Genomic DNA, 129,879 nt, shown 5'->3' on the forward strand with positions numbered 1-129,879 from the left:
TCGTAATGCATACAATTTCCATTCTGTGAAAATGGTTTGATATTGATTTTTCCATAAACAATTTTTTTTTGCTCAAAAAGTATTTAGGCAAGTTCAAATGAGCTTAAATTTTTTAAATACACTTAAGATCTTTTTGATCATCAAAATTGTACATTGTTTTTCTTTGGTCAAAAAAAATTGTATATCATAGAACTTCTTTTTTATGAAAATGATATGTTAAGTAATTTTTTTATAATTAAGTTTTCGTTCATAAACTCTTCAAAAATTTTTAAGCAAGTTCAGAAGAGTAACTCTCTCTTAGGGTTTCTCGAATTTGAGGACAGGAACCACAGTAACAGAGTTTTAAACCTCAGTAACAGAGTTTTCTGTTGTTTTTATCTTCTGTTGAGAGACTGGCACGTTGGGCTGGGCTAAGATTTAAGTGTTTTCCTCATTTAATTTCTTTGTTTTGCTAATTCAGATATTAAATTTTATACAAAATTCTACCGTGAAAATTTTTTATCATGCCATTCCATTGATGGGAATATCTTTATTATACAATAATCTGGAATGGAAAAAATGGCTATCATACAATTTTATTCTATGGAAAAATGATTATCATGTAATTTTCATACGATTTTTCTATTCTATGGAATTGTATGGAACCGTATTATAACCATTTTTTTTCATATAATAGATTTGTATGATAAGCATTTTTGCCTTCCCGGGTATGTAACCGGTAGAAACTCGAAATGATCGAATGAAAGTAGTGAAAATAATTATTTCATGAAAAACTTTGAAGAGATTATAATCAAATTTCTTCCCTTTTTTCTTGAAAAAAGTAAGTTAGCTCTGCTTGAAGTAATTAATCAAAACGTGAACAGAATACTTTAAATTTTTAAGGGCTGGCTCCCTGAATTGATTTGTGTCAATTTTAAGCATGCACATGTCATTTACATATGTTTTCCAACAGATCAGATCATATATCAAAATTTAATCCAAACATTACTCAGACCCAGATCAGATTAAAATTATACCAGTAAAAACTAAAACTGATGAATTTTGGCTGGATTAAGTGAGCTCTAGTTCAACTTTTAAAAAATAGTCTCCGAATTAGGCAACCTGGCTGGTTTTGATAAGCAAAAACAAATAAGGGGCTTGAAAAATGCAAAATAGATCAAGTTGGGATGATATGGTTGAGTTAGGTTTTCCTTTATCATCAAGCAAAACACAGAGGACAAATTATAACATCTGAAATCTTTTTAAAAGAAAGAAATCAGTTTGGGGTTAATCTTCTGTGGCCACGAAACATCGGAACATCAATTATCAGCTCAAATTATGATGCAAAAGCTAGTATCATTTGCTCGACTTAGTTTTTTTGCGACGAACAATTAATTTGGCCGAAAACCATTACGAGGTCAAACTGCGCATTTTTGTGAACTGTTTGCAGGTTCCGCAACAAGGACTTTCCCTTTGTTCTTCTTTTGTTCTTTCATTCTTTTTGATCGTTCCGACAAAACTTTAACAGGTTTAAAGACTTTTCTCTGGAACTCAGGAACATACAGACACAAACTGTGCGCCTATCCAGTGCACAGTTTGGCCTCGTAATGACAGTTTAGCCGATAATAAATCAGACATTTATGGCAAAATAGACCGAATATTTGGCAAAAACAATTCAGTCAACTTTTCAACTGAGTAACCGGAAGAAGTTAGTTTGAAACGCGGAATTGGCAAATAGAGTGGCATTTCATGTGTCAAGATATGAGCGGGAGATGTTGCTCGCTGAAAGAAGAGCGGGATTATGTTTTTTTTTCGCACAAGATGTAGTGCGCAAGAATCACAATTTGCTGGTCACTTTGTCGACTGGCAAAAGACCTAGAAAAGGCTATAGTATTACACTTTTCTCACAAAAATTTAATTTTGCACTATAAAAGGCAGTCAAAAAACGTAACTGCATGGAGTTATGTTTGCTTTCAGTGCTTTTTGTAGTTAAAAACTATTCTAATCCGGGTGAGAATATAAAAAAATTGGAAAAAGAAAAAGTATTGAGGCGGTTAAAAAAAGCGTGCAAATAGTAAGGAGCCAAGAACCTTGATTGCCCCTAGCACCCTGACTTTTTTTTACTGTCTCTAAAATTCAATTTTTTTCTGCAGAAAATTTGAAGTATAGAGGCTGTTTAACGAGTTATGACGCGAGGGGCAATCAGAGCTCTTGGCTCCTTGCAATTTGCACGCTTTGCTTAGCCTCCTCAAAAGTTTATCCTATTTTAAATTTTTCTTTTAAATGTTTTCATGTGGATTAAAACTCTGACGCACTGCTGACCAGTCACCCGTGCTTCTAAGTGTGCAACATGTTACAAACTGTTAACAATCAGCAAACTGTTAACTACTTAACAACATGAACAAATGAAGATAGTGACTTACATGAATTGGACTGAGGTAAGCTTCCTGTACTAATCTATGAGAGGATATATGATTTCAAGTGAAACCCATACATAAGGCCCGAGATATTGCGCCGGCCGGGCTAGTAACGCTATAGTTCGGATATCATTTTAGAAAAATTAGCTGCTGCAACCAAGTGTTACTCACAGGAAGTTATGAACAGCATAAATGTCTCGAGACAGGTATTGCAAAATTTGCTGAGTGAACAATGTAGAAACTGCAAAAAGATTGATAAATTTTACAAACATTTCAAAACTTATTTTTCTTTATCACAGAACTGTTGTTATTATAATGAAAATGTCACCAAAGACTGTCTCATTTAGCAATATCAGCATATGAAAGACTGCAGCGCTGAATTAACTGGACAAAATCAAAAAAACTGAAAACTGCAAACCCTTTTTACCAAATTGGTTCAAATTTTTATTTGAGTCAACTTTAGTGTCATTAATTTTGCAAAGTAACAACGCAAAATATCTAGATAATTTTTTAAGCAAACTTTGTTTCAACTTCTAAGCAAATATAATTTGATATACCATAATAATTTGCGTAAACTGTTAAACAATATTTTTCTGTTATTTTTGTTCAAAATTAATCCAATTTTAGAAAAATGAAAAAACATGTTTGCGATTTGATCGTTTTTTTTATCGGTCGAGCTTAAGATAAAACGTTTCATAAATTTGGACAAGACTGTTTCATTAAACATACCAATATGATTAAGTCGTCTTGCAACGAGCTCTCCGGGTGTTTTTAGAAAAACAATGTTAAGGTTATTGTAGGGACCTCAAAGTTGCTCTTTTCAAGCACCCAAAATGAAGTACCACAAACAGTATTTCCATTTTAGAAATGATGGGAGCTACACCAAAAATATTGAAAAAAAAATCGTTCATGTCAAGATACTCTTATTTCAATAATTGTGTTTTTATTTCCTTATTTCATGCCTAATTTTTATCATGATAACTAGAGTCGAAACACTTCGTATCACTTGAGAATAAGCCAGCTCTCTTTTTTATTTTAAGAAAGTTCTAGCAAGATCTTTATGTCTGCGATAAAATAGTTTTCAGTAATTATATATTGAAAATATTGACAATAACTTAATTCCAGAGAATCAATATGAGTGTACTTGGAGTAAATTAGAATAAAATTCGTATTGATATATAAATCAAAATTACTGATCAAAACTTATTTGAATAGAGCTGACACTAGTCGAAATCGTTAGTTTCTCTTATGTCTGAAGTATTTTGGAAATTACATCGAAATAACTAGAATTACAGAGATGGCAGGACATGGACGTTTATCTGATGAGGGGGAGAGTGCGATGTTTTGGCTCTGCTGCCGGGGACGCTATTGAGTAGACTAAGAAGACTCGTTACAACTACTGCATACAAAATGGGGAACGCATGGTGAGGGGTTTGAGGAGTCTAGAATGGAATGTGGGCGGGAGTTGTATCTGGTGGTGGATGCGGAGACCTCAGACGTTCGTATGCACTCGAGACGTTGCAGGCGTCTGGAACTCCTAACAAAGAAACCAGTTTATTTGATTGATTCCGATCATACCTTACGGGCTTCAACTTCCAAGCTAGAGAGATGACAAAAACTGAAGAAATGCTTGTGAAAAAACAAAAACACCTTGGAAATTTGTTTCAGGGGATGTCCTCAATTTCACGCCTTTTCTTTTCAAAGACAAATTATTCTTTTCAAAAATTAAGAAAACAAAACTGATTTTGATGTGCTGCTTGCAATGAGTTCTGCCATGTAAATAGTTTTTCTTACCACTAAAGAGTACCCTGTTCCGTCTGACTTGACTGCTGAAGGATGTCTGAGGTGCAGACCCACCACAGACCCATCGGGGGATGCGAAGTGGCCGAACCCATTGTTGTTACTATACATAGGAGTGAACATACTTTGATCCCCACACCCTAATAGAGGCATGTTGTTCACGAAGGTGCCCTGATGAAGGGGGGTGAAGTTGTGCTGCATTCGCTCCTCCTCGCCAGCTACTCCGAAATTTGACCCCTGCTTCGAAGGGGGCTCGTAGAAACCGTTCACTGCCATCTTCATGTTCGCTTTTGTCGTTCTCTTCATTTGAATCTAAAAGCAAGGTCAGAAATGTAAAAACAGTGGGGAAGTAGCCAAAAACATAGAAAAAAATTCTGAATAAAGTTTTGTTTAAAAAGGAAAAATGGATGCAAAACTAAACAATTAAAGCGTATTATTCGAAAACTGAGTCGTTTAATTGACATATTACACCTCGTGTTGATTATATAAGTTGCGTTTCTCTGTAAGAGTCATCCAATTTCACTCGGCATGGAGTCCAGTTATTGTTCCGACAATTTTCTCTTATTTTCGATTTCTAACAAAAAACTTTTGAACTAGTCAAGCTTAAAAAACAACAGAAACTGAAACTTCACGATTGCTTCAGTCTGCGCGAAACTAATAGTCTGCGAAAACTGAAAGACAAGTTTCAATTCTGTTAAGTTAGGGAATTCTGCGTCTACAGCTTATTGATAAAAATGAAGAAAAAAAGGAAGGACCAGTACCTACTAAGCAATGAAACAATCAGTAATTAAAGAAGTTCAAAAGTATTTTAGAAAATATTGAAAGCATAGAAAAAAAACGGATCTTGTTAAATATCCCCCCCCCCCTTTTGGACCTTGTTAAATATCCCCTTCTATGCATGTATTATTTTTGACATACATTTCTGTATAAAACATGTATTTCAAAAATGTCATAAATTAACTGGTTTTTCATTTCGCGCGTTCGTATTTGTATTAGCTACTATTTATATAGTACCTACATAAAAAAAATTTTAAAATATATTTTCTGAAAATTGTCTTAAGCTATTGAAAATGTGACAGCCAAAGTTGAATTTCTAAAAATCGAAATAGGGGGAATAATTAACAAGATCCAAAAAAAAAAAACTTCTAAATAGAAAAAATGATTCAGAATAACACGAAAAACTCAAAAACAGGGTGGTTCAATTTTCATTCAATCTTTTCTATGCATTTGAAGAAAGACTAACCAAGGTTTTAACGGGGCTAGGTCTTTTACCAGACCGACCTTTTACCAGACCACAACGCAATAATTCAGTTAAGATGAATGGAAATTACTGGACGATTCGAAAAGGAAGCGATTAGAACAAACAAAACTTCGCTGAGAAACTGCGAAAACGGGGCCTAGGAAATTAGACAAAAAGCAAATTAGACGTGACCAACAAAACCGAATTCAGACGTCGATGCAAAATTACAAATAAAGGAAAGTAGACGTAATTATATTGTGACTGAAATTTGGTTACCGACTACAATTAACTTTTGTTCAGCTTTTTTAAATGCAAATCAACTTCTCACATGCCGCAATTTTCACATTCCGCATTTTTCACATGCCGCAATTGTATGATTTATGCATTTCAAAAATGTTTTGTAATCTTGAAATAAATAAACATTTTATAAATCAATTCAGATAAATATTTTGATATGCAATGGGATCATATATTATTTTTGTAATTATGAAAACTTGTTTTAAGCAATAAGTTTTGTTAGCCCTCTGTTTTCCGTCTAAAATGCTAGTTTTCCAAAACCAATTTAACGTCTAAATTCGTTTTTGTTGGTCACGTCTAATTTGCTTATCGTCTAATTTCCTAACCCCCGTGAAAACATTATCTTTAACCAGACTAAACGGCGTTATTACTTCTGGTAGTCAAATTTGTTTATCGAGTCTAGTTAAAGGTCCATGTTATAACTTTTCTGGTAAAAAGTCGGTCCCCGGGTTTAAGGTCTAGCCAAAACAGTCAATTAAACATAATGCGATATGTAAATTTGTGATCACGAAAGTTTGACTCAGAAATTTTGAAAGTATGCAAACAAATTTTGAAGTGTAAATCATTTCCCCGTGAAGGCATCACTCGACAGGCAGCTTACTGGCATTTTAAATGTTCAAGATGGAATTTTTAAAAGCAACTTTTGGAAATAAAAAACAAACGTTCCCTTCTTTCAATTAGAGTGAACAAGAATTTAAAGTGACAAGAAACTCAGAAGTTGAATTTTTTTTCGACTTTAAAAAAGAAACAGTTTTCTTTTGTTTTTGAACTTCTTTTCTTATGGTGGTCGGAACATTTTGCGCTATTTGCACACTAACTAGTTACCTTCTTTGATTATAGTAATAGTTTATTCTGGTTAATGTTTTGATTTGCAAATGGACATGGAGCAAACCTTCCACTTGAGGCTCTGTTTGAATGATATCAGCAGAGTGTCCCCTATGGCCACCACCACTCCCACAATTATGGCCACAGTGAGTAACACGAACACGCCCATCACCCTGTCTATGGTCAGTCTACTCGCACCACTCTGAAACAAGAACACATTTGCATTTAAGCTCAAATAGTAGATTCCCAATTGATCGAGAAAAACAAACAATAGTGTTTTCCATCGCTTACTTAATTTGAAACAAAATGGTAGGTCTTGTGATTCATTTCAAATTATGTCAGCAATCAAACACTATTCTCACTACCTGCAACCCAAAACACTACTTGGAAGCTCAATAAAGCACATTATAATTACATTTGCACGGTATCAAGAACATCTCGCATCCAACCAGGAACAACAAAATAACTGATGCCACATCATCTCAGACGAAACTGATATCGGCCGAAATGGATGTGGAAAAACACAACCAAAAACATTAAAAGGGGTCATTGGAAAAATGGCCGGCAATTTTTGTGTCTAGTCATTCCCCTCTCCCTCGGCACGCTGTGGGGTACAAATAACAAGAAGTCAATCTGAATTGCACATATTTGATTAAATATTTATATTGAATGGTGTTGATTTCCCGAAGGTCTTCTAAGATGGGTTTCGTAGATGGCTGGCAGAATAGCTTAAGTGAGTTTTCGTTGCTCACCTGTTGTTTGGCTTCACTGGATGGGCAGGGTGACTTAGTGTACCACCAATCTGTCTTCAGCTTGTCAATCACATTCTCCTCTATCAACTCCAGAATTTGGATTGTCAAATTACCTCTGAAGCAAAACAGGATGATTCAACGCATCACACCACCCGCACTGGAGTTTCATGGATGATAATTGATTATAGTCTATTTTCATTGTCAGCCTCAATAAATTTTAATAACAATTGATCACAATTGAAAAAAAAAATGGATCATAATTTCAATGTTTTTTAACAATGTAGTCAATTATAATTGATTACAAATGATTACAATCGTTTTTTTTTCAGGCGTTACATGTTAAAATTAGAAAAATTTTCAATTACGAATTTGTTGAAGTAGGTTAGAAAGATTTGTTTCCCGGTTACTAAGTGACGCTTTGTTCTTTTTGCTTTTAAAATTAGAATTTTTTACCAAATATAAAAATGCCTTTCTATTTTTTACGAAGGCTCATTCATCGACAGTGAAAAGTTTTTTTTGAAACTTTTCTGATTATAATCCTAAGGGTGATCGTGAAACATTTTCAAAACTTCATATACATGGGACGCATATACAATTTTGTCAAGGAATACAATTCGTATGTTTTCATAACTTCTTTTACTATAAACCAAACGAACCATTTTTTGCATCATCAAAAGGAGCGAAGTATCAAAGTATTTGTCTAACAAGTGCATCCGAACTCTAGAAATCCGACTTGCAGCATTGGTTTAAAATTGGATCTTTAGTATTCGAGCAGAACTATTTTAGGGACATAATGACGCATTTTCGAAACGATTCCATATGGTTAACCACGCTTAGCGTGAAGAAATAAGAAAGAATATTAAAACATAACTTGACAGATAAATGATTACCTGGATTTTTCCAACTGAAGGAAATTTTAAGGTAAGTCATTGATAGGAAATCGATAGTTTGACGAACCACGCAAAGATACATTAATTTGAACAGTTTTATCCATATTCAGAGACCTTGATAGATTATGATCATTTGCTGACAATTTCTAAATCTTGATTGAAGTTTCTGTCGGCGCCGTTTAAAAAGTTGATGTCGCCTGAGCTAGATATAAAAAAAACGACCTGATCTTGAATAGTTTTCATTCAGGTGCTTCAAAACTGGTAAAATCACGAATGCGCATGCTTTAACAAGGAATTTGTTCATTCCATCAGCACTAAGGGAAATTTTATTTTGCAGCTTTGGAGGACTAGCTTGATTTCGCAATCCCGAGACAAAGTAATACTGCATGCAAGAACTCAAAAGCAACCATACAAAAGCGCTGTACAAAAACGTGATCAAATCTAAAGTTTGGCGTGCTAATAGTAATCGAGAAAAAGTAATTATTAGATTCATAGTTATTAGATTATTACATAAGAAGTAGAAAAGTAATTATTAGGTTATTAGATTCGCACAAACTAATTCATCAGTGAACGATTTGCTGCTATTTGACTCTGTTGAAACATTTTGTTTCTTTTGTTTCGAATGTTTTCAATGATGCATATTTACCTAAAATAATATTGTAATTCGAATGAAATTTTTCAAATACATCATCCATTTTTTTTGTTTTTTTTTAGTGTTGCGTATTCCTGTATTTCAAGCACCAAAGCAACATTAAAGTCATCTATCTAAAAATGAGATTTATAGAAACGAAGCTAAAAAACGGCCTTGGATTGCAAAAAGAGCTCAGTCTAGAAAGTGGGGAAATGAGAATATCGGTCTATGCTTAGACAAGATGGATAGCCTTTCATAGATTCTGTGCGAATTGCAGAATTCACAAAAGCCTAAAATGCCATTGGACAAGTTTTCTGGCCGGGAAAAAAGAAATTTCACAAAATGGAATATGCGATTTGGTAGGAAGAGTTTTTTTTTTAAAAAAGGAAGTGTAAGATGCTCACAGGAATGGTGAGTCTTTTGGTGTCGCCAGTCCATATGTGATGGTGTTGAGTTTGCCCCCCACCTGGTAGGTGTTGCAGGGCAACTGTTGGTTGTAGTATTCCATCATAATACTCTCCATCAGGAAGGCAAAATTGTCCTTCTCATCACGCACCCGGGCTACTCCGTCCTCTGTCTATACACAATCACACAGTACTACGTATATGAGATATGATTTCGGGAAGGCTGACTGATTTGAGAGGTAACTTTTTCTTACGGTTTTAGTGAACAGTTTCCGGTCCTTCATGAAAGCGAACATTCGCTGGTATGTTCCCACACTTGATTTCTAAAACAATCGAACAAAACATTGTATGCAATAGGCCACGTTTTTATAAAAAATTTAAAATTTCAATGGTTTTGAGTTTTTTTTGATAAAAAAATGTCATGGTTTTTTATCAAAATTTTTGTCCTTGTGGCTCGAACATCTGTAAGTCAAATTGCTTTGAATCATTATCTTTGATAGCATTACAGAGACCGTTTTTTTGTATGACATTTGTCCTTTAGTAGAACGTAGTCCCTCTACGAGACAAAACTATTTTGAGTTGTTACAAGGGAGGGGGACTGTACCTCGAAGAAGCCTTTGGAAGAGCCACTGCCCAGCACCCCATACTCGATAGTAGTCTGTGCCGCCAGATCCTCTGAACCCTTGATGGGGGTCTTCATCCTGTCCGCAGTGAGGAATGCGGCCAGATTGGCCGTGTAGCTGCTGATGATGATGAGGGTGAAGAACCACCAGGAGGAGGCCACTATCCGGCCAGGCAGAGAGCTGCAACAACACCCAGTTTTTCGACACCATAAATTAGAATTTTTAGCAACGTTTGAGTTACAATTTTTGAGTTCAGTTAATGAACATTATCATGCGGCCAAAGGACGAAATGGCCGGGTTTACTGGAAATGGTAGACACGGTAGTCCAGTTCCGTAAATTTAATTTAAAATAAAGTTCTCGGTGATTTCAATCAATTTGACTTTGACTTCCTAATTGACCAAAAAAAATCCATTAAATTGCCTTTTTGTTTTCCAATCTCAATCAAACCCTTTACAAATCAAAAAACCAGAGGACTAAATGGGGAAAAATTTCATGATTGTAAGGAAAAATGAGGTGTTTGTTGAACTTACTTGGGACAGATGTCTCCGCCCTGCTGCATGAAGGAGCCGAGGGAGAACCAGAGACAATTTATGATGCCAAAAGTGCTCTGCTCCTCAGACTGCGCCCCCTACACAACACACATTCATATAATAATAATACCCTAGGTCATGAATTGGGGGGGAAATTTATGAAAAGACAAAGGAAACGGTAGATTTGTAACAAGAAACAGGTGGTCACAAATAGTCATTAAATACTGAACCTTACATGTATTTCTTTTATTTGCGCTCAAATTGTGATTTGTTTTGAAGGGATCTGAAAATGGGATGAGCGAATAAGCAAAGTGAAGTTGACTCACGTCTGTTCCATCTGGACATGTTGAGTCTGGGTCGTTGGTGGAGAAGCGACTAACAAGGAAAAGCACCACACTCACACTGACATATGCCAGCAGACAACACATCCAGATCTCGTTGGTCAGGGGACCCAAGAAGGAGAAGAGACCGATGTTCTTGGGGGAGGGCTTCCTCATCATGATGGAGATGCCTAGAGTCATGTATGGCTTCGTGAAGTCCACCACGTTTTGTCTGCCACTGTTTATGGTCAGAGGAGCCAGGGCAACGTCCGCTTCCTAGCACAACATGTGATCACTTTAAACTTAAAACTAGCACAATTTCAAATTAATCTTAAAACAATCAGAAGTTCGTGTTTGAGAAAAATTTCACTTACTTTTGCATATATATTTTTTCACTAATAGGTTGTTGAGTTCATTTGATTGAAATAACATTCCATTTATTTATATTTGATTTCATCGCAAATCGTCCTGTGAAAAATAATAGTATGGCTCACCCCTCGGAGCAGTTCGCCTATCATTCCATTCCAGGTGCCGTTGTCGTCCTCTGCACCGTAGTTGCCATCCTTAACGAACTTGAGCTCATATTTGATGTCCTGGTATGGCCTCATGATCTGCTGGATGAGGTCTATCAGGAATCCCTCCATGTGCTCCATCCTCAAGTTGCCTTTCCTCTTTGGGTCATCGTACCACTCCCGGAACTCCTCCTTAACCATCACGAATGGCTCAGACTAAAACCAGATTCAACTTCAGTCTCTTTTTGTGATGAATGAACTTAACAACTGGCAGAAGTCCAGCAATAGGTGGTGTAATTTTTTTAGATGACGCTGATGGAAATCCCGATCAAGGCTCTTTAGTTTAATCGTAAAATAGTATTTCGGTTCATGCTAAAGCGTAAAAGTTAGCACGGTGGTTTACTCTATTTGTAGTAGTTTTGCTTGATTCCTGAAATATCAAAAAGTGCCTCTATTTCCAATTGTTCACTCACTGCGACAGTGGTGACGCGCATCAATTGCGGAGAAGGGGCTAGTTTAGAAGACGACCCTTCGTTCCCACTCCGCTCGAAGATGAGTCCGGTTTGGTCCGACCAGTTGGCTATCCGGCTGTGCACCTGCTGGAACCCCACATCCAGGATCTGCAGCTGGTAGTTCTTCCTCAGCCCCACCTCCGTGAACTCAATGTTGCCTGTGACGCCTCTCATCTTGGTCTAAATAGCGAAGCATTATTTTCAGCCAGATTACAAACTATTTTATTGTCGATAAAAAGTCAAAAACCAACAATGTCAAAAATCAAAAATCACATGAGAAATGTTCGGTATTGATAGCTTTTTTTAAGCATTTGTTTCAGTTACGGCTATTTACTCGCCAGCGTCGCAAAACAAGCCAATTTTTTTTTGCTAATAGCGAAAGCTCATTGTATTTTTCACTCATTACTTAACATGGGTTGAAGTTTCATTACCTTGTATAAAAGATTGGCGATGTTTGTGCGATGTGCGGCCACAGTGTTAGTGTAGTTGAGACAAGGCTTCGTCCTCCTGTTCCTGTAGTCGTATGCAGACGAGGATTGGGAGGGTCTCAGGTCGTCGTGGGTGAGGATGGATGCGAGCACTTTGAATGAGTCATAAGCTAGAGACACCTCAAGCTGCAACAAACAACCGTTCATTTTTGTCATCACTGTCAGTAATTTTGAGACAAAATGCAAAACGAATATTTCAATGACTTTTATTGATGATTAATATGTTTTAACGCACATTGCTTGGGCTGAGTAAGGCAGCATTCACCATCCCAGAAAATCAACAAAAAAATCTCAGAAGCTGATCAATGGTCTTTGAGGAGCTAAACAACGGCGCTTATTTCGATTTCGAATCTATTTCGGGGGGGGGGGGGGGGGGGGGGAGGTAATTAGGTGTGTTATGTTGTCCTGCCTGGTTCTCCTCGAACACACTCATGTCGTCGCTGTGTTCCTGTCTCCACCTGCTGATCAGTTTCTGGTTCTCCTCGTCACTGTCCTCCAGTAGTTTGAAGCAGGTGATGTTGATCTTGCCTGATATGTTGAACTGCACTTTCCTACATGGCATCCGCAGATCCGCGATCACGTAGTGGTACTTCTGAGTCAGCATCTCCGCCTCGGCCGCCTACACACAACATAACACTAATCATATAAACTGTTTCCAGTTTTCATCCAAACTCAAGCATTCTATATTTTTATAAATATACTGCCATTTTCTAAAGAATGCAGTCTAATAGATTGCCATCAGAGAAAGTGATGTCCATTTTTAGGCGTCTTTTTACTCCAGTCAAGACTGCTGTTTGAGCTCCCGGATCAAGCTCAGCTCTGATTTTAATTGAGAAAACATTTATTTCAAAACGAATGTTTGTTGTCATATAAAAACATTCTAAGGTTTTTTTTTTAAATATTTGAATATTGAGCCAAAAGACTACAATTAAGGTTTAATTTTGAAAGAAGTTTGACAAAGACGATCAAGCATTGTATGTTTTAGTACACTTCAGCGTCGATTTGGCTTGCGAATCAATCCTGATTATTGAAATAGGAGGCACACACAATAGCGTGGTCTGCAGGTACTGACCTTTTTGAAGAAGAGTTCAGTGAAGTTCTTGGATAAGAAGAGAAGCACATTAGTCTGCTGGGACATCATCATCTCCCTCAGAGCAGTCTCTATGCTCGTGGGGTCGAACACATACTTGGTGTTCACCACCTGCGTCCCACCCATGAAACTCTGAAGACGCTGCATCGCTACACAAAACACATACTCACATATGACTATTTAACATCAAACAGTCAGCCTAAGTTGAAACCAGTTCAAGTCTAATTGCTTGTGCAGATGTGAACAAACAAAAGCAAAAATTTACAAGAATGTTTTTCTTCTTGGGCAACAAAGTCCTCATAAAATACCGATGCAAAAATACTTTAGAAAATCTGGTATGTACACACTCATGAAGCCCATTAGAACACAAAACTTACGATCACTGAGTCCTTTCTTGAGGGTTTTTTGGTCTACTAATGATAATTGTATGCTTTATGGGAGCTGTTGGCAGGCATGGTATTTATGTCAGAATTTTCTTCAAAATTGATGAAACAAAAAATTAGGTAATTTTGATCTACTGGATTCATTTCAATCTTCTCCAATAAGTTAAAGTGACTGACCATTGAAGTTGTCGAATACTATGGCCATCACTTTCCACCTCAAGTAGGCAATCAGTTCGTAGATGGCCCTCTCGAACCTGGGCTGCAGTTCGAATGCACTATTCAATTCACTGATGCCAGTCTGGAAGGTGAGGTGGGGTATCTCGAATGCACTGGCGTAGGACTGGATGATGGCTGGGATGGGGATCTCGGCTGAGCCACTAAAGATGGTCGCAACGCTCTGATTGGCCACAAGACACACTGCAAAACAATACAACCTTTCAGTAAACAAAAATCTAGTATTAGTCTAATGTTCATCTTCTTGAGGTTACTACACTTCAGATGTGATTCTGGCAAGGCCAATATTATGACTTTGAGCTTATGGAAATGGGAAAAGCCTATGGAATTGGAGTTCTCTCGATTTCAAGCTTAATTTGTCTCCCAAATTTTTCTCTCGATTCCTTAATTTTTCTCACAAATTAGGAGCTTTGCCTATAATTTGTTCTTGCTCCTTACGCTTCTCGTTGACGCTTCTATCTTATTGCAAAAAGGATGCGATAGCAGTGCCGTGGTTTATCAAATGCAGTTTGGTCTGCTCTGTCTTTTATAGGCGAGAAAAGAGTGAAACTGTGCATATCTTTTACTGCCATAAGTGATGTCAAAATATGCCCGTGGGTTAGCCTAAACTTAAATTTAATAAACTTTAATAATTTTAATAAATGTAATTTTGAGTGAGATATGTTCTCTAATGAACTTACTCTGGTGGCTGAGTTTGAACATGTCGTCTTTGTTTATTACTGCGGAGATGATCTCGATGTCTGACCTCACTTGACCCGAGACAGGGGGACCCATGCCCCCATTCATCTGCCTCTGCTCCTCCTGGTACTCTCTCAGAGCCAGACGCAACACCTTGGACTCCAGAGAATCTGCCTTGCTGTACATCAGAGCTGAAATGCAATGGGGCCAAAATAATTAATCGACCACTTTCTCCGATAGCACTCTGTGCATACAGATAGTTTGCTCAATAGGATGTTTTCTTTGCAAAAACAAGCCCGATTTAATCAATCGAAATAAATGATTGTCGAAATAAATTCAGTCGAATACACGTTAAAATATATTTTCTATAGATAACTTAGCGTTTAAACTGAATACCAATCGGAAATATGTACAAATAACTTTAAATCATCTTCCGCTTTGTTATAGCAAATGAATTTGTTGATATGCCAATCAAGCATTGTAGATTGAATTCTCGTCATTGTTTTTTTTTCTGGCAGTTTTTCCATATACTTTGAAAATTGTTCGCATGGTTCCCCGTCACAAGATCCACAAAAATTTGCAATTGATTCACTGTTTCTTGAGTATAAAGAGCAGTTATAGAAATGGCCGATATTTGGCTTCAGCGAGCCATCTGTCCGATCAAAAATTTGTTCCAGGTAAAATGAACCTTTCAATAATCGATCAGAAGGTTTCAGCTTACCGAGTGGCCGATTCTTATTAGAAAAAACTAAACGTCACAAAAACATGTAAATCATTGAATTTACGCTAATTTTCTCATCAACCTTATTGTAAACAGAGCACCTGAATAGCGCAAAAACATGCCAACTTTATAACTTCTTCAAGTTAAAAATTAGTATTTTTTAAACAAAAATCCACTTTTTGACTCGTTCTGAGGTCCGTCTCGGACAGCGTCAAATAGCTTTCCGACTATTGTTTTGTGACCATCTTTAGCTTCAATCATAGCAGAACTGCCTGTTTTGCCGTTGATTTGATATTGGTGATGATTCTTTTTCTAAGCCCAAGTAGATTATCTAAGTTGGAAAAAAAACTTCAAAATTTCTTTTTGTTTTTATCCAATTTTAGTGCTGGTTTTTGTTTTACCTGCTTGAAGTAATGCCTTTTGTTCTCATCCTTTTGAATTTCTAATAAGTGGTCTAGTGAAACCACACTTCTAAACAAGTTTTTTTGAATGAGGTTCTTTAAATAGGGCGGAACCATACTTCTACCAAGTATCGTTAAGCAACCTAAAAAATGAATTATAAACATTTCACGTTATTAGGGCTCAAAGCAATTAATTTCTTAAGTTTAAGTTTATGCACAAGCCTCCTGAACACACTGAATTGATAATTTTTCAACTGAAATATTAATTTTTCACACAAAATATTGCACCTCTAATGAATGTCAAGTTTTTTTAGTTACCTCTTTTTAAAATAAAATTAGTGAAGTAATTTAACTTGCCTTTGCAGTATACTGTATCATGACTTAGCGAAGAAAGTTGGAATAAATTTGGAGCACAAAAATGGCCGTATCATAATATTTAGACTATTTAAATTGCAGTTATATAAACGAATGGCAAACTGGAACAAGGATAGCCAGTTAATGTACTAATAGCACAGAACGTTCCGACCATAGTCTTGAAAAACACCAAAAAATAATTTCAAATTAGTGTCGTTTTTCTGCGTGGTGTGATAAAAAGATCTGAACAAAAATCTAGAACTTAAGCATATTCGACAATCGTATTAAAGTAGGCCAATTGGAAAACAGGTTTTGTAGAAAAATGACACGAAAAACGAAAAAAAAAACTTAAAAACTTTTTTTTTCAAATTTTTTTGCAGAAAATTTTTGAATTTTTTGAAGTTTTTGGCTCCCAAAATGAACCTACAAAACTCCAAAAACTAGTTTTACTTGCTTAAAATTAAATTTAAAGGCAAACAAATTAGACTTAATTCAGTGTTGTAAGCCTGCTCGCTTGCTTTATTCGCTCGAATTGAAACGAAAAATAAAAAATTTCTAACCAGTTTTTCTTGACACCGGCAAAAAATTTTCTAAATTTTTAATGTCTTTCAAATCGTGGCGGAAAGGTTCAATACAAATTTTTATTTTCATTATTTGAAGATTTCATCATTTGTTTATCCATAGGACTTAAAGGGTAGTCTGAACCGCTAGGGCTTTGCCCTGGTACGAGCAGTATTGTTTTTAATTCAAAAACATCCTTTATGCGAGTCTGTCCAAAAAGGAGGAAAATGGACTTATAGATTACAAAAAATTCTTTTCTCTCATTGTATAATTTTTTATGGTGAGTTTGATGGTTTTTCTACTTCACTAAATTAGTGATTGTAAATAGATTTTTTATACTGAATACTAACAGTAATAAAATCACTTTAAATCAATTTTTTTGTCAGTACATTGTCATTACAAAGTCCCAAAATAAAAATAATAATTTCGAAAAGCCAAAAGATTGCTCGTATAAAGGTGAAGCTTTGAACTTTACGACTGCATTTTAATTTCTATGGAGTAATTCAAAAGAAACTAATCGATGGAAACTTTTAAAAAAATCTAAAAAAATCATAAAATTTTTTTATCTTTTCTAAAACCGTCTCCCCACACGTTATGTAAACACAAAGTGAAATATTTTGTATATAGTAAAGTAGTAAATAGACCAAAGAGCATGCCTCAATCCATTTTGATACTAAAATTTTTACGGATTAAATCTTTGCTTACGCGTTAATAGCTCGAAAAAAATTGGCAAGTTAATTGTACCGAACTGAACATATTGGCAATTTTTAAACCTCCATAATTTACAAAAATTAATCACAGGGGAAATATTTTTCAAATGCGAGCTCAAGACAACAAATACTTTGGATGAAAAGGAAAAATTTTTGCTAAAAACTGCTACTTGAAAAGCCGAAATTTGTGCCCCAAGCACAATTATTCTGTCACTTTTTAGGAAGTCGGAACAATAACTCAAAAAAAATGTTCGCATTTAGGATTTTTCAAGTTTCAACTCAAGACATCACTACTTTGCAAATGATATAAAAACTTCGGTTTAAATCGCTAGCTACAAAAACAAAGCCTTGCTGCAGAATAAACCCTACCGAGCACATGGATATTCCGTCACTTTCTTCTAAGGTCGGGACAAAAAGCACAATTCAGAATAAAACTGCCAGTTAGTTTTTGAAAAACTATCGACAGCATGTGTTCCTTAAAATATGACAAAGCAACATCAGTTGTTGAGTACTAGCTGTGGTACGGCGTAGTTTAGAGATCATTATGTTATTACTATTGTGCTAGCTATCTGTGCTAAACTCGCCTTTGTCTATCAAGGTCGTGACCGACCTGCCAATCCGTTCTAGTTTAACACATGCCTTTAACACATGTGTTCTCTTTCATTCTTCTGCAACTTATGAAAGATTTGAGTTGTATTTATTTCATTGTCATGACATAATCTAAATACTAAACTATCTATATTATTTACATTACTATAAACATAAACAAGGAAAATAGATTCTTGTTTTACAACTGTCTTTTATCATTCCACATGGCGCAGCCAGCAGTTTCGACCTCCGAGGATCGAACTGACCTGTTGGGCGTATCCGTGTTTTGGCATAAACCAACTGCGGACCCACCCTGTAGCTGGGACTCGTGGATAGGTCAATTCAATTTGGCAATCACTCTGAGAGAGAGATGTGATCCACGCGAATTATTAAAACCTCCGGGTGTCGTACACGACAATCCTGCCCCAAAACCAGAAGTCGTGGGAGTGGATGAAGATGCTGCAGCAATCGCAAATCGTATTGCACGAAATGACGCGGCGGTCCGAAGAGTCACGGAAATGAATGAAGAGCGCCGGGCGAAAGGTCCCAGCAGAGTGGCACCAGGAGTGTATTATTACGAGGTTGAACAACGTGTTAAATCTCGTTTATTTTTCTCGCTCGGCTCAGAAGGGAGGAAAAGATTCCTCCAAAGTTATCCGCATGCGGATCTGAGCGCATTATCATTTCGGGATTTCCACGAATTCTGTGTTTTCTTGTTCAGAAAGGAGAAAAATTTCATCATCGAAGGTATGCAAATATACAACGCGGTACATTCAGACCGAGAAAGTTTGGAAGCATTTTATCTGCGTTTGACGGGTCAAGCCGCCCTGTGTGGGTGGACAATTGATCAAGAAAAAGAAATCGTAAGAGATATCTTCATTGCCAAAATGAGATATAAGGATATTCAGAGAGAATTATGTATTCATCCAGGTGCTACTCCGGAGGATTCTCTGAAATCCGCGTTACTTCAAGAAAAAGGAGCACAAACGGCCACCGATTTGCAAAGGCAACTTGGGAGTTCGTCATCGACGGGCAATTCCTCCCAGTCAGGTGCCATTTTGGGTCAAAACTCCCGGATAAAACAGGAACCCACCTTCTCTGTCCAGGGTAAGAAACTTTCTGACAGGATTAGTCGGGCACAGAATAGTAAGCAAAAGGGGTTCAACGAAAAATCGAAGTCGTGTTACTTCTGTGGTAACAGATTCTCAGCAAACCACAAGCAGAGTTGTCCAGCCAGAAGTGTAACTTGCAGGAACTGTAACAAAAAAGGCCACTTTGCCAAGTGCTGCAATTCTAAGAACGTTGCGAACGTAGAAGCTGAGTCAGACGAGACAGTGGAAGAAAATTGCAATTTCATCACTTCCGATAGTGAGTCGAAATTCGCTGTTTTATCTGTAGCAGCTGGGAAACCAAGTCTTCCAATTAGGTCAGTGAAAAAGTTGGAGGTGGTCAATGCCGCCTCGGGCAAGTTACGCTCTATCCAGATTACACTACGTTGTGGCAAGACGTTTTTTAAGGCAACAGTGGATACTGGGAGCCCAGCTTCTTTCGTGAATAAGAAGACAGCAGACTATATCCTGAAAACTGTACCTTCAGCCAAGATCCTCACGGTACAAGAAAATCCAATCGATACAGTATACGTTGACTATAATAGGAAGAAAATTGAATTGATGGGTACGTTAATTATGGATGTATCATCTTTGGGATGGCATATCAAGTCTGCAAAATTCCTTATTTCAGAAAATTGTACACGTTGTTTACTGAATTTAGATTTGCAACCCCATTTGGGGGTAAGAACAACGCAAGTTATGCCAGATCGTCCTCTGGTGGGAGAAGTCTCCCAATCAAACCCGAATTTAATGTCGGATTCCTGGAAAACTCACTTCCACCAAAAATTTCATCGTGTATTCAATAGAGTCGGCAAAGCCAAAAACCACAAAGTATTCTCTACTTTCAAGTCTCCACTCGTTCCGATTCAAGAAAAGGGAAGGAGAGTACCGGTGCATATTCAAGACAAAGTTGGTCAGGAAATCCAAAAACTAATTCAAGAAGGACACGTGGTTAAACTGAATAAATGTACAAGTGAACATTTCATCTCTCCGATCGTTATTACGGCTAAGAAAGATGGCTCTGTGAAATTAGCTATGGATGCTAAACCTATGAATGATCAAATTCATAAGAACCATTACCAAATGCCGAATTTGTTGGAACTGTTGGACTCAGCCGCCCAGATAATAACATCGGACACTTCAGGAGAAGTTTGGTTTACATCCTTAGATTTAAAATACGCATTCAGTCAGATCCCGCTCAGTGAAGAAGTTAGTCGTCATTGCAATTTTAATATCGTCTGTGGAGAACAAACTGGCACGTATCGGTTCAAACCGGGGTTTTATGGATTAACGGACATGCCAAAGGAATTCCAAAAAGCGATGGATAATACTCTACAGGGTTGGTCAGGAGTATTTTGTTTCCTGGACGATATTCTGATTGTCTCGAAAGGTTCAGTCGAGGATCACAACATTCTTGTAGACAAAGTGATAAGTCGTCTGGATGAAGAAGGTTTTGCTCTGAAACTTTCGAAATGCGACTTTTCTATGAATCAATTATCTTGGCTAGGATATGATATCGATTCAGAAGGATACAGACCGAAAGGTTCTAAGATAGAGGCAGTACTAGCTCTGGAACCTCCAAGGACGCTTAAGCAACTCCGTTCGTTCATGGGCATACTCAACCATCTACAACGATTTTTGCCGAATATCCAGGTACATTCAGACCAATTACGCCCGTCTTTGAAAGCAAGTAATAAAAGTAAATTCGTGTGGGGGGATTGCCAACAAACCGCGTTTCGTAACATCTTACAATTGATAGCGAATATTACAAAAATGTACCATTATGACCAAAGTCGGAACTCGCGGGTGAAATGTGACGCTAGTCATAGTGGTCTGGGTGCTGCATTAGAGCAAGAGATCGAAAAGGATGTTTGGGTCCCAATTGCTTTTGCGTCACGCTTTCTAAATGATCAGGAGAAGAAATACAGCACTAATGAATTAGAACTTCTAGCAATCGTATGGTCGTGTGAGCATTTTCGAACTTATTTGCTGGGAAATCATTTTGTAATTTTAACTGACCATAAAGCAATTATCTCGGCGTTAAAGACCAACCGAGGTAACAAAACTCATCAGTCGCGTTTAACCAGATGGGCCGATAGATTATTGCCCTTCAATTTCGACATATTCCATATCTCCGGATGTAAACTGGGTATAGTGGATTATTTATCCCGTTTCCCAACGTTCGATACCCCGCGACCAAGCAGTTTTGACGAACAATATGTGGTTAAATGTATTAACCGATTCTTTGATGCGTGTGAATTTTTGGATGAATGGGCCAAGTGTTGTCCTGCGATAGAAGATCCATCGATTATTCAGAAAAATAGCCAGAGCTCTGCCGCATCTAATACAATTAATCTAATTGAGTCATTGGATTCTGGTCAGCATCGGGTATATTGTCCCGATATGGATAATTCAATCGCTGTATCTAACACGTTTGGTAACTTATCGGTAGAGGGCGTCCTAACTCCAAACATCCCAGTTACATCGAATGGCATAACATCGGTAGAGGGCGACGAAAATTTAGTCATTAATCATACTGGCACTTTCCGTCAATTTACTACGTTTGACATCTCTCCGCTAGGGGGCGTCAAATTTGCTGGTTTGAAATTTAACCAATCAGCGTTGAGAGAAATACAGCATGCATTTGTCACTTTCTCAGCATGGATTACACATTATCTGCCAATTTTGATCTCACTGTTGTTTATTTCTCTGGTCGTTAGTGATTGTGATATATTGTTGTCGCTCATAGAATTTATCGCCTTTGTCTCATCGGACCGTATCTCTTGGATAACAATCGTATTATTGGGTGTTTTCCATTTTCAGACAGCTATGGATTCTAATACCGGTGCCAACAACAACAACACGAATGACAGCTTCGAACAGCTTTTAAACCAGTATCTCCCAGTCACTCAACCCTGGTTTTCTTCTGATAGGGCTCGGCCGCGGTTTCGCGCGGGGGCTGTACGTCCCAGAAGGTCGACAACTGTACAACGCGGAGCAGAGCTGAAGAGTCAGTATGCCCGTATATTAGCAAACTTCAGGACAAAAAGGGCCGGGAAAACTACTGTATCGAATCGTCACTCCCAGTCAGTACATAGTTTAGAAATACTGAAGACACCAGTGGTCGCTAAGGACCAGAAATCGCTAACCGGGTTGGTGGGTATTTTGGACTCCGATGTACTGTCGGAGCTTACGGACGAAGATGCCAGTCTATGCCTCATGAAACGAGCGATTATCAATCGGGACTACGAAGGATTTTGCCGTATAGATTCTTACATAAAATATTTTTGGCATTGTGCAGCGGTGGTTGATGGCTGTATTGTCATAGATAATAGGATTGCTATACCCATGTGCCTACGAAAACCGTTATTGTCTCGACTCCATAGATCGCATGCGGGTCAGTTGGCCATGGTTGATGCTGCGCAATATATCTGGTGGCCCCGAATGCATCAAGATATCGTCCAGCTTTGCAAGGATTGTTCCCAGTTCACAAAGTTTGGTAAAAATTTGAAAGCGAACGCTTCATTTAACTCTTCGAAACCTTTACCCCTTTTGTCTGGCCCTAATGAAGAGCTGCAACTCTATTACGCAGGCCCTCTCTTTGATTCTTTTGGTAACAGTATGTATATCTTGGTCGCGATCGACCGCTACTCAAAATATCCGTCAGCTATGATAACGCGTTCTACGGGAGGACGGAAGATTATTAAATTTCTTAAATAGTATATCCAACAGCATAAAATCCCGAAATCTATCAAAACTGACCAATATTCTGGTTTTAAAAACAAATTGGTGCAAAATTTTTGTCAAGAAAAAAATATTGCTCAATATTTCTGCCCAGTGGGGGACCATCGTGGTTGCGGTTTAATAGAAAGGTCGATTCAAACGATTAAACGTCGTTTAGGTGCCTCCCGGTTAAGTTCGGATTTTTCAAATATTCAAGATACTCTTAGAAATATTATTGAAGATATCCGGATTACAAAAAATTCTGTCACTGGGGTTTCACCGTTTGAACTTCATTTTGGCCGTCCTCCGAATACGGAGCTATCCATTGCGGCTGAACGTTTATCTACGGGCGTTAATTTAGACAACCAACAATTGGAAAGGGACCTTTTAACACCCGAACAGCGTCGGGAGCGGGAATGGCATAACATCGGTAGAGGGCGACGAAAATTTAGTCATTAATCATACTGGCACTTTCCGTCAATTTACTACGTTTGACATCTCTCCGCTAGGGGGCGTCAAATTTGCTGGTTTGAAATTTAACCAATCAGCGTTGAGAGAAATACAGCATGCATTTGTCACTTTCTCAGCATGGATTACACATTATCTGCCAATTTTGATCTCACTGTTGTTTATTTCTCTGGTCGTTAGTGATTGTGATATATTGTTGTCGCTCATAGAATTTATCGCCTTTGTCTCATCGGACCGTATCTCTTGGATAACAATCGTATTATTGGGTGTTTTCCATTTTCAGACAGCTATGGATTCTAATACCGGTGCCAACAACAACAACACGAATGACAGCTTCGAACAGCTTTTAAACCAGTATCTCCCAGTCACTCAACCCTGGTTTTCTTCTGATAGGGCTCGGCCGCGGTTTCGCGCGGGGGCTGTACGTCCCAGAAGGTCGACAACTGTACAACGCGGAGCAGAGCTGAAGAGTCAGTATGCCCGTATATTAGCAAACTTCAGGACAAAAAGGGCCGGGAAAACTACTGTATCGAATCGTCACTCCCAGTCAGTACATAGTTTAGAAATACTGAAGACACCAGTGGTCGCTAAGGACCAGAAATCGCTAACCGGGTTGGTGGGTATTTTGGACTCCGATGTACTGTCGGAGCTTACGGACGAAGATGCCAGTCTATGCCTCATGAAACGAGCGATTATCAATCGGGACTACGAAGGATTTTGCCGTATAGATTCTTACATAAAATATTTTTGGCATTGTGCAGCGGTGGTTGATGGCTGTATTGTCATAGATAATAGGATTGCTATACCCATGTGCCTACGAAAACCGTTATTGTCTCGACTCCATAGATCGCATGCGGGTCAGTTGGCCATGGTTGATGCTGCGCAATATATCTGGTGGCCCCGAATGCATCAAGATATCGTCCAGCTTTGCAAGGATTGTTCCCAGTTCACAAAGTTTGGTAAAAATTTGAAAGCGAACGCTTCATTTAACTCTTCGAAACCTTTACCCCTTTTGTCTGGCCCTAATGAAGAGCTGCAACTCTATTACTCAGGCCCTCTCTTTGATTCTTTTGGTAACAGTATGTATATCTTGGTCGCGATCGACCGCTACTCAAAATATCCGTCAGCTATGATAACGCGTTCTACGGGAGGACGGAAGATTATTAAATTTCTTAAATCGTATATCCAACAGCATAAAATCCCGAAATCTATCAAAACTGACCAATATTCTGGTTTTAAGAACAAATTGGTGCAAAATTTTTGTCAAGAAAAAAATATTGCTCAATATTTCTGCCCAGTGGGGGACCATCGTGGTTGCGGTTTAGTAGAAAGGTCGATTCAAACGATTAAACGTCGTTTAGGTGCCTCCCGGTTAAGTTCGGATTTTTCAAATATTCAAGATACTCTTAGAAATATTATTGAAGATATCCGGATTACAAAAAATTCTGTCACTGGGGTTTCACCGTTTGAACTTCATTTTGGCCGTCCTCCGAATACGGAGCTATCCATTGCGGCTGAACGTTTATCTACGGGCGTTAATTTAGACAACCAACAATTGGAAAGGGACCTTTTAACACCCGAACAGCGTCGGGAGCAGTGCGATAGCCGACCGAGGATAAAAGTGGTCAGGAAGGGGCAGTCAAGCGCGATGGTGTCTCCATACTTTGGTGGATCTACGGATTCAGTGTCAGACACTCCTCACTACCGCGCTCTGGAGAACCTGGCACATTCCGCCAATCAGTGGTTCACTTTGAAAAAGTCACTGTCCCATCAGGAGGGAGTCAAAGCCCTGAAGACGTTGACGGAGAGAAATCAAGTCCTCGCCGCCACCCTTCGATCTAATTTGTCAGCTGGTACCCTTAGATTTAGGAACCAGATGCAAATGGATCAAATTCACCCGTCGTTGCCAAAACGTAATTTGGATTATTTAGTATTGAATGATCCAAGTAAAGTCGAAATTTTTAGGAAATTTCTAAATAGGAAGTCTGGCCGAGAACTTTTCAAACCTTTTAAGGGCAAAATCGTGCGGATTACTGGGTCCACATATATTTCTGATAAGGGGAAAGTGATTAGAAGAAATCATCTGGCGGTACGTCTTAAATCAACCGACTTAAGTTTTTCAGGCAAACAACTTACGCCTGTCAAGAAGGGGCAGAAACGCCCCATTGTGTCATCTTCTCCGTCATCATCAGAAGACAATCGGCCCCTAAAACAATCGAGTTCTCGCCAACACATCACAGCTAAAACGAAACAATCGAATCCTCGTCAGCACATCTCAGCTAAGACGTTACAGATCCCGGCTCGTTCGAAGTTTCCATCTGCCATCTTCAATTACTCATTCGCGTGGTCAATTTGTGTCGACTAAATCGAAACAACATTCAGTCTCGGAGGCTCCAGGAGTTCAGTTTATCCCTTCTCCGCAGCACTCTACTCCAGTAGTAGACCTGACAGTATCATCTTCCACGTCTGGAAACCAAGGAACGGAGGTTCCTATTAGTATTCAACCGAAGTCGCCTATTTCAGTCATTAAGTCACCTATTTCAGTCATTAAAAATCCTCAACCGAAGTCATCTTTTTCAGTCATTAAGTCACCTATTTCAGTCATTAAAAATCCAGTATGCTCAGCCCTCATCCCTATTTCGTCAGATGAGGAATCTTCACTACCTAAATCTCAGGAAGGTACTTCTTCAAATGTGGCAGCTTCGGGCTGTTCCACCCAAGGCGGTCCCGTCATAATCTCCGAACCGGATGGAAATGTTTCATCCTCTTCGAATTCGTCCCGTGCCTCTTCTCGACGTAAGAAACAGACTACATTTTACGGTAGCCCCATTCGACATTCTGTGAACATTATTCAGTCTCCTTCGATGTCTACACCTCCGTCAGCTCCTACTTCGCCCGACAAGAAAGTTCGATTTGTGGTGGCTAATTCAGACTCTGAGCCGATTAACCAAGCAGGACAGTCTCGGGTGGTTCTTCCCGATAACTCCGAAGGTCTATATCGGAAATTCACACGTTTCCCCAAAAAGAGTCCTTCCGACAATCCTTTGCGTCGGGCAGATAAATAAAACTTTCGTCTCTTTATTTTCAACACAAACTTTCAAAACTCCTGTTTATCGAGTCACATCAGTTAATTTGTAAGCTTTCAGTGTTTGTTTAATTGTTACAAGCCGTATTGTTTATTGTCTGTGCGGGCATAAATTTGTTTTTGTTTACATACCATAAAGAAATTCAAACGTTGTTTGAATTTTCCCGAGAGGGGGAAATGTGGTACGGCGTAGTTTAGAGATCATTATGTTATTACTATTGTGCTAGCTATCTGTGCTAAACTCGCCTTTGTCTATCAAGGTCGTGACCGACCTGCCAATCCGTTCTAGTTTAACACATGCCTTTAACACATGTGTTCTCTTTCATTCTTCTGCAACTTATGAAAGATTTGAGTTGTATTTATTTCATTGTCATGACATAATCTAAATACTAAACTATCTATATTATTTACATTACTATAAACATAAACAAGGAGAATAGATTCTTGTTTTACAACTGTCTTTTATCATTCCACACTAGCTAATTTAAAAAGACAAGTTTGAATTTTCTGGTTCAATTTTGGATTCAAACTGACAAGATTATTGGTGCATGAGTTCGAAATTTTGTTAGTGTACTTATTCGCCATCTCATTTTTTTCCATACTGGCCATAGAAAAGTGACCAATCTTTCATAAGTGAATTACTAAACGTTGTAGGAGGTAGACCAGGTAAACAAGACTCCTTAAATCTGATTTTCACAGTTCGACAGCTGTTTGGTTGTTATTAGATTTGAGAAAATCTGTTTGCTCAATTCATCGTTAAACACTAGTTAACCTCATTTCATAGTTGTTATTCATTTTTTTCTCAATCAGTTTTTTCCTGATAATACTTTCTTAATACATTATCGCAAGCATTTTCAATGTTTCACACCGACCGTTGGCTTAATTGGTAGGTTTCACCAGAAGCTTCATCAGCACTAATAAATAAAATTCTCAATCAGCATTGTTTTCCCAAACTCAGTAAAACTAAAACTATTCTCATCCGCTCTTGTATTGACAAGATGGGATGGGCAGGAATTATGCAGTATTTTTTGCGCATTTTCTTGACTATTATCAAAAAAGTGAAAGAGTCTACCTCATTGAAGGTTTTTCCGCCATGATTTGAGTTTGAACAAAAATTCTATTCAGCTCTAACGGTGTCGATTCAAATTGGATTTTTTGTATATTCAGACTATTTTATCCCAGGGGAGTTGATGAGAGAGCAAGAGTGTTCACATTTTGATCAACATCTCCGTATTTGGATTTTCTGCTGTTTGAAATGCTGAGTATTATTTGAGTAATCAAATCAACCTACAAGAAGTGGTTCTATCAGTCAATTTCTTTTTTCAACTAATTTGCTAGCGCAACAAAGCACCGAAAAGAGTGCGTCATTAGGTTGGGGTACCGAGTATTGCTGAATTAGGACTAAGGCTGTCCTGAGACGCGTCCGAAAAAGATTGTGGTTGGAAAATGGCAACTGTTAACGAAAAGAAAAATGAAAGGTATATATTTAGTTTCTTTTTGAAAGTCATCCCCTATAACTAATACCAAGTGCAGATTGCCAAACTTTGCATATAATAATTCAATGTGAGGATTTATCAGCAAACCTCGATTCAGTTTAGAGTGATTTCTGAAGCGCAAAGCGGCGCCTACGCTACGTGTTTAAATGAAACTGAAAATTTCATGTCCCTCAATTGTCTCTAGTTGGCCAAACTGTCAGCTTTTCACGCCCCAAAAATTTACGAAAAATGATGAAGGATAGACCATGAAATTTAAATTGAGCTCAACGAATCAATATACTTCGATGGTATAAAAAAATGGCTTCCACCTTTTTAAAACTAAACAACTTAGCACCATACAGTGTCACTACCTATTTTTTGTTACTTCATCAATTGAAAAAATTACTACTTAACTTAAAACACTTCTATAATTTAACTACATTTTGGACCAAAATAACAAAAAAACAGACTTCAAAGAGTACTCCGGTAAACATCGAAAAAAAGCTAGAACAATTTTTGCCATAGAAGCCAGACAATTTTGCGCAATTGAATTTGATTGAGTTCTGAACAAAAATGGGGAGGAGAAAAATTTTGTAATCGGGTTTTTTTTTTGTTTTTTTTTTTCTGTTTTCCAAGAATTTTTTTTGTTTTTCACCAGCTGGCACAAATAATCATTGGAGATATATGTGTGACATGTCACTTAAAGCTCTTTTAATCGTGAATAAAAAAAATCAAAAAAAATCTCAGTGTGAAGAACGACTTGGTTTGAAATTAAAAATTTTTTCGTCTAACTCCGAGCAAGCGAGCAGGCTCGCAATCGTTTATTTTGATTGTTTGAAAGCTTAGAAATGGTTAATTTGCAAAGCAAAAACATGGATGGATTCATTTAAAGTTTGTTTTTGAGATTTTTAGCGCCTTTTTGAAAACAAAAAACGTCAAAAATTCAAAAAACTGACAATTTCGTTATTTTTGTTCTCAGTCATTTTTCTACAAGTTTGTTTTTTTATCTGCTCATTTATCTATCATTGTAGAATTGAGCTAAAAGTAATTTTTCCTTCAGATCCTTCTATAACACCACGCATAATCTACTATACGTTTTTTTTAAATTGACGTTTTTTATAAGACTAGTGTCGGAAGTATCGGTGCTACTTGCACAGCAACAGGCTATCCTTGTTTTTCTTTGTGAAATATGGTAACTCGATGAGCCGAAAATGTTTAATGTGTGTGCGGAGGCGTCTTTTCGCAAGCTGCCCAATACTTTTCCTTTATAATGGTTAGATCCGCTGTAACAAGATTGGATGCCAAATCAAACTCATGGTCGCCTCTCTTTGGATCCAAAGGAAGGGTGAGAAAAAACCTTCACGGTTTGGCATCACGCATTCAATGTAGATAGACTTTAGAACCTTTCAGTTTTTTCGAATTTTGGACAGTTTCTGTCGCATACATTCTAATTTTTCTGAACAATCTTATGATAGGTCTCGCCGATCTTTTATTTTTCTTTCAAATGCAGTGGAGGGCATTATGTTAAAGGCCGACGCTTACTGGTGATTTGTTTCGCAGCAGACAGAATTCATTGATTTTTTTTATGTAACTCTGTGATAGATGGAAAAACAAACTGATAAATCAGCGCTGTAGATTTTTTAAAATAACCTAAGAGCAGCTGGCCCAAAATGTTTCAAAAATTTTTCAAGCCAGCGGTTTGTTGCTATATAGATTGAGACCTGCAAAATTGATCATGCCTTGTTTCGATTTTGTCGAGTTAAAAGGTGGATATGCAAGCTGGTGCGAGACTTGATACTATCACACGAACTGAAAACAGCTGATAGAACGTTTTAGAAGTAATCTTAAAGAATCCATGCATTAAATGGAAATGTGATGTTTTTGCAACACTCTCAGTAGTTTGGGATTACTACACAAAAATGTTTTCTGGTGGCTTTTTGATCCACTGTCGAACTGATAAAACTTCAGGAATCTCGCAGTTTTGCGCAACAGTGATGGGTGGCATAGTTACGCCTAGCAGCTTGCATGTAAGTGCAGCCTTTCAACTCAGTTTGCCTTTAGTTGGGAGGGCAAACTGAGTATCCATATCATTTGTAAGTTGTTTATTACTGGCAAAAGACAACCGGCAACTACAACAAATACGATCTCTTTTTAAGGCTTGAAGACTTCTTGAGCATCTAACTTTCTCGCTGAAAAATCATGATTGTGCTCTCAGCGGGTGTCAATCAACTCATTTTTTCTTTAATAATTGTGTTTCAAGTTTTTTTAGCACCTTCAAATTTTGGTCAAATTGTTTTATTGCTTGAAATGAAAAATGTGGCCCGATGCTATAAAAATTGTTTGTTTTTCGATGAAAGGGTGATTTTACAAGAAGATTCAATTAAAATTTTCTCTAGTGTTTGCAAATGTTCATGACATGAGCGCAGCATAAAATGACTGTCAGAAAATTGTATTAGTCAGAAATATTTTGTAATAAGGTTACAAACTGATAATTGCACATTTTTCAGTGATCATGTTGTTTTAGTAAAACATCAAATTGAAATCAAATTACAATTTTGACCATAAGAGTTCTAAGTAATTCAGGAAGCCTCATTCTAGCAAATACAAAAATCAGACTTTTCAGAATGATAGGCGCGTTACTTGTATGATGATTAACTTTGGTGTGATACTAGTTAAGACTAAAAGAAAAAATGTTATGCTTGTTTTTTCTTGCCAACGAGTGAGGTGAAATTGGACTTTCCTAAAAAAACATAAATCAAAACCAAAAAAAAGAGTTTTCACTATGTTTTTAGTCTCTTTTTTTAATTTGTAAACCGTATAAAGTTTTCAAAATCGGTAAATCAAGCAAAACAAAAGCCAAAAAGTTTTGAGTTGATGTAAACAATTTTTAGTTGTTTGGGTGCGTTAAGCAAAAACTTTTCTTCTCCATCAGCTGCTACGCCCAAATTTGCTGACAAAAAAGTATGATTCGCGGAAAGGTCAAGTTTTTGGTTTGTTGACAGTTTTTTTATCGAAATTCTTTGATAATTATCTAGCCAATACTGATTTCACAAGTTTAGTCGAAACAACATGTTGTTAAAAACCTACCTTTATTTTTGGCTACGCCTAATTGTTTCAAAAGAAAGATATAGCCTTTTAAGTTTTGATACTTTGCTTGTTATTTAGAAATTATTTGGCTCAATTAGAACACTCGGGTTCAGTGCATAATCCAGAGAATTTTCTTTGCTATAGCGGCCAACACCTGCTTTTAGGAGAAAAAGTTATGGATTTCGGAGAGTCAAATTTTTAAACTATTGGCCGTTTTTAAAAACATGTAATATTTTTACATGCAGAAGCGGCTACTCATTAAATTTTTGTAAGCGAAAAATTAGGCCCTTTCAAAATCCATAATCTCATAATTTTTCAACACTTTTCTTACTTATTGTAGGAGAAAAACACATCAAGTTTTGGACCGTTTTTGATAGTACCTATTTCGTCCCGCATCGGTATAACGAATTCAAAAAATATCAAACACAGAACTGAAGTTTAGGCTGGCTGGGCCCCGAGTTTTCTTTTATTGATTGATACATACAAATAATTCAGTTTACTTAGTTTCCTTAACATGTGTTATAGTTTCCGGCTTGCTTGTGTTTGTGTAGTATTGCAAGTGGTGCAAAGCTCAACTTCTCCTTTGTGTAGTTATCAGTGTTTTTTCTACAAAAAAACTTCAACAAAAAAGAATCAAAAGGATTCAAAATTTTAGTATGTACTAAGAAACTGCTTATTTTATCTAATAAAGCTGCATTTTGGCTTTTCATGGACGCTTCTAAGTGTCAATTCATTTGTTTTATCAATTCAAAGATTGTACTACCCTGTCAGAAAGCAATCCTTGCTTGAAAACTATCAAAACTTTTAAAATGCATTAGAGCCTCACGCTTCGTTCTTGGTTTGTTCAATACAAGTTTGAGAAAAAAAATCGTTATCATTTTTTGATATATTTTCTTCGTATTTTTCGGAAGTTCGAAAAAAAACATTCAAAAACGTTAAAAAAAGTGGTATGTCCATTAAGTTTTTAATTGATTCAAGTCATAATTTGCAAAACGTGTGAATACGTATGGTTGACATAAGAAGCTTTGTATAAATGAATCATCTGTAGCGTAGAAAAGAAAAGTTTGCCTTCCACGCAAGGCCTGAAAAGTTGGTCAATTTTCGGTTGCAAAATCAATATGAGATTTAAAAGTAAGTTCGTTTAATACAAAAACATTGCAAAACATTGCAAAACACTTGAATTGAAGTACAAAGAGCAAAGTAATCAGATGAAAAACTACTATCGATTTTCTTCATTAAGTTTTTTCCCGGATGGACTCTCAAACAATTTAATTAAAATCTACTATTCAGTTTCCTAATCGGCAAACTGCGCTATCTAAAATCTATCACTTTTATTATGATGACAAAATTGGTTCTGAAAGTAATCCTCGATGGACTCCAAATGCCAAAGAATCATGGGATGACTTTTTGCAACTTTTTTTATTTGAACAAAAAAAGAACATGCTTTTGTAATGTTGTTGGTAGTAACTATGATTAGTGGTAGCGAATGTTATTTTTAAAATATAAAAGCAAAAATCATCAATATTTTTTATGGCACCATTTTCGATGTAATCAATTAATTCAACCACAGCATCCACACACGAGTTTTTTGTCTGAAATTGAAACGTTTTTGTAGATAATTTTTTTAATTCTGGAAAAAATGAAGATTTGATCAAAAAACATTTGTTTGAAATTGTTGCTTAGAAAGCTTAGTTAACTTATTGGTCAGAAAGTCTCGAGAAAATCTTTTTTTCCACCTATGAGAAGCAGCTTTTAAGAAAAAATCTTCGCAAATAAGCTGAATGAATAGGCTGCAAATTTTGTCTGGTCTTCTACTGGCATTGAAAAGTTTGGAAATTTGTCCATGAAACTATTAGGACTTGGTTATCTTTTGTTGCTCAGCGTATATTTTGTCTTTTCAACCTTTTTTTGAAAATATGGCAAGATTTTTTGATGATTTATCAACTTTGCCTAATTTTTTTGCCGCTTTTTATTATCAATTGAGGGAATTTGCAGTTTTGTAGGAGTGTGGAAGCGTTTTTAACATTTTTTACCTGCTTGTCAAAATTTTTTTTTTTAAATTTCTTATCGATTACTTTTGTTGCAAACTTTCTACTGTTTGAATTTTAAAATTTATATCTTTCTGTAGGATTCTAAATCTCTTTTTAAAATAAAGTATCACAATTTTTAGAACATTTTTTGAGACATCTGTAATCCGTGCTAGCTTTTTACATTAATTTTCTTCGAGGGAAATCAACTGAAAGATTCTTCCAGAAATTACAATCAGGATTTTCAAATGTATAAAAAGCAGACAGTTTCTTTTCTCATGCAAAGAAAAAAACTCGTTAATGTTATTATCTCGATATAAGTTATTAGGATTTTGACCATTTTTTTCGGATTTTCAGGTTGCATTAGATATATACAAAAACCAAACTACTCGTATATCAGGGTAAAGCCAAGGTTTTTTTGGTTACACCCCTCTGAATGATAAAAAAAATGAAATCTTTTTCTACGAAGTTTGCTGATTTTCCTTAAAAAGGCAGAACTGATATCCCGAGCGTTGAATCAAGCTAGAAACTGGCAAAAAAGCAAACTTACCGACATTTAGAAACGCATTTAGCATCCTTTTAATGAAATTTATGCTCAGAAAAATGGCAAAAGTTAGATTAAAGGGTCAGTTTGAGGCTCCATCAATTAAAAATGGTTCGTTTTTACCAGTTCATAAAAATATAGTGCATTTCCTAGTAATAGTATCCCAATTGTAAAATAAAAACTTTCTCAATTTTTCATAGTTTAGGGGCGGGTATAACCGAAAAGATCCCAAAGCCCTGAATGTTCCGATTGTCCCTTAATTCATATCGAATAAATTTTGGGAGAAGAAAATTTTAAAAACCTCTAAATTTAAAACAATATCAAAGTGTGAAATTTTGAGTCGTATCAAATAAATACGAGCGATCCCTTAGCTAGCCTCAATTCAATTTGGAACGATTTTGTTGTGCGGGATAAATCGCCACGCATGGATAATTCGCGTTACGCTCTCAGCAATATGATTAAATTCTTGAAAGCGCGCATAATTTAATCCAGAACGCGGCCAATTTGGCAATTTTTAAACCCCCAGAACTTTACAAAAAATTGGAGGTAAATATCGTTTTAAACTTGAACTCAAGAAGTCAATATCTTTAATGGGGTATAAAAAATTGTGTTGAAAACTATTAGTTCGATCGGGAAAAACTGACTGAATAAAAAAACCACACCAAGCATAAATATTCCGTTTTTTTCGAAAGTGATTAATATGTGAGCCAAATAATGTGTAAGTAGCTGCTGCTAAACAATTCATTTTATACATTGCATTGCAGATCTAGTGTAGATCTAGATCATTCCATTTAAAATTTTAAAATTAAACTTTAATTTGTTCTCTTTTTTTAAAATGTTTCTGAATACGTTCAATCAAAAATCCAGCATTATGAGGCCAAACTGTGCATTTTGTGCGTTGTAAGCGGAATCCGCAACTTGCCAAAATCGGAATCCGCAACATTGTTACTTTTCTTTGATCGTTACAGGTATTTATACAAAATTTACGTTACAGGTATTTGTGCGCGGAATCCGGGGAAGTTTTGTAAGTGGAATCCCTTTACAATTTAACAATTTTGTTTCGCAGAGAACAAGTTGTCAGATTTTTAAATCACAAAAATGTTACAATATGATGCTCACCAATTTTGACTGGAACTCTGCCTGATGACTGTGCATGCACTGCTGGTGTCTGCAGACAAAAGAAACACAGTGTGGTCAAAATAATCCGAGAAGTCATGACGCATTAAAAAATAATTTTAGATAAGGATGGTGCCTTTAGCAATCGATTATGTTGACTTGGTTTGTTCACTTCTGCTGAAGTTAGCACAGGTGGTTTGGTGTTGGGGGAATAAGTAGATTTGGGATAAAAGAGGAGTGCTCACAATTTATGGCAAGCAATAGGGGGAATAAATGAAACGAGGCGTGAAAACATCAATGCACCCTAAACAGTCGAAGACTGTTAGTCGCAATTAGTTGCTATTTTCGCCCTATATCCACAGACAGTTGTTCGGTGGAAATGAAAAGACACGTAGCTGCAATCGGTATCGATGGTAGTAAAAGTGAATTTATATGTGGATGAATACGGGGACTAGTGAAGGAATTTGAATGGGCAGATTATAATTCAATTTTGCAATTACACTCCCCTCTAAGTCTGGGTTGATTTGGGTTTTGTGTGGGTATTGGTGCTGTGTTGGGTTCTAGTCATCTGGGCATACCTGCCAGTGCCTGTGTGCCAGTTACAGCCGCTAATAACCCCGGGGATTTTCAGTCGCTCCAAATCCAAATCAACAGCAGGGGTCAACAAAAAAGAGTGGACAAATAAACGTTAATCTAAGCCAATATTGCCAAAAAAGGAAACAACAAATAAGGAAAATGTACTTCTTATCTTCTATGTAACTTGATGACTGGTGATAAGAGTGAAATGTCGAATAGGTAATCAGGGTAACAAAATAAACCCCGTGGGACTGAGTGTTGTTTTGGTTGTTATAGCTCCTATCCTCATCATCATCGGTCTCAACAGCAAGTCAGTTGATGAGAGAGACAGTAATCTGAAATAAAACGAACGATTATACACTTAGATGGTGGGGGTAAAAGTATGCTAATTGGCCCAAATAGAGTTAAAGACTTTTTAAAAGCTTAGCGGTTGTGCTTAGTTGTCGCGCCTACTGAAATAGCGCTGCAACTAAGCAAATGGGGCGATAAGGACAACGTTTTTAATTGTGACCCAAAATTTAAAATTAGGGATGGGACCAAAAGGTAGTAGTAGGGTAGGGGTCAATCATTTTGGACAGCAGTGGCAGAAGATCAGCATCTGCTAATTGAGTTAGTGGGTCTTCTGAAGTTCTGCTCCACTAAGACCCGTTCAGCCGATTCTAAAAAAGAAAGTACAAAAAAACGAAACTAAGTACGGCATGGGATAACCAGAAAAAAAAAAGATTTGTTTCGCAGAGAACAAGTTGACAGAAACATATTTGAGAGTGAAACAAACGGAGCGGAGGTTTAAGCATAAACGGGATGAGAGGTGAGCTTAAGATGCGATGGATAGAAAGTGAACGGTGGGTGCGGGTTGATTTAAAATGGAAATGAGGGAATTGGTGTGCAAATTGGCCCTGCGATGAAATTTGGGGAGATGAACCAATTTGGGGTTCCAAGAAGGATTGAGTGACCACACGATTTCTACTCCCCCGGGAATGTTAATTATCATGCACTTCTTTCTACTGCTCTGCTCTTCCGCCTCTTAACTTACCCACACCCTTAATCAATTTTCCCCCTTTTTGGCCGCCACCGATTTGTGCAGTCAAGGGTAAACTTTTTTAAATCAAAAGGGGGAAAAAGATGCGGCGAATTTATTGCGATAATATATTCTCACTTGAACTTGGTAACCCAATACTATGCGTTAATATAATATTACAACCTTTTCCAATAAACAAAGTGGATTTCACTTACAAATGGGAAACCAGATGTTGGAGTCTGGTGCGGCATATGGGCTGTTTACGCTCTGTGGCGCCAATTTCAATCTAGGTATATTAGTGGGTATTTCTTTTGTTTTGGAATCATTCAAAGTGGTGTTGGAGTTTGCTTAGGTTTTATGTTGTTCTTAGGTGTTGTCTGTGGGTCTTGAGTGTGTTGATTCGGTGTCCGGGGTTATCTGGCTGCTGGGTGTTTGGATGTTGGTAGTTTACTTGGGCTAAGCTATAGAATTAATTTTGACTTGTGAAGTAAGTAGCGATAATCTCATCCCTCGCGTGGTCGTGTTCGTGTTGTCATAAGTGTGGCCTGGGTGGCCTGGTCATAGCATCCGTTTGTGCCTTATTTGCATCTCTCTCCCTCTATCTCCCGGGAATCGGAATGAGCAGAATAAGTGTCACGGTTATTCCGGCACCACCATGTTATTGTGAATTAACAAATCCCCCTGCAGTAATCCTGCTTTCCCCACCAGTTAAAAATTGTTTCCCTTTTTTGTGCCTTCCAGCGCTCTTCCAGTGTTTAGATGCCAAAACATGTATGTGGAAATAAACTAGAGCAGGCAAAGAGAGAGTGGCAGAGAAAAGGCCAACTGAAAATAACAACCAACACATCAGCAGTAGTGCGATTATAACAACACACAACAAGCAAACAACAAAAGTTGCGCATATATTTATATATTTATATATATTGATAAACCAGTCTATCTTCTCTCTCTATCTGCTCTATGCGTCTGCTTAGACTTAAGTCTTCCTCTTCTCCTCTGCTGCAACTTCAGCTCAGATTCCAATATGAAAACCAGTGCAGTCCAATGTCGCTGCTTCTTCTCCTCCTCATGTGCACATGCAAATTGCTCCTCTTTTCTTTTTACAACTTGATTTTTTTGTTTGCTTTTTTTTCAAACTGTCCTGTCAAAAACAGATGATGTGTAAGCGCGCAGCAAACGCTCTGCACGGCATATAATAAGTTAGCCAAAGCATGGTCGTATTCATCAAGTGAAAATTGATTTTAATTAAAACAAGACTGCTCGTATCAGGGTAAAGCCCTGAATATTCCGACTGCCTTTTCAGGTTTATCGAGCAGTAGTAACATTTAAAAAATTAAATAAAATTTTTAAAAAATGAAAAAAAATTTTTTTCTAAAATTTGAATTTTTTTAAATGAAATCATCCCCCACACGCCATATAAAGTTTAAAAGAATAGATTTTGCTCGTTGTAACAAAACAATTATGGCATTTAAGCTTCTTTCAACCAATTTGGAACGATTTAAAAGACGGATTAAATCTCCGCTTAAGCTTACGCGTTAATAGTGCGAAATATATCGCGCGTTAATTGTCCCAAATTGGTCAAAATGGACAAAATGGCAATTTTTAAACCCTCATAACTTTACGAAAATTAATCACAGGTGAAATATCTTTTCAAATTTAAACTCACGACAACAATACCTTTTGAATGATATAAAAATTTTTGTCAAAAATGACTAGTTAAAAAGTCGAAATTTGTCTGAAGAAAAAAAAATCCACCTCGAGCACAAATATTCCGTCACTTTCGTATCGAAAGTCGGAACAATAACCTGCTAATGCTTGTGTCTAAACATGTCGATGACGTACCAGAGCACTGGCCGCATACTTATATGTATGTGCCAATACAGTGATGACAGTGGGTATTTTTCAAACATTGGGTCCCTGGATAGATGCTTTGTAGAATAAATTTTCAAAATGCCAGCACTAACATTTTGAGTGAAATATCTCTCTAAACCCCTGCCTGGGAGGTACCTCGACCAGTTTTTGCCATCTTCTGCTATTTTCGACCGAACTTCTTTCGAATAGTTTTCGACTTCATTCCAAAATCGCGACTTATTTCTTTCAATATTTTCAATGAACTAATCAAAATCTGAACCACATAGCGTTTCAATGCGGTGTCAAAAAATTCAAGCTCAAGTTCAATTAAACTCTAAAAGACTAATGATAAACCATTAGAATGGAACAGTGCGAATTGTTTTAGTGGTTTCAAATTGCAATAGGCCAAAATCCAAACATAAGTGCTCATGGTGATGTGATTCCACTTTTATAATTAATCTAACTTAGCTCATGCTTTGTCTAATTGATTTAACCGGTCACTTATGTTTGACATGGACACTTTCTTTTTCTCCGGCGGAGAGAATGCTCTCTCTTTTTTTAATCTTTTATCTTTCAGATGAACTCACTTTTATTCTTTATTTCTTTCAAATGTATCAAGTAGAGTTAGCTGTAACAAAGTAAGATTTAATCAAGGCGCAGTCAAACAACGAATCTAACGTGAGAGAAATACCTTCATTTGGCAGAAGCCTACGGTCGACCCCCCTATTCCTTGGGAAGAGTGGAGCGATCTTTTCCAACTAGCTTTTATCGCGAAGGAAAACGTTGATGACGAAAATCTACTATATCCGACGGAAAGAAATCATCCATTTTTAACCGCACTAGAGAATCCGACGGAGAACAAATCGGAAAAAAAAAGAAAACCACGAATAGAGAGGAATGAGAAAAACAAAAACGCTCCGATGACAAAGAAGCGGCATCCATCAAAACCAAAATAAAAAGATTTAACGGAATGAGATTAGAAGAAGCTGACAAGAAATTCTGTTCAACATTCTACCTAGCCCTCGGAAATGAAAGAAAGAAAAGTTTTGGTCAGAAACTTAAAAAAGTAAAATTACTTCAAGTTTCCTTCTAAGAGTTTTGGGAAAACTTAGCAACCATTTTGTCAGGAAAACAAATGTCTTATTTGAAAGGAACAAGTTGTTAAATAGGACGGAACGACAAAGAGAGTCATTAGAACATTTTTGGGCAGCCTTAGCCGAAATGGCCAAAAAATTTGAATTCGGAGACAGACACATTCGGAGACAGGCCTCGTATAAACAAACACATTTATTTCCATGGCATAAACTGTTCAGAATGCACAAAGACGAGTAAGAATTTAAAAACTCCAAATTCACAAATAAGTAAACTTCTTCTTTTTTCTGACCCCAGGAGGAACTTAATTTGGACTTCGCTAGTCCTTTGGGTTCTCACTGGGCACAAACAAATATATTTTATTATGCATCGATGGATTTTCAAAATTTCTATTAGCAAAAATTTCTACATCCATATTGACAAAAACAGTTATCGAATTTCTTCTCATCTTATTTTTAATTTTCCCAATCTGAAGGAATAATTGCTTGAAGTTCTTCAAGATATGATCAATTTCCTTGTCTTTTTTGGGCGGTAGATATCGTAATTTGAGTTTCTGAAAAACGTTTTTCTTGACCGGGCTAGCAGAGTCAAATTGAACATTTAAAATGACTTGATTCTCTTTCCCGAGGCCAAACATTTAGCAGTTTCTTGAGTTCGTTTCCTTCGCTGTCACAAAAAAGAGTTACGTTGACAAAAACAGTTATCGAATTTCTTCGAAATTATATTTTCCTTCACGGCATACCTTACTCCATTCAAGTCGATCACGCATCCTATTTTACAAGTCAGTATTTTAATCAATTTTGTGACTCGAACAATTTTAAATTAATATTTTGTACAGTCGGAGATCATCGCTCCAACGGATTAGTTGAAAACTTTGTACATTCTGTAAGAAATCAAATGTTTGGCAATGGCCCAAAAATTTCAAAAGTATAGATTACAAGACCCTATCTCAAAAATTATCTGGAACTGTCCATCTTCTCATCAATCAAAAATTAAATGCTCTCCATTCGAAATACATTTCCATAGGTAACCAAAAACTATTTGGAAACAACTTGCATCTGGTATACCTTCCAATGGATTTTTAGGCAAGAGAAAATCGATTCTATGCGAAGAAAGAGCTGGAACGCTGACGATAGAGTGGGGGATGGATACAAGGATACCGTAATTCCTGAGAAGAACCAATCACCACTGGAGAAGGGATATGAATCGGATTACTCATCTCACTCAAAACCCTCATCGTCGAGAATGCCTCTCAAGAGCCCATTCAAAGGTACAATTTTTCGGAAAACTAATGAGAGCATCGATGGAAACCTTTTTTTACAAAGAGCTGAATCAAAAAAATTGTAAATGTCTCTGGATCTACGGTAGAATTATCCGACGGAAAAACCATCAGAAAATCAGACATTGCTTTACGGAAATCGAAATCTTCTCAAATCTGATCCTTTAGAGGAAACATATCTTTCCCATTTTTTCCTAACTCTGATGTTGAAGTAAGTACTAGGCGTGCAAATCAAAGGACTACAATCTCATCTAGAAAGCAGGTACCGAAGACCTGGAAACAAATCGAACTGGCCACTTCGGGCAATAGAGGGTTTCAAGACCATCAAAGAATCCTTCCAGAAGACAGCCGTCCCTCTCTAAGATGTCGACCCTTAATCCAGATCGCTTAGCTTCAGGCAAATCGATGTTGTTTCCTTCGGAACTTTTGACATTAGCAACTGAGAATGGACAGCTGGAGATTTTCCTTGTAGAGACATGGTTAGGACAGTAGGAACATTCAAGGCTTTGCCTTGATGTACGACCAGACCAGTCTTGTTCGCAGTCGTTTTGTTTTGGAAATTCAAATTTAGTTTCGGAAAAGAACGATAAGAATTTCGAATAGACACATGCGGTAGACTGGTTGATGCTATTTAGTAAAAAGAGGTCCACGCAGAGACAGATTTACGGAGGAGGGGCAAAGGCGAACGCCCCCCTAAGAGGGATTTGACCTTGTCTCCAACTAAAAGGTCCGCTCTTTAGTTTTATTTTGTGACATCCTTTTTAGGTCAACGAGTCTAATTTTTTTTAACGGCGCATTCGGCGCCAAAATATACAAAATATAAAGGGGAGGGCGCGCCAAAAACTTGAGTTAATTTTTTCCAAAAAGTGCTTGAAAGCACATTTTTGTTCAAAAAATTGCCTGAGGCGCAGAAATTTTGATCAAAAAGGTGTCTTAATTGTGGTTTGGGAGAGCTCAGAGAATCAATTTGGTCAAACTAAAAAAATTCTTTCAAAATCCCCCCCTTGAGAAAATCCTAGATACACCCCTATTCAAACAGGATGGTTTTGCTGTTCTACGTAAGCCACTGCAATTCAGACGCCTTTTATGAAATGATTCACCAAAGTTGAGTTTTTATTGTTTCTCAAAAAAAATTTGGAACAGCTAAAAATGTGTAACTACAAATTTTATCGAGAAACAATTTTGACATTTTTGTTTCGGTTTTTGTTCTAAAGGCATGCATTAAAGCAACAATCTGAAATCTTTCACATATAAATCTTTTTTTTTGAGAATGAAAGTTTTACAAATAAAATTTTGTCCATGATTACCTTATAGATATATGTTGGTTTTGCGCTGTTTGCTTAAAGAAAAAAAATTATTTTGAGTTATTCTCTTGCAAATCAAAATCTTTCAAAAAAGTGACCTGCTTACAAATCTTTTAAGAAGCACAAGAATAGAGGAACAACCAACAATCATTTTTGTTCAACAATCGGTAAACGGTATCGGCTAGATACAAAGATTTGATTAAATGCATCTCTATGGTCAAAAAATTAATCAACTGTTGCCGAGAAGAAAGTACGAACACTTTAACTTTCAAGCTAATATGCTTATAGTTCAAATGAGCAAAACAGAAAAAAATATGTTTTGTTTTCTCAACAGACGCTTCTCAATGCGCCATGTACGAAATGATTCAGACCGAAACAAGCTCCAAACACGGTTCCCTAATGATAGAAAATTTGTGGCTTTTTTTTTCGGATCGTTTGAAAAATTTGGAGGAATTTGCATTCGGATGTGTTTAAGATTGTTTTTCTATTGCTGTTCACAATTGAAAATGGGGAGAAACCTGATATTCGGGTGTGTTTTACTTTTTTTGCTTCTTGTTTTTCAGGCAAAATCAGGTACTAAAAACAATAATTGGACTGGGTTGAATGATATAAAATTTTGATTTTTGGTCTATTTTCTAGCTAATAAGGTGACCGTGTATGCTTGAAGTAGCGCATTTAAGCATAATTCAAGCCGTGAAAACTTAGTTTTAATCAAATAAAAGTAACTTTGGAGTTTTAAGTGCATTTTGGGATCAAAAAACTCGAATATTCAAAACATTTCCGTAAAAAAAAATCAAAAAATTTGTTGAAATTTTTATAAGATTTTTCAAAGTTTTTTTTTCGTTTTGTGGTCATTTTCTTCAAAACTGTTCTACAGTTGACCTATTTTACTATGACTCTGAAATATGCTCAAGAACTTTTTTGTCCTTCTAATCTTTTTATCGCAACATGCACAAAAAAACGACAACAATTTGAAAAAAAAAACTTTTTGTATTTTTTCAAGACTGTCGTCGGAACATTCTTACTACTTTTACAGTAACTGACTATCCTTGTTTTCTTTTTATTTTGGTATTCCGCGCCAAATCAGGTACCACAAATAATTTTGGGAATGGGTCGAGTGATATATCATATTAAAGCCCTTTCAGTCGGTCGTCATTCGAACGAAATTAAAAATTTTCCAAAAAATCATCCCAGTATTGAGGAAAACAGTCTAAAATTTTCACGAGATAAAAAATCAAGCGAGCAGGGTTACAATAGCATGTTTTTCCCTAATTTAGTCCTTGAAAACTTAGTTTCACTCAAGTAAATTTTTTTTTAGAATTTTTAAGCGCCATTTGGAAAATAAAAACATCAAAAATAAAAAATAAATCTCAGTCGTTGTTCTACAAGTCTTGCCTGTTTTACTATGAGTGTCGTATATTCCTAAGTTCCAGTTTTTTGTTCACACAAAAAAATCGACACATGATTTTTCAAAAAGAACTTATATTTTTTTAGACTATGGTCGGAACATTATGTGCTACCTGCTTAGTAACCGGTTATCTTTGTTTTTCTGTTTCTTTTTTTCAGTTTTCCATGCAAAGTCAGGTATGACAGGTAATAATCGGAAAAGGTTAAGTAATATACTAAAATGAAGCCTTTTTGTTCGTGATTGGAACGACATTATAAAATTATCATGAAGTTCTTCAGTATCGAGAAAAACTGGTTTAATTTTTTGGGTTGTAATGGGGGTTTCGAAATGCCAATTGGACCAATCTGAAACAAACAACGCGCTCAAAATTTACATTTCTTAATCGCGCATATCATACTTTGCCATTCATTACAGCTGAAGACTTTAAAACTCTAAGCTTCAGTCCGTAGTATTTGAGGTTGTGAGTTTAAACTTTTATGAGGTTGTGAGTTAATTGGGCCTTTTTGAGTAAATTTTGTATTAAAACAGCTTTTAGTCTCCATGTAATCTGTATAGAGTAAATTTAGAGTATGTTACAAGTTCAAAAAAATAGCGTCGGTCATAGTTTAAGTCATTATTGTAGAAAGCCAACTTTCGAAGGATGAACCACAAACTTACGATTGGGCTGGTTTTTTAGTCAATTCGACCATATAACCTAGCGTTTTTGATACGTTTTTTGAGCCATCTGAAAGATTATGTTGTCTTGAGCTCAAATTTGCTTGTTTTAAATGCTTAGCTTTGATCATTCTAAATTCTGAACAAGGCTGCTCGTACCCTGGCGAAGCCCTGATTATTCTGCCTGCATTTTAAGGTCTGTGCAGAAGTAATAACATGAAAAAAGTTTTAAAAAAAAACAAATTAAAATGAAAAAAAAGTGACTTTTTTGTGAAATTATTAACCCCACACATCATTTAAAGTACAAAAGGATAACAGATTTCGCTCCTAGTAACAAATCAATTATGGCAAACAAGCTTCTCTCAACCAATTTGGAACAATTTTTAAGACGGATTATATCTCTGCTCACGCTTTAATAGCAGAAATATATCGCGCGTTAATTGTCCCAAATTGGCCAAAAGGATAATTTTTAAATCTTCATAACTTTACAAAATGATCGCAGGTGAAATATATTTTTTCAAATTTAACCTCAGGAGAACATTGCCATTTGAATGATACAACAAAAAATTCCGTCAAAATTGGCCGGTTATAAAGTCGAAGTTTGTCTGAAGAAAAAAAACTACCCGATCACAAATATTTTGATAATTTCGCTACAAAAATTGGAACAAGGAACTAATGGAGGCTTGAATTTGCAAATAATTTAGTCCAGAAGATGCCAAAATGGCAATTTTAAATCTTTTTACGTTTGAACTCAGGAAGTTGATATTTTCAATAAAGTATATTTTTTGTTGAAATATATTATACGATTGCCGATAATTGACTGAACTAACACCACACCAAGCATAAATAATCCTTTTTTTCGAAAGTCGGAGCGAAAACGCGATGTGCTCCATTCTTGCAACACGCGTAAACGGTGAGCCAAATCATTCCGCAATGATATTAGGCCACCAATTTGGTTTTGTTAAAACGTTACGAGACGCTAGACAAGGTTGCTCTTGTATCAGGACAAAGCCAGATATGTTACGACTGCACTTAAAACCAATTGAAAATATTTATTGGTTGGTTAATTGATAAAAAAAATAGATAAAAAGAGTATTTTTTCTTCCTTTTATCCCACCACACGCTATGTAAAATACTATGGGTGCGTTTAGCGTCTCGTATTGTGATAAAAGGAATCAATTGATGGCCTCAACTCAATTTGGAACGCATTAATTTGCTTCTTACGCGTGTTATAAGTACGCTATATACCGCACTTTAATTATCCTAAATTGGCCAAATTAGCAAAAGAAAAAATTTTAGAAATTTGAGATTAGAATAAAAATATCTCCCAGATGGAATTTAAAAAATCACACCAAACATAAATATTCCGCATCGAAAGTCGGAATGAAAGTCGAACCAAAAAATCCTTTTTTATTTTGCAAAGTTTGTGAGAAGTAATACAAAAAACATTAATCATTCAGTATTTCGAATATTTCATAGATTTTTTTGAAGTAAAAACTTTTTCTTCATTTGTAATCAGGCTCTCAGAACATTCAGACTTTGCCCTGAAAAACGAAGTTGGAACCACATTTCAGACTGCAGCAGAGTGTATTTTGGTTATTCGCATACAATATTCTTTTAAGTACAATTGCGGTTGCAATCCCAGCTTTGTCATGGTAGGTATACTTTGCTCTTGACTTAGATTACATCTTCATTTTTTGTCAATTGAGCATGAAAAGCTATAACAACACATTGAGATAAGTCACGAAAATTTCAAATCTCTTTTCAATAGACAAAAACAACAAATTTTTTGACCAAAAAAAAATCAAAAATTATTTATTTTATTTTCTTAAAGAAAGAGCAATTGAAACTCGCAACTAGTTGAATCCGAGAATTTTAAAAATCTCGAACTACAGTTAACAAAGGAAAAAAAATTTAATAAAAATCAAATACATTTGTTTATTTAGATTTGGAAAACGTTTATATTGTTTTCTTTTGATTGCATATCCTTTGTTACCAGCAGTGATCTACACATGAACTCTATTTCTACTACTTTTGAGGAGTCCCTTCATCACGTATTCCAGTCAAAATCCTTGAAATTTTCTAGATATGGAAGTGATAATGATAAAAGAAGATGACAAGTGTTTAAGTCCTTTTCAATTAAATTCGATACGGGTTACGTTTCTTCAATAAGAACACGCAGCTCGACACGATAAAATAAAATATACAAGTGTTACAAATAAAAAACTTCGTCGAAAGTTATTTTGTTATTCATTGTTACGAGTACGGAGGCGGCGTTCGCAATCTGTTTTGCCTGGGAGACAAGGTCCTGCAGTTTGCCTGTAACGGGGAATAGGGGAAAACACAGTTTACAAACGGATAGCATCGGGCTTGACAGGGCATTCAGGATGCTTGGCAGAGGGGGGATTCACAGTGGTGGGCAGAGTAGTTCTCGAAGAACTGAAAAAAAACGAGCAGCAGAAAAATTACAATGAAACATTATCCCAACAAATTTTTTACAAATATTCATTCGCAACTGGCGGCCAAAATCAAAAATCCCGAAACGTAGAAAATTGTAAAGCACTCCTAGCTCAAAAACATTTTTTTATTTAAAAAAATTCCAGACGAGGTTGCCAAAAATATAAGAAAAACATTAAAAATTCAAGTGGTCTTAATGGCATTGCAAATAAAATTGTAAGCATTGCTTTACTGGTTAGGAGCCTTTTTTTACGAAATATAGAAAAAAGATGATAAAGATGATGATGCGTAATAGTTGCTTGTTTTATTATAATGCTATGACTTTGATTGAGTTGTGGTTTTAGTTTTTTTTATATGGAAACCTATTTAAAAAAACCAGAAAAAAAGCATGTAGTTCTTAAACGGCTCGCCGTGATGAGCTGTACAACTTTTTAGTTGGTCCTTTCCCTCGTGGAAAAATGGGTTTAAAAAATTGTTTGGCTGTGTCATGAAGAGTTTGGGTAGAAAGTCATTTGTTAACTTGAACTCTATTTCTACTACTTTTTCAAATAAGGTCCTATGTAAGCTCAGGAGGATCTTTTAAAGGGCTGCCAGCCAGGCGTGATTTGCTTGGCTTGAATTTTTTTGGAGTCGATCGTCGGCAGATCCGCGTGTCCCCTGAAAAGACTGGAGTCTCAGAGGTATCCAATTACAGTTAATGCCACGGACACCTTCAATACGGTAGCATGTACAGTCCAGAATCGTAAAGCATTTACATTAAGGTGGGAAGTAAATTTTCACCGGCTAGAATATAGAAATGTTATTATGTTCCACGCAAAAACAGAACCAAAAACGGACATGATTTTGATAACAAAATTGTTTATGGCGCTCGTATGATGTGGCCAACAGATTTTTAATGAGCAATTACCTCATTGAAAGACAATGGAACTGGAACTAGCAAAATTTGCAAATTGCGAAGTAAGGCCTACAAGAACGAACCGAACAATCCTAATGAAAATTCCAAACAATCAGCAGAATGAAAAAAAAAACAAATGAGTAGTAAACTGAGTATAGTTTTGGGAGAGAATGTGTGGCAGAAGCTAAATGCAATTTCAGCATGGAGAATCAGAGCATACAATGTCCGTCGGTTGTAAAGGGAAACAGCGGCTCCTGACAAGGTCCTGCAGTTTGCCTGTAACGGGTAATAGGGGAAAACACAGTTTACAAACGGATAGCATCGGGCTTGACAGGGCATTCAGGATGCTTGGCAGAGGGGGGATTCACAGTGGTGGGCAGAGTAGTTCTCGAAACACTGAAAAAAAACGAGCAGCAGAAAAATTACAATGAAACATAATCCCAACAAATTGTTTACAAATATTCATTCGCAACTGGCGGCCAAAATCAAAAATCCCGAAACGTTGAAAATTGTAAAGCACTCCTAGCTCAAAAACATTTTTTTATTTAAAAAAATTCCAGACGAGGTTGCCAAAAATATAAGAAAAACATTAAAAATTCAAGTGGTCTTAATGGCATTGCAAATAAAAATGTAAGCATTGCTTTACTGGTTAGGAGCCTTTTTTTGCGAAATATAGAAAAAAGATGATAAAGATGATGATGCGTAATAGTTGTTTGTTTTATTATAATGCTATGACTTTGATTGAGTTGTGGTTTTAGTTTTTTTTATATGGAAACCTACTTAAAAAAACCAGAAAAAAAGCATGTAGTTCTTAAACGGCTCGCCGTGATGAGCTGTACAACTTTTTAGTTGGTCCTTTCCCTCGTGGAAAAATGGGTTTAAAAAATTGTTTGGCTGTGTCATGAAGAGTTTGGGTAGAAAGTCATTTGTTAACTTGAACTCTATTTCTACTACTTTTTCAAATAAGGTCCTATGTAAGCTCAGGAGGATCTTTTAAAGGGCTGCCAGCCAGGCGTGATTTGCTTGGCTTGAATTTTTTTGGAGTCGATCGTCGGCAGATCCGCGTGTCCCCTGAAAAGACTGGAGTCTCAGAGGTATCCAATTACAGTTAATGCCACGGACACCTTCAATACGGTAGCATGTACAGTCCAGAATCGTAAAGCATTTACATTAAGGTGGGAAGTAAATTTTCACCGGCTAGAATATAGAAACGTTATTATGTTCCACGCAAAAACAGAACCAAAAACGGACATGATTTTGATAACAAAATTGTTTATGGCGCTCGTATGATGTGGCCAACAGATTTTTAATGAGCAATTACCTCATTGAAAGACAATGGAACTGGAACTAGCAAAATTTGCAAATTGCGAAGTAAGGCCTACAAGAACGAACCGAACAATACTAAAGAAAATTCCAAACAATCAGCAGAATGAAAAAAAAAAGAAATGAGTAAACTGAGTATAGTTTTGGGAGAGAATGTGTGGCAGAAGCTAAATGCAATTTCAGCATGGAGAATCAGAGCATACAATGTCCGTCGGTTGTAAAGGGAAACAGCGGCTCCTGACAAGGTCCTGCAGTTTGCCTGTAACGGGGAATAGGGGAAAACACAGTTTACAAACGGATAGCATCGGGCTTGACAGGGCATTCAGGATGCTTGGCAGAGGGGGGATTCACAGTGGTGGGCAGAGTAGTTCTCGAAGAACTGAAAAAAAACGAGCAGCAGAAAAATTACAATGAAACATTATCCCAACAAATTTTTTACAAATATTCATTCGCAACTGGCGGCCAAAATCAAAAATCCCGAAACGTAGAAAATTGTAAAGCACTCCTAGCTCAAAAACATTTTTTATTTAAAAAAATTCCAGACGAGGTTGCCAAAAATATAAGAAAAACATTAAAAATTCAAGTGGTCTTAATGGCATTGCAAATAAAATTGTAAGCATTGCTTTACTGGTTAGGAGCCTTTTTTTACGAAATATAGAAAAAAGATGATAAAGATGATGATGCGTAATAGTTGCTTGTTTTATTATAATGCTATGACTTTGATTGAGTTGTGGTTTTAGTTTTTTTTATATGGAAACCTATTTAAAAAAACCAGAAAAAAAGCATGTAGTTCTTAAACGGCTCGCCGTGATGAGCTGTACAACTTTTTAGTTGGTCCTTTCCCTCGTGGAAAAATGGGTTTAAAAAATTGTTTGGCTGTGTCATGAAGAGTTTGGGTAGAAAGTCATTTGTTAACTTGAACTCTATTTCTACTACTTTTTCAAATAAGGTCCTATGTAAGCTCAGGAGGATCTTTTAAAGGGCTGCCAGCCAGGCGTGATTTGCTTGGCTTGAATTTTTTTGGAGTCGATCGTCGGCAGATCCGCGTGTCCCCTGAAAAGACTGGAGTCTCAGAGGTATCCAATTACAGTTAATGCCACGGACACCTTCAATACGGTAGCATGTACAGTCCAGAATCGTAAAGCATTTACATTAAGGTGGGAAGTAAATTTTCACCGGCTAGAATATAGAAATGTTATTATGTTCCACGCAAAAACAGAACCAAAAACGGACATGATTTTGATAACAAAATTGTTTATGGCGCTCGTATGATGTGGCCAACAGATTTTTAATGAGCAATTACCTCATTGAAAGACAATGGAACTGGAACTAGCAAAATTTGCAAATTGCGAAGTAAGGCCTACAAGAACGAACCGAACAATCCTAATGAAAATTCCAAACAATCAGCAGAATGAAAAAAAAAACAAATGAGTAGTAAACTGAGTATAGTTTTGGGAGAGAATGTGTGGCAGAAGCTAAATGCAATTTCAGCATGGAGAATCAGAGCATACAATGTCCGTCGGTTGTAAAGGGAAACAGCGGCTCCTGACAAGGTCCTGCAGTTTGCCTGTAACGGGGAATAGGGGAAAACACAGTTTACAAACGGATAGCATCGGGCCTGACAGGGCATTCAGGATGCTTGGCAGAGGGGGGATTCACAGTGGTGGGCAGAGTAGTTCTCGAAGAACTGAAAAAAAAACGAGCAGCAGAAAAATTACAATGAAACATAATCCCAACAAATTTTTTACAGATATTCATTCGCAACTGGCGGCCAAAATCAAAAATCCCGAAACGCTGAAAATTGTAAAGCACTCCTAGCTCAAAAACATTTTTTTATTTAAAAAAATTCCAGACGAGGTTGCCAAAAATATAAGAAAAACATTAAAAATTCAAGTGGTCTTAATGGCATTGCAAATAAAAATGTAAGCATTGCTTTACTGGTTAGGAGCCTTTTTTTGCTTGGTAAGCATTGCTTTTAATGAATGTTTACAAAATAGCTATAATCCAAATCATTTCAAATTGGTAAAAAATTGTCCCAATTCTTAAAGCCGGAAGTCGTAAAGACTTTGAATGTTAACGGCCATTTATCTTACCGCCATCCTCTACAATCAAGTTTTCAAAATTAACAAGAAAAATCCAATTTTGCTCAAAAAAGTTGCATTTCAACCTCAAAATCGAAATTCAATAATTTCATTCTTGAAGCCATTGAAAAACGGACCATTAAAGCGCATTAACGAAATTCAATAATTTCATTCTTGAAGCCATTGACAAATTATTTTGCTGTTAGATCTCAATATGTCAAAATAGATAGCAAAAGTCTGAATAGAAACCAATTTTTTTGTGGTGTACCTCAAGGCTCAGTTTTAGGACTGCAATTTTTTCTTATGTATATCACTGATGAGCTATCTATCTGTGGTGCTGCTTACAAGGCTAGACGTTTTTTCAAAGAAACAAACAGCTTTTTATATAACTCTTATGCTAAAAGGGCACTATGCTAGAAAGGCGCTAGATAACCCAGTATGGTATATCGGTGTATGGTTCCACATACAAAAATCACTTGAACGAAACTTACAAGATGCAAAAAAAACTTAACTAAAAAATTAATTTTTCGAACTATAACTTTTTGAACCCGTACATGAAATCATGATTAAAATTAACATTTTTTGAAATGGTTAGCCGTGAAATCTTTGAAACTCTGTTTAAGTAAAGGAAGGATGAAAACAGCATAAGAAATACTAAAATATCATCAGGAACGAAAACATTTCAAAAACGTACTATAGACAAAGATATCGTGCCATCTATTTCTAATTTCTTATACTAGAACAATTTGCTGAAAATTTTACAAATGCCCGTACATTTTGAAATAATGAATAATTAAGACTGCCAAAACTCATTTTTGCTATTTTTTTTGCAATTCTATGCTTTTGATAATCAAAATTGAAAGTTGTATGATAAACATTTTTCCCCCAAAGTAAATTTTTGCTTTTGATTGAGCAAAAGCGCTCTTAATTAATTTCAACTTGATGATAAACAACTTTGAAAATCTTGAGTTTTATAGAAAAACTTTCATTATAAATTTTTTCATATATGATAACTGTATAATAACCGTTTTTTTTTCCAAAAAGGGCTAACTATAATTTTTTTTCTTCATCAGACTGTTTTATTTGGTTCAAATAGCCGCAGAAACTAGTTCAAGTCTTTTTTTCAATGATTTTGTGAAATTGTATGGAATTTGTATGATTAAAATTTTTTCATACATTTGATGGATGGAATTGTATGATAAGCATTTTCGGTGTATGGAATTATAAAATAAACATTTTCGGTTTCTGGAGGTCAACCCGGGCCATTAAAAAATAATCGTTGTCAGGAACTCAAAAGTGGAAAAAAACTGGCGACTTGGCCATAATTTAATTGCTGTTTTTTGTATTCCTATGAACGGCGGATTATTTTTTTGAAATCTATTAAAGTTTTACTTTTCAGACTGATTATCTTTTGTGGCGAAAAAAAAATGAAATATTTGTGCTCGGGGTGTTTTTTTTTCTTCAGGCAAATTTCGTTTTTTTTTAAAAAATTATCATTCAAAGATATGGTTCTCTGGAGCCTAAATTTTAAAAAAAATATTGCACCTGTGATTGTTTTTAGTAAAGTTATGGGGGTTTGAAGATCGCATTTGGGCCAATTCGGGATAATTAACGCGCGATAGATTTCGCGCTATTAACGCGTAAGCGGAGATTTATTCCGTCTTAGAATTTGTTCCAAATTGTTTGAAGGAAGCTTATTTAACACAACTGATTACTTACTACGAGCGAAGTTTATCACTTTGTACTTTGTATAGCGTGTGGTGTGATGTTTTTAACAAAAAATTTCAAGTTTAAAAAAAATTGTTCAAACTTTTTACATTTGATTTTTTCATGTTATTACTGCTCCATAGACCTTAAAAAGCAGTCAAAACCATCAGGGTTTTGCCTTGATATAGGAAGTTTTGTTGAAATAAGGGACCTTGTAGTTTTACTTATCGCTTGGGTAAAGATATGAAGCGTAAAATTGATTACTGTTTTCATGTAATTACATAAAATTTTCCTACTACAAAAGAAGTTGAGATAATTTGAACTAGCCTGAGATAATTTGAACTGAAAAAAAACCAGTCTTTGGCTCCAATACTTGCTTTTTTCTTAAATTTAAAATTTTTTTAGGTCAAATAGAAGTTTGATGTAAGTTTTAAATTAGAATTTTTATATACCGGTGCCCTGATTGAAATCACCATATTGATTGCGAAAACAAAATATCTTTTAGGCCTCAGAGTCTTGAATTATGACGAAAATATTAAATTAGACTATTTGAGGCGCGCTTGCATTCTAATCGTTAATTAGATCCCGCGTTGAAAAAAAGGAAGAAATTTGGCTCTCAAAATATGTGTTAATGTATTTTCACCATTACAAACTTTTGGTACATACAAAAGATTTTAATATTGTAAAACAAGGCAGTCATTGAGTATTTTGCCCTGAAAACAGCATTTTTTTTTCATTCAACAAAATTCAATTAAAACAAGGATAGCTGCTTACTGTGCAGATTACAGAATATTCCGACCATGGTCTTAAAAAAACAACAATTTTTTTTTTCGAATTAGCGTCGGTTTTGCTGCATGGTAGGAAAAAAAATCTGAAGGAAAACTGATTCGACTTTAAGGTTTAATAAGCCAGTTGGAAGACATTTTCTGTAGAAAAATGATTCGAAATTAAACCGTTAAAACAATTTAAAATATATAAAAATTTTTCTAATTTTTTGCATAAATTTTTGAACTTTGAAGTATTTGCTTACTTTACTTGGCAAAAAAACAGTTTTTACAGCTTAAAATAAGCATAGATGAGCTTTTGTAAGTCTGCCTAACCTCATCTTGTTAGCTTGAAAGCAGGCCAAAAATCAAAAATTTACCGTAGTTTTTCTCGACACCGAGGATATTATTTAATGACTTTTTGGGTCGTTCGAATCACGACTGAACGGTCTTTAATATGATATATCAGTCAACCTATTCCGATGATTATTTGTGGTACTTGATTTTGCGTGAAAAACGAAAAAACTAAAACACCCGAATATAAAATTCCTCCATATTTTTCATCTGGTCGGAACAATAACGATTTAAATAACAATTTTCCAGGGATTTTTAATTTATAAAATTTCATGTACTGCTTCCCTGATTGAAGTACCATTTTGGTTGCCAAATGCCAATATGTGTTTTAAAGTTTACCGGGGCTAGTTTTATGGTTTACGAAGAAGATGCCCATTTATGTATTTATGCGCGTTTAAATTCCTATCCTCTATCAAGTCGAGAAGAAATCTGTAGCTCTTAAACATTTCCCAACTGAAATAAGAAAACCTTCAGTTTATTCATTTCTTGAAACCTAAATGCAGGCTAAACAATGAAGTTGTTTATCAAGTTTTGAACAGTAACGTTTTTAGACAATAATTCAAAAGTCAATTGAGACGCGTTCCAAATTTCTGACTGACAAGCAGTTTTTTTTAAACAGATTTTAAGTCAATTTTTTTTTGAATTCTCCCAAAACTCTACGAAGTTTTCGACGGGAATTGGGTTGAAAAGAAGAACTTGAATTGATCAGATGGTATATTGAGAAAAACAACATCTGAGAAAAACAAGATTTAACAACAAAACAATCAAAAGGTTTATTGCACATCAATAATACCTGACACGAGCAGTTTTTTCGAACCAGTTTTTAGTCGATTTTTTCTGAGCTCCCACAAAACTCTAAAAGGATCTTTTTTTGAGAAAAAATTTTGAACAGGTTGACCTCTCCCCCCAATCCAAATAGGGGAAATTTGTAGACTTCGTTGCATGATGGACTTGCACAAAATCAGAATCGAGCATTTTACACTGCAAAAGAAACGCTGGGTGGAAGATCTTAACTTCTTCCAACTAGAGGGGAGGATGATGAGTTGATTCAAACTTTTTCGAGGTCTTAAGATATCTTTTGGAAGGTTTAGACTTGAAAAATGCATTTTATCGACGCGCTTTTCCACCTCAAATCATCCCCCACACGGCATATATAAAGTACGGTTCCATTTTTTAACTCTAAAAAATTAACACAAAACAATTTCAATCCCTGTTTTTTGTTGTCTTAGCAATTTAGCATCTCTACATTTTAAAACAATTTCTATAACTTAATTTAACTTTAATCCAAAATGAAAAGAAAACTTACTTCTAAGGGGACTTCAATAACTATCAAAGAAACAAACGAGAGAAGTTTTTTCCATTGAAAACCAGACAATTCCGCGCTACTTATTTCGCGTGAATTTTGAACAGAAATGACCTTGCCAATATTTTCAATGAATCATTCCAAAATGAACCAAAAACAAGCAATAGTTCAAGGATTTTCAACAACCCACAAATAGTTAGACGGTGTTTGATTAATTTGGCCTAATTTTCAAGACAATTTAGCAGGTATAAAAATTTTAAAAAAAGGTTTAACTAATGCCAAAAGCCTGAAAGTTCTTTTTTGTCAGAATCATTCTCGAACTTTAACTTGTAACCTGATCGCTTTGTCAGCTTTTTTTCAACTGTTGGCAGATAAACGCAAAGCTAAAGGGTTTGCCAGCCCCTAGTCCCAGTCTAGCTTCCCGAAAATAAGTGCGATTGTCCTGGGATTAAGCTGCTACGATACGAATCAAGTTCTTGCGTTTATTGACATTTCTGTGAGTCTGCAAGGAAACTTCTCTTCAAAAAAAGCTGACAAAAGTTTAAATAGGAATAAAATTTGAATTTTAATAATACGAAAGATTTAAGAAACTTGCGACAATTTCTGCGGCATAAGTTCTGAATTTCCTGAACGATCATATAATAGGAATCGCCGATCTTTCATTTTTTTTCAAATGCAAGGGCATTCAGCATTTTTAAAGCCAGCGCTAAACTGTGATTCGTTTCGTAGGTCACTTTCAGACCCAATTGTTAATTTTTTTCTTGTAGCTCTAAAGAAAAGAACCCGATAAATGTGCTTCGAGGAATGTTTTTTGGAAGGACTGAAAAGCAGTTTGTTCAAAATCTAACAATTTTTTTCAGGCAGGCAGTTGATTGCTTCATCAAATAACGCCTGCAAAAAGTGATTATTTCTTTTTTTTGGCTTTGTTAGGATAGAAGACGTAAATGCAAGCTGACACAATGCCAGATGCACTAACATGGGTTGTATATAGCTGATAGAATCTTTTTGGACTAATTTTAAAAAGCTCCATTGGCTAACCAGAGAGATGACTTCACCAGAACTCTCAGCATTTTGGGGTCGCTGCACAAAATGATTCACTGCAATAACAAATGAAAAATTCAAAAATTTCAGGAATCTCCAAATTCGCGCAACGGGTATGAATGGCATATTTATATCTAGCTGCTTAAGTGAGCGCGCAGCCGCTCGGATATGTTTTTCTTTATCTGGGAGGGCAAACTAAGTGGCCAAATAGTTTGTAACCGGCAAAACCGCACTGGCAAATGCGAAAGTTGGGGTAAATCTTTCGGGCATCCGATTTTACCGCTGAAATGTAATGGTTATGCTCTCCACTGTCTCGATCAAGTCGTTATTTTCTGCAATGGCAGTTGCTCGACATTTGTGTTTGATTTTTTGAGTGAATCCATTTTTCAGTAAACTTATTTTTTTGCTGCAAATGAATTTCGTGACCAGACGCTATAAGAATTGGGTTGTTTTTAGATTAAACTTTGAATTCGGAAGAAGACTCAACCATAATGTGTTTATTGTGTTTGCGTTTGTTTTTCAATTGAGCAAACTATTAAGTGACTGTCAGAATTTTGTAGTTATCAGAAATTTTATATCAATTCGTTATGAATTAGCACAAGCAGCTTTTTTAAGTGATCATAATTGTGTAGCAAAAAGTCCAAATAAAAGTAAATTACGAACTTTTCGATAAGATTTTTTAAGTAATTTAGGAAGCCTAATTTTAGCATGTATAACCAAGGTAAACTGAGTTTTTCCTTATAGTCCCTCCGTTAAATGCAGGGTTAATTTTAGTGTGATAAAAGTTAAGATACGGATTTCAAACAGTATTAATGTTAGTAGTGAAATGACTAGGTGTTTAAATGTACGGTGTTAAATTGGAAAATAGAAGTTAAATTGTTGTGGATTTAAATTGTTTATTAATGAAATGACTAGGTGTTAATTTGTAAGGTGTTAAAATGTACGGTAATAAATTGTAGGACACCTAAAGTACAAAGTGATAGATTTCGCTCCTAGTAACAACTCAATTATTGCAATTAAATTTCCTTCAAACAATTTGGAACGATTTCTAAGACGGATTAATTTTCCGCGTTAATAGCGTGAAATATATCGCGCGTTAATTGTCCCAAATTGGCCAAAATGGCCATCTTTAAACCCCCATATTTTTACAAAAAATAATCACCGGTGAAATATCTTTTCAAATTTAAGCACAGGATGACAATACTTTTTGAATGATATTAAAAAACTTCTCAAAAATTGCTAGTTAAAAAGCCTAAAAAAACGAAATTTGTCTGAAAAAACCTACCCCGAGCCAAAACATTCCATTACTTTCATAAAAACTGCCAGAATTGTTGAAAAATGTCGAATACTTACGCTTGTCAATTGTCTGTTTGTTATTGAGAGCAAGAGTTTATTTGTTCTTTGACAGTAAGCTATTTCGGCAATGTTTCAACCATTTACAGTTGAGCTAGCAGGCAGTAGGTTTGAAAAAAAGCCTCTTTTTCGATACGAGTGGCAATAATTGACGGCGAAATGGCAAAATGTGTTTCAATATGTGAGGGGTGGGGGGGATGAAATTCAGGAAGCAGTCGTACAGGGAATTGGATTGAGAAGAAGGGCTTGAATTGATCAGAGGGCTTCTGTTGAGTTACATCTGAGGAAAACAAGATTTAACAACAAAGCAATCAAAAGGGGTATTGCACATTAATCAAAGGAATATGCAAAGTCAAGACTAAGTCAGCAGTGCCTGTAGCCAAGCATCATAATACACACAACCTGTTTAGACGACGGAGGGGAGCAGGCATAAAACTAACCAAGTATTTGTTGTAAATATCCGCGGGGAGATGTTTGCTTTTCTCCTTTCAGGAAGGGATAAAGTCACTTCTCCGTTGGGAGGATCATCTAATGATGCGAACGCAGAGGGGAGGGAGGGGGGAGGTAGTTGATCAACAGATACAACAAATGGAGGGAATGTGCTTTGTAAATGGGGTGGGGTGATTAACTATGCGGCTCTGTGGGTTCAGTAGATTGGGATGGAGGCTGAGGCTGGTGGTGGTTGTGCGACTGATTATAGCTGTTACTGAGAGGACATCACCGGTGGTTTATTTTGTTGATATGCGCTTTTGCCTGATTGTTGATTGCTATCAGCTCAGTGGGAAAAGCATAGAGAAAAATAAGTCAAATGTGAATTATAAAAGTGGATTTATACACAGTTCATGTCACCACCAGGCAACTGAATAGCTTCAAATCAACCGCAAGTGGGTTTTAAAATACCACCAAAAATTAGATTGATTGAGAGAGGCAATCATTTTAATTTTAACCCCAGTTTCTATGCATCGTCATACTAAAAAATGTAATGCACTTTCAAATTTACTCACACAAACAAATGTTTCAACTGCGTTTTTTTAACGCAATGGAGTTGAAAAACAAAAACACGCAAAGTAAACGTAAAAGATGTGAATGAATTAGAAGTAGGCGAATGGATTACGAAAGTAACTTATTTTCACTCGTCATCCATTAATGGTCTTATTTCTTTATTTTTTCCACGACTTGAAAATTAATTTGAAGCTTTCCTTTTTCCCTATTCCAAAACGAGAAATACTTTTTTTCTTGTTGATTTTTTTTGTACTAGAAATTTTGAAAGTTTTTGTTATAAGTAAATATTGGAGAAGGGAGAAGACAGTCTCTAATATGGAAAAATTTATGTGCTCGGACGAAATTGGCCGCTTATAAAAGTGCGATAAATCTTAGGTACTTTTTTATCTGTTGAATCAAACTCCAATTTCAGAATTACTTTTATCACTCAGCGCGAAAATCAAGAAGTTGTAATGTGCAACTGCTAAAATTCTTTTCTGCAAAAATTAATTTTCTCTGTTTCTAGAAAAAAGCTTCAAGAAGTTTTAGAATACTGCCGAGGCCAGTGCCTTAAAAACTAATTAAAACGGAAAAAAAACTTGAGGGCATAAAAAACAGAGATCAACGATTTTATCTCTTCAAAGTATATGCAACAAAACATTAGCTTGCCCTAAAAAACAAGACATTAGGAAAATTGTTCCAAGAGGTCCTATTGTCGCCACAATAGATATGAAACGTTTTCCAGAAACTCTCGTGCCATTTAACCTAGAGAAAAACTTTTATGATAGCAGCTTCAAATCAACAAAAATCTTCGAGCGCTAGAAATTGAACACTAGCCAGAAATCTTCTTGATTCAAGAACGAAGGATGTGTGCGCCGGATAAAAACGCAACATATGCTACCGATTAATTCGAAAATAGAAATTTTGCGCGCACTAACTGTTTTAAATAGGCCGAAATAGAAATTTTATGCCCATCGAACCTCAAAAAAGTCACAAGTGAACTTCATTTAAAACTTGAGCTCATAGCAATGATATCTGTGGAATGGTATAAAATCCATCGTCAAAAATTGTTTGCTAATTCATTTGCATGGCTTATGCTTCCATTGTATATATTTCGCAATTAAAAGTTTTTTATGCCATTCGTATCAGAGCAACCATGGGCGAATACTCCTCAGGGATTCGCTCCAAAGCCGACCCAAAGGGTCCCCTTTTTGTTACTATTTTAGGATATTCAAGTTTGGCTGACCTACGCCAAAAGTTTTCTAAAGGCGCATTTGACGCCACTATATGCTAATTCTAAGGGACGAGCGCGCGCCAAATAACGCAATTTTGGACCAAATTTTTGCTAAAAGTGCATAAATACGCGTTTTTTAATCTTTTTTCAAATATTTGACTGCGACGCAGAACATTAGATCAAAGAGGGTCTTCATAGCGACTTGGGAGAGCTAAAAAATGTCGGCAAAATTTTCTAAAACTTTTTGAAATTCCGCCCCTCTCTCGATAAAACCCTAGATCCGCCCCTGAAAATAAAGCTTGTAATTAATTAGGTGCCTACTGTATGCAGAATTCAATTAAAAACTTTATAAAATAAAAAAATCTTCAACTTTTGTCATTCAATCTGAATTTAATTTAGCGCACCTTGCAAGAGCCAGATCACCTGTAAAAACCTAGTTCAATACCTCAACAAAATCGTTTTTTTTATTAGAAAAATTTTTTTTTACTTCTGAAGCTTTGGCTGAAAACTTCCAATGATAATTAAAGTGGCATACGATGCTATTTAGAGTGAATTTTAGCCAACTTGTAATTTGAAAGAAAAAACGGGTTAAACAAAAGTTGTTATTTTAGTAATCATTTTAAGGACATGCCAATTTGGGTTCTAGAAAACTACTCGATAACCGTCCTCTTGTAAGAATTTCAGAAAGAAAATATTTTTGTTTTAAGATTTTGGGTCTGTTTTTTTTTTCTACTCACATAAAATATTTTTGGGTTTTACGAGTAGTTTTACAACATTTGCCACTACGAATATGTTTCAAACTAGATATCTTGAATCATATTTGTGATGAGAAACTTCATTTAACTACTCGTAAAACCCAGACAACAAATATGTGAGGTGCAGGAAAAAAATCTGAACAAAAAAAAAATTCATATTTTTTGAAGAAGACGTTGTCCGAGTAATTTTCTAGAGCTGAAACTGGCATTTAATTAAAAATACTTAGAAAGAATACACCTAATTCCTCATATTGTTGATTAATTAGAACGTTGCCATTCAACAATTTTCCCCAGTGAAACCATTTTAAAAATGTTGCATTATTTTTCACGTATCATTCGTGAAACTTCTTGCCCCACTAGCTATAAATGGAACGCTTATTACAAAAAAATTGTGACCATTGAGTTTTGATAATTAATTAGTTATCCACATTTAAAAGGTTTGTATGAAAAATATAGTTTGAAGCAATCTATTTGATTTATAGAAACAACATGATAGTGCCACTATCTTGTAGAGAAAAGTGAAAAGTTTTGTAATTCAATGCATTTTGTGAGATCGGTTTTTGAAACGCATAAATTGAAAACAATTTAATTGTCGATCTTTTTTGCAAAATTTGAACATTGATAGCCCACTACTGTGCTAGTAGCACAGATTGTTCCGACCATAGTCTTTAAAAAGTACAAAAAAATTTTCAAATTGGTGTCGCGTTTTCTGTGTGATCTGATGAAAAATATCTGAACGAAAAACAGAACTTAGGCATATTCGACATTCATATTAATATGGGCCAATTAAAAAACATTTTTTGTAGATCCTTAAGAAAATTCAAAAAATTTTCCCAAAATTTTTTTCATTTTTTTAAGTAGTTATGAATTTTGAAAAATTTGATTCCCAAAATTGCTTTAAAAAACTCTAAAAACTTATTGTTGACGGCCTAATTTAAGCATTAGTAAGCATGCTCGATCGCTTTACTCGCTCTAAATAAGACGAAAATACAAAAATTTCAAACCAGTTTTTCTCGACACTAGAAAAAAAACTTCGGATAATTTAGTGTGGTTCTAACCACGAATGAAAGGGCTTTAATATGATATATCACTCAACCCAGTCCAATCATTATTTGTGGAAAACAACAAAAACTAAAACTGTCCCGAATACAAAGTTCCTCCCCATTTTCAATATTCGGAACAAAAATTTGCTATCTTTGGGACTTGTCTGTCATAGTTGTAAAAATATATAGTCAGAAGTTCTAATCGACCAAAATTTTCCCTAGAAAGGCCGTTTTTGTCTTTGCTTTTTGAGCTTCTTGATATGAAATCACTCTAAAACTCAACTCAGTCAGTTCTATATAAAATTTTGTTATCGATCAACCAAAGCTTTTTCCATTTAACTTTCGACAAACATTTCTTGGTCAAAGTGGTGAAACAATTCTTAAGCTCTGTTAAAACGAAGTTTTCCCTTAGCACCAGTGTCTATTCTGGTCGTTCACATCAAAACGTCCGGCCTAGTGTCACCACCGGTAAGATCGAATAGCAAAAAACATAAATGTTTTTTTTTCTCGACACTGAAACACTGATTGTTCAAAGCCAAAAACTTAAATCTTTGAAAAAATTGTAGTTTTCAACGCTAATTTTTTTAAAACTCAAATGTTCAGAATAAACATGAGTTTACAAAAATCATTAATGAAAACCAAGGACGCTCTGATGCTGGTGCATTTGATCGGAATTCTCTGTGCTTCTTGCCCAGCTAACGGCTACTCATGCCGTTGACTCTTCCTTTGCTCGTAAATTTGGATTTCTTACCTTAATTTGACAACACTTTTCTAACCCGGAAGCAATAAATAAAGTGACTATATGAAAAGTTGTTAAATTACTTTTATGTGCCTCGGCCTAAATTGAAAAGAGAGAGTATCTGTTAGTTTATTCTGCTTTAATCTAAGTGTAAACTGTCGTTTGGGTCTATTCTAGTTGAATGACTGGTCTAGTGGAATGTTCAGTCTTTTCAGTTTCCGTTTCCTGAGTGATTGTTGGTGTTGGTGGTGTAGTGGTGTGAGTTGGTTATTGCTGCGGGTGGGGTAAGGAACAATCTGACAGCCAAGTGCTGATTAGGACTGAAAAAGAGGGCTGAGGGTGACACAGACACAAAGGCCAATTAGCCTCATAGAATAGTTGAGTAGCCCTCAATAAAATATAGCACTAATATGAACAACGCTTCACTATTCCTAATTGAACAAACACTTCGTTCACAGAAACTACTCAAGCTTATGAAGTGAAACTTGGATATCATTTTGGGGCTCTATCACAGTTTTGCAGTCTGTTTGCATTAAAGTTAGATTAAAAACATTCATCGATTATATCTATCATGGCTATCACAAAAACTGAACAAAAATACCAAAAACAAAAAGACAGAAGTGCCCACCTAATTCGAAGAGAATGAATCGGGCTCAATAACTATTCGCCCAATGTCTCCCGCATGTTGCTACTGTAAACTGGGCAGACTAAATAATCATTGGGGTTTGAGAAATTTGTATTTTTAACCAGAATGAGAACTTAAGCAAATAGCAGGCATTTTGTATTTCCTGGAGCAGCGATTTTGTTTCACATTCCACGAGTCCAGATTCTGAAATAATTATTTTTTGAATCTGAATTATAGAAAGCCGACTTCTATCGAACTCAAAATTTTTTAAAGCTTCTGCAGCAAAAGCTCAGTAGTAAATCTAATATTCGATCGTTTGTTTGATGTGAGTAGCCTTTATTCATGTCAAACAAGTGCATAACAACGTATTTTCAAATTTAGGGTCCAAGATTCGACCATGTTAAGCAAAATAAGTAGGAAAACTAGTAGCCTATAAAGATCTCCAAAAGACAAGTAACAAGTCAAAGTATCTTTCTAAGTTTTCATTACTTCGGCGAGTCTCTTTAGGGAATCTCACTCTTTGCTCAAACTAGATTAAAATTAAACAGCAAGTAGAAGTTTCTCCCCTCCTTCGGTGGCCTAAATAACAACACTACGCGTTCACAACACTGGAAACTAAAAAAGTTAATGATCCCAATTTGTTTATACACATCATTGACATTTGTGGCTTATCATACAAGAAATACAACTGACAGAAACAGACAGTGATGCTAAAAACGAACAGCCAAACCGAGCGGCATGTTTTTAAATAATTACTTCCCGATTCTAAGAAACTTCGCACAATCAGATGACACTGTCTCCGTATTCCAAAAACGAACCAGTTGAGCTACACTTGGAGGTGTCAAAAATAAAATCCTTTGGTAATAAAATTCATAATTTAAAAAAAATAAGATATTATTAGTCTAAAAAAAATTGACAGAAAAGTTTATGCTTAGTAATCTCTTTTAATAACACTATGGTACAAAGAGCAGGAATTCAAAAACTCATCTGTTTGAGGCCCCGAAAAAAAAATTAGAAGAAAGCAGGCAAACTAATTAGGAAAAAACACCGACTATCTCCAAAACAATACGTTGTTGTTCCGGTTTTCGAATAAAGCGAATAAATGTTTGTGCTCGGGGTGGTTTTTTTTTCATCAAAAAAAGTTCATTTTTACCAGTCATTTTGGCAGCGTTTTATTGAACCGTCTGAAAAGTATCGACGACTTGAGCTACATCATAAAAAAGACTTCATCTGTGATCGTTTTTCGTTAAGTTGTAGGGTTTCAAAATAGCCTATTTGGGATAATTAACGCGCGATATATAATATTCTATAACACAAACGACAAAAAATTCCGACTCAGAAATTGTTCCAAATTCAATTCGGGTAGACTGTTAAGTCTAATTATCGCATTGTTATCAGCGAAATTTATCAGCTTGTACATTATATAATGTATGAGAAATGATTATTTAAAAACATCGAAAAGTTTTTTCTAGAATTTCCTTTTTGTTCAATTGAAAAAGTTCTTCCATAAACCTTAAAGGGCAGTTGAATTTTCCAAAACTTTACCCTGATACGATTAATTTTGTTGGCAGACTACTCCTGAACTCTAAGTCTTAAAAAATGATTTAGTTGATGGGTATAACACTATTTTTTGAGGCGGCATTAAAACTAAGTTAGGTTTCAAGTTATGTTTAAAAAGTACAACCGGTATTTATAAATTTGAATGAATTATGGAGAAATATTTCCATCTCCGCTATATACTTAGATGCAATACAAATTGGCATTTTTTGCTTTTCTCGTGGCAGAAAAATTACAGGAAAAATCCAACGGTCAATATAAGGTGCAACAATATTTTTTGTGCACAGAAGAAAAAGCTGTAGAAAAATTGGTTATACTATCAAATGACTCAAGTACGAAATCATCGCCTATGGCGTTTTTTAAAATGTTTTAGAAAAATTATACTCTTCTTCGGCAAGCTTTCTCCAGGTGGTTTGAAATTTATACTTCAGTGGCTACTTATGATCGTTGCATAGCGTTTGAAAGATATGAGATGGCCAGTCATTTCATTCTGCGTCAAAAACGGAGTTTGTTTTTATTTATTAAGTAAAAATTCGATGAAATTTTCACGACGCGTCATAATAACAAACCGCAAAATTATGGAACTGAAAAATTAGAACGTAACACACCATTTTAATGAATCAAAATTGTTGCTTCATGTTGTGTATAATGTAAACTTATGCTTCACATTGCGTTCGCTGCTAACTACAATTATTTTAGCGTCTAATATCGTCGAATGAAAAAAAATGTATGATACTTTTCTTGGACTATTTTTCGTCTTATTTTCTTTTAGTGAAATTATCAAAAGATTAAACTGATTTTTTTTCCTTATTAGGACCTGTTGATATGATAATAGTGCTTTTTTGAATTTATTTTTGTTCTTACTTTTGAAAATATTGAATATTTAATATTGAAATGTTTTTTTTCCAATCAAATTGCAATTTTGGCCAAAATATTTGCTTCACCTGAAACATTTTGGTACAAAGTTTTGTTTATAAAAAAAATTTTCGCGCGATGAATTTGTGAAGATACGGAGGGTTTGAAAATTGTTAATTTGGCCAATTTGGAGTTTATATCTCGCGTTATGTTGCGTTCTTCATACACACGAATACGAAAAAAAAAATTTTCAAAATCGGTGTGAGGCCAGCAATTTGTTTTCTTTGTAAAACAATTCGATACAAAAAACACATCCCATTGTATTTTGCATAAAAAGGGTATGTGTGGGGGGCGTGAAAAAAGCTAAAATTATAATAAAATTGATCAATTTTTCAATTTTTTCAAATTATTTTATCAATTGTTGTTCGAAAACTGGTGTTAAAACAATCAGAGCTTTCAGCAGTCTCATATATATGGGCAGTCTTGTGCTGTTTTTTGCTTTTTGGCATTTTGGTTTATCGGCCCAACACTAAGCCAGTCTTTTTTGTGGTGTTGGTGAAAACCGTATGAAATTTGTTCGCTTGTACTCTTGATGTTATGAAAAACTTCGATCTTTTTCCCCCATACAATTTCGATCATCCTAATCAACGTCAATTTATTTAGGAGTTACTTGTCAATAGTATCATTTTAAAACGCGTAAGTATGGCATAGCCAAAAAAATTTTTTCATTTTCATGTGTGGGAGAATGTTTTTATTAGGGATTCATATAATTTGCTTTACGTATGGAATTATTGCAAAAAATCATTACATTTTTCATCAAATAAGTTGTTTTTTTTTCAATATAATACAAGAGAATAATACTTAAAATTAGACTTTTTTGGTCAACTCGAGAACAGTTTTAATATTTCAAGGTTGTACGAAAATGTCTTTTTGCATGCTTCAGATTTTTTTTCACTAAGAATTGGAAAAAACTGGTTCGGCAAAAATCCGATTTCGTTGAAAAATATTGTATTCCTTATATGCACGCTTTCTCAATATTACCAAGTTTTTTACGAGATCAATTGTGGATTTTTTGGCAACAATATTGGTAATACAGCTTTTGCTATAATCTGCACACTTTTCATTACTCTAGAACGTCAATACTATTGTAGGAGGGGTGGGGGCGTTCAACAATGCTAGGGGACGTTCAAAAAACAAAGAAAATAAGGAAAACTACCTCCCTCTATCACTTCTCTCCTTAATCTCAAAAAAAGCTTAAAAGATGTATCTTTCTCTAGCTTTACGAATTTCTGCAAAGTGAACTGAATGAATCCCAGCACGCATTTAGAACAAATCGACCTAGTGTGACTCAACTTCTGTGTTTTCTAGACGACATCTACCAAGGAATAGAAAGTCAAAGCTATATTGATGTAATTTGTACAGAGTTCAAAAAAGCGTTTGATAAGGTTTACCACGGTGGTCTATTGTCTCAGTTTCTTGGCGTGCGTGGCAAATTGTTAAACTAATATCGTCATTTTTAGGAAAACGAAAGTTTTGCGTCAAAATAGATGACCTCCTGTCGAGTGGTGTGCCACAAAGCTTCGTTGTTGATCCTTTCAATTTTCTTGTTGTTATTTATGATTTTCCTCACTCCTGTGAATTTACAAAAAGTTACATGTGTGCGCATGATGCGGAAACTGTTGCTGTCAAAACCGAAACCCAATTAGTGAGGAGCAATTTTGACAATATCTCCCTGTGGTGCTTCGAAAATCGGATGACTCTTTATGCGGGAAAGCGCAAAGATTTGAAATTCAGAGGGCCAAGTGAGTTCTGAAAGATTTGAAATTCAGGCATGTAGCTCATCGGATTGTATTTGATGAAGATCTCATGTAGCTTGGTCACGTGATCACAAACTGCCGCAAAGCTTGTGGTGTGCTTGTTATGATAAAGAGAAACTCCCCTGAGTTAACATTCAAATACAAGCTGTAAATCTACCGAAGTCTAGTTGTTCCCATAATTGTTTATGCATCAACCTGCCTGCAGCCGAATATTACAGGACTTCGCTGTCTGGAAGAGTACAGAGACAGCGACTCGTTGGACTACCGGATTTGGTGACTACTTGGGAGGTCTGAAGAAGGCAAATATTCTTTCACTGAGTTTATGCTTTCAGATCTCCGACTTACTCATGATGTACAAAATAGTTCAAAATAATTATGATATCAACATACAAGACTTAAATATTTAGAACAGACATCTGCCATGACCAACCTTGCTCAGCGCACAAGGTTCACACTTTTGATCTCGCAACGCAAAGATGGAGAAGCGAATTTCTGGATAAGAACAGCAAGGCTTGCTTATATAATTGAACAAAATATCGACTTTTTCGAGAGCCATGGTCTCGAATCTCGATTTTTAAGATGCTGCTGGAGGTACCCCAACTCATTTAACTCAGAGATTGTATCAAGCACATGGAAACTTTAAATGGAATTTTAAGAGGGAGCAATCCTTTCAGACTTGCTTATCTAATCTGTATATTCATAATAAAAATGATAATGATGAAGCCGAAGTATAAAAGTGCCGAAACTGTATTTGTGTTCAACAGTCTCAAAAGTTGATCCTTTTGGGAAGTTTAATATCTATAAATTGGGCTTCTTAGTTTTTTAAATTAGGTAATATTCAGTTTACAGCAAGATCAATGTAAAAAAGCAAGTTAAAGCCTTTCAGTATATATCAAGTTTCTTGTATGACTGGTTTATGGAATATGCATGTGAAACCCAATGACAACCGGGATTAAATGGATGATAAAAACATTAATTTTCAACAAAGTCTTGAAAAATCAATTGAGTCACGCATGCACACTATCTTTTGAATTTGTATCTATTTTACAGAATGTTAGTTCTCTCGGTGCTCTCAGAACAATAGTGTTTTCGAGTTACTTTTAGATTTTGTTGTTACTTTTGATATTCTTCCCAACTAGCTCTATTCACTTCCTACAAATCCATAGGAGGCCTGTTGTTGTTTGAAACTGGGTGGCGGCGCCTGAGGCCTGGTGTCGTTTGATGCGGATGGTTCCGGTTCCACCGTCGACGGTTGCTCCTGGGGAGTCATAGTCACAGTCTGACTGTATGCGGGTAGGGCAGGGGGCTGTGCGTACGCTTGGGATGGGTACGGGGGGTAGGCGGTGCCATATTGTGGATACACTGACATTGTCCCGTTTCCCCCTGATTGATAGTGAACAACTCCAGCCTGTTGGCCTGAAACAGCTAGTTACCATCCACCGTCCTTTGTATATTTGTTACACTTGGTATTGCTATTCGAACTTTTTATGCTTGAAAAGCATATCAACAAAATAGAACAGGGCCCTTACAGTGTTTTCGGCGAGCTCGGTATAAATGCATGTAGAAACACATGTTTTTTTACACATATATATTTAGATATACTAATAAAAATATAAAGGAAGCCATTTTCGAACCGAGATATTTTGTTAAGTAATAACTCTAACAAAAATGATCGAACTATCAAAAAAGGCACGACTAATTAAACAACTTTACCATGGCAAAACCCGAAACTTTTCAAAAATTTGCGCAAAGATCTGATTTCTGCCGCTCGCTAAAGATATTTTTGTCCCAAATTTACTTAGAAACCACGGCAAGTTTGCCTAACATTGAACCCATGTGCAATTATGAACACCAATTTAAGTCACCGTAGGAGTACACAGTTTTTTTACCTAGCGGATGGTTGCACTTAGACCCGATCAGCTTCATAACTTACCCCGCCACTTTTAAAACCATACGTTTTTACCCCCTTTAAAGTTTGCAACATAGAAGGCTGAATAAATACAGCATAATTACGCAATCTTTTCAAACCGCAGATTATCACATAATCACATAAAACTCGCAGTGATTTTGCTTAGATTTTGACGAAATAACGCTTTTTTGCACAGATTTTGACTTGAAACTGATTTTGATAAAATTATTTTTTGCTAAACTTCCGTAGTTTGCATTCCATAATTTGGGCATCATTCCCCGGATAATTTGCTATGCCTGAATCAAGTTAACATCTGCATTTCATTAATAATTTTGAACTGTCTTTACCTTTTTCGAATACATTAAGACAATGAAAAAATGAAGAGTTGTTGTTTTGTCTACCGTTTTTATTGACGCAATAGATGATGAGAGCAATGGTGCCTGCGCAAATAGCGCAGCATAGGCAGGGAAGGATGAACACGAACAGGACGAATACGAAGACATCCCTAAACAAAAAAACACTCTGACAAACAAACAAGTAAATAAACAACCTAACAAACTAACAAACCAACAAACAAGCCAACAAATAAACACATCAATTGAAAACACCAACACGCATTTCTACTTTTAGTTATTCGAACTGACTAACCTTCTTAATCTAGAATCGTATCACCAAGAAGTGGCAGCATAGTAACAAATAATTTCAAAAACTATTGTTACGACTTCGAAAAAAGTGACAGAATATGAGCAGTGGGATCGCTGGTGAAGTGGGTACATCTAACCTCTTAATCAAAAGGTCGTGTGATCGAGGCCCACCATGATCCGTGCTCGTTGCTTGAGGGTGGAGGCAACATAGCATAGAAAAATAACCAAAACAATTGCATATAGCTCTTAAGCAGGGGCAAAACAGCGGTGCGCTGCAATGAGCTGTACAGAGCGTATTTTGGTACTTTCCCTCGTGAATAAGTTGTCCTAAAAACAATTGTTCTCGCGGTGTTTTGTTTTCTACAGACAAATTTCGAAATTTTCAGTCATTGTTTTGAAAGATTTTCTTCATCATCCGAAAGGTATTGTTGTCCTGAGCTAAAATGGAACCCTGATACGAGAAGTCTTGTTGAAACTATGCCGCACAACTAAATCTGATAATCGCCTCAGCAAAACAAAAAGTAGTCTTTGCATTATTTCGACGGCAAACGTTCGGTCTCTAAAAACAAAACCCGAGCGGAATAAGTAAAAACATTCTCACACGCTTTCCCATACGCTTCCTTAACAAGAAAGCTGGCTGAAAGTAGGCCAGGTATCCATCAACTTCTGGGCCGAAGAAATCAGATGAATTAAATCTTGCGCGAACTGAAAGAAATAAGACCGATCAAGTACAAAACGATGTTCGTACAAAGTACAAAACGATGTTCTTAGCGTTTTTTAGTGTATTTATTACACCAAATATCTTCACTCAGTTCAATTTGGAACGATTTATGACCGGAACAAGACAATTCGTATATCGAAGGAGAAGCCCAGTATGTTTCGACTGATTTTTCAGGCCAAAATAAAAAAAATGGTTGATAATTTGACACAGAGGCAAAGCGGAGCTTCGCACCACTTGCGATACAACACAATCATAAAAAAAGCATGAGTCAAAAAAATATGAAAAATGTTAAGAACTAGGTGAACCAAAATTTTCGTATGTCTCAATGAAGGACACCAAAGGGTCAGCTACAGCTCGAGGCAACCAATTGATGTTTTTTGAATTTGCTATACTGATGCAGGACGAAATGCGTAATTTCAAAAAGTAGACTTTGCCCAAAACCTTAGTTGTTTCTCAACTACAATAAGTTAGAAGAGTGAAAATTTTATAGTTTCCCTAAGACCTAGCCTTTCTCTGGCAAAAAATAAGGAGTAGCCGCTTCTACAGGAAAAAAATCGCGCAGCCGCTTTTTGATTGAAAATTGCATCTTTTTGATTGAAATTTGCATCTCAGATTTGATTGGGTACTTTTTAAAAAAACTTAAAAAGTTTCTTAAAAACGGTCAAAATTCAAAAGCTTAACTGTCCGAAGTCGGTAAATTTTTAATGCAAAACGCAAGTCTTGGCTGGTAAAAAAGAGAAAATTCCAAAAACCGGGTTTCTCGATTGAACTCTAACCTGAGAATTGGCACGGTCATTTTCGAGTCGAGTAAAAAAACTTCTAAAACGGTCCGATTTTCAACAATTCAATTTGTTTAAAGGCCAAAACGTTTTTTGCTGAGAAAACAAAAAACTGGGCGTAGCAAATAAAAAAGATAAGCTTCCAAAAACCCGGTCTATTAAACCTATGATATCAGATTTGGCAGGATTGTTATCGAGGAAAGTCCAAAAACGGTCAGCAAAAAATTGACATTTCCGAAAATCATAGCTTTTTGTGCAAAAAAATTTGAGATTTCTGAGCTCACAAAATTGAGCGTTGCGTGAACCTCTTTTCTGTATAGTCGAGTAAAAAAAGAGATTCACGCCAACTATACAGAAAAGAGATTCACGCAACCCTAAAGAGCCTTTTCACGTAAAAACCCTTTTCACGTAAAAAAAGAGCCAACTATACAGAAAAGAGATTCACGCAACCTTCAATTTTGTGAGCTCAGAAAACTCAGATTTGGGAGAGTAGTTCTCGAGAAAGTCAAAAAGTTTCAAAAAGCGGTCAAAAAACATAAATTGTAACTTTTCCAAGGGCTATAAATTTTGTATAAAAAACTTCTGAGAAGATGCTAACGCAAGGGAAAATCGCACATCCCATTATCTCCAATAAAACCACAATTTCAGGTTCAACAGGTTAGTTTTTGAGAAAAATTAAAAAATAATTCAAAACACACTCAAATGATGATAGGACTCAAAGGAATTTTCCGAGGATGATAACTTATTGTGTAAAAAAATTGTCAGTAGCCTAGCTAATGTAGTGTAACGTCTCACTGCCTATTAGTTTCATTGTATGCAAAACCTCACTTTTGGGATGTTATTTTTTGAAAAAATTTTTAAAAAGATTTTAAAAAAGGCGGTTAAAAAAATCAAAAAATTGACTATTCCAAGGGGCCATAAATTTATGTATAAAATAAACTAGGCATAACCACTTATGCAGGGGAGCTTTTCAAATCTTGTCTATTCATTGAAACCAAAAAATTAGATATGATAGGTTAGTTTTAGAGAAAACGAAAAAAGTCAAAATTATCTGTCAAATCTCCCCCCACAGACCTTTTCGAAAACAAAAAAAGACCAGGTGGGTATGCAGGCACACAAACATATAGGCCGCCTTTCTATGGATCCCCCTTTTCTTGAGAATCGGTAGAAGGATTTTTGAGGAAAAAATTTTTTTTTGCAAACAGTATTACAATTTTCCAAAGCGACGAAAAAAAATTAAAAAAAACCATTTATTTTCATAATACCTGATTTTATCACACAGGAACTCTGGGAAAAGCAAAACATTTGAAATTAAAATAAGCAACTCAAAAAACTTGCGAAGTGGATGGACACAAGGCCGACAATCTTTGAGCAGATACCAGTTGAATGGGAAGATCACAAGTGAATTACTTTTTAAATTTGAGCTAAAAATGGTATAAATTTCAGATGGTATAAAAATGGCTAGTTAAAAAGTTGAAACTGGTCTGCAGAAAGAAACACCCAAGCACAATTATTCCGTCACTTTCTCCGGAAAACGGAACAGTAATTAGTGTTTTTCGGCGAGAAGTTGAAACAATTCTACCTAAGCTAACAACTCTGCAACCAAGCAAACAAAAATTTGAGTTTTGCCTCACATGCGGATAAGGGAGACAACATTTCGCAATTATCCGTGTATTGGCTAGCATAAAACTCGCCTTAAAGTTTCTTTAAAAAAATACATCAACTGTCATGAACATGCAACTCTTAATTTGAAAGTTGAAAAAAGAATCAAACCAAGTTATAATCTTCCCACGCCCCCAAAATTATTGGGGGAGGGGATGTTACCTTGGTTCTAAGTTGAGAAATTGGCACAATCAGAATCTAGCATTTATCATGCAGCGCTCAGTACGAATTAAATGCTGGGTTGGAAGATCTTAATTTGGTATATCTGGGTGAAGGATTTTAGCTTGATCAATTGAATCTATTTAATCATATACATTTCCAAAAATTTATAGATTAAAAATCGGATTAAAATTTTCAAATTTGTTTTTTTTTCTCAAGGTTACTCAGTAAACTAATGGTTAGTTTTGATGTTCGACTTCTGTCGTTGTATCAAACTAACTACTAGGCTATATTGACGATCTTAACTCAAGAGATCTAGAAGTCTACCTTAAGCGAGGTGTTAAGGTTAATTTTCTTATTTTGTTATAAGCGCTATTAAAATTGGTCCTAAGCGCTATAAATTTCTATGCTTTTTAAGTCTGCGGTTTGTTTGAGACAAAAACTGCTTTAAAATTGACTTAAATATTTAATTATGAGCATTGTCTGAATAGAGTTTTGCCGTACACAAATTGAGTTTAACTGCATGTGTAGCATTTGTGAATTACAGAGGTACAACGGGCAGCTTTTCTTACGCTTAAATCATAGAGACAATTTGACTAATGAGAAATATCACGTATTTCAGTTCTGGAACCTGATCTAAACTATATTTTATGATTGGATAAATTAAATGTTTTACCAATGTAAAGTATTTAATATTAACCAATCATGATCCATCTAACTAACAACCCACTTATTTGTAAGTGCTGAAGTTACTTGTAATTTCAGCACCAGAGAGATTTGAATTTAACTTAGAAATTAGTTGGACTCTCCCGAGCACTTCAGCAGCCGCAATAAACCAGTATACCCTAGATCTATTGAGCCTAGCAGAGACTAGTTAAACAACCTGAGACTAGATAGTATAAGAGTAAGATTAGGATCGGTATTAGACTAAGAAGTTGCACGAATCTATCCGGCCGAAAATAAGATAGCGTGACGAGCAGACGGTGTACCCTATCCGAAATTACTCTATGAGTTACACTTCGGTCCTAACTCATCTGGTGCGACCATAAGTCTCGAACAAGACCTTACTAGATTAGAATTAACCAAAAATAGATTAGAAATTAGACAAAAACATTTACAAAATGTTATACGACAATAATTTAATTGAAATGTCTCTCCGACTCAATAGATCAGAGCCAATATTCCGAACCATAATAGAATTACCCGGAATTGGAAGAAGACCTCGAACCAAAGACGACATACGACAAAGTAGAAACTTGCCGTATAGTTATATGATAGTTCGGCAAAAGCCAGAACAAACTTTTATATTTCGAATACTACTTGCAATGAATTTAGATTTCCATTTGCAAACATAAAACCTTGAAGTTAATCTTCAACATCATTTCAGGCGCTAAACAAAATTAATATTATACAATAACGATTGATAAAAAGATCTAAGATCGTTTTCCTAAAACTCTGCAGTAATATACAAAACATGTTTGAAAAATATTTATTGGAAAATAAAAATAAAAATTAGTAGCATGACAATAAATGGTTAGTAATCATAAATCATCTTGTTGTTCCAGCTTCATCACCTAAAACATAACAGCAATCATCAACTCACTAATATCATCAAAACACTAAATCTTTCTTTTACACACATTCAAAACTTTATTAAAACTTAAAGTCACTTAATTTAAAATCAGATCATCAAGGCTTATCCTTGGATCTTAAATCATTTTCTACTTAATTAAATTTCAAACTTGATCATCAAGGCTTATCCTTGGATCAAACAGAACAACTTTGTTCTCCCCCACCCACTTAATTAGTGTCTAACGACCTCAAACGTCGATTCACTACCCAACCCTTTCTAAAAACCCAGGACTAATAGAAATTTTTACACAAAACTAATCATTCAAATTAGGATAAACAGTGAAGAACTTCGGTTATTCATCCTTCACTTGACCCCCGCCTCTTACCAGACCCAGGATAAATCTTAGACTTAGTAAGTTTAAAATAGTATCTAACGAACTACTCGCGTTCTAATTATACCTGAACCTTGTGGATCGATTTACTATTCTCCAACCCTTGAACACAATCACTACCCCTAAGTAAGATTAAGTAAGTTAACACCTTAGCTTATACTAGTCACGAGAAAGTAAAAATCATTCTTCGGAATCGATATACTTTTCTCTCCAACCCTGAACAAAAAGACCCAGGTTAAGCTAACCAAAAAATCGTAAGAACTAACAGTTTAAGAAGATAGAAATCATTTAACAACCTTTTGCATCCGTCATCCTAAACCTTATGTCATTTAAAAACCTAGGAAATAAACAAACAATCGTTTTACACAATTGTGAAATAGATAACAAAAAATACGACCTTGTAATCACACCTCATACACAAACAGTTGGATACATTCGCACAAAACGACAAACACTAAAGAGGAAAATAATAACTAAACAAAGACAAATAACACGAAAAAGATTTTCAAAAAACCGAAACGCATTTTCAGAATCAGAAACCAACAGTTTAGACGAACTTTACAAACTAAAAGAATCAATAGATAAAAATTACCCACTTCACGATCAATTATATTTTTCTGACTCAGAAACAACTTCAAATTCATCACAAAGAGGAAAAAGAAGAATAAAAAAGCAGTACAAACACAAACCAGTACATCTATACAATTGGAATCAACCAATTTGACACATTAATAATTACATATTAACAGTCATCGAACGAAAAAATGAGCTCAACGCACACTCCAGGTGACGAAACTCCAGATGATGATGAAATCTTTCCTTTTATAGTAGATGCAGATACTGATAGAGGACAACACATATTTTGTCAAAATTTACTCGTAAACTTATTTGAACCCGGAATCAGTCCATGTAAAACAGAGTTCCCCGATGTAAAAACCAAAAGACAAATCATAGATCACTACTTAAAAGAAATATGCAACATAACACAACAGTATGGAATCTACTCTATAGAATTCACCTCACCAAACCATAATAATAGAACATATACTATACAAACAGACGATCTTGATTTAGAATTTTCAAAAGTTTTTTCAGAATATATAAAAAGCATCCAATACCATAACTCACAAAGAGCAAACTCCATATTCACCAATGAAGTTTTCGCAATAATATATAGTTATATTTCGATATTAGAAAATGAACTCCCACTAACAAATGTCTCACCGACAGAAACATCCAAACATTTGAAAGTACGACATGAAATTACACTACTCTCTAGTTATTTAAACATCATTAAAGAAAATTTCACGAAAGACGACGTTTCACAACATACCAAACACGATTTACAAAAAATTTTGGCATGGTTCATAATAGATTATTTCACACACAATATTGATTTAATTGCACAAGCAAGAAAAAATTTTCGACCCCAAAATTCGAACGATGATACCGCTATCACAGAACAATCAGATTATGTTTGGGACCCCGAATGGTCTCATCCCGCATTTATAAGCTTTCCACAATCAATCTCAAGTCAAGCAATAGGTACAATATCTTACATAAGAGATTATGTAAGAGTAATACCATTAACAATTGATGCAACACCATTAAACTATAATACATTTTTACCCGATATACAAAATAATAGTTTAAACTCGACAGTCATACACAACGAAAACCTCAATGGAACTAGGAATCTTACTCAACAAGATATCCAGACACCATCACACTTCATAAATGAAGAAATTGTACACACAACAACTACACAACAAAGTATTTCACCAATACGCCCAAATTTAACAACACCAAGAAATACAAATCCTTCACAAACACAGGTAACCTTACAATCAACCGTTAAACCTTCGGTTGCCCCTAAATATTCACATATGGATTACCAAACATACAGACCCATGACAATACCATCAAAAACACGCAAAACATTCACTAGAAACAACTTTGCAGACCATAATTATAATTATACACATCCATCAAAAACAAATTATCAACCACAAAGGAATTTTAATCAATATACAAAACCTCGAAACTGGGATAACCCAACGGCCCAATATAATTCCAAAAATTTTCAACCAAATCCTCCACAGGATCGCAGTGAAAATTACCCATTTTTTCAACAGAATAAAAATAAAAAACAAACATCTTATCAAATGGATTATTTATCCTCAGATGACGATTTCTTACAACCAGATATATTTGCACCAAATACTCAAGAATATCGTAGACAAGGAATACAGAGAACACGTACAAATCATAGAAATTTTTCTCCACAATCAATAAATGCACAACATCAACAACCAATTCAACAACAAAATCCAATTAATACACAATCTTTTCAACCAATTCAACAACAAAATCCAATGACTGCACACTCGTATCAACCATCACAAATGCAAAATGAAATACCACTCCCATATTATCTCCAACAACATGAAATAACAAGAAACCAACTTTCAAATTTTTCTCAAATGCCAAATGCAGCAGAATCATTACAAATGACAATGAATCCATACCTTATGGGTGGATCATCAATAACATCAAATAAACCTTTAATGGTCTTCACAGGAACAGACCCTGAATACTCTGTAGAAGATTATTTAAATGCAGTAACAGCAAACCTGATTTTAAATATTGGACCTGAACCAATTAATACGCCACTACATCAAAACTGGATACATCGACGCACAGCGTTGATACAAACAACCTTAGATGGCGCAGCCCAAAAATGGTTTTCAGTACTACCCCTAGAAATAAAATCAAACTGGAAAAGATTTACACAAGAATTTTCAAAAATGTTTGACTCCGAAAGAAACAAACAACAACAAAGAGTTTTATGTAATGAAATACGCAGATTACCAAACGAAACCATCAAGCAAATAGCAGTACGAATCGAAACACTAGTTCGAAAAGCATACTCACTAAATACACATGACTATAAAAACACAAAGATGACAGAAATATTAATGATGACCTTAACACCACAATTAAGGAAAATAGCAATAAAAAAGAGAGCATCCCATCCTTCTTCAATTCGAGAACCCGATTTAGATTTTCGAAAACTAGTAGACAAATTAGAACAAGCAGAAATCACGATGAAACTAGAAGAAACGGAAAATCTGAAATTACAATACGTTAACAGAATTGAAACGACTCCCACTAATATTAATAATATACAGGAATCAGAGACAGACCTCGTTGAAAAAATCACTGAAATACTCAATATTTACGAAAAGAACCCGAACTTTAAAGGCAAACCATCTTTCAAAAAATGGTGTAATTATTGCCGCCGATACGGACATAGTATTTCCGAATGTAGACAAAAACAGCAAGATAGTCAAAATAAACCTCAAAAATACAAAGAACCAAATAAATCATTCTATCAATACATGAAAAAAGATCAAAATCTACCGAACAAAACAGTCCACAGCAACAACAGTTCAGGAAAACCACTCCCGAACAATACAAATTATACAAGAAATCAATCACCATATAACTCAAGTTATAGAGGAAGATCACCAGAACGAAGAAATACACAAAATTCATCACAAAATCACTACAATAGACCAAATAGTAGAAGTAACTACTCCAGATCAAATTCAAATACACAACGATTTGTTTCTAGATCTAATTCCCAATCAAGAAATAACTACTATCCAAACAACCAATCACGAAATTCATCATACAATAGGAATAGAAACTACTCCTATAATCGAAATAGAAGTTATTCAAACAACCGAAATCAGAATTACCCGAACAATCGATCAAGGAATAACTCATATAATAGATCGAACTATAACAGACCAAACAGCAATTATCAAAACAGATCGCGAAATAATTCACAAAATCGACACTCAAGTTATAATAATCGTTATAGAAATTATTCCCAATCACCACACCGGAATAATAATAACTATAATAATTCTAATAATCGCCACAGAAGTAGTACACCTAAACATCAAAGACAAATCAATCAAGTACAAGCTAACCCAGAAACAACATCAGACCCCCCAGGTATTGATGACACAGTAACTAATACGTTACAACTCAATCAAATAAACTGTACATCATCAGATTCGGAAAGTGATACTGAAAACACTCTTTCTATCAATATGATAAAAGTCGAAAATGACTATGAATCTGTCATATATGAACAACCCTTTCCATCACACATATATGAAAATCAATCAGAATTTCTTCAAAATTATTACACTACACCCATAAATTCCACACCAACAACGCAAGAAACAAATGAGATTAACACTACAAATCAAACCAATAAAAACACCAAAACAAAATGCTTGAATACAAACCACATTTATCAAAATATACAAAAAGAACAACCCAAAGAAAAAATTTGGACAATACCATTTCTCTTAGAAAGCCCAAGAAATAAAGAATTTCAACCACCAGACCTTGAAATAGATTTTTTAATTGATTCAGGAGCAGAATCAAACATAATAAACATTCCCACATGGAATGAAATAAAAACTTTACATCCAAAGCTAACACCTCTTGAAACCTCCAGCAAACTAGCAACAGCACAAGGATCAACATTGATAAACTACGGAAAAATCCAATTATTTCTCCTCCCCACCAGAACAATGGAACAAAGCAAAATTTTAAATAAGCCATTTAAACAAATATTCCATATCACTGATATTAAATATAATATCATTGGAATACCATTTATTTCGAAGTATATACCAACAATTAACATACTAAATAGTAAAATATTAATCAAAGATAAATATACAAAAACAAAAGAAACATCCTTAACATTTTTTCAAAGATTAAATAAACAACCACCATTCTTTTCAAAATTCTACCCGATATTTAACCAACAAAGAAAACACTTAAAACCACTATCAGGAAATATCTATAATTTTTCAATCAAACAAGTTCACCAATATGATAAAGAACAAAACAAACAAAAATTTTATATGTCAGAATTTGAATTCAAACCTATTCACAAATTTTTCAAAATCACAATCTCATCCATAAAATATTTGAAAAATTCGAATTCAGATATCATTTCCTTACATGTCTATAACAACACACCTTATCAAGTAACATTACCTTTAGGACTTTTAGGATATTGTGAAACCAACGCTACAATATCACCAATACACGAAAAAGCCTATCGCGTAAATAATATACTCCAATTACTAGATATTTGCCAATCTACAATTCTTAATGAAGAATTATCTATAAATAATATAATAAGTAACGAAAACAGAAATACGGATTATTTCACAAAAACTCCATATTTCAAACCTACATTCAATATAAGTAACTACACAGAGGACCAACAAAAATTTTTAACAATGTTTAATTTCCAACATTCACAAATAACACAAGACGAATTCGAAAAGTTAGCCAAACAGCTAATTAAATATTCATCAGTCTATGCAACATCAAAATTCGATGTTGGAAAAATCAGTTCATCACTACATCTCCCGTTAAAACCAGACGCAGTTTTCAAAAAACAGAGAGCAAGTAAAGTACCAATTCACTTACATGATAAAGTAAACAGATTACTCGATATTTTAGAACAATACAACATTATATCACCAGTTAATAAAGAAGAACAACCAAAAGGCAACACATTTATCAACCCCGTTATCATTCTAGCTAAAGGAGAATCATTAAAAATCGTTCTCGACGCTAGATACCTCAATTCACTCATAGATGAATCAAAATGTAATTGGCCCATTGAACCAATACAAGTTATATTAACAAAAATAAACGGCAAATACTTTACAACCGCCGACATGAATAGTGCATACAATCAAATGCCACTAGATGAACAATCACGACGTTTAACACAATTTGTTATCGGAAACCAACAATATGAATTTAACCGCTTATTCTATGGAATATCCATAGGACCAGCAGCATTTTCAGCTTTTATGAGCAAAATTTTTAGACCACTAATACTCAAGAAAAACGCAATCACCTATCTAGACGATGTTTTTATGCAATCACAAACAAAAGACGAAATGTTCAAAGTTTTAAAAAAATATCATCAAATACTTCAGAACGAAAATCTGAAGGCCGCCCCCGATAAATCACACTTCTTTTTGACAAGAGTTAAATTCTTAGGACATAACATAGAAAGAAAAACAATTACTCCACTGAAATCACGCATTGACGCTATTCAAAAACTTCAACCACCAACAAATAAAAAGAAAATCCAAGAATTCCTTGGAATGTTAAACTTTTTAAGTAAATATGTTTATAAAATGCAATTATATCTACGACCATTTTATAACATCCTTAGACAACAAAATAATTTTGAATGGAACACAGAACATCAAACACGATTTGAAGAAGTAAAGAAACTTTTAACTGAACAAATTTCAAACACAATTCCAGATTCAAATCAACCATTTTATGCAATGTGCGATGCTTCGAACTTTGGCATCGGCGCAGCACTATTACAATCACATAATGGTACAAATAAAATGAACCTCATATCAGCAAATTCTCGATTATTCACTCAAGCAGAGCTACGACTCTCAACTCTAATGAGAGAATGTACAGCCATAATATATACACTAACAGAATATGAATTTCTGATACTTGGATCAAAACATCCCACAGTTCTATTCACAGACCATAAACCAATCATCTTTCTTTTCACACAGAAATCTAACCCAAACCACCGAGTTTACAGATTTCAACTAATTCTAATGAAGTTTCCAAACTTACATATAGTTTGGACTGCAGGAAAAAACCTTGCATTACCAGACACCTTAAGTCGAAATACACCACCTGAATTACTTACACGAAAAACAACAGTTGAAATACCCAAAAACATAAAATTCTACCTTGCAGAAAATGAAACATCACCTCGATTAGAATGCAAATATGCAGTTAAAACTGATATTGAACAATCACAAATAAATAATTTACAACATTTCCCACTTTATTTAGATTGTCAAAATAATCATTATGAAGTTGATTTACTTGGAACATCAACCTTCAAACCAATCCCATATTCTCAATGGATAAAAAGTAACACCCAACAAAAACGAACAAAACAACACCCGCCTAAAAAAGACCATTTTCCACTAATTGAAAAAGAAGATTTAACTGATAAAATAAATTTATCAGGACCACAAACAAATGATTCAAAATACACAATAAATCAAGTTTTTGACCTTCACGACCCACTTGATACAATACCCTTATCTAAATTCGAAATTGAAAACATTTTTCTCCCCCCAACAGATACGATTACAATTTCAACACTGAAACAATATCAAAACCTTGACCCGATAATTAGACAACTGAAATCATGGCACAAATATAAAACTAAACCTATCAAAGCAGATTCAACCATTCTAGGAAACAAAACACTCCTCCGATACTTTCGCAAATTTAATTACACAACAATTAATGAAACTACAGACCTTTTAGAATACAACTTAAACGAATCCATAGTCCCCTGCCTCCCTATAAGTATGATTCTCATCGCTTTTAATATTTCACATACACAAAATATTAAAGGACACTCTGGATCAGAAAAAACATATTCAAATTTTATGCAAAATTTTTACTTTCCAAATGCACCAATTTGGATAAAAGTACTATGCAATGATTGTATAGTATGTCAACTAAATAAACCTTACCCAAATCAAAAACAAATAGCACAAAAACAAGATTTTAAAGGACAAAGTTTGTACTTTAATCACCGTATCTCATTTGATACTAAAGGACCAATTTCACCCTCATCAGAAGGAAACTCCTACATTATGGTAATTGTTGACGCATTTACACATTATGTAGCACTTAACCCAGTACCACATTGTAACGCTTATTATGCTTACACAACACTCTATGAACACTGGATAGCAAAATTCGGACTACCAGAAATTTTAGTTACAGACAATGGTACAGAATTCATAAATAATGAAATAATAACACTATGTCATTTATACAACATTAAACACAAACCACGTACATCTCATGCACCTTGGACAAACGGCTTAGTCGAAGGTATGAACCGTTCACTACAAGAATATCTTAGATGTATCATCAACGGAAATGATACAAAATATACCGAATGGTCAGCAGATGTAAAATTATTTCCCTTAGCGTATAATTCACAAATTACGACAACTTTAGGAATGTCACCATACGAAATGGTTTTCAACCAAAAGCCACGCAAACCAATAATGTTTACAGCAAATTCCCATAAAAACGCACAAGGTTATTGTCAACCAAATAAAGACTCAATTTGTTATAACCTCCCATTACATACGCACGATGAAGATCATTTTCATCACCCACAAATTCTTAAATTAGCCTCCGGTACACACACCGAATGGATTTTAAATAGAGATAAGAAACACAATGAAATTTATCAAAAAATAACGAAAAAGTTATTACAAAGACAAAACATAAATGAACAAATCAATTCACGCTTTACACCAGCTTCCGATTTAAAAATTGGAGCATTTGTTTTAATACCTAATTTTCATACTCAAAAAGGAATTTCTAAAAAATTACAACCCCTCCGAAAAGGACCCTACCAAATAATTGCAAAACCCACTGATGTCACATATAAAATTATCGACTCAAACAAAAAAGAAATCGTTCAACATCGAAACAACCTATTACCTTATTACCCAAAAGAATACGCACTCCGCGAATTAACCCAATTATATTCTTTCACAGGATTAAAAATCATTCAAAATGAACCACATCTGAAAAACACAGAACAAAATGATAACCCCACCGAAAATCAAAACACAAAACCAACCGCAACCAAAATCAATACACAAAACCATAAAGAATCTCCAAAACAAAGAAAAAATAGAAAAATGACCGAACAAATAATACCCCAAGAAGAAATAGACAAATCAGAACATAGAAAAACAACAAGACTCCGAAATCAACCACGTAAAAATTACAAAATGTTCATCCCCCAATCTAAAATATTAAAGAAAGTAGAATTTAAAAAGCAATTTTAAGATTTTTTACTTCACAATCTTGAAACCTACGTAACATTTTTCATTTCAATTTTTCAAAATACCATGCTCACAAGTACGCAATAATTCTAATTCAAAATAGACCAATAGGATTCATCCAATCCGCCACTTTCTCTAACTCAAACTAAGATCAATTAGACGAATAATCTAGAACTCCAGGCACATCTCTAACTATAACTTTACAACCTCCAGGTCAAAAATAAGCAAACCACTCCAACTTGACAGTTAAAATAAATATCACCATAATACCGTACCCCTCCCTTATCTAATAACCCAAAGATCAACAATATTTCCCCAACTCAGACCACGAATACCCCCAAAACAAATTTGATAACTTAGCCTAAAGTAACAAAATGAAGATTTTAATTAGCCTAAAGTATAAAAATCTCACCATACCCCGGATCATTTGACAAACAAAAATAAAGAAAAAGACGACCTCCCAGTCACCATGAAAATTGCCCCCAACAATTTTTTACAAAACTCAACCCACTTGTCAAAAAACTAATAAATAATTCGACCACACTAGAAAATCGCCTCAAACAGCAAAAAATATTCGACCAAGAGATCATTTCTTAAATGCTCTTCTCTCAAACAGTTGCTCAAATACTTATAAATTTTAAACATTTTTTTTCAATACTTGAAGCCTTTATAATATTTCTTTTTGATATACTTGAATCTTTTCTAATAATCCTAATCATTTTTTGTAACATTTTTTTAATTTTCTACACTATACTCGAACTATTCCTCCAACTTTCCAAAACCCTTGAATATATCCACAGGTACGATTTTAACAATTTGTCTAAATGATACGAACAATTTTCAGTAGAACTGATATTTTTTTATTGTTTGTAATTTTCATAACATTTTTATCATCCCTCATTTTGACAATCCCACTAAAGTAACAATTCAAAAATCCATCAAAAATTGCTACCCAACAGTCACGAAATCAGTCTTCACCGACATCATCCCAAGATAATCCAACACCACCTTCAACTACTCAAAATCCCCAAACATCTACACGAATTTCTTTTCAAGACAATCCATACACTTTTGAAGAACGGCACGCTCGTTTATCAGAACCACTAGAACCAGTTCAACGACAAGCACCTCTAAGCGAACCAACATATAACCTATACCCAACACTACCACAGGAACTAAATAGAATAAGAAACCCTAGTCAAAACCAAAACACAACAGAAATAAATAGACAAATTATACATCCTCGACGAAATAGAAATTTTCAAACTCCCCGAGTTCATTTTGATATACCTCAATCCCCATCACAAACCACTCCAGAAAACACCACTGGTATCACACCAGAAACTCCTACACTTTTTTCACAACGTAGCACCTCAAGCTTACCATCAGATTACTTAGGTTCAACACCAACATCTGAACAAATACGTGAAAATCCCTTTAACCCCCCAAACCTAACATCACGACTGCCATATTGGACTACACATTCATTTACACAAGGTGAATCAAATTTAGTCAATGACCCCATAGATATTTCTACGGATACAACAACATCCTCATCACTACCAGAAACATTATCACTACCATCAACACCATCAATAAGCCAATTTTCACCACTACCCTTTAACTTAAATTTTCCAAATAATCTCGACGCCAGATATCGAGAACAATCATCAATAAATATTCCTTTAAGATTAGATTGGAATACATTTACAGCACCTCCACCATTATTTGGACAACATCAAGAAAGTAACCGCCTTCATAACTGGGCACTTAATAGATTACAATATCGCCAAGATATTCACAACGATATCCGTGATCACAATATTCAAATACTCCAACAAAACAGTTTACAATTAAAGTTTGAAATCACAGTTAAATTAAACAATATTACACACCATCCCTACCCATTAAATCCACCTAACATAACAGCTCAATCACTACCACCACCGTTTATAACTACTGAAGTAATATATAAATACGACAGATACACCAAAAACACAATTGGTTACATTACATTTTATAACCCATACTCAGGATTATCATACACATGTATATTCTAAAATTATTAATTTTTCTCCAACTCCCTTTTCTAGTAACCTCAAATCAAAACATAAACCCTTCCCCTCGTACAGGACCACAAGATTTATTAGTAACACATTACGATTGCGAAGAAAATGAACAAAAAACACTACATAAATATGCAATAAATCAAGTATCACAATGTGAAACAGAACCACAAGCTATAGAAACCACAGATATAATAGCAACACTCTATTCCAAAGCCCGAGCAACAACAGTTACAGGTTATAAATTCACAGCGACATTTTCCGAAAAGAAAGTACATTGTTCACAAGTCTCGAACGGAAACAAAAACCGACTTGACCATGAATCATTCTATCAAAGTAATATAGAACGCCTTTTACATCTCAATCCCGACGATTGTAAAAATGAATTACTTAGACTAAACATCACACAGAATAAAAACTCCCAAAGAAAATTAGTTAATTTTCAAGTTTTTTCAGACTCTGTACATCAATCACAACTTGAAAGACACCAAGGACATATAAAACTAGACGAAAAATACCCGTATAACGGCGCACACGGACGATTAACCTATGACCTACATGATAAACATTGGATACCACACATTGGTATAAATAACCCATCAAACTGCAAAGCAGACACGAAAAATAAAGGATACCAAGAAATAATGTTTTTCGATTGGAAAATACAACTCGAAAAAATACAACTCACACGAGATTTATCTGATAATACAATGATCTATCAAGGAATCCGACTACCTTGTAAAAATGATCAAGGATATTGCGACCCTACAACAAGAACACAAGCAACAATTGTTTGGTTCCCCGAAGATACATGTACAACATTTCAAGTAGCAAAAATACACGCTCGTATGATAAAATTTCACGAAAAATATTTCATACAATCAATTCCTTATGAACAAGTCCATCCATCACGCAAACTAAGTTCCGATTTTAGAAACATAGACAATATAGAAAATAAATTGACACGATTTCAAATATATCAAGAAACAGAACTTGCATGTAAATACAGGAATCCACTTCACAGAACACAATACTCTGAAATATTAGTTGAATACGAAAAAGGATTCGACATGACCACTGGAAAAGTAAAAATCGACCCATATGCCACAGGTCATCCTCTAAACGAAGGAACATCCTATATACCAGTTAATTTTGAAAAAAGCAACGGACAACCCGGTGGACATCTAAAACCTTATGACACCAGAAGCACACGCTTACAAGAATTATCACTAATGAATACTACATATTTCGGTAATATCCACTATGATATCCATTTGGATATGAAACTAGACTATACAATTAGCCGCATTTTTCAAGAAATGTCACTCTCCGAATTAGAAACACTACACCAACTATGCGAATTAGAACGAACACAAATATTACAATCACTTGCACTAGCAGTATTAAAAATACCCTACGCAGGATACTTATTATCAGGAAATAGATCAAATTTTTTAGACTATGAAGGAAACATCTTATGGTTTTATACTTGTACCAAAAAAGTATCACCACTATACGTTTTTGAAGATAAACGATGTTATAAAAGAATCCCTATCTTTTATAAGAATAAAGTACATTTCGTGGATACACTTTCACGAAGAACCTATTTCTGGGATACCGCAGTCCCATGTGGATCAGAAAACAGCCACAATGTAGTACAACTAAACCCTGATGAAAATAAATATTATCTTCTCACTCCATATCCCACATTAATGCAATCACTCAAAAAATTTTCACCAGAAAGCATTCGCGCTATTGCTCGAAACCCAAATATAGATTTACAATCAATAGGAATCTATTCAAAATCAGATATTCAACATCACATTAGAACACAACAATTCCAAGAATTATTAACACAAATGGACACTATACAAAGACAATCAATAGACCAAAACTTACGCAAACTTGCAGAAACCGCAGGATTTGCCGATATCTACACGCAAGACTATAGCGGATATTTTAAAGACATTAAAGATTATATATATCTAAACGGCGAAAAATACCGTCCCCAAGATATATCACCAATCAACATTTTTAGCTTTGTTACACTCAAGAATGAAATCCTTGATTTTCTAGGATGGCCCTACTACATCTTAGAAAAATTGACTATTTTATACGCAATGTTTAACTTTATTGGATTTCTTTTCTCACTCTTAAAAGGAATCTACAATACATGTGCTATACACACACAAGTAAACAGACAAGCAAGCGTCGCACGCATACTCTTTGCAGGATTTTTTGGAATTTTTTCGACATCTATAAACAAAATTCTTTTAGACGCACAAATAAAAGAATATAACACAAAAATAACAACACGACAAAATACATACGACGAAGAACATAACAATGTCGACACACAGCCAACGGCACCACAATTACCACCCCTACCAAATAACCATCCACTATCCCTAGTCCCACGAAATTTTCGAAATTTAGCAATCACACATAATCCAAATTTTCGACTCACCACATCACAAAGTCCCATCCAACATATAATGACACATCAATCACAAGATGATAATACTTATGAACAAATTATTGAACAACCCCATACCACCGCTTTTCAGTCTCAAAATAATCATTTTTTTAGCCCACGATGAGCCGCCAACTTGGATCACTACACCGATCAAATTCCCACCCAACCAATCTTACCTCTCCAATCCCAATAATACCACTTTTTGCTTTTCCGCCACCCGATTTTTCACCTAGTAATGTAACATCAGGCATGAATTCCGACACTAATTCACACATCTCAGTTTTATATTCCATCTCACAACTCAATAACCCGAATATTGAAACCCCCGATGAATTTGCCGACTCAGAACCATCCCCATCCAATAATTTTCATAACTCTTCTAATTTTTCTCAACCCCCTTTTCAACCCATATTATCCAATAACCCTGACCCCATTACTCCCACACCCTCTTATGCTTCCCAAGTTACCCCAACCTACTCCTCATACCATTCTGACCAATCATCTCATTCTCCAGACACCCCCCGAATCTCCCCAGAGCTAGATAATTTTATTACCCTTCAACAACAACCCTACCACCTTAATACCCCAACCATAAACCAAATCTCCTCCACAATAAATTCATCCAACCCCCCTACCCCTACACCCTCTTCAAATTATACTGAATCATTAGCACCATCATCCACATCAACTGAATCTTCACTCAACACTAATAGAGCTTACCGCACTTTTAAAAGAAAGTTCCCCAACCATCCTTTCCCAGCAAAACCAGGAACAGCCCGTGAATACATCAACCACCCCCAGCATACTAACACTAAAGAATTTTTAGCTATCACTTTACCCTCATTTCCACAATACACCTTAAACACCCCTCACGACGCTAACGAAACACGCAACTTTGTAGATGAATACGTTTTAATGCCCACTCTCTCTTGGACCTCATATTATCATTTTACTAACCCTCTTTGCTTACCTTTATCTAACACTCACATCGATATAGAGCGAAATAAGGACATGCTATATCAACTCACTACACCACTAACCGCTAGACAATTTACTTACGTTGGATATAAAAAATCACTAAAAACACACACTGCACCTAGAGCTAACGAATATACACTAGAATACTACGATCACAACATCATTAGAGCTAACCAAGATCAATTCTTAGACGACGATCGCTTCGCTAATCCACAAATCACCGAGAAATTTTTCATCAAGACACCATATGTATTTACACTAAACATCTTCGACCGAAAGTTTGATCACATTATTTCAGAAGCACTAACAAACACACAAGCATACGAAAGTTTTAAAGAACGCTTCCAAATCTTTTCACTAACCTTTCATTTCCTTGCACCACACGAAAGAGATTTACACTGCTCACACGATATTATGTTGCGCACTAAACAAACACATACATACAGTTACTATCGTTTCATCCAAAATCACTTTGACCTCCACACACCCTCTAGACAACCACACCATCGTTTCCAATTCATCAATTCAAAATACACTTCACCATATTTCCTAAATTTTACATATTGTATTAAAGACACTAACCTCCATGGTATTCTTCGTAATTATGACCCCATAACCCAAATGTACATTTTCTGCCCCATCACCAAGACCTTCAACGCCGAAGAATCCCGACCCTTCCTTATCCCGCACGAGTTCCTACAACCTATAGAAATCCCAATTTTAGAATTCATCCACAACACTAAATTTAACCACAAATTATATAACTTAATCCAAAACACACCTTATGAGTTTGCAGTAGGCACTGAAGAACTGACCACTATTAAGGCACTTCAATTGCTTTGGCCACTGCTTCAGACTAAAAATATCATCCGCATTCTAGCTAAACTACTAACAACTTCAGAACTAATTCACGACATCTTCCCCCACGGTTTTTTCCCCGACGACTAACAGGTAAGTATGAATTAAGTAAATATTACTAACTAATTACAGTATTAAAAACTCACCATTCTTTATTCATGTTTTCTTTAGATTTTTAGCCTTCATCCTAGATCATCTGAAAAATTCACAAAAGAAAAATAAAAAATAGCAAACTTCTTCAAAACTGTTTAAGACCCTATTAAACTTTTGCACCAACAATTAAATAAATATAATACCAATGCAGTAAATTAATTTATAAAATTTTCCCCAAAAGCAGTAAATCTACATATGATGAAAATTTGTATCTTAAAATTCCCCCATAACTAGCAGTAAATTTCCAAATTCTATGCAGTAAATTCATAAAATGCAATTGCAGTAATAACCTTTAGATATTTTCATTCATTCGCACAGAAATTCTATCCACACTCGCACAGCTCGCCCACGAAGAATTGTTTAAAATAATGAATTTCAGTTTCAAGTTTTCACACTCAACAACTCTAACATACAATAACATGTTTCAAACTTTCCTTTAACCCGGTTGGAAAGGAATCATATACTAAACAAAACTAACCAACGCAGCTTACTAAATATCACAAATCATAGAATAACAGCATGACTAAGAAAAGGAAACCAACGGTACCCAAACCGGATTAACCCAGTTTAAAACTGGATAATTTATTCTTTTGAAGACTATTACAAAGTCTTAGAAAGAAATAATAAAACACAAAAAAGTCGAAAGACAAACCCATACCACAAACAATTTGATTTTTGAAAAAAGTACATAACCAACAAGACATAAGTAAAACCACAACAAACCCAACATAAAACGTTGTCACATAACAGGACCCCTCACAAACACCGCATGAAATCATACTCCCACTCCTGGCCTAACCCACCAGGAAAGGACGTCCTGAGCATGCTCTATAGCCGGCCTAACCCACCGCGCTACATCCACGCTTTGTGACCACACCTTTATTTTTAATAAGAGCTACTCAAGGGTGAGTAACTCTTCAAAATAACCGAACTAAAACAAAAAGCTTTTGTGAAAACAACTAACTAAAATCATTATTAAAAAATATTAAACTAATAAAAGTTTTATAAAATGTAAAATCACCTGATGCAATATATAGATCAGAATACAACACCAAGGACGAACATCAAAAGACAAGACGACCTCACTACACTCGAGAGAGAATGACCAACTACAATCGATATGCCGCTCACAATCACAACTCAAAGGATTTAGAGTACGACTTGACTTCGCAGAAAAGGACTTCATTGAACTAGACCAATGACCACCTCGATGTTCAAGTATACGTACAGATCCGAGTAACCAGGCATCCCCTCCACGCACAATCTCCACGCCATTCCCAAGCTAGATCAGACACAAAAGAAGTTCTCCCCGAAGAACAGAAAAACCTGACATAGCCAACCATTCTGAAATCAGAATTGATTTGTCGTTGTCACAAGAAGAAGCGGGAGAAAATTATGATGTTCGCCAAATACCAACATCCATCATCCACCCTTGAATTACAGAAGAACTGTTCTAAAAAACTCTGTAAAACCCGGATGGGTGGAACCTGATCTAAACTATATTTTATGATTGGATAAATTAAATGTTTTACCAATGTAAAGTATTTAATATTAACCAATCATGATCCATCTAACTAACAACCCACTTATTTGTAAGTGCTGAAGTTACTTGTAATTTCAGCACCAGAGAGATTTGAATTTAACTTAGAAATTAGTTGGACTCTCCCGAGCACTTCAGCAGCCGCAATAAACCAGTATACCCTAGATCTATTGAGCCTAGCAGAGACTAGTTAAACAACCTGAGACTAGATAGTATAAGAGTAAGATTAGGATCGGTATTAGACTAAGAAGTTGCACGAATCTATCCGGCCGAAAATAAGATAGCGTGACGAGCAGACGGTGTACCCTATCCGAAATTACTCTATGAGTTACACTTCGGTCCTAACTCAGTTCTCAAAAAACCTCTGAAAAAGCAAAAATTTACCTCAAATCAGAGCTGAGGTGTTTTTTGATTAATAATTCTCTTCAATTATTTATGTTACGAAAAATATACTCAAGAGAAATGCACACTCAGAATTTGTTGACCAAAAATTGTGTTTTTTTTTGACCAGCAGGGCACTTTCAGACAAAATTTAGGGTCGGTCGGCCGGCCACGAATGGATGTCGTAAAACAGTATCAAACAATGTTCTGAGTCGCTTTTTTCTTAATGGAATTTTTCACCTAATTCAGTTGCCTTTTCTCGAAAAAACGACCAGGAAACTCACTTTTAAAAAATGCAACTTAAATTAAAAAAATGCAACTTAAATTTAAAATTCTGTTTTTGAATTTTTTCTTTAATCATTTTGGTCGGAATATTTTCTCCAGGGGAGCGGTGGTGAAGTGGTTACGTCTCCGCCTCTCAATCGAAAGGTCGGATGTTCGAGGCTCACCATGAGCCGTGCTCGTTGCTTGAGGGTGAAGCAATATTACCCAGCCCAGAAAAATAACCAAAAAAAATTGCATGTAGTTCTTAAACAGGGGCAAAACAGCGGTTCGCCGTGATGAGCTGTACAGCTCTTGTGTTGGTCCTTTCCCCCGTGGATAAATGGTCTTATATGCACAGCAACCGGCTATTTTTGTTCACCAATCGGGACCCAATAGGAAATACCTTCACTAAGTTGTGTGAGATGCGAGAAGGAACACGCTGAGATAGGTGTGACACATTTTTGAGTGATTCGTGAGATGGAGGAGTGCATCAAAAATCTGGGGAAGCGTACTGTTTGGTATGAGCAAGGATGGAGGAGGGCAATTTAAGATTACTGCTGAACCATTCACTGTTAATTTGGAGGAGATAAGAGAAAAGGTGGGTAAAATGGTCATATCGGCAAAGATAGCATCGCCAACTTTTTTCTGTGTGACTGGGGGTGGAAGAAACAAACTAAGATAATAACGACACCTTTTTAGGAGATACAACAAGGGGCCACCCTAAGAAAACAACAATACCTTTGGGCGTGATGGGAAAGGAGAAGATCCTAAGATAAAAGCTAAGCCCATTTCATTTAAGTGACATGGGCGAAGAAGGTGAGCCTAGGAGAGTCGCCAAACCCTTTTGAGTAATATGGAGAGGAGGGAATATTGTAAGATAATAACACCGTCTATTATCGAGGAAGGCACCATACTAGCTACAACAGCGACCTCTTTTTGACTGACAAGAGGAAGGGCAACACCCAAGATAATAGCGATATATTTCTTGTCAGATAGGGAGGACTAGAAGAGACCAAATGTAACAGTGACTAACACTGCGCAATTGTCGTGGCAGTAGTTGTCATTACAACACATCGACCCCACTGAGCTGTCTTGATTTTCCTGCACCCATAGGCAGTACCAGTCATCACTGCATCTCTCATGATCATGGTCAGCCACAACAGAAGTTACTTTCAACAAACACCCGAGGAGCAGAATTTGCAGCACTCGCGATAGGGCTAAAAACGGAACGGGTGACTTGCACTTTTTTTAGTTTCTTGGTTTGTGAGTGTTTTTTTAACCTAAAAAAGGAAGTAAAAATTTAGCGAGCAAATAACCTTCCCGTTGCCGGGGGGTTAGGCATCATTACCCAGCCCAGAAAAATAGCCAAAAAAGTAGCATGAATATCTTAGCGAGGGGAATAACAGCAGTTATCCGTCAAGAACTGAAGAGCTCGTATGTTTCTCCTTTTGCCTTGTGAATACATCGTCTTGAACGTAATCTTATTTGCGTTCAATTTAATTAGTAAGTTTCAAATAAAAGGTAATTGTGCGAACATCTCACTAGAAATAATTAGAAGGCAAACTGGGACTTTCACTGTCGCTTTTAGGTATATCGAGTGAAACCTTATGGTTGCGACTCGGTATTCTGGAAAAAAAAATTAAATCCGTCGAGGACTTTTTTTCCGACTTTCGATACGAAAGTAACGGAATATTTGTGCTCGGGGTGGGTTTTTTTTTCTTCAGACAAATTTCGACTTTTTAACTAGCCATTTTTGACGGAATTTTTTTATATCATTCGAAAGGTATTGTTGTCCTGAGGTTATATTTGAAAAGATATTTTACCTGTGATCATTTTTCGTAAAGTTACGGGGGTTTAAAGATTGTCATTTTGGCCAATTTGGGACAATTAACGCGCGATATATTTCACGCTATTAACGCGTAAGCGGAGAGTTAATCGGTCTTAGAAATGGTTCCCAATTGGTTGAAAGAAGCTTAATTGCCATAATTGATTTGTTACAAGGAGCGAAATTTATCCTTTTGTACTTAATATGGCGTGTGGGGGGATGATTTTCATTAAAAAAATTCAAATTTTAGAAGAAAAAAAATTTTCATTTTGTTTCATTTCGTTTAATTTCTGCCCCATAAACATTAAAAGGCGGTCGGAACATTCAGGGCTTCGCCCTGATACGAGCAGTCTTGTTTCATTTTCAGACTGATTTACTACTAAGAAAGATCACAAGAAGTTAGAGTAGAGCACTGCAGATTACATATATGCTTTTGCTTTACTTTCAATTGAATAGTGGTTCCTGCAAATTGCAGTGAAGCAATCAGTAGACCTTAACAGCCCTGTCTAAGATAGTCCATTTTTATTATGCCCTCATTTTCCAGACTGAGTTATTTTGTTGACCGAAGCTTTTTTTACGACAAAATCATTGCCATTACAGGGGATCAAGCATTCGATCCGATGTGTTGAAAGTGAACGCCCTGCTAATTTTTTTGCCAATTTAAGCGACTTGAATAACCATTATTTAGAAAAAACGGAAGAAAGCTTTGTTTTTTTTGCATTTTTGAGGCAGTCATTGTGGTCTAAACATTCTGTGCTACTTGCAGAAAAATTGGCTATCCTTATTTTAAAGTTTTTCAACCATTCAAGTTCAGACTAAAAGAAAACTAAATTTTTACCTTTGCCGCGAAGAAAGCTTGACATTTTGACTTAGTTTGATCAATTAGTTATTCTGTAGTAACTAATTTTAGAGATATCAACTTTATATTTTCATAAAACGTTTCTCTTTTAGTAATGTTGGCTCATGTAAAATTTTAGATTCTGTAACCAAAACTGACTATATTTTTCACAAGTTTGTTTTCGAATGGTTTTGTCTGGCAAAAAAACATGCACCGTCAGTTTAAACATAAAGAGCTCCGAATATTTTTATACTTAATTTGTGTACCGTCAGTTTAAAAATAAAAAGCTAAGAATAGTTATACTTAATTTGTGTTAATTGTGTTCAATCCAAAAAAATTGAAATCTAAGTGAAAACAAGAATTTTTCCAACCACCCGCCATCCCCCTTCAAACCACCACTAAAACACACCCGGAAATAATTATTATTTATTAGACGAAAAGTGTGTTTTTAGTACTATACATCAAAACCCGAATTCCGCATGCAAAAGCATCAAAAGTTGAGAAGTTTATAGTTGACAACTGGCCGAAAGCAACAAGCAGACACAAACGGCATTCCGCCGTATTTTGAAAAGTAATGATTAGTACTAGGCAATAACTGATACCAGGCGATAATTAGTAGGTCTATTATCTCGTTTCTCAATCGCACATTCAATTTGCGTGCCGAAACAGCAAATTTCTATAAAACAGCCTGACATTTAACAGCGTATATTTCCGACGCCTTGAAAGCGCGCCCAAAAACCCATGGCCACTGTGAGTTCAAGCTACTAATAAACTGATGTAAATGCACTTGATGCGAAAAATTTGATTTGCAAGGTTTTCCAAATACAGCCAGTTTTCGTTTCAAAGAGTTTTGGCCGTATCTCAATAAAATAACTGCAAAATTAGCGGTTATCTATAAAAAAGATTATATCAAATCTATGGCCAATGTTTTAAGAATTACCGGAATTTGCAGACTGTCCAACCACTGGCTCAAAAAATTTTGATAATTAAATTGATGAAAAACGTGGATAATTGGATATGTAGTGTAACGTACCAGCAACTTATACCAGATGTTCTCCCCGAGTGATTGCAGTCACCATGTATTTAAGGAAGCGACAATGCCAGCGATTCTAATGCTCGTTGCCATTCTCGCGTTTTTGTGATGTCCTTTCATAATATAAATTTTGCGATTTTGCTGCGTTAATACGCATGCAATTTCTATCAATTTTTATAAAGTTGCAATAAAAAAAATGATGAAAAGACTTAGACTGGAAAAACAGAACTAAAACACTACGCTCCATGTGTAACAATTGACTTGTGAAAGTTGTAAATAAACAGTATACGACCTTAAAGCTCTTTGAATTTCTAGATTATTTTAGGATCGACTTTTTTGATAACATTATCCCAATTTTAGAAAACTCGATCAAGGAGTAATTTTTTAAGTACGCTGGAAAATCTGAAAATTAAATTCCATTTTCGAAACCAGAATTTGATCATGGTTTTCAGCACCTTCACATTTTTGCGTTTCGATAGTATAATTTGCCTTCCTTTTAAAAAAAGAAATGAATTAAACTTGAAAACGATATCACAAATCGAATCGCGGAAAATCGAAATCGAACGGGAACTAAATTTAAGACTTTTTCCTGGAAAAAACCACAAAAAAAACACAAGACCTAGCAAAACCTGCTTCTTGGATTCGAGCCCAATAATCAGCACAAATTTAATTTGAAGCTGATTGTACATACATTCCGATAAATATTTTTGAATATATATCAATATATTTTTGTTTAGCAACTGCATGAATGACGTCATAAGGTCGCTAGACCTGTCATGTAACGACTTTGTCGAGCACTCTAAACAATTCTTTTTTAATGACCATTCTTGTGCACCTAATATTCCGACCACTGTTGTGTAGCAAGAAAATTCCTTCCAGCGTAGAAAATATTATTTCGTAAAATGAAGCTCAAAAGACTGATGATTCCACTATTCCACAGATTCAAAATGAGGGGAATATAACACAACTATCCATATAAATAAACAGGGTCAGGAATATTTGCCCCAAGTGAATTGGGCCTATGCCAACTTGTCCTATACTAACGTGCCCTACATGGCAACTTGTTCTATGCCAACTTGTCCCACTGGGCATTTTGTCCTATGCCGTTTTGTCCCCTACTATACACTTTTACTTGATTCTTTGATGTTCATATTGAGGACCAGCAAGTGCTAATATACACTGGACTCGTTTTGAGATAACAAAAGACTCTAATTAAAAATTATTGAAGCTGAGCCTAAAAAACTAGAATTTTTGGTAATTACACGCCAAATTTGACAATAATCCACAATTAGCGCCTTTGATACAAAATGAAACACGACTATTCTTTCATTTTATTTCATCGTTTATCATTTTTTTCCAACACATCCAACATAAATACTATGAGTCAACTTACGTGGGGAAAATTTCAAAGAAATAAACGAACGCCAAACACTACTGAGCACTGGAGATGAGCAAGATACAGTTCACACAAAAAAGCAAACGACAAAAACTACTGAGCACTGGAGATGCGCAAGATACAGTTCACACAAATGCCGCATGCTCGCCGTCACAGCAGGAGATAAACTCGTATCAACAAAAAATGAGCACAGCCACGATGTTAGACCTGAGAAAATTGAGGCAAACCAGATCACGCATCAAATGAAAAAAGAGGCCACGCAGCAAATTGTACCTGTTAATAGTAGTATAATTGCCACTTGTCTCCAGGAAGTAACAAATGAGAAAGCTGTTCAATTATCCTTGCCCAATCGTGCAGCAATAAATAGAACTCTTAACCGCCAGAAACAGAACTTGGTCCCATCCTAACTTATAGCCATCGTACAGGGTCCAAACTTTGAGAGGTGTCAAAAGCCAATACTGCAATAATTTTGCTCATTCCCTCACCTCGCCCCCTATTCTGTGTTACCTCCCTAGTATAGGGAGGTTTTAGGGGCAAGGCAGTACCTGCGGTTTTCCGTTTTATCGATTTCAAACAAAATTTTTTTGACTTCTTCAAGTTTTGAACTCTTGACTTCTTGATTAAGATTGTTGTGCACTATTAACTATGCTATAGGAGCTTACAAGAACTGCAATCAATCTTTTGAAATGTTTAACTCGACATGGAAATTGCATTGAAATTTTGCCGCTTTCATTTTGTTCATGCATGCTTTGAACTCATTTTGATTCGGCACATGTTTTAATTATTCCGCATTTTCTTTCAAGCTTAATTGTTCAACAAAAAAATCTTTCATCTTTATGCCGACATTATGTTATACGAGGATATCAAAGAATCTGGGGCATGTTTCATATTTTATTATCTGGGACAAGATGGCATTGGACAAGTTGTCATCTGGGGCAAGTTGGAATCGGACAAGTTGACTTGGGGCAAAATGACATGTAACCAAATAAACATAGCCAGCAGACAGTTGGTAAGTCTCCATGAAAGTAAGGAAACCGGAAAAAAGACTGGCCTGTTTTTTTTAGAAAAACTTCAGCGAAGCGAACTAGTTTCCAATACAAAGTGATTTTAAGGCTCTTCGAATTTCTAAAGCAAGTTATGATTGACACTTATAAACTATCCCGAGATAAATTACCCGAATTTGAGAAAACTGGATCAACCGGTAATTTTTTATTCCGATGTGGGTTCTTAAATTTTTTATCGAATAGTTTTTTTGCGCCATTTCAGTGTTCGTAATTGCCTTTTTTGCAAGCGTTATTCTCCTTTTGTATCAATTGAATTTGAATTGAACATAAAATTGAATGAAATCAAATTAGGCGTGAAAAATTTAATGGCTTGCTCCTCGACCGATTCAAGTATTTTCATTACGTTCATTGACACTTCACGAGAAAATCTGCTAATTTCCAAGTAGCACGTAATCTTCTGACCCGTTGCGTAGAAAAAAAAATTCTCCCAACAAGGGGAGGATTGCTTTTTTCATTTTTCCATATACTTAATAGGCTCTTTTCCAGTTTCCCCCCACCTTTCAAAATACCGAGTTTTATGTTTGTTTTACGTGTTATTACGGCTAAATGCGTGATGTTACGCTGTAAAGTATGAAGAACACATCTGTTCACAGTTGTTGATTTGTTCACCACGCCAAATCTCATTGCATTATGACAAGGTTAAATAAGCTTTTCAAAGTTAAATTTGAAAGGGGGGGAACTGGAAAAGAGCCACTTAAAATTAGGGTGATTAACGTGCTACAACAAATTAAAACTAAATAAGTAATTGGACAATAATAGTTATATTATTAGTCAAAAGTAGAATGCATGCTACTCATTTCATCCATTCTGCGCTTAAAAGCCACAGTTAGTTCGAATGACGAGTGTTAAAACTTTATGCAAATGTTACATCACTTACAGTCATTTGAAATTTATTTGGAGTTTGGATTGAACACGTATGGATTTAGTTTGGATTATTGTTCCGACTTTCGATACGACAGTAACGGAATATTTGTGCTCGGGGTGGGTTTTTTTCTTCAGACAAATTTCGACTTTTTACCTAGCCATTTTTGACGGAATATTTTCATATCATTCGAAAGCTATTGTCGTCCTGAGCTTAAATTTGAAAAGATATTTCACCTGTGATAATTTTTCGTAAGGTTATGAGGGTTTAAAGATTGCCATTTTGACCTATTTGGGACAATTAACGCGCGATATAATTTGCGCTATTAAGGCGTAAGCGGAGATTTAATCCGCCTTAGAAATTGTTCCAAATTGGTTGAAAGAAGCTTATTTGCCATGAATGATTTGTTACAAGGAGCGAAATCTATTGTTTTGTACTTTATATGGCGTGTGGGGGGATGATTTTTATAGAAAAAATTTCAAATTTTAGAAAAAAAAAGTTTTTCATTTTATTTTATTTCATTTAATTTTTTGGATCTACTTAACAATCTCCCCCCCTTCAAGAATTTTCCGCTGTGGATTTATTTTTTCAAGAAGGGGGGAGATTCTTTAGTAGATACAATAGGGGGGATATTGTAAAGTAGATCCAATTTTTTTATGTTGTTTATGTTATTACTGCTCCATAAACCTTAAAAGGCAGTCGGAACTTTCAGGGCTTCGCCCTGATACGAGCAGTCTTGTTTGGAGTTTGGTTGACATTTTACTTGAGTTTGGATTGAAAAAACACCCGAACTCAAAGCTCCATCTAAGCTTTAGTGACTGGAACAATGAGCTTGTGTTGTAACTGCTATTGCATCCTACGTGATCACATGCATACTATATTTCATACACCGCCTCGAAATCTGCAGGATGTAAGCCTTGAAAAAATAAATAGCTTTGTATTATAACCTTTGCTTCGCTGGCAACACGTAGATTTTGACATTTAATTCATTAGGTACAAAGTTTAAATCCAAGTTAGAGTTGTTGTTTAAATCTGTTTACTGGTTTCAGCACAGTTTTGGGTCTAGTTCCTTCTGTTTCATCATCAAACTGAGATGAATTGAGAGCTGATACAACTTGGGGTGTCACGAGGTCACTGTCTGAGGAGTCCCCAGAGTCTAACTGCTCCACTTCTGGAGAGTAGGGTTCGTAATCTGGCCGGTCTACCACCACATCCAGCAGGGAGCAATACTTAATCACATCTCTCAAGTCTGACTCACTGATACGCAATTTCGATGCCAGCAGAGGAAGTGAGGATCCATCACTAAACAGTATCAAAAAGGCCTTAATTGATATTCAGGCTTAAAAATTAGCCAGTCTAGCTTTTAAAAAAAACCATTTTGCGCTTCAGGTTCTACAGAAATCTTATTTTATAACGTTATCTCTTTGAAAATCTACGAAAGAAAACGCAAAAAATAAATTATCGTTTCCACAAATATAACTAAATACTCACTTATATTTCTGCAGCAATTCAAAGAGTTGTACAATTGTTAATTTTCCCTTCGGAACAGCTGTTTCATGTGACTCTTCTGGTTTCACCTGAGGCAAACTTCTCAAAGCTTTTGCTTTTTTGGTTTCAATGATCGGATTGTCTCCCTCTGATTTGACAAAAACGGATTTCAAATTAGCTTCCAAGTTTTGATCTTTCGCGCTGCTTTCTTTAACAAATGACATGAACAAATCAGGATTCTGCGTTTTGAATTGGTTCAAGGCAGCTGCGTGACTTTTATGTGTTGGTGGCTTTGCCTTCTCAGCTCGCAGGGCTCGGTTGGCAGCGTTGAAGTTTCGAACTTTGGGAAGTTGCTGCCTTACACTGCTGAACCCAGTTCCCATCATACAATACTTCTGACTTAACTCTCGTCAACGTCCCATTATAAGCGAGCAAAAAACTGAAAACAACATTCCAGAAGAGATGACTGAAGAGAGTTCAAAACCTCAAATTTGACACAGAGGCGAAGCGGAGCTTCGCACCACTTGCGTTACAACACAAACATAAAAAACTTGGAGTCGAAAAAAACTAGGTGAACCAAAGTTTTCGTACTTATTGTATTTGTTTTACTGTTGGGACGAAATCCATGAAGACGAATAAATCAATTAATATTTGTGACAAATAAATTTGATTTGAACTCTATAATCAAGCCGCAAAAAAACTCCAGCATGAATAACTAACTTTTTCCAAAAAAGCTACGGAACAAAGTATTTTCAATTCATTCACTGACAGTTAACGCGCAAACAAAACTGGCCAAAATGCCTGAATTACTCCAATTTAGGCAAAAATGATAGGACATTGAATTCAGAAACTTGTTTGAGGAAAAACCAACGAGTAACGCACCTCCGGTGCTTCAAACAGATTAATGAACATAAAAAGAGCTTACGTATAAAATATATGGATAAAACAACAAAAAGCATGCAACCGTAAAAGACGGTGGCATCCAACAACGCGGTGTTTCAAATAATTGGTTTCAGATCTTCCTATTTTGAACCCAGAAAAAATCTTAAAATGGCCGACAGCCTACGGCAGCACTTTCCTTAGTTAAAAAAGACTTTTTGCAACCGTTTCATTTGCCAAATCGCAAACGAGATTCTTAATTAACTAAATTCTTCATTTTCATTAGGCCGTAAGTATATTAATTGCTGTCATCAATCGTTTAATCCTGCGTAATTAAGTTAAAAAAGAGTCAGAAAAATAAGAATTTTTCCTTAGCTTTATTCTTAGTTTTATGAAATGTTTTCAAGTATCGTACAACGCTGTATGACGTCATTTCTCGTTTTATTGTACAACTTCATTTCTCCAAAAAAACTGTACTACATCATTTCTCGGAAAATAAAAGCATTTAAGCAGTCAAAATTAGAGGCAAGATTTGCAACGCCTGATAGTACCCTGTTATCACCTCACTATAGAGAGGAGCGCTTCGAATTGTGTGAAGTTTGTTAGATCTAAGTTCTTTGACTACTCAAATGCTTTTAGTTTCTGAGATGACGTTGTTTTATGATTTTTTATAGAAATTTTGAAGAACTTCACACAATTCGAAAAGCCCAACTTTGTAGTGAGGTGCTAGGGTACTCTCAGGCATTTCCAATTGTTCTTATCCAATTTAAATAGTTTTAGTTTCCGAGATATGACGTTTTCAGAACTTTTAGATATAAGAAATTCACAAAAAGTAGTTGGGATTGAAAAACTTGCCTCCGAATATGACAGCTCAAATCCTCTATAATTTCCGAGATTACGTGGAGGCATGTTTTGCAATCACTGGAGTACCCTGGCAGCACCTTACTAGCTACGAGATATATCGGAAACTAAAACAATTTTAATATCCATATTTGGAGCCCAAAATCGCCAACTCTATGGAACCCTGACAACATTCCACTATTGGGTAGCTAACATAAAACTTGAAGTAATTACTAAATTCAAACTGTAAAATAGAAAAAAAAATTCTCAAGCAATCCAATATACGATCTAGCTTAAACGTGAAAAAATTCTTTCGTTAAACAAGCAAAAATGAAACGCTGAAAAAGCTTAAACATGGCCGGCTGTGAAGCACGCATTGAAATATATAATAGATGGATTACCTTCATAAAACCAAATGAGCCAGATAAGAACTCTTTACTTGAATTTAAATTTCTTTTCATTAGACACTGGCGAAGCAACAAGAGGCCTAATCTGATTATTTGAGCGCAACTAACGCTAGCTTACCAATAAAAAAAACTTTACAAGAATTGCAACCTTGTATGTGAACAGCTCGTGTGCTATTTCGAAAACGCAATCGAGCGATTGCTAAGTACGCATAACTACTGCGCCATGTTCACTAATATGGTTCAATAATATTTCAAAGGTAAAAACTTTAAAAGAATAGCTATATAAAAATTCAGTTGTCGGCGAAAACAAGAAACAGTCACAGGCAGTTTTAGTGCAAGGGCGAAGCAGAGGTTCTCGCCAGCTGCGATACAAACAAAAACATGTTGCATCAATCGGGTAATCCCCTTAAACTATAATTTCAGAAAATTTAGAGAAATACTGATTCATGCTTTGTTTTTGTGTGAATTCGTGTAGAAAGTAAAAAAAATCGTTCAAAAACCCTATATTCAGCGAAAAAAATTGGACTTCATTTAGTTGGAAGCAAAATTACAGGATTACAAAATAATGATTTTTAGAACTAGTAAATATTGCCCATATCATAGAAAATTACGTGCTGCGGTAAATTAGCAGCTGACAGTTCAATCCAGTATCAAACGACGATCAAGTAACCCACAAATTTCGCATGCTCTAAATGTCCCATCGCTGGCCAACGACAAAATTGACTAAAACGAGACGATGCCACCTTCGGAGATGATGGATTTTCAAGAAAATGAACGAGCTCTCAATAAAGGAGACGAGGTCACAACAACAACAGCACCGCCGACGTCGCGCAGCAGAGAGAATTCTACCACGCATGTGGCCTCGCCAGCAGAGAAGCGAACTGTACAGAACACTGCCACAAGAAATCCTACTGCAGTGGTATGAGCAGATATCGGAGCGGCTGTGGATGGCACTGCACAGCTCATGACGGCTCACAAGAAACCGGCTTAGCTATTGCAGGACGACCGATAGGCGAACTAAAGAAGCTCTCCCCGCAGCCAAACAAGAGGGCGTGTTAAATGCACGGCATGCAAGAAAACCATCGCTTGAAACATATCACCACTCAGCTGCTCCCTATGTGACGCACCCCATTATAAAATCTACGTCGTCCATCAGGGACACACAAGAGATGAAGTCGATGCTGCATACAATTCCGGACATTGGACGTGCCAAAAATGCTACAGACCTGTGTCTGTGGCCTCGACCGCGTCTACTCTAGATGAGGCGATTGAATCCTCTGAGCTACTGCAGACTGCCGACAAAGACGACATGAAGATCCTGCACTGGAACGCGGATGGAGTTTTGACAAATGGACAGAATTGTCGGAAAGACTCCGCGCGCAGGAAGTAGTTATCGCCCTCATACAGGAGACAAAGCTCAACAGCAGAAGGAGGACGCCGCAGGTCAACGGCTACGCTCCCATACGTTTCGACAGACTTCAGGGAAACGGAGGAGGTCTGCTCTGCCTGATCCAAAGCGACCTCCCCTTCACCTCCCAGAACGAATGGAACTGCATAAAGGGCAACGTTCAAACTACCCATTTAAAGTTAGGACAGCGAAGCGGCAATGGCTTACGTTCACCAATACTTACATCCCGCCTAACCGGGAAACAAGAGGCGAAGAAACCATTGTCACTAGCCACATCCCAACAAACAAACTGTTTTGTTGCCGGCGATCTCAATGGCCACTCCCCGTCATGGGACAAGACAGCCGTGGAGACCGAATAGAGGAGTGGATAGCCGACTGCAATCTTTTCAGTGCGAACAAGGGCGACGCCACCCAACACAACAGAGCCACTGGTACGGCCAGTAGCGTAGACATTCCTAGCCCCGATAACCTGGCTCAACCGTGTCAGCTGGCAGACTGGTAAGGACCTCGGACGATCTGACCCCACCTACCGATCCTGATAACACTCTGAACAAAGGTCTTAGTAATAAAACCACCAGCTAGGCGCAAACGATGGCTGGTAAACGCTGACCTCTCGCCTTTCGCAAAAGAACTAGAGCAAAAAATCAGCAAACCACCGTCGCCAGAACGCACCATTCACGGCAAAATCCGCCAGTTCAATGAAGTTCTGATCTCTGTTGCCACCGCTCACGTCAAAAAGACTAAACCAGGCAGCCGCACAAAAAACTACATCACCCCAGAGATAAAAAAACTCATTGGTCGCCGCAACAAGCTTCGCAGCCAGATCAGCACCCGACGCCTGCAGCGAAGTAAACTAGGCCATTGAGTACTCTAGATAGGAGAACTGGAAACAGTTTATCGAAGAAACGGAGTTCAGCACCGACCCATCGAAACTCTGGCGTGTACTCCACGCAATCGGAGACACCCCTCCCACCTGCCAGCTTAACGAAGCCCTCCTCCCCAAAGGCAGGAAAATCTGCAGTAACGTTAAACAAAAGCAGATGCCTTCATGGCTCACTACGCCAATGAGACCAGGCTAATTTTTAGCAAGGAGGAAAGATCAGGCTAATTTTTAGCAAGGAGGAAAGAAGACTTAATCTTATGGCCAAGAGTCTCCAACGCCCCAACCGTTGACGACGAAAGCACAAAAGATTTCAGCATGCAGGAACTAAACAAGGCCATAAAATGCATGCGAAAAAAAGTTGCAGCAGGCCGACGAAATCAACCCAGCTTTCATCAAGGCATTAAGCCCGCTTATCTGAAGAGCCATGCTTGACATCTTCAACGAGTCGTGGCACAGCGCAAACTGCCCCCAGATCTGGCGAAACGCGCACATAACACCCCTATTCAAAACGGGGAACCAGCGAGTGAGATAGCCTCATACCGCCCAATCAGCCTAACATCCTGATAGCCAAGCTGCTGGAAAGGATGATCGCCTCGCGATTGGTCTACTTAATAAAAAGCAAAGGCCTCTTAAGTACCAAGCAAGCAGGCGGCCGCAGGAATCGGTGCTGTGAAAACCTCATAATTAGGCTTACCCAGGCAATAGACGACGGCTTCCAACTGCGTAAACCGCAAAGAACCGTAATGGCGCTGTTCGACTATTAAAAAGCCTTCGATCGGGTCTGGCGAGAGAAACTAATCATCACTATGAATGATAAAGGAATCCCCGCAACATATATCCGCTGGGTAAAAGCAATCCCAAACAACCGCCAGGCTAAATGCCTCTACAGTACAGCTTACAGCAGCTCCCTTAAACTCCGTCAGGGAGTACCGCAAGGCTCTGTTCTTGCGCCCTTACTCTTCTTGCTCTTCAGACCCAATAACAAACAAGCTACCTGAAAACTGTGCTCTTCATGGACGACCTCTCGGTATGGGTTTCGGACCACGACCGCAACAAGGCAGCGCACGACATACAGACAGCCATTGACAACGTCCCCAACTGTAGCAGGGAGAACAAACTGAACCTAAACCCAACCAAGCGCGAGATAACATTCTTCTCTTTGGCATCCACCGATTCCAATTGGAAGCCAAACACAAAATTCCATGACAGAGACATGCCGTCCAAGCCAAATCCCAAATTCCTGGGCGTGCGTCTAGACCGCACATTCTCCTTCGCACCCCACTCGGACGATGTTACCAAAAAGGTAGAAGGAAGGACGAAGCTGCTCCGCGCCGTTAGCCATTGCTCAGTAAAACATAACGGGAGCGACTAGAAAAGGCACAAAACAAGGCGCTCAGAGCCATCACTGGGCATGCTACAAGTACCCCAATAGAGGCATTTCTTCGCATTGAGGCAGGTATTGATAGCTACGCATAGCAATCGCCTAATAGCAATCTCAAAGCAAAAGGCAGAGCGTCAACACGAGCTTCACCCCAGACGCGAAGCACTATCAGGCACAGTCAACCATCGCCTCTAGAAAAACAACTGGAGAATGCGGGTATAAAGGAACTAGAAGCAACTTATCATCCAACCTTAACCGGGCTACCAACACAACCAACGAACGAAATCGCTTGCCCATGGACGCCGTCTGACCACTGGATCGCCCATAGCAAGCTAAAAGGCGAAAATAGAAACGATGAAGCCCCAGCCACCGCCTACGCCCTGATCAGAGACAAATGCCAACTGGACGATATATACAGACGGACCTGCATCAGCTGGGACCTCTAACGGCGGATACGCATGCATCGTCACCGAGGGCGATCCAGAGGAACCAAATATCATAGAGGTCGTAAACCGCAGAGGACGCGTATACACAAGCTCCTATGATGAAGAGTAAGCTGCACTACTAGCTGCAATACTATGGCTCAGCACCAACCAGTGTGATAACCACCACGCACTCATATGCACGGACAGCCAATCCCTCTGCAGCGTCCTTCAGAACGAATCAGCTGACACCAGCAATATCAAGCAACTCCTAAGCACGAACAGAGGGAGAACTACAATACAATGGGTTCCGGGCCATGTAGACATCTTCGGCAATGAGCTAGCCGACCAGCACGCATAAGAAGCAGCGGACGACAGAGATGAAACACCCGAGCCCACTAGCCTGAACGCAGCGCGCTCAATGATCAAACGCGCCATCAAAGACCCGCCACCAACGCATCTCTCGCACCTACGCAAACTACTCCGAAAAGAGAGAAAGAAGAATAAAGAAGACAAGAAAAGAGACGCAGTACTGCTAGCGCAAATCAGAAGTGGTCACTCCTGTCATTTTAACGCCTACGCCAACTTGATGGACCCCACGAAAGATCCAATGTGCAATCTCTGCCAAGAGGCTCCCCAAACAGTCGAGCACTGGCTAGAATGCGCGGGAACAATGGCAGCCCGCATGGAAATATTCGGAACAACAGATACCCCACTCGAAACCCTGTCGGAGGACACCGCCGGTGCACTAGCGCCCGCTAGAAAAACCCTCCTAGGCGTGCCGCGATAGCGGGCCACAATCACACACACACACACACACACACACACACAACAACAGCAGCAACGACAGTTCACTAACGATTATTTCAAAACTTTCTTGGCTGACCTCAAACCGCGGACTTTTGACGATCATAGCATGGAAGTTACCTCTGGGCCAAAAGCAGAACCAAAGAAAAACGCAAAAAGCAGTGACAAAAAATAAAATTTGACAACAATTAACTTTCGGTGAAATTTTTTCAAATGCATGCATATTAAATTTTCACTGTCACAGCTGTTAAATATATGATTCAAAACTGTTTCATACTGTTCGGATTATTGTTTTAAACAGCAGCCAGGCTGCGCTTTGCAAATATTACCGAGAAAACGACCAAAAAAACAGCTCTATAAATTGAAATGAGAAAAACAAAAAAATAAACCTCGAATTAGTAAAACTTATGCTACGTGTCGGATTCACACCTGCGACCACGAAACGCGGAGTCTCACGTTCTCGCATTTGCCCCACGTGCGATTGAAATTTTGTTAACACGACAAGTAGCTTAGAAACCTCAAGTCCTTCCCTCAGCGCAACCGATGCTTGCTACCAGCAAACACTAGCCATCAATATAGCAGAGCACAGATGCTCTGAAGTTTCCAATGCTACAGATCATGATTATACCAAAAATGCCTACAAATGAGTATTATTTGCGATTTATGTTGGAAAAAAAGGTTGGAGTCATACTAATATACTACGCTCGTTTGTAAAAGTATTATCAATACAAAACATTTCTACTGATGACTAAACCTTAAATTATGATTTTAATCTTCCAGCTCAAAAGTCACTATCGCAAACAAAATCGAAAATTTCCACCTTCGGCCGCTAATACGCTTTATACCCCAACTACCGCTTGTATTGGTATTAAACATCCTTGTTCAGAACTAAGTAAACTTGAAACAAAATTTCAATTAAACGAAAGTGTCTTACAACCCTCAAAAATCAGTTCAATGCAGCCTTTTTTTATGTTATACCCTCATAATATTTACTGGTCAATTTTTGATTATTTTTCTTTCCAGAAAACAGTTTTAGCGCTTATTCTTCGCGAGCTTTTGATATTCTTATTTGATTGGCTCTCATATTTATGGGCTTTCGGTCATTCTGACCAGAGCGATTCTCAATAATTGAACATTTCAATATTTTTGCCACCTGCATATTTGGAAGAACAGAATTATCAAATTGATTAAGTCTCATTCTACAAACTTTAAAAAAACAGGTTCAACCTTCAAACTCAGATATGTACAGATTAATACAGTGATCAAAATAATCAGATGATGTCAAAATGCAACCCTTCAAAAGCAAAGCAATTAACAACATCACACGAACAACACTCATCACATATCAACAAAATCTCGATATCCCTCTTTTTGAAAGAGTCATTTGTATCCCTCATTTGCAAAACATCTTCTCGAGCATAATTCTTTTTGGACTATGCCTGGAAATGTGTGAGGACTCTGGCAGACGGATTAACTTGTTCGCCGCACCACTTGGGCATCCACATGTAAGGTATGAGATGATCCAAACTCGGGTAGCTCTGCAGGAACTTCTTACGATAGTAGAGTGCCTCTTTAGTCTGGGGTGGGTTGTGATTGTAAGTTTTGGAGGCAGTGGCCAGTTCGTCATCTGAGATGATAGTTTCGATGTGGTCTTGCAGAATGGCGAACCATGGCCGCTCAATGGAGGACACTCCATCACTGAATGCTTCCTTTGGACGCCACAGTATCTCTTTCGGGATTAAGTCAGAGCCGTCAAATGCCTTCCTCAGAGTGAATTTTTCCACTTTACTAGAAAAAAAACGTAAATTATTGCCCATTTTTTAAAAACAAGATACTATTAAAATGTGTCCAAGTAAATCAATTAAGGGAGGAAAATCAATCAATTGGTTAAAAGCTCTCTTTCGGCCAATCAGAATTCAGCATTTTGCCTAGCTGTTTAAAATCGTTTAATTTAAGGGGGCATTGTGGCTAGAATGGGGAGAGGGGATACCCTGAACCCTGAAACGAAAGAAAGCTTCGCTTTTTTCATAATATGCTATTAAGTCAATTAAATATCTACGCACTTGATAGGCTGTTTGAGTTCGTCAGGCAAAGCAGTGTAAATGTGAGTTAAATAGTGGTCCAGAAAAGGAACCCTCAACTCCAGTCCATGTCCGGCAGTAGTTCTGTCTGCTCTGAGAACATCGTAGAAGTGCAGATCTTTCATGAGTCTCATGCTCTCTACTGCTGCCTCTTTGGGAGAAGGAGCATTGTGGAAGTAGATGTATCCTTGACACAACTCATCCGCTCCCTCGCCTACAATTAACTCGACTTGAAAAATTACTGCTTCTGCAACCTTATTCTGAAGTTTAACCAACGTTATACAGGCAAACCTAACAAAATAAACAAGAAAAACAAACATAGCCAACTGACAATTGAAAAGTCATGAGCGCAAGGAAACAAAAAAAAATTGAGTGCTTTTTGAAATTATATGTTGCTCTATGAATTTCTAGAACAAACTATAAATGATAAAATTAATAACTCAATTTGAGAAAACTGGGCCAATAGATATATTTTTTATTTCGCTGGGAAATCTGATAATTAACCAAATTATTCAAAAACCCGAAAAAAATTCAGTAGCTTTTAGTAATGATCAAATGCTGAAATTTATGATGGTCACAAAAAAACTCATTTTAGCATTATTTTCATGTACCTGAATTTTGCCTAATGCCCGTCGGCTGGTTATTCAAAACCAGTATTAGAAAACGGTTCAAGATTTTCTGTCCATATTCAAGTGGAAACCTGAGTGGGTGAGGAGAACGGAGACCGCTCAACTAGCAAACTTGACTAGCAAAACAGCAAAAGAAAAAAACACTGGTAATTCGAGGGCTCTGTTTCACAGCCCAGAGCTTTTAAACACAGAGGCGAAGTTGCACTTCGCATACACAAGCAAAAATAAGACCGATAACGCTACTGGGAAAAACTGAATGAGTAAAACTTTGAGCCTACAAAATTTCTTCAGTGAAGCACGCTAATTATGAAACTAAATAATTGCGAAGTGACACAAGCTAATTATGACGCATTAGCAGTCAATTTGGAAAAAAAAAGAAATTTACTAATATCCTCAATTTATAGAGCGGACGCATTTTAGCTAGCATACGAAAAAGTTCATTAAAAACATCCGACCCTGCCCAGGTTTGAACCCTCTTATTTTGTTGCGGGTATCCTTCCCTACCTTTACGCTACAGATCCATGACTCCTTGGAGCTAAAATGCTATTTGTAATATAATAGTCGGTGTTAATATCCTTAGATTTGGCTGTACTTAATAGCTGGTTATTGTTCAAAATGAACACATTTTGTCGCAACAATATTTGCGCCGCAATAATATGTGCGACTTAGGTTAAAAAAAAGCACTGGAAAAGCACTTGGAAAAAGCACTGGAAAAGGACACAAAATTAAAGAGAGTTCATACTATAACACAAGCTTTGCTTGAGTTAAGATCAAAAAGTATAAAATATCAAAATTTTTTCTCATGAACACAAAATTATACAGAGGCAAAGCTGCAATTTTGCAAACTAGAGTAAAAAACGACACAAAATAGCTAAAATGGTCAAAACAGGAAAAAGTTAAATTAATTAAAAAATCAGCTGTACCAGAATCGAAACACCTAATAAAAATCTGATATTTTCCGCAATCGAACACTTCCTTTAATCTGCACAATGGAAGCGTGTCAATTTTCAAATTCTAGCCACTACTAAACCATATAAAAAGATATAATTCCATGCATCAAAATTAAACCAGATTACAATGTTACTGCTGCAAGTGCAACCAAAGAAATGAACTCTTTTATTTGCGACTTGGCTTCGGGAAAACGTAAAATGACAATACGCTCCGCTTGTGTAAATTATATTGTTCAAATTGAAATTTGTGTTTCTCAGGAAAAAGATTAACGCATAATCAAACAAATATTTTGAAGTGGCGTTTTAAAAGTGTTGACTTTTTAAGTCACCGACTCGGTTTTTTAAGCATTTCCGTTAGTTATTTCAAAAATTCAAAAGCAATCAGACAAATGAAATAATCGTTAGATCAAACTGCATCTAAATGAAATACTTCTAATGAAACTTTCATCCAATTTTTAATCTGAAAGATTTTAAGAATGCATTATGTTAAAGCGATCAATTATCAATTTTAATTGTACGGAAGTTTTGTATTTGAAACTAGTCGATGCGAAATTCAGTTTTAAAACTTTCATGCTAGTCGAAACAATGACATTGCAGTTCTTAATAATCGATATACGGATTTTGGTTAATCAATTTTTTTGTAGTTAACCAACTATTTCAAAGAAAGGTGAGGGAAGCAACTAATCAGAGAGTTGCGCTTTATTTCAACTATTAATGTAAAATTCACCTAGACCCGGTAGTATTTTAAACGGAAATGAACTGTTTTTTTAAACGCATTTAGGCAAAAAGACCGTACTAGCACAATCATGCTTTGTAGCTGTCAGAAGAATGATGGTAGAAATTCAGCAAAAAAAAACATCTATTTACTCTTACACGAAATTTAGTAACTTGGTTTCAAACTCAAAATTGTGATGTTTTGACTCCATTTTGGGACCCTCGCTGTGTTAAATTTTTTGCGTTGCTTCATCGTTAATCAAAAATCTATATCTCAAGAGTGTTTTTCAAGATTACAATTACGAAAAAGAACTTTCAACATACTTTTTATAGAACGCCTAGTTCTCCGCACAGAAATTTGAAACACAGAAGCGAAACGGAGCTTCGCACCACTTGCGATACAAAACAAAAAAAGCATAAGACGAAAAAATTGATCAATATTGAAAAAACTAAGTGAGCCAAAAACTTCGCATGTCTGGATGTAGGACACTAAGGTCCCAGCTAAAGCTGGATGTACGTGTTTGATATGATTTTTGAATTTGCTTTATTGAGGCGGGACGAAATGCGCAATTTCAAAATATGGACTTAGCCCAAAACCTTAGTTGTTTCTCCACTAAAACAAGTGAGAAGAGTGAAACTTTTTGACACTTGGAAATTTTCTCAAAGACAACCTTTTTCTTGCAAAAAAAATAAAGAAGTAACCGCTTCTTCAGAAAAAAAAATTCGCGCAACCGCTTCTTTTGATTGAAATTTTCATCTAAGATTTGATAGGGTAGTTTTTAAGAAAATTCAGAAGTTTCTGAAAACCGGTCCAATTTCAAAAACTTGAATTTCCGAACTCCATAGCGTCTTTCTGCTGAAAACAGGTCGTTACCCGTAAAGAAGAAAGATTCCCAAAATTGGGTTTCTCGATTGAACACTTAACCTGAGACTTGGCACGGTAATGTTCGAGAAAAGTTTCCAAAAACGGTCAAAGTTTCATAACTTTCACTGGTTTAAGGTCTTAACTTTTTGCTAAAACAAACTGGGCGTAGCAAAATACAAAAGTGGGCTTCGAATAAATTGTTGTGTCGATTAAATCTATGATATCAGATTTGGCAGGATAATTATCGAAAAAATTTCAACAAACGGTCAAAAATCAAAATTAAATTTTGACATTTCCGAGGGCCATCATTTTTTGTGTCAAAATATTGTGCGTAGTCGCGCATGCAAAGACGCTTCCTAAAACCCGTTCTTTGGGTTGAACCCAAAATCTCAAAATGCTCAAAAAATTTAAAAAAACAATCGACTTCACCGATGACGAAAACTTTTTGTTTAAAAAAACTTCTGAGTGGCCGCAAACACAGGGTAGCTTCCCACTACCTCTTATCTCCATTGAACTTATAACCTCAGGTTTGGGATGTTAGTTTTCGAGAAAAGTTTTATAAAAATTCAAAAAACGGTCAAAAAATCAAAAATTTGACCATTCCGAGGGCCATAAGTTGATGTGCAAAAAAGTTTAGACTTAGCCGCTAAGACAGAGGAGCTTTTCATTACCCTGTCTCTCTATTGAACCCACAATCTCAGATTTGAGAGTTTTGCTTTTGAGAAAACTTTTAAAAAAATGCAAAACACGGTAAAAAAAATCAAAAAACTGAAAATTCGGAGGACTATTCCGAGTGTAAAAAAGTTGGGGCGTGTCTTTTATGGAGGAGAGATTCCGTTCTCGGAGAGATAGCAATCCGTTCTATTCATTGAAAACAAGTTTTAGATTTGGTATGTTAAGTTCTGAGAAAACAACAAAAAAAATCAAAAATATCGGTTAAACATTCTCCCCAAAGACTGCTTCGAAGGCTATAGACAAAGAAGTAAAGCAAAAAGAGACCAAGGAAGTATGAAGGCACACAAAAATGAAGGTGGTCATTCTATGGATACCTTTTTGAAATTTGAAAATCGGTAGAAGGGTTTTTGAGAAACTAAACTTTTTGTAAAAGTGATAAAATTTTCCAAAGGGTCTCAAAAATATTTTAAAAAACCAAATCCCATAGAAGTTCATAATACCTGTTTTTATCAAACAAGAATTCTCGGCAACCATGCCAAGCAAGACATTCGATATTCAAAATAGCAACTGAACAAAACTTACGGAGCGGAAACAAGGCCCACAATCTTAGAGCAGACACCAAGTTGAGCTGAAAAAAAAACTTTTAAAAGCTGGTGATAGACCCAGCCAATCAGAATTGAGTAATCACAAATTATGAATATCTAAGAGAAGATAATTAAAGTTGGAGCAGTCAAATCAACAGTCGAATTCAAAATAAGAAATCGTGCTGCTACGTCTTACAAGCTTACCAGCACCAACACGCGAGCTGTTCACGAAAAAGCCTGGTGGTTATTGGCGCGAAGCAACTAGGAGATAATTTCAACGTGTCTGCCAATTTTGCATTCGGTTTGCTGCATAAATCGTTCAGCGAGCATGAACTTATTTAGTTTCTCTACAATTCTGCTAATTAAAACAATTCCATCATCCGGTCCCACCATCATGAAAACAGCCACAGCCAAGAACTATTCTTAGGTGGTGTTTGAACAAAGAAAAGTTATTTGAACCATGCTTGCTTAACCGAATCTTGATTTGAGTAAGAAATATAGCTTCTGTTTATTTTCTATACGCCAAATGAATTACTAAAATGTTAATTAAATTACTATTCATGGTAACTAAGATTCTCAGCCCGTTTTCGGCTACTCATTTCCCAAAAACTCATATTCCAAAATTGCTGTAACTGCGTAAAATTTCCAGAACTCAGCCAATTATGGTAACCGTTCATTTCATTTTTACGAGGCTCTAGATATTGCAAATGGTTTGCTTGCCATTCATAATATCTAGCGCGTCCTAAATGACTTGACAAAGTGTCGATATAGTGCATGATAAAACTAAGAGTGGGCTGTTATGGCTAGGCTGTTATGATGATACTACCTGAGAATATTATTTTGCAGTCGCTCTGTTCCTTTATGTATTGCGACACGAGGTACATCCCCGTTGATGCTCTAACTGTCGTGACGTCATATGACTCTATTTGGTGGATGACCCGGTCCACAACCGCCAGGAAGTCGGCGCTGCTCTTCACGATAGAGTGATGCTTGGTACCTATGTAATCTGCCACCTTCTGCGCCGCAACCAAATCTGTGCTGTTCTTGTCTAGACCTGTTGATCACAAAAGATCTATTACACTAAATATACTAATATTTGTAACCCAAAAATTTACTAATATTTAATAACCCAAAGCATATTAAAACAGAAACAACAGGGTTAAGAAATTAGACGATAAGCAAATTATACGGATCCAATAAAACGAAATTTAGACGTCATGTTATAGCATTAGAAATTTAGCACTTTAGACGGAAAGCAAAGGGCTAACAAAATGTATTGCTTAAAACAAACTTCACAAATACAAGAAGTGTATCTAATCCCATTGCATGTCAAAATTTAGTAGCCCAGACAGCGCAAGAAAAGCAATACAAATGCAACAGATTCTTTATGTGGACTGACCAATAGCGAACGTCTCCAATTCGTAATCGTGACCCCATTTGGCCATCTGCTGTTTGACCAGTGCACACACTAGACTGGAGTCGAGGCCTCCAGACAACATGCAGCCTATTTTGCAGTCTGCCAACATTCTAATGTCCACTGCATTAGTGAGAGCATGTCTCACTTTCTCCTCCGCAGTCCAGCTGTTGTTCACTTCGTCCACTTTGTATCCAGGCATGTCTCCGATAGTGTGGAACCTCTCCCGCCTCACAAATCGGAGAGATCCTCGTTTGGTCAGATCAAACTCCGAGAAATGACCAGGGGGGTGTGGCTGAATCGTGGCACTGTCCGGCGGACAGGACGCTAGAGCGTGAGTGAGTGCTTTCATCTCTGAAGCGGCCGCTCCGAAACCCACATTTTCAGACGCAGGCATGTGCTCTATTGTGAAGAGAGGTCTTACGCCGAAAGTGTCTCGCACATAGAACACCTTGTTGTTCTTTACGTCTGCCAAAATGAAAGCGAACACCCCGTAAAGTTGTTTGACACAGAACTCAATGCCACCTGAACAGTAAACGATACAACAATCCAATTTGAAAAGATATGTATTTGGTGAAAATTAACGGTAAGTACACTCACCACTCTCTCTGAGGAAACACCCACCCTCGGCCTTTTGCGCTACATATCTTTAATATTCTCTATCTACAAGCGTTCAGTTTATTGGCAGCACAATTTTTTATCTCGCATTACGGTACATCAAAGGAGCAACTTGAAATGTAATTGAAGCAAACTGATTGTCAGTATGATTTTGGTGGTACCTTTGGCATATAGGTGAAGGATGATTTCTGTGTCGCAGCTAGTCTCGAAGTTGAACCCATGCTGCTGCTTGAGCTGTCTGTAGTTGTACACCTCCCCGTTGTAGACCATGAACAGATGCTCGTGCTGCTTCAGCTTCAGGGGCTGCATGCCATGCTGTGGGTCTACAACTGACAACCTTACGAATCCCAGCACACAGTTCTCGAACGGACCCACACTCAGCATACTGAAGGCGTCCGGACCCCTGTGTCTGATTTTGAAAATGTCTGGAACCATTTTAGACATGCAGTTGTCATCGCTGCACCCAAATAAGGCCCAGATGCCACACATTCTCAAAACCCTTAAGATTCAACAGACCACAATCAGCGACCACATATCAAGTGCTTAAAGACAAATCAACTCCAAAAATTGCCCAACTCATAAAAAAATTAGGTGCGGCGGCAACAAAGCAGCTGACAGTTCAACCCCGTGTCAAAACGATGTCTGTGTCAAAACGACGATAATAAAGTAATCCAAAAATGCCGCATGCCCGAAATATACCAGCAACCGGTTGCAAAGTTCAAAATCATGAGGATGTCAACAGGTCATTGAGTGCACGTGTTGTCCAACAATTTAAGTGATTTTGTTTAACAAGTTGTTAACCTGGAAAAAAACTATATTCCGATTGGACAACACTTGCTAATCGCAGGCGTAATGAAAACCACTTGAATTTAGAGGCAATGAAAATACAAAAAAAAATACACAGGCGAAACATATTCCATATGACTTGCCAGAGAGATATTTTTAAAGCAAGCAAAAAAATTCAGAGGTGAGCTTTTACAAAAGAAAATACCAGGCGAAACGTATTCCGCATGACTTGCCAGACAGATATTATTAAAGCAACCAAAAATACAATAGTGAGCTTATACAAAATAAAATACCAGGCGAAACGTATTCCGCATCACTTGCTAGACAGATACTATTAAAGCAAGCAAAACATTCAAAAGTGAGTTTATACAAAATAAAAATACCAGGCAAAACGTGTTTCGCATGACTTTCCAGACAGATATTATTAAAAAAACTCAAAAGTGAGCTCATACAAAAAAACACCAGGCGAAACATACTCAGCATGACTTGCCAGACAGATATTAATAAAGAAAGCAAAAAAATCAAATGTGAGCTTATACAAAATAATATTCCAGGCGAAACGTATTCCACATGACTTGTCAGACAGATATTATTGAAGCAAGCATAAAATTCAAAAGAGCTAATACAAAATAACACACCAGGCGAAACATATTCAGCATGACTTGCCACACAGATATTATTAAAGCAAGCAAAAATCTCAAAAGTGAGCTTTTACAAAATAATATACCAGGCGAACGTACTCCGCATGACTTGCCAGACAGATATTATCAAAGCAAGCAAAAAATTCAAACGTGAGCTTATACAAAATAACATACCAGGCGAAACGTATTCCGCATGACTTGCCAGACAGATATTATTAATGCAAGCAAAACTACAAAAGTGAGCTTATACAAAATAAAACACCAGGCGAAACGTATTCCGCATGACTTGCCAGACAGATATCATTAAAGCAAGCAAAAAATTCAGAAGTGAGCTTATACAAAATACCAGGCGAAACGTATTCTGCATCACTTGCTAGACAGATACTATTAAAACAAGCAAAAAATTCAAAAGTGAGGTTATACAAAATATTATACCAGACGAAACGTATTCCGCATGACTTGCCAGACAGATATCATTAAAGCGAGCATAAAATTCGAAAATGAGCTTATACAAAATAATATTCCAGGCGAAACGTATTCCACATGACTTGTCAGACAGATATTATTGAAGCAAGCATAAAATTCAAAAGAGCTAATACAAAATAACACACCAGGCGAAACATATTCAGCATGACTTGCCACACAGATATTATTAAAGCAAGCAAAAATCTCAAAAGTGAGCTTTTACAAAATAATATACCAGGCGAACGTACTCCGCATGACTTGCCAGACAGATATTATCAAAGCAAGCAAAAAATTCAAACGTGAGCTTATACAAAATAACATACCAGGCGAAACGTATTCCGCATGACTTGCCAGACAGATATTATTAATGCAAGCAAAACTACAAAAGTGAGCTTATACAAAATAAAACACCAGGCGAAACGTATTCCGCATGACTTGCCAGACAGATATCATTAAAGCAAGCAAAAAATTCAGAAGTGAGCTTATACAAAATACCAGGCGAAACGTATTCTGCATCACTTGCTAGACAGATACTATTAAAACAAGCAAAAAATTCAAAAGTGAGGTTATACAAAATATTATACCAGACGAAACGTATTCCGCATGACTTGCCAGACAGATATCATTAAAGCGAGCATAAAATTCGAAAATGAGCTTATACAAAATAAAACACCAGGCGAAACATATTCAGCATGACTTGCCAGACAGATAGTATTAAAGCAAGCAAAAAATTCAAAAGTGAGCTTTTACAAAAAAATATACCAGGCGAACGTACTCCGCAAGACTTGCCAGACAGATATTATTAAAGCAAGCAAAAAATTCAAACGTGAGCTTATACAAAATAATATACCAGGCAAAACGTATTCCGCATGACTTGCCAGACAGATATTATTAATGCAAGCAAAACTACAAAAGTGAGCTTATACAAAATAAAACACCAGGCGAAACGTATTCCGCATGACTTGCCAGACAGATATCATTCAAGCAAGCAAAAAATTCAGAAGTGAGCTTATACAAAATAAAATACCAGGCGAAACGTATTCTGCATCACTTGCTAGACAGATACTATTAAAACAAGCAAAAAATTCAAAAGTGAGGTTATACAAAATATTATACCAGACGAAACGTATTCCGCATGACTTGCCAGACAGATATCATTAAAGCGAGCATAAAATTCGAAAATGAGCTTATAAAAAATAAAACACCAGGCGAAACATTCAGCATGACTTGCCAGACAGATAGTATTAAAGCAAGCAAAAAATTCAAAAGTGAGCTTTTACAAAAAAAATATACCAGGCAAACGTACTCCGCAAGACTTGCCAGACAGATACTATTAAAGCAAGCAAAAATACAAAAGTGAGCTTGTACAAAAAAAACACCAGGCGAAACGTATTCCGCATGACTTGCCAGACAGATATTATTTAAGCAAGCAAAAAAATTCAAAAGTGAGCTTATACAAAACAATATACCAGGCGAAACGTATTCCGCATGACTTGCCAGACAGATATTTTTTGAGCAAGCAAAATTAGAAAAGTGAGCTTATACAAAATAAAATACCAGGCGAAACGTATTCCGCATGACTTGCCAGACAGATACTATTAAAGCCAGCAAAAAATTCAAAAGTGAGCTTATACAAAACAAATACCAGGCGAAACGTATTCCGCATGACTTGCCAGTCAGATATTATTAAAGCAAGCAAAAAATTTAAAAGTGAGCTTATACAAAATAATATACCAGGCGAAACGTATTCCGCATGACTTGCCAGACAGATATTATTAAAGCAAGCATAAAATTCAAAAGTGAGCTTATACAAAATAACATACCAAACGAAACGTAGTCCGCATGACTTGTCAGACAGATATTATTAAAGCAAGCAAAAATAAAAAGTGAGCTTATACAAAATAAAACAACAGGCGAAACGTATTCCGTATGACTTACCAGACAGATATTATTGAACCAAGCAAAAAATTCAAAAGTGAGCTTATACAAAAAAAAATACCAGGCGAAACGTATTCCGCATCACTTGCTAGACAAATACTATTAGAGCAAGCAAAAAATTCAAAAGTGAGCTTATACAAAATAAAATACCAGGCGAAACGTATTCCGCATGACTTGCCAGACAGATATTATTAAAGCAAGCAAAAAATTCAAAAGTGAGCTTATACAGAATAATATACCAGGCGAAACGTATTCCGCATGACTTGCCACACAGATATTATTAAAGCAAGCACAAAATTCAAAAGTGAGCTTATACAAAATAATATACCAGGCGAAACGTATTCCGCATGACTTGCCAGACAGATATTATTAAAGCAAGCAAAATTAAAAAAGTGAGCTTATACAAAATAAATTACCAGGCGAAACGTATTCCGCATGACTTGCCAGACAGATGTTATTAAAGCAAGCAAAAAATTCAAAAGTGAGCTTATACAAAATAACATACCAGGCGAAACGTAGTCCGCATGACTTGCCAGACAGATATTATTAAAGCAAGCAAAAATACAAAAGTGAGCTTATACAAAATAAAACACCAGGCGAAACGTATTCCGTATGACTTGCCAGACAGATATTATTAAAGCAAGCAAAAAAATTCAAAAGTGAGCTTATACAAAATAATATACCAGGCGAAACGTATTCCGCATCACTTGCTAGACAGATACTATTAGAGCAAGCAAAAAAATCAAAAGTGAGCTTATACAAAATAAAATACCAGGCGAAACGTATTCCGCATGACTTGCCAGACAGATATTATTAAAGCAAGCAAAAAATTCAAAAGTGAGCTTATACAGAATTATACCAGGCGAAACGTATTCCGCATGACTTGCCAGACAGATATTATTAAAGCAAGCATAAAATTCAAAAATGAGCTAATACAAAATAAAACACCAGGCGAAACATATTCAGCAAGACTTGCCACACAGATAATATTGAAGCAAGCAAAATACACAAAAGTGAGCTTTTACAAAATAATTTACCAGGCGAACGTACTCCGCATGACTTGCCAGACAGATATTATTAAAGCAAGCAAAAATACAAGAGGGAGCTTATACAAAAAAAATTACCAGGCGAAACGTATTCCGCATGACTTGCCAGACAGATATTAATAAAGCAAGCAAAAAACTCAAAAGTGAGCTTATACAATATAATAAACCAGGCGAAACGTAGTCCGCATGACTTGCCAGACAGATATTATTAAAGCAAGCAAAAATACGAAAAGTGAGCTTATACAAAATAAAACACCAGGCGAAACGTATTCCGCATGACTTGCCAGACAGATATTATTAAAGCAAGCAAAAAATTCAGAAGTGAGCCCATACAAAACAAAATACCAGGCGAAACGTATTCCGCATGAATTTCCAGACAGATATTAAAAAAGCAAGCAAAAAATTCAATAGTGAGCTTATACAAAATAATAAACCAGGCGAAACGTAGTCCGCATGACTTGCCAGACAGATAATATTAAAGCAAGCAAAAATACAAAAGTGACCTTATACAAAATAAAACACCAGGCGAAACGTATTCCGCATGACTTGCCAGACAGATATTATTAAAGCAAGCAAAATTACAAAAGTGAGCTTATAAAAAATAAAATACCAGGCGAAACGTATTCCGCATGACTTGCCAGACAGATATTATTGAAGCAAGCAAAAAATTCAAAAGTGAGCTTATACAAAATAAAATACCAGGCAAAACGTATTCCGCATCACTTGCTAGACAGATACTATTAGAGCAAGCAAAAAATTCAAAAGTAAGCTTATACAAAATAGAATACCAGGCGAAACGTATTCCGAATGACTTGCCAGACAGATATTATTGAAGCAAGCAAAAAATACAAAAGTGAGCTTTTACAAAATAATATACCAGACGAACGTACTCCGCATGACTTGCCAGACAGATATTATTAAAGCAAGCAAAAATACAAAAGGGAGCTTATACAAAAAAAATTACCAGGCGAAACGTATTCCGCATGACTTGCCAGACTGATATTAATAAAGCAAGCAAAAAACTCAAAAGTGACCTTATACAAAATAATATACCAGGCGAAACGTAGTCCGCATGATTTGCCAGAGATATTATTAAAGCAATCAAAAATACAAAAAGTGAGCTTATTCAAAAAAAAACACCAGGCGAAACGTATTACGCATGACTTGCCAGACAGATATTATTAAAGCAAGCAAAAAATTCAGAAGTGAGCCTATACAAAACAAAATACCAGGCGAAACGTATTCCGCATGACTTTCCAGACAGATATTAAAAAAGCAAGCAAAAAATTCAATAGTGAGCTTATACAAAATAATAAACCAGGCGAAACGTAGTCCGCATGACTTGCCAGACAGATAATATTAAAGCAAGCAAAAATACAAAAGTGACCTTATACAAAATAAAACACCAGGCGAAACGAATTCTGCATGACTTGCCAGACAGGTATTATTAAAACAAGCAAAAAATTCAGAAGTGAGCTTATACAAAATAATATACCAGGCGAAACGTATTCCGCATGACTTGCCAGACAGATATTATTAAAGCAAGCATAAAAATCGAAAATGAGCTTATACAAAAGAAAACACCAGGCGAAACATATTCAGCATGACTGGCCAGACAGATAGTAATAAAGCAAGCAAAAAAATTCAAAAAGCAGCTTTTAGAAAAAATATATACCAGGCGAACGTACTCCGCAAGTCTTGCCGATACTAGTAAAGCGAGCAAAAATACCAAAGTGAGCTTATACAAAAAAAATTACCAGGCGAAACGTATTCCGTATGACTTGCCAGACAGATATTATTAAAGCAAGCAAAAAATTCAAAGGTGAGCTTATACAAAATAATATACCAGGCAAAACGTTTCCCGCATGACTTGCCATACAGATATTAATAAAGCAAGCAAAATTACAAAAGTGAGCTTATACAAAATAAAATACCAGGCGAAACGTATTCCGCATGACTTGCCAGACAGATATTATTGAAGCAAGCAAAAAATTCAAAAGTGAGCTTATACAAAACAAAATACTAGGCAAAACGTATTCCGCATCACTTGCTAGACAGATACTATTAAAGCAAGCCAAAAATTCAGAAGTGAGCCTATACAAAACAAAATACCAGGCGAAACGTATTCCGCATGACTTTCCAGACAGATATTAAAAAAGCAAGCAAAAAATTCAATAGTGAGCTTCTACAAAACAATAAACCAGGCGAAACGTAGTCCGCATGACTTGCCAGACAGATAATATTAAAGCAAGCAAAAATTCAAAGGTGAGCTTATACAAAATAATATACCAGGCAAAACGTTTTCTGCATGACTTGCCATACAGATATTAATAAAGCAAGCAAAAGTACAAAACTGAGCTTATACAAAATAAAATACCAGGCGAAACGTATTCCGCATGACTTGCCAGACAGATATTATTAAAGCAAGCAAAAAATTCAGAAGTGAGCCTATACAAAACAAAATACCAGGCGAAACGTATTCCGCATGACTTTCCAGACAGATATTAAAAAAGCAAGCAAAAAATTCAATAGTGAGCTTATACAAAATAATAAACCAGGCGAAACGTAGTCCGCATGATTTGCCAGACATATAATATTAAAGCAAGCAAAAATACAAAAGTGACCTTGTAAAAAATAAAACACCAGGCGAAACGTATTCCGCATGACTTGCCAGACAGGTATTATTAAAGCAAGCAAAAAATTCAGAAGTGAGCTGATACAAAATAATATACCAGGCGAAACGTATTCCGCATGACTTGCCAGACAGATATTATTAAAGCAAGCATAAAATTCGAAAATGAGCTTATACAAAAGAAAACACCAGGCGAAACATATTCAGCATGACTGGCCAGACAGATAGTATTAAAGCAAGCAAAAAAATTCAAAAAGCAGCTTTTACAAAAAAAATATACCAGGCGAACGTACTCCGCAAGTCTTGCCAGATAGATACTATTAAAGCGAGCAAAAACACCAAAGTGAGCTTATACAAAAAAATACCAGGCGAAACGTATTCCGTATGACTTGCCAGACAGATATTATTAAAGCAAGCAAAAAATTCAAAGGTGAGCTTATACAAAATAATATACCAGGCAAAACGTTTTCCGCATGACTTGCCATACAGATATTAATAAAGCAAGCAAAATTACAAAAGTGAGCTTATACAAAATAAAATACCAGGCGAATCGTACTCCGCATGACTTGCCAGACAGATATTATTAAAGCAAGCAAAAAAATCAAAAGTGAGCTTATACAAAATAAAATACCAGGCGAAACGTATTCCGCATGACTTGCCAGACAGATATTATTAAAGCAAGCATAAAATTCGAAAATGAGCTTATACAAAAGAAAACACCAGGCGAAACATATTCAGCATGACTGGCCAGACAGATAGTATTAAAGCAAGCAAAAAAATTCAAAAAGCAGCTTTTACAAAAAAATATACCAGGCGAACGTACTCCGCAAGTCTTGCCAGATAGATACTATTAAAGCGAGCAAAAATACCAAAGTGAGCTTATACAAAAAAATACCAGGCGAAACGTATTCCGTATGACTTGCCAGACAGATATTATTAAAGCAAGCAAAAAATTCAAAGGTGAGCTTATACAAAATAATATACCAGGCAAAACGTTTTCCGCATGACTTGCCATACAGATATTAATAAAGCAAGCAAAATTACAAAAGTGAGCTTATACAAAATAAAATACCAGGCGAATCGTACTCCGCATGACTTGCAAGACAGATATTATTAAAGCAAGCAAAAAAATCAAAAGTGAGCTTATACAAAATAAAATACCAGGCGAAACGTATTCCGCATCACTTGCTAGACAGATACTATTGAAGCAAGCAAAAAATTCAAAAGTGAGCTTATACAAAATAAAATACCAGGCGAAACGTATTCCGCATGATTTGCCAGACAGATATTATTAAAGCAAGCAAAAAACTCAAAAGTGAGCTTATACAAAATAATATACCAGGCAAAACGTTTTCCGCATCACTTGCCATACAGATATTATTAAAGCAAGCTAAATTACAAAAGTGAGCTTATACAAAATAAAATACCAGGCGAATCGTACTCCGCATGACTTGCCAGACAGATATTATTAAAGCAAGCAAAAAATTCAAAGTTAGCTTTACAAAAAAAAACCAGGCGGAACGTATTCCGCAAAACTTGCCAGACAGATACTATTTAAGCAAGCAAACAATTCAAAAGTGAGCTTATACAAAAAACAATATCGGGCGAAACGTATTCCGCATGACTTGCCAGACAGATATTATTAAAGCAAGCCAGAAATTCAAAAAAGAGCTTATACAAAACAAAATACCAGGAGAAACGTATTCCGCATGACTTGCCAGAGAGATATTATTAAAGCAAGGAAAAAATTCATCAGTGAGCTTATACAAAATAAAATACCAGGCAAAACGTATTCCGCATGACTTACCAGACAGTTTTTATTAAAGCAAGCAAAAAAATTCAAAAGTGAGCTTATACAAAAAAAAAATACCAGACGAAACGTATTCCGCATGACTTGCCAGAAAGATATTATTAAAGCCAGCAAAAAACTTATCAGTGAGCTTATACAAAATAAAATACCAGGCGAAACGTATTCCGCATGACTTACCAGACAGTTTTTATTAAAGCAAGCAAAAAAATTCAAAAGTGAGCTTATACAAAAAAAATACCAGACGAAACGTATTCCGCATGACTTGCCAGAAAGATATTATTAAAGCCAGCAAAAAACTTATCAGTGAGCTTATACAAAATAAAATACCAGGCGAAACGTATTCCGCATGACTTGCCAGAGAGATATTATTAAAGCAAGCCAGAAATTCAAAAGTGAGCTTATACAAAATAAAACACCAGGCGAAACGTATTCCGCATGACTTACCAGATAGGGGTCTAGGACAACAAGCGGACAGGCGCTAAATTCAAGCCGCTAAATTTTCATCAACAAAATGTTTTTTTTTTCAAAAATTTAAGCAAATTCAGTCCATAATAAGCTTCCTTCATAACAACGCACCACTTAAGAGTGACATCAGATAGTTAGATCAGCCGCATTTTGAACTTTAACCCCTAAATTCATAAAATTCCTAAACATCAATTAGAGGCTCAAAAATTATGAAAAAGCCAATAACTTGTAAATGAAGCACATGAAATTAAGAAACTTTTCAAAACAGTTTTCAAATTATTCATCTTTCACGACTTTTCGACTAAATGTTCGACTTGAAATCTCTAATGATACGATTGGGCTTGATGTCCGGCACCCGCCATAAGGATATTGAGCTTATGATTGCCAGAAAATACAATATCTCTGGAAAGAGAACGAACTTAAGAAAAATAACATATCTCTGACCACGGGATCCGAGCCAGGGCCTTTCAGGGCTCTATTTCCTTCAGCAACTAGCCCAGAATGATTGTAGTTTCAGGTATTGAAGAGAAAATATCGACGGCAAGGAAGTCGTTTTAATAAAATTTCTGTCGTTTTTAAAGAGTTACTAAAATTGAACTTTTAGGCTGCAACTTTTAGTGCGACATAGCTGGTAAGTAATTCGATTTTTTATCGCGCTATTTGTTCGCACTATTTGAACTTTTATCGAGATCAGAACTTGCCTTCCTTCTAGCAGACAAATTTGAATGACAATTCAAACCTCGAATAATCAAATTCGAACGTGAACAACCTTCAGGACTTTATGGGACGAAAAAAAGTCAATATGATCTTCACTTTGTTCGTTGAAAATTTAAACATTTTAATTGGAAAATAAAAAACTATATGCCATTCTCTAGTTTAAGCTCATTATCATCAGCTGGCCACCAAAACCCCTGAGATTACACAGAGGCAAAGGAGCTGTAAGGACAAGAAAAAATTTAAAATTAGAAGATATCCGGCTTCAAAATCTTAAAGAGTTAGCCTCATACGAGAATCAAATCATGGACCTCTAGAATTCAACGATTTGGCTCAATAGAGCACCATATCGCCTTGCTGAGCTCAGAACACTTGACATCAAAAAACGCGCAACACAAATGCTGATAAATTGCCAAATAAAATTTGAGCAGAACACAGGTACTGAAATTGATAACAAACATCTATCACAAGAATGTGCTGTTGATGATGGAATCAGTTGAAACTCTACTTAAAGCTCAACCAGTTGCTTGTGTAAAAACTAAAAATTTCCTTATAGCATTCTCTCATTATTTTGGAAAAGCCAAAGTCAACTTGCTTCAACATGATGTATTGTTTTAATAAGTACGTTCTTGTACTACAATGCATCTCTTTACCAATTTCTTTAACGACACTTTAATACGACGGCTAAGCGGAGCTTACAAAAAAAACTTGCGATACAAAAACGAAAAAAGTAGAAAAATAAAGAACAAAAAGTTAAAATAGCTTCTGTTGAAAAAACGAAAACTAAAAAGTAAGGAACGATCGCCAGTTGCGATGAAACTAGCATAGAATATTCTGACAGCAAAGATCAAAACGCAAACACAAAAAAGACAAAATTACCAAAAACGTGATTGAAAAAATCAACAGTTGATTGATTCCGACGGAAAAAGTGCAAAAATAATTTTGAATCTGAAAAACGAGAAAATTAAACCCCACTTTTCCCGACATTTTGACATAAAATTTAAAAAATTAGGCGTCTGAATTGAGACTGAAAAGGCTTGAAAATCACACATCCTTGAGTCTCATACGTGTTTTGATTGAGGGAGTCAAAATTGGAAGAAAACATTTATCCGAATCTCATTAACATTTAATTCAAAAAGGTTCAAACCTTACTCCAACAACATCTTTCAGATAAAAATTTTGTCTAAAATCGTCAAATTTGTCGTTCAAAAGTCAGTCTGGTGAAAAAAAACTACTCAACACAAATATACTATCCTTTCTTTAAACACTGTAGCAAAAAAAGTTAATTTCTTTTCATTCGCTGAAATTTTTTTAAATACCACAATGAATTAGCTGATAATACTTGCATTTGCAAAAAAAATCGGGAACTACCGTAAAATGAAAACCTATTTACAATAATAAATATGACATTCTTTAAAATCTAGAAAGCAACGATAACATGCTTTGACATGATACGTCGTTTTAATATCTAAGTTCCTGTACTAGAATGTACCGTTTTACTATTGTCTTTAGTTCGACACTTTAACACAAAGGCGAAGCTGAGCTCAAAAAACTTGCATTACAAGAACGAAATAGGTAGAAACATACAAGACTAAAAAGTTACAGGGAGGTGAAGCTGAGCTGCGATACAAATAAGAATGACTATCATTAAAAGCAAACGACAAAAAAACTTATGAAAATCGTTTTTGTCATTATAAATTGCAAGAAAAGTCCAATATCTCCAAAACAACATTGCCTGCAGCATAAGAAACGCTACAAACAGCTTTTGGATTTTATTTAAGAATCCAGTACCCGGTGGTAATACCCTGGCTTATCACAAGGGTAATAATAGCTTCTGTTCAAAAAACGAAAACCAAAAAGTTTTGCGAAGTGAAATTACCAAAAAAAAGCTCCAACTGCAAAGATAAACAAGCAAACTCAAAAAAAAACAAAAACAAATTGATTTAAAAAAAACAGTCGATTGATTCAAACGGAAAAAATGCAAGAACAAGATTATATATTAGCAAAAAAAAAATCGTATTAAAAACCACTCTGAAGATGAGGTAGAATTTAGTCTGAATTGTTAATCTGATTTTGAATGTGAAAATCGAGAACATTAAGCCCCACTTTTCCCGACATTTTGACATAAGTTTTAAAAATTTAGGAGTCTGAATTGAGACTGAAAAGGCTTGAAGAATATACCTTCTTGAGTCCCATACGCGTTTTGTTTGAGGGAGTCAAAATTGGAAAAAAAAACAATTATCCGAATCTCATTCACATTTAATTCCGAAAGGTTCAAACCCTATTCCAACAACATCTTTCAGTTACAGATTTGGTCATAGTTAGTCTTCAATTGTCAAATTTGTCGTTAAAAAGTTGGTCTAAAGAAAAAAAATTACACAACACAAGAAATATCCCAACCAAGAAAAAAAATTTTGTTCCTGGTCAGATTCGAACCCGCGACCTCTACTGTCCAGGCGTATTCCTTGCCACGTGGCTAAGTGTGCAAAAGACACTACAAAATTTGAATTCCTTAAGAACCAAGGTGCATCAGAGTACATGGAGTCCTGTGCTTAGAGTGGTTTACGGGAAAAAAGTCCAGTACCTGATGGTAACACCCTTGCTTATCACCAGGGTAATAATAGCTTCCGATCAAAAACGAAAACCAAAAAGTTTCGTGAGGTGAAATTACCAAAAAAATTCTAACTGCAAAGGTAAACAGGCAAACTCAAAAAAAAATAACAAACAAATTGATTGAAAAAAAACAGTCGATTCATTCAGACGGAAAAAATGCAAAAACACGATTAAATATTAGCAAAAAAAATCGTATTAAAAACCACTCGGGAGATGAGGTAAAATTTAGTCTGAATTGTTAATCTGATTTTGAATCTGAAAAACGAGAAAATTAAAGCCTACTTTTCCCGACATTTTGACAAAAGTTTTAAAAATTTAGGAGTCTGAATTGAGACTGAAAAGGCTTGAAGAATATACCTTCTTGAGTCCCATACGCGTTTTGTTTGAGGGAGTCAAAATTGGAAAAAAAAACAATTAATCGAATCTCATTCACATTTAATTCCGAAAGGTTCAAACTTTATTCCAGCAGCATCTTTCAGTTACACAGTTTGTCATGAATTGTCTTTAAATGTCAAATTTGA

General features: G+C 36.0%; 4 protein-coding genes across 7 annotated transcripts; all 4 read right to left on the minus strand.

The window, feature by feature from the left end:
• Positions 1-3,510: 3,510 nt before the first annotated feature.
• Positions 3,511-62,045, minus strand: LOC134846911 (glutamate receptor 1-like). Of its 4 annotated transcripts, none has more exons than XM_063864334.1 (18): positions 61,800-62,045; positions 34,579-35,486; positions 14,609-14,797; positions 13,872-14,111; positions 13,294-13,460; positions 12,631-12,840; positions 12,165-12,347; positions 11,695-11,913; positions 11,204-11,437; positions 10,716-10,985; positions 10,390-10,487; positions 9,840-10,038; positions 9,490-9,558; positions 9,236-9,408; positions 7,311-7,425; positions 6,626-6,760; positions 4,191-4,508; positions 3,511-3,933 (listed from the first exon to the last, which is right to left on the minus strand). In XM_063864334.1, the coding sequence occupies exons 2-18, from the start codon at positions 34,673-34,675 to the stop codon at positions 3,889-3,891; spliced, it is 2,961 nt and encodes a 986-aa protein (XP_063720404.1). In that variant the 5' UTR covers positions 34,676-35,486; positions 61,800-62,045; the 3' UTR covers positions 3,511-3,888. The 4 variants fall into 4 exon arrangements, with proteins under 4 accessions (XP_063720404.1, XP_063720406.1, XP_063720403.1 ...); XM_063864336.1 differs by lacking the exon at positions 61,800-62,045 and adding an exon at positions 57,476-57,730; XM_063864333.1 differs by lacking the exon at positions 61,800-62,045 and adding an exon at positions 57,036-57,730.
• Positions 62,046-67,420: 5,375 nt separating this feature from the next.
• On the minus strand, positions 67,421-95,013 carry LOC134845801 (uncharacterized). The gene is made up of 4 exons (XM_063862880.1): positions 94,849-95,013; positions 93,219-93,402; positions 68,952-69,055; positions 67,421-68,057 (listed from the first exon to the last, which is right to left on the minus strand). Exons 1-4 carry the CDS (start codon positions 94,871-94,873, stop codon positions 67,783-67,785), a joined length of 588 nt encoding a protein of 195 aa, XP_063718950.1. The 5' UTR covers positions 94,874-95,013; the 3' UTR covers positions 67,421-67,782.
• A 5,158-nt stretch (positions 95,014-100,171) lies between these two features.
• Positions 100,172-101,183, minus strand: LOC134845972 (uncharacterized). Its single transcript, XM_063863120.1, has 2 exons — positions 100,695-101,183; positions 100,172-100,505 (listed from the first exon to the last, which is right to left on the minus strand). The coding sequence occupies exons 1-2, from the start codon at positions 101,075-101,077 to the stop codon at positions 100,217-100,219; spliced, it is 672 nt and encodes a 223-aa protein (XP_063719190.1). The 5' UTR covers positions 101,078-101,183; the 3' UTR covers positions 100,172-100,216.
• A 7,968-nt stretch (positions 101,184-109,151) lies between these two features.
• Positions 109,152-116,737, minus strand: LOC134846714 (asparagine synthetase [glutamine-hydrolyzing]-like). The gene is made up of 5 exons (XM_063864099.1): positions 116,410-116,737; positions 115,616-116,155; positions 115,043-115,270; positions 109,782-110,013; positions 109,152-109,506 (listed from the first exon to the last, which is right to left on the minus strand). Exons 1-5 carry the CDS (start codon positions 116,735-116,737, stop codon positions 109,152-109,154), a joined length of 1,683 nt encoding a protein of 560 aa, XP_063720169.1.
• Positions 116,738-129,879: the final 13,142 nt, after the last annotated feature.

Source organism: Symsagittifera roscoffensis, chromosome 5, assembly GCF_963678635.1.
Source record: "Symsagittifera roscoffensis chromosome 5, txSymRosc1.1, whole genome shotgun sequence".
Classification (NCBI taxonomy): domain Eukaryota; kingdom Metazoa; phylum Xenacoelomorpha; order Acoela; family Convolutidae; genus Symsagittifera; species Symsagittifera roscoffensis.

Bases quoted from the DNA above. Each gene is read 5' to 3' on its own strand.
- LOC134846714 (XM_063864099.1), bottom strand. From the start codon at position 116,737: ATGTGTGGCATCTGGGCCTTATTTGGGTGCAGCGATGACAACTGCATG. The intron at 116,156-116,409 runs GTACCACCAAAA...TTTACTGTTCAG, and splicing joins CCTTCACCTATATGCCAAAG to GTGGCATTGAGTTCTGTGTC. The intron at 110,014-115,042 runs GTAGTATCATCA...AGTTAATTGTAG, and splicing joins CTGCAAAATAATATTCTCAG to GCGAGGGAGCGGATGAGTTG.
- LOC134846911 (XM_063864334.1), bottom strand. From the start codon at position 34,675: ATGACTTCTCGGATTATTTTGACCACACTGTGTTTCTTTTGTCTGCAG. The intron at 10,039-10,389 runs GTAAGTTCAACA...GTGTTGTTGCAG, and splicing joins GGCGGAGACATCTGTCCCAA to CTCTCTGCCTGGCCGGATAG. The intron at 4,509-6,625 runs GTTTGCTCCATG...CCTTGCTTTTAG, and splicing joins AACAGAGCCTCAAGTGGAAG to ATTCAAATGAAGAGAACGAC.
- LOC134845801 (XM_063862880.1), bottom strand. From the start codon at position 94,873: ATGTCAAGCTTTCTTCGCGGCAAAG. The intron at 69,056-93,218 runs GTTAGTCACTGT...TTTTTTGTTTAG, and splicing joins TGCCACGACAATTGCGCAGT to GGATGTCTTCGTATTCGTCC. The intron at 68,058-68,951 runs GTAGACAAAACA...TAGCTGTTTCAG, and splicing joins CTATTGCGTCAATAAAAACG to GCCAACAGGCTGGAGTTGTT.
- LOC134845972 (XM_063863120.1), bottom strand. From the start codon at position 101,077: ATGATGGGAACTGGGTTCAGCAGTGTAAGGCAGCAACTTCCCAAAGTT. The intron at 100,506-100,694 runs GTGAGTATTTAG...GATACTGTTTAG, and splicing joins GAATTGCTGCAGAAATATAA to TGATGGATCCTCACTTCCTC.